The sequence below is a fragment of the Triticum aestivum genome, chromosome 7A (genome assembly GCF_018294505.1).
Source record: "Triticum aestivum cultivar Chinese Spring chromosome 7A, IWGSC CS RefSeq v2.1, whole genome shotgun sequence".
Taxonomy (NCBI): Eukaryota; Viridiplantae; Streptophyta; class Magnoliopsida; order Poales; family Poaceae; genus Triticum; species Triticum aestivum.
This window is the reverse complement of record NC_057812.1, coordinates 66494096-66633850: the sequence shown is the minus strand read 5'-3', so window position 1 is coordinate 66633850 and position 139755 is coordinate 66494096. Positions and strand designations below refer to the sequence as shown.

Sequence of the window (139755 nt, the reverse complement as noted above, 5' to 3'; positions counted from 1 at the left end):
AAAACCATGCCTCTAATGCAAGCAAAATCGTGCCTCTCACGGAAGGGAAAAAATATGTTTTTTTTTCGTTTCCGAGAGGCTCACGAAAGCAAAATCATGCCTCTTACGGAAGCAAAATTATGCCTTTCAGAAAGAAGAAAAAAGAGAAAACGTGTGCTTTTTCGTTTCCGAGAGGCACTGTCGTGCCTCTCGCGGAAGCAAAAACATACCTCTCAGTGTGGGCCTAGGACACACTTTACTCCATATTTTGATATCATCATTATAATTCAACTCAAGGAAAGGTGCGCTTGGCACACATTTGAGAGAATAGTGCGCGCAGAAGATGGACACAAACTCTCCCTCCTTAGGCCGTGTTTGGTTGCCTGCATGAGGCCCAACTAGGCCCGCACGGGAAGAAAACAACATGTGTTGGTTGACTGCATACACTGTTGGGCCTGCATGGCATGATGTTTAAAGCACTTCTGAGCCTGGCTCCCTGGGAACGCTCGAATCAGCAGTTCTCCAAAGCCAGGCCCGAGCGGTGCATGTGGACGGCGGTGGCCCAATTCACTTCTGCAAGGTCATCCTTGCACCGAAGCTTGAGTGCATCCCCATGCCCCTGGATTTCACCAAGCACTCGTCGCGGTGCCCACGGAGTTCAAGCTGATGAACAACACCGGCTGCTCCTGGACGGTGACGGTGAAGCTGATGAACGGCAGGGTGACCCTGGATCAGGGTTGGGCCACCTACGCCGGCGTTCATCAGATCACGATCGGCTACATGGTGACGTTCAAGCTCCTGACTCCCGACACCCTCAAGGTCATCATCTTCGACGGCGATGGCATTGAGATGGTCAACAAGTGTGGGAAGCACGACGAAGCCTTCGCCGCCAGGGACTAGGGCCGGGGCACCTCTTTCCCAAGTACTGTCGAGTCTGCTTTATGGTTTATGCGTTGAACTGTTTGAACTATCGTTATGATATGTGGTACTATGTTATCTGAACTATGTTGCTAAGTAGTTGATGCTCGGTTTATGCTTTGCTCTGCATATGATGTGTGCTACATGGTTGCGCCAAAGTGTGCTGGTAACCTCGCCGACTAGCCAAAGAGGTTACCACACACCAGGCGTTGCATACAACCAAACACCATGTCTTGGGTTTGTCCACTAAGATGCATGCAACCAAACACCGGGCAGTGCGGTTCGGTCCATGCAGGCAACCAAACAACTTGCAGATGGTGTATTTGAGGCTGCATTTGCATAGTCAGGCTGAGTTGAAAAGGCTATGCAATGTTGTTACTGTAGACTACTACGGCAACCAAACACGTCGATAGTAGAGCAACAAAGTACGAAGCTGGTTGAAGCTACAACGTTCACCGTAGCTCTCATGTAGGAGCAGCACAACAAGCTGTAACAGCACACTATCAGAATGTACAGTCACGGAACAGAGTCGGCACCGGAAATGTATGGTACACAGCATGCATGCACTGAAACTGCGTAATGGGTGTACTTGAAGATCCAGGCGAAAAGCAGACGAGGAATTAAACTGTTTGATGTCCCCGCGTTGCAAGTGAAGTTACTCCTGCTGCTGTCCTGCAGATGCAGCAACCGTTAGCAGTAGCGCCGTACTCTCTCTTTCTCGTGTACTACGACTGCAACCGAAAGTCGGGAGAAAAGCTTCGTCCGCTCACCTCACCTGACCGCAGTTACTGCAGCCGGCGGCATTTATCTACGCTTTCCAGCAAGGAATCCAATCCAAGCCGGATCCAGGCAAAACTTTGAGAAATGGGAGGAAACAACCACATGGATTACAGCGAATCTCAACGCAATTCAAATCTGAATCAGCCGACAGGGCATTGTTTATGGTTCGTTTTTACCTGCCCGAGACTGACACCATGTGCAGGCGCCCGATTACAGCGGCAAATTCACAGTTTCACCAACATTTTACTTGAAGAGTTCACCTTTATTATCTTTAATCCGTCTCGGTAACAACCACTATGTAACAGTGAAAAGGCAGAGAGCGAGATCAAGAACAGTTTGGCTCAATGGATGCCAAAATGTACATGCATGGAGGCAAGAATTAATGGCATACAGAGGCAACCAACGTATGTCATGTATGTCCACCGATGATCGACAAGAGGTCGGTGTCGAGCAAGAACCAGTAAGAGAATCAGCCACGGGAGCACTCGGCGGGGAACCCCTTGGGGAACCGCCAGCCGTCGTCGCAGTAGTTGTAGCGCATGTAATTCTTCTTAGCCCAAGCGAGGGTGCCCCGCTCTGCGGCGCTGGGCCGGCGCCGCATCCAGCGGCCGGTGTCGGCGGGGCAGGCGAGCGGGCGGCCGGCGCCGGCGGGCACGCAGGCGTCCGCGGAGTAGCCGCGGTAGGAGGCGACGAAGGGCGCGGCGGCCCAGTCCACCTTCACCTTGCCCCGCTGCGTCGCCCAGTAGCTGCCGTCCCAGAGCGTGGCGTGCACCGCCATGGGCTTGGCGCCCGGGTAGGGCAGGTCGGCGTGGCGGGTGAAGCAGCGGACGAAGAGGCCGTCCACCTTGAAGATGACGTTCTTGGCGTTCCAGATGATGGTGTAGGTGTGGTAGTCGGCGGCCGGGTCGAACCAGAGGTAGAACTGCTGCTCCTTCTTGCCGTCGCCGTTGGCCCACACGTTGGTGTTGAGCGCCACCGGCTGGCCCGTCGTGTTGCCCATGAACTCCATGTCGATCTCGTCGTGCCCCGGCCCCTCGCCCGACGACAGCTGCATCAATCAAGTTCAAGTAGCAACGCCGGCGTCGTCAGTCGAATGTCAATCAACTAGATATATATTCTGTGCTCGATTTGAACGGGAATGGAATACGTACGTAGAAGGAGGCGACGGTGCCGGCGGAGTTGCCGGGGACGAGCTTGATCTGGACGCTGAACTGGCCGTAGAGGTAGCGGCGCCGGGAGCGGAAGGCGCCGCCGGACTGCCGGTCGAGGACGATCGACGCCACCTGCTGCCCCCGCGCGTCGTAGCCCGCGCGCACGTTGCCCTCCGTGGTGAACTCTTCGTGCAGCCACGCGGACGCCGACGCCACCAGCAGCGCCAGGGCCGCGGACACGGCAGCCCGACTCGCCATGGTGCTGGCTGCGGGTGCTCTGCTTCTTGGAGACGAGAAGGCTAGCTGCAGTGGCCGGTGGAGTTAAATGGGCATGGTTAGTGCGGTCGGTGCGGCCAAGCATAGCATAGCACAGCACAGGAGGTGGCGCCGGTTTTATACTGCTTTGGGCAAGGTCAGCGGCGGGGCAGAGCGGACGTTCTGCTGATGCGTGGGGCACGCACGCCCCCACTAGCTTGCGGTGTCGGACGGTGACCGCGGTGACCGGCACGCGCACCGCAGTCCGAACCGAACAAGCGTCCGGGCGATGGCGACGGGATTATCCGGCCATTCATTGCGGTTCGCCACTTAAGCGCATCAATGGGGGGCCGTCGCCGTCTTATCTCAGATTTTTTGCTTATCTTCCTCTGCTTTCCTTGCTGGGCGTGGGCATGGGCAAGCGTGTACTCCCTCCTCAGGTCCTGGCCGGTCACGGGCGCTGCGGTGCCCGACAGCGACGGCTGGCGGCGGTGGTTCACGCGTCGCCTGGCCGCCGTCGCTGTCGTTTCCACGGGCCGCACAAAGGAAAGAGGTACGCGCATAAATTCTTTCTCCATTGCGGCCAAGCCCAAGCTCATTAGAGGCAGTGCTTTTTCACTGCCCACTGAAGCTCAAATCCTGCACGAGGACGAGCTTAGAATCTGCCTCAACGCGTCACTCTGGGCGGTGGACGTACGCAAGCCGTGCGTCTCGGTCTCCTTCAACCCTGACGATCTCAGCTTCACTTTCAAGCTTGAGATCAACAACAGCAGGGAGGCTATGGGTGTCATTCCTGTCCGCCTGCTCTCTTTGGATGATGGTTTTTTCCCATGCTTTGATTACACCAAGGGGAAGCTTTCGCGGGAAAGTTCTCGCTCCCTCTTCTTCAACTTCTGGCCCAAGATGCTGGATGGGGGGCTTTGCTCTTGCACCCTTCCATTGCTTCCGTCTGTGGAATGCAGGCATCCACCTAAAGCTAATGTGCCTGTTGGGCTGCTTCCTGCTGTTGGGCCCGCACTTGCTTTCGCACCCAGCGACTTGCCAATAGAGAACCAATTCCCAGCCCAGCAACACTACCGGGCCCACCAGATTCTGGTGGCACGGCCCATCTGCTCCAGGCCTTTCCACCGCATCCCTCGTCCTGAGCCAGGGATACTGTTGAGCGGTCAACCGTCCCTAGTCATCTCCACTGATCTTCTGCACGGGGCGTGCGCTGCACTTCCGCCCCAGGTGGCCACCGCCCTCTGCAGCTGCCGCTTACCACCGCGTGAGCCTCCCGCTGGTGATCTACTGCCGCGCTGCGACTCTTCCCCTCCCCCTCTATGGGTGTAGGGGTGGCGGCCCCGGCCGTCCCTGCGGCCTTCGATCTCAACAACGCGGCGGAGATCCAGGACCTGGCGCCGGCTGCTCTGGGGACCCTGGAGGCGGCCAGGGCTCCCAATCTTGTTCTTGGCCAGCCGGCGGAGGAGGAGGAAGCGCCACCGCCAGTGCTCACCGCTTCGCCGAGGCGCAGTCCACGCATCAGGCGCGCCTACGACGGGGTGCGCGTGGGATCTGTCGAGCGGGCTGCTAAGAGGAAGGCGGTGGCAACAGGATCCGACTCCAGTTTGGGATCGTCCCGCCGCTCCGGTTCTTCTTGGCGCCGCAAGAAAGTCAAGACAGTGGCCGTGTCAGAACTCCTCGAGCTACCACTTCTGAACACACCGTCACCGCTCACTCGGGGCAAGCTGAAGCAGATCGCTCAGTGTTGCGACCTCAACGCCAATGCCATCCTGGAACAAGCTAAGGACAGAGCCGTCTCCGTCTCTTCGGGCGATGCCTCCAACTCTGCCAGTGCTTCTACTGGCTCTCCTGCATGTGTCTTCAACTCTTTCAATGGTTAGAGCTGACGTCTTCCTTGTAGGCCTTCGGGCAGTGCTACTTGTAGTGGTTTGGATCAAGAGTTTACCTGTGTTAGTGTACTGCAGTTATCTGTTGTTCTGTCTAGTCTTTCGAGTTTCAGTCTGTCAGAGTTAGTGGGTGTTGGTCGTCTGTCAGTCTAGAGTCTGTATGTTGTTTTTCTAGCATCTATGTCTCAATGCTTAGCACCGCTTGCTTTACTTTCATGATCATGCTGTATTTGCTTCCTAGCCCCTCGGTCCCTGGCTATGTGTTCTTTACTGCATTATGAGGATTCTGAACTGGAATGTCCGTGGACTTGGTGAGGATGACAAGTGCTCGTTGGTCCGTGACACTATAACCTCTTGCTGTCCTAGTGTTATTTGCTTGCAGGAAACCAAGCTCTCCTCTGTCTCTCCTCTCAAGTTGCGAGCTTTCTTGCCTATGCACCTCAAAGAGCATGCTGTCACTCTCTCTGACGGCACAGCTGGCGGGATTTTGGTGGCCTGGGACCTTGCTGCGGTTCTGGGACAAGTGGTTGCGCTGCATAAGTTTCACGTTACTGTCAGAATGTCCTCCACAACAACGAACACCTCCTTCCTGCTTACAACGGTTTATGCTCCATGTCTGAACAATGAGAGGCCAAGTTTCTTTGATGCAGTCAGTTCGGTTGTTGGATCGCCTGATCTCCCTTGGGTGGTTCTGGGCGATTTCAACATGTACAGGTATGCTCATGAGAAGTCTCGTGGCCAGATAAATTGGAATTTGATGGAATGCTTCAACGCTTGGATCAGAGGGCATGGTTTGGATGATGTGTGGATTGACAACAGGCTTTTTACCTGGTCTAACAAACGAGATCTTCCTACTCTTGTTCGCTTAGACCGGGTACTTGTCAATGCAGCTTGGAATCTCAGTTTCTTATAATCAAGTGCTACTTGCATTGCCTCAACCACTTCAGACCATGCGCCTGTTCTTCTATCCTTCTCCACTGACACACCTGCCAGCAAGCTGTTCCGTATGGAAAATTACTGGCTGGACATGGAGGAGCCTAGAAACATCATCACTGAGGCTTGGGGTCGAGGCACACGAGAAATCCACTCTTCTGCATCACTGATCAGCTTCAAAATGAGGCGTGTTCAAGCAGCCCTGCGGCATTGGGGCCGTATGAAGCCTAGTCTGCGGGTTCTCTTGGACAACAACAATCATGTCGTCTCTTATCTCAATGTAGTTGAAGAGAAGAGGTCGCTATCCGATATTGAAATAGTGTTAAGAGCTTTTGCCAATGCCAAGGCCGAACAGCTGATACTCTGGCAGACTACGTTTTGGCGGCGCCGGGCCAAGGTGCGGTGGTGTGTCTCTGGAGATGAGAGCACTCAGTTCTTTCATGTTGCAGCCAACTGTCAGGCCCGGCGTAATAAGATTAAAGTGCTTGTGCACAATGGGGTGGAGCATTTCCAGAATGGTCAAAAACTCAGTTTGGCCACAGAGTACTTTAAAGCAATCTTGGGACAGCCTGCCCCCTCCTTGAACACAGTGGATGTGCACTCCCTATACACTCCGCTTGATTTATCTGCCCTGACGGCACAGTTTTCCTGGGCTGAAATCATGCAAGCCATCAGTGGCTCACCCAATAACAGAAGCCCGGGACCTGACGGTTTCACCAACGAGTTTTACAAGACTTTCAAGCTGCTGCTAAAGGATGACCTGCTCCGTTTTTTTGATGATTTCCACAAAACTGAAGTTGATATTGCTGGTATTAACTCTGCTCTCATCACCCTGCTACCCAAAAAGGATACGCCCCTGGAGATGCGGGATTTCAGACCAATTTCTCTTGTACACAGTATACCCAAGCTGGTTTCTAGGGTTCTGGCATGCAGACTGAAAACTTGGATCCATCTCTTGATTCACTCCCTCTAGTCTGGCTTCTTGCGGAGCAGATCGATCATAGAAAATTTTACCCTGGCTGCCGAAATGATCCAATATGCATACAAACGGAAATTGCCGGTCATTGCTCTGAAGTTGGACTTCCATAAAGCTTTTGACAGTGTCAGTTGGTCCTGTTTACACAAAGTACTTGAAGCCAGAGGTTTTCCTCAGTTGTGGATTAGTTGGATTCATACGCTTTTCTCAACTGGCAGCTCTAAAGTCCTTCTTAATGGCGAGATGGGTGCTCCCATCCGAGCTAAGCGAGGGTTTCGGCAAGGCGACTCCTTATCCCCGTACCTCTTCATTATTGTTGCAGACGTACTGCAGAGAATGTGCTGCCATTTGTTCCAGGATGGCTCCCTGGTTCACCCACTCGGTTCGGACAATTTCTTCCCGGTTCTGCAATACGCGGATGACACGCTGATCCTTTTTCAAGGCACTACGCAGCAGGCGGCAGTTGTTAAGTCAGCCCTCACAGCTTTCTCTGCATTTTTTGGGCTCACCATAAATTTCCACAAGAGCACTCTCGTACCTGTTGTTGTGGACTCCAGCACCGCTTCGGCCATTGCCCAGATCCTAGGCTGCCCCGTTTCATCCTTTCCATGCATCTACCTGGGTCTGCCTCTCTCTCTGCACAAAATTACGCACGGTATGTTACTGCCTATTATACACAAGGTTGACCGTCGTCTTTCAGGCTGGTTAGCTACCTTCTTATCCTTAGGGGGTAGACTGACTCTCATCAACTCAGTTCTCACTGGTATATCAAGCTACTTCATGTCATGCTTTGCTTGGCCCAAGGAGTCTCTTGGGAAATTAGAAAGTCTCTTACGTGCTTTCTTCTGGCAAGGCAAGAACAAAGTCAAGGGTGGCCAATGCCTAGTGGCTTGGGATACAGTATCGTTGCCTCGTATCAATGGAGGGTTGGGAATCCATCAGCTGCAGGCTCACAATCAAGCTATGATGTGCAAGTTTGTCTCCAACGTTCTACAAGGTTCGGACATACCGTGTTATAACTGGTTTGCCACACATTACTGTCGGGCTGTTCTTCCACAACGTGCTAGTAGCAGAGACACTACCATCTGGAAAGGGTTCAGAGATCTCGTTCCTATGGTCATCAACTCCTCTAAATGTGTTCTAGGGTCTGGGCTTTTGATTTCCTTCTGGAAGGACCAATGGCTAGAAGTGGGCCGTTTATGCCAGCTCTTCCCGACGTTGTATTCCTTCGCGGCGCAGCCAGCTTGCTCAGTACAATCACAACATTCTAATGGTTCATGGGCTATTCAGCTCCACCCTAATCTCTCACAAACGGCCTCAACTGAGCTAGCTGCCCTGCAGGGTTTGTTGATGGGCATTGCTCCAAACTTACTGCATGAGGACAAACGGTCTGCTTCTGTGAGCTCAGGACAGCTTTGCACTGGATACTTCTATAGGCTACTCACCTTCCGAGGGGTTTTGACAACTTTTCACACTTGGGTTTGGGATGTGGTGATCCCCCTCAAGCACAGAATCTTCCTATGGCTTGCTTTCCGTGGCCGCCTAAACACTAAGGATAACATGGTAAAGAAAGGCTGGTCGGAGGCTGCCCCGTTTGCACATTGTGACAGTTGCCCCGCTGTTGAGTCAATCGATCACTTACTACTACGCTGTGCAAGATGGAGCTGGACGTTCTGGCTTGCTCGGCTACTAATGTTCTTTCTTTTGTGGAGCAAGCACAACACCAGATCAGTTTCAGGCACAAACGGAATGTGGCTTTCGCGGCTTGTGCTATTGCCTTGTGGCATGCTAGGAATGACAGAGTCTTCAACTCCAAAATCTGGTATGTAACATACACATGCCTTTATGCAGCAGACATGCTCCGTCTTTGGAGTTTCAGAACTCAAAATCAGCGCACCAGGGAGGTTCTCCAGGTTTGGAGACAAAAGCTGATGCATAGTGTGTAGACGAATGATGTAATCCTTCTCCCCTCCCCTCCCTTCCTCTTCCTCTTCCTTCCTCTTTTCTTCTTTAAGCCTGCTTGTATGTTGCACCTTGGTGCACCAAACAAGCTGTACTTGTACTGATACTTGTTACTTCATCAGGCTTTGGCCTGTTTTGAAATATAAGGTCGGCAGCCTGCCACCTTCTTTGTTTCAAAAAAAATTTCTCTCGAATAGGATCAGCACAATGGGTTGTGACAACACTGGCAGAATGTGCTCTCATCACTAGCAAGTCGTCATAGTGACCTGTAAGCCACCGTTGCAAAGATGGGTAGTAAAGATGATTAGAGCATCTCCAGCCGCGCCTCCAACAGGCCTCCCCAGGCCACTTTTTCGGCGCCGGCGCCGAAAAAACGGCCCAGCCGCTCCCTCAGGACGCCGAAAATCGCCGGTTCGGCCCCTTTTCCGCCCGGCGGTCACATGCCGAACCCGGCGCACTGGGCAGCAGTTGGGGCTCCGGCGCAAGGGAAAAGCGTGGCTGGCCCACACCGTCAGGGGAAAAGTCAAGGTTTTCTTCCCCGACTCGCCTCCCACCCCTCGCGCCCTCGGCCACCAGTAGCTATATCTCGGCGCCGCCCGCCGCCCTACACCGCTAGATAGCCATTCCCCGCCGGAAAAATAGCAGCGCTTCACCGCGGCAGCCCCTCCAACAGCAGCTGGGCGTTTCCGGCCGCGGAGGCGCGGTTTAGTGGCGGGTACACGCCCACCAAGCGCAAGGTGTTCGGCAATTTGCCTGCCTCGGCGATGGACTCGGATGACGAGGAAGCGCTCGCCGCGCTGCTGGAGGAGGAAGCCGAGGCCGACGTCCAGGAAGAAGAGCATCTCATGGTGCTCGCCGCCCTCGCCCAGTTGCTGGCGAGAAATGAAAAGCCGCGGCGAGGTGGCTCGGCGCCTGGGCGGGTGAAAGCAAAGAACCGGCATCGTCTCAAAGGCTACTGCATGCTCTACTCCGACTACTTCGCTGATGCTCCACTTCACGGCGAGAAAACATTTCGGCGCCGTTATCGGATGAGCCGAAAGCTCTTCCTCAGGATTGTGAATCCCATCCGGGAGTTCGACAACTACTTCAAGTGCAAGATGGATTGCACCGACGCTCTTGGATTCACCTCCATCCAGAAGTGCACGACAGCGATGAGGATGCTTGCATATGGAGCTCTCGGTGATTCACTCGACGACTATGGGCGCATGGCCGAGTCCACCAGCATAGAGTGTTTCTACAAGTTCTGTCGGGCAGTGGTGGCAGTGTTTGGACCACAATACTTGAGAATACCCAATGTGGAAGACACTGCTCGGATCGTAGCACAGAATGTAGCAAGAGGATTTCCTGGGATGCTTGGAAGCATCGACTGCATGCATTGGAAATGGAAGAATTGCCCATTTGCTTGGCAGGGGATGTACAAAGGCGCCAAAGGCGGTTGCAGTGTGGTGCTTGAGGCGGTGGCCACACAGGACCTCTGGATTTGGCACTCCTTCTTTGGGCATTCATGGAACTCACAATGACATCAACGTGCTGCAGTGCTCTCCTGTCTTTGCCAAGCTTGTTGAAGGTCATTCTCCTCCGGTGAACTTCGAGATCAATGGGCGACACTACAACAAGGGGTACTATCTAGCTGATGGCATCTATCCGAGATGGTCAACATTTGTGAAGACGATCTCAAACCCTGTGCCAGGAGGCAAGAATGCCTGGTTTGCGAAGGTTCAGGAAGCTTGCGGGAAGGATGTCGAAAGGGCATTTGGTGTGCTCCAATCTCGATTTGCTGTTGTCCGATACCCCGCTCAGACCTGGTCGAAAGATCAAATGTGGGAGATTATGACTTGGTGTGTCATCTTGCAGAACATGATCATCGAGAGCGAGCAAGAAGACACGGTGTTTGACACTGAACCATACTACAGGCAGGGTCCTCTAACCGAAGTTGATCACTAGCTACCGGCAACCTGGACTGCCTATCTCAGTATACGTCAGGAGATCCGAGACCCACAGGTGCATCATCAACTGCAGCAAGATCTGATAGAGCATCTATGGAGGCTCAAGGGTGACGCCGGGCACGACGTGTGATGAAATATGAGTTTTTATTTGTTGAACTATATAATTTGTATTGAACTATTTGTTGTTGTACTATTTTGTTGAAGTATTTGATATTTTTGTGATGAAATGTGTGATAAAAAAAATTATGTGCATAATTGAACGCCGAACAACGGCGAACCACGTCGAATATGGGCCTATTGTCGCCCATATGGACCCTTTATTCGCCGAAATGGGACTGAAAAGTGGGCCAATTTCGGCGCCTGGGGGCGACGACTGAGCGCGAAACCGCCCCCAACGCCGACTGCATCGCCGGCTCGCCCCCAGGGGGCGCTTTTTATGCGCCCTGGAACGGCTGGAGATGCTCTTAGACCACTGTACCAGGGACCTGAACCTCATCCATGCTCTGCTACTAAAGTTATCAACAGGAAATGGTTACTGAAAACTAAAATAGATGCCTCAACTGCAAGAGAACTAGTTGTCCACCTTACACATCTCTACATATAGTGCTGTTGCACATTCGCCTGGCAATGGTTCAGCAGAGCATAGCAGAGCAGGAATCCCTTTCCTCTGCTTTCAAATAGACGGTTCAAATTTAGTTGTCGATTTTTAGCAGGTTCCAGGAGCTAGTAGCCTAAAATACCCTTCAATGCAACTATACAAAAGGAAATATGCGGAATTTAAACTTGCTGTAAACTAAAAAAGTTGACACAAAAATGAGATTTATTCCGGGGTTCAATTCCTACAGCCTCAACAATCCTCCAGATGAAAAAGAACCATGTTGCCAACAAACCGGGAAGGGAACGGATAGATGGTTTGTTTTTACTCCCTCTGTCTCAAAATATAAAACATTTTTTTATACTGTCTTTGTATCAGAAAAACGTCTTACAGTTTGAGACACTTACTTATATTTTGAGACAGAGGGGAGTTTTTATCATGTTTGTATTATCATGCATAAAAAAACATAAGCTGTACAGTAGGGTTTAATTTTCGCATATTTGAAGAGAATTCGTGTGCACTAAAAATGCCCATAAACTCTTTTCCAATGCACCATCAACAAAAAAAGTTAGTTGTTCTCATATCCGGTCTTTTTTTGGATCCTTTTAGATCTACGGGCCGGCCATTCACATGAGCATAGGGAATCTATACTCGAGCCTTCGACTTGGCCCCTGGCAGGATAGGTGAGGAATAGGATTAGCGCAAGAAACTGTAACAGCACTAGCAGAATGTGCTATCTCTCATATCAAATCTGCACAATAAGCTGTGACAGCACTAGCGGCATATGCTACCACTAACAAGTCATAGCAACCTGTAAGCCATCATTGCAAAGATGGATATGTTCAGAAAGATGATTAGACAATGCCACTATACCAGGAATCCGAATCAAACCCATGCTCTGCTAGTAAATTATGAACAGGAAATGGTTTCTGGAAACTCCCATAGATGCCTGAACTAAAAGAGAACTGATTGTCCACCTTATATCTCTATGGAACTGCTAGTGCAGAGAAGCACTTGTTGCACCGGAAGGGCCGACAAAAATGGATACAGGAAGTTCACCTTGGTGATATCAGAGGAAAGAGGCAGTGTGCTCCTGTCCGTTGCCGCATTCGCCCGGCAATAGTTTCAGTAGAGCAGAGCAGGAATCCCTTTCCTCTCCTTCTTTTCCTGCCTGGAAGATCTTCCCTTCGGGCTTCTCACAGGTAGAACATGGACACTGTCAATTGGTCTTGTAAATTGTCAATGATGAGGCCATGAGGGTGTCCTAAATTACCTGATAGAATAGCACTCTATGCGGTCGCACACTGATGGATTTTCAATTTCAGATACTGCAAAAACCATATGCCATACCACCTGAGCTTGAATTATATGTACTGCACGTGTTAAACCTGTAAGAACTAACTGCAAGAAAAAAAACAATCCCTTCATTTTGGTACCTGTAAGGATAATATTGGACCATTTACTGCACCGGTCATCAGACAAACTCAGAATATACTTTTTTGACCATTCAAAAAAATACTTCTCTATATAATACTGTACAACCAATGAGTGATGGCAAAAGGAAAATTTGTTCCTGATAATTTTTGTTCTGCTGCGTGATACTTAAAAGTTAAAAGTATAACCACATTAACTGGTCGTGCAATCTCAATCAACAGTCCCTTCCATAGAGGCAAAACACAAGTTGTAGACTTGCAGTGTAATCTGGACTCACAGCACTCAAGTCTTTGGTGTCGCTCTCATGCTACTACTTGTATGTCTCCATCACAGAGACCATTGGTGCTCACCCTGACTTCTAGTTTCACTCAGAACCATAGAATTGCTATCACATCCAAACAGAAGCAAGGGGATTTTATCATGGCGGAGCTCATCATCTCGGCGGTTGTCGGGGACATGGTCGGTAGGGTGATATCTCTTCTCGCTGGCCGGTTCAAAGGCCAAGGGTGCACCGAAGCCAAGCTACGGAGGATTTGCCATATGCTTGTCAAGGTTCACAGTGCGGTAGAGGAGGCCAAAGGGAGGCAGATCACAAACTACGGTACCCTCGAGTGGCTTTCAGAACTCAGCGACAGTGTGTACCAGGGCCGCTACTTGCTCGACACGGTCGGATGCAGAGAGGAGTTTGAAGATGAGCATGCTGACAAGGTAGTTGCACAACTTTTCTCTTTCTCCTTGCTTAATCCTGCAAAGCGTGTGCGCTTAGCGGCAGGTGCCGTGAAGAGCCTATTGTCTCGCCAAGATGTTGGTGTTCCTGAGATAGATAGAGTGGTAGAGATCTTAGAGGTCGTATCCGGTGATCTCAAGGAGTTCCTGATGCTCCTACAGAACTGTCAGCCGATCCAACGCCCTTTGGCTACTAATATCTTTGTCGAGGGGCAGATGTTCGGTCGACATGTCGAGAAAGAGAGGATCATCAACTTCCTACTGCATGATGGTGGTCCATCAACTGGGGGGAAACTGGGTGTGCTCCCGATTGTTGGCAGCATGGGAGTCGGGAAGACCACCCTTGCGCAGCATGTCTGCGATGATGAGAGGGTGCGCAACCACTTCCCAATAATTTTGTATTCCAATTTCTCATACACCAGAGCAATGGCTCGGGATGAGGCGGTGTTTGTTCTTGGATCCAAACACACAGTTGGAGATGCTCAAAAATTCATCGAGTCACTACATGTACTTAAGGAGAAATGCCTCACCAAGAGGTTCTTGATGGTATTTGAAGATGTTGACATGGGCAAAAAACAGATGCTAGAAGAGTTACTGCCAATCTTGAGACATGGCAAATTCGGGAGCAGGATCATAATCACCACAAACAACGGGGATGTCGCCAGCTTGGGAACTGTGCAGCCAATCAATCTGAAGGTTATGCCGCATCAGGAGTACTGGTTCTTCTTCAAGGCACACGCGTTTGCTGGCAGAGATGTCGAGGAGGACCCAAGGATGCTAGCAGCAGGCAAGGTGATTGCGAGGAAGCTAAATGGGTCCTTCTTCGGAGCAAAAATCATCGGTGGGGTGCTGAAAGCTCATCCGAATCCCCGGTTCTGGAGCAAGGTGCTGAGGAGCAATATAGGGGGGTTGTCTCTGCTGGGCGATGGAATTGGGTACATTGGAGATTTGGCAGAAAATTTGCTACCAATCTACGCAGACGTGTGTAAGGTGACCCTTTCTAGGAGTCCATTTATCTTTCAGACAGAACTGGCTAGGTTGGAGGATCTGTATCAGGCAAGTCCGCTTGGTGATATCCGATTTGGAAAAATTCTGTTGTGCATGTCAACGTTGCCATTCCAACTCCTGAACTACACTGCTGATTGCAATGTGCGCGGACCGGACTATGCAGCAGAGTTCATAAAAATTTAATGAAGTAGGGATGTGAAGATTAGACAGGAGCTACGCCTGTTTATACGGAATCTGATGCACCCATCCCCATGGAATTGACTGCTCCGTGCAGAGCTGGATGCTCTGTTTTGAGTTGTATTATTGTTGTTTCTCTTGTCTAGCTTCGCTGGTATATACATGAAACTAGCTCCAATAACTGTAACATCTTGATGTATACTCCCTCCGTTCCTAAATACTTGTCTTTCTAGGCATTTCAACAAGTGACTACATACGGAGCAAAATGAGTGAATCTACACTCTAAAATATGTCTACATACATCCGTATGTACTCCCTCCGGTCCTTTTTACTCTGCACATTGGATTTGCCGAAAGTCAAACTTAGCTAAGTTTGACCAAATTTATATTAGAAATTATTAGCATCTATAATATCTAATAAATATAATATGAAAATATATTCCGAGATGAATCTAATGATGTTGGTGTTGTTATGTAAATGTCAATAATTGTTTATATAAACTTGGTCAAAGTTGGATGAGATTGACTTCAGACAAACCTAATATGCAGAGTAAAAAGGACCGGAGGGAGTAGTAGTCATTTGAAATGTCTAGAAAGACAAATATTTAGAAACGGAGGAAGTAGAACGGAAAGTAGTGAGTCTCTTATGTGGTGCCTAGAGCTTTGACGGGCTTGAATATGCAGTTAGAAATTCCCATTAAGAGTATCGCTCTGTGGGAGAAAATTTGCGAGTTAACCATGAAGATCTGGTTAGAAGTTCCATTACTAACTTGATTACCGGTACTCCATAGGCGACCCCTCCCTTGGGATCATAGGGGTCCTGCAATCCACTTGCCAAATCTTCTAGGCGTATATAGGTGGGGATATGTTGACCCGGGCAGCCCTGGAGACGTGGTCGTGCTGCGGAGGTGCCGGGCATTAACTATTTTTCCATTTCAACATCAACAGAGTTGGTTGAAGCTAAATCGGTCCACCATTGCTCTCATATAGGATCAGCACGATAAGTTGTAACAGCACTAGCAGAATATGCTATCACTAGCACAATAAGTCATAGCAACCTAGTGTAGATTTAAAAAAATGCAAGCCATCATTGCAAAATATAGCGAAGGAAAGTTGGATAATATTGAGAAAAAATATTTTCAAGTTCTGTTGAGTAGATTAGCCAATACCATACCCGGTACCAAAAATACATGCACTAGAACTAGTAAAGTATGAACAGGCAATGGTTTCCGAAAATCTCATAGATGCCTGAAAATCTCTATTACTCTATAGAACTCTTGCAGACAAGAACAGCTAGTGTAAAGAAGCACTTGTTGCACAGCATACAAGACAAAGGTCATATGAATCAGAGAAGAGGCCTTCACCTTGGTGACATCTGAGGAAATACGCTCCTGTCCTGCTCGGTGACGCATTTCACCCGGCGATGGTTTCAGTGGAGTAGGAGTCCTTTTCCTCTCTTCCTCTTCCTGCCTGGAACTGGAAGCTCTCTGTTTTGGGCTTCTCAGTGTTAGAAGATGGGCTGTCAATTAGTCTTGAGAAATTTTAAGGTTCATGTGTCCTAAATTTACCTGATAGAATAGCACGCTCTGCAGCCACACACGGATGATCTTCACCGATGGATTTTCAATTTTAGATATGTCACAACACCAGATGCCACACCACCTGAGCTTGAATTGTATGTACTGCACGTGTTAATCCTGTAAGTAACTGCAAGAAAAAAAATCGGCATAAGTGGCTACGGAAGACGAGTACATGACACCGCATTATGGACATGTCAATTGTACTGCAAGCACTAGTGATTAGGCCATGGATGTGGAAGCTCCAATATACAGTAGACAGGTAGCGCCTCCTTGGCTTCTAGATGTGCATGCTCCGGAAGGACTACCTCTCAAAACAAAATCCTTCCATTTTTGGTACCTGTAAGGATAATAATCGACCATATAAAGTGTTTGGGCATTTGTCTTTAACTTTTCACACATTTGAAGAGATGTACAGACATTGCAAAATCAACAAACTAAGTTGGTTGAAGCTAAACCTGTCGACTATGCTCCCATATATGATCAGCACAATAAGCTGTAACAGCACTAGCAGAATATGCCATCACTAACAAGTCATAGCAACATGTAAGCCATCGTTGCAAAATATGGCAAGGGAAAGATGGATAATGCTAAGAGAAAAAAAAACATTTTTCAACTTTCTGTTGATTAGACTAGCGATACCTATACCCGGGACCCAAATCCATGCACTGGTAGTAAAGTTATGAATGGTAAAAGGTTTCTGCAAACTCCCATAGATGCCTGAACTGAAACAGAGCTGATTGTCCACCATATATCTCTATAATATACTCCCTCTGTTTCTAAATTTAAGTATTTTTAGAGATTTCAATATGGACTACATACGGATGTATGTAGACGCATTTTAGAGTGTAAATTCTCTCATTTTGCTCTGTATGTAGTCCATATTGGAATCTCTAAAAATACTTATATTTAGGAACGGAGGGAGTAACTGCTAGCGCATAGAAACACTTGTTGCCTTTATCGGAAAAAAGAGAAACACTCATTGCACATCAGACAAGGCAAAGCTCATATGTATCTAAGAAGAGGCATTCACCTTGGTGATATCCGAGGAAATATGCTCCTCCTCTTCTCTCATCTCCTCCTCTTCCTGCCTGGAAGCTCTTCCCGTTCTGGCTTCCCACAGGCAGAAGATGGACTGTCAATTGGTCTTGCAAATTGTCAAGGATGAGGGTGTCCTAAATTTACCTGAAATAAGAACACTTGTGCAGCAGCACACAGACGGTCTTCACTGATGGATTTTCAATTTCAGATACTTTAGAAGACAAGATGCCACACCACCTGAGCCTGAATTGTACTCTACGTGTTAAACATGTAAGAAATCACATGGAAACGCAATTCCGCAAATGTGGCTATGGAAGATGACCACACAATTGTCAGGTCAGCTGCACTGCAAGCACCAGTGATTAGGCTATGGCAACTGCACTGCAGTACCTCCTTGGCTTCTAGGGATGTTGATGGTCTAAGACAAGGGCTAGGCGTTCACAGCATTAGTCATCAGACAACCTCAGAATATATTTTTCATATTTAGTACTGTACAACCAATAAGTAATGGCCAACAGAAAATTACTCTGTTGCTTTTTGCTCTACGGAGTCAGTGTGACACTTAAAATATAACCACAATAACTTGTTGTGCAATCTAAAACGACAGTTTCTTCCATAGAAGGAAAACACGTGCTGTAGACTTGCAGTGCAATATGGAGTCAAAGCACTGAAGTCTTCCATGTCGCTCTCATGCTAATATTTATATGTCTCCACCACACAAACCATTGGTGCTCACCTTGACTTATGGTTTCATTCAGAAAGTTGGAATTGATAGAAAGGCTGGGGTACCAGATAACTTGCTGACATCACAAAGTTGCTAGAGGAATTTATCATGGCGGAGGTCATCTTCTCGGCGGTTGTCGGGGACATGGTCGGCAGGGTGATATCTCTTCTTGCCGGCCAGTTCAAGGGCCAAGGGTGCACAGACGCCAAGCTACGGAGGATTTGCCATATGCTTGTCAAGGTTCACAGTGCAGTAGAGGAGGCCAAAGGGAGGCAGATCACAAACTGCGGCACCCTCGAGTGGCTCTCGGAGCTCAACGACGGTGTGTACCAGGGCCGCTACTTGCTCAACACGGTCCGATGCAGAGAGCAGGAGCTTGACAATGAGCATGCTGACAAGGTAGTTGCACAACCTTTCTCTTTCTCCTTGTTTAATCCTGCAAAGCGTGTGCGCATAGCAGCCGGCGCCATGAAGAGCCTATTGTCTGGCCATGATGTTGGTGTTGGTGAGGACATAGATAGAGTGGTAGAGATCTTGGAAACCGTATCTACTGATCTCAAGGAGTTCATGATGCTCCTACACAACTGCCAGCCCATCCATCGTCCTTTGGCTACTAATATCTTTGTCGAGGGGCAGATGTTCGGCAGACACATCGACAAAGAGAGGATCATCAACTTCCTGCTGCACGATGGTGGTTCGTCAACTGAAGAAAAAGTGGGTGTGCTTCCCATCGTCGGCGACATAGGAGTCGGGAAGACCACCCTTGCGCAGCATGTCTGCGATGATAAGAGGGTGCGCAGCCACTTTCCAATAATCTTATATTCCAATCTCTCATACACCAGGGCAATGGCAAGGGGTGAGGCAGCGTTAGTTCTAGGATCCAGACACACAGTTAAAGATGCTAAAGAATTCATCGAGTCACTGCATGTACTCAAGCAGAAATACTTCACCAAGAGGTTCTTGATGGTATTTGAAGATGTTGACGCGGACAAGAAGCAGATGCTAGAAGAGATACTGCTGATCTTAAGACATGGAAAACATGGAAGCAGGATCATAATCACCACAAACAGCAGGGCCATCGCGGCGAGCATGGGAACGGTGCGGCCGATCAGTCTGAAGGTCATGCCGCACCAGGAGTACTGGTTCTTCTTCAAAGCGCACGCGTTTGCCGGCAGAGATGTAGAGGAGGACCCAAGGATGCTAGCAGAAGGCAAAGCGATTGCAAGGAAGTTAAACGGGTCCTTCTTCGGAGCGAAAATCATCGGCGGGGTGCTGAAGGCTCATCCGAATCCTCGGTTCTGGCGCAAGGTGCTGAGAAGCAATATAGGGGGGTTATCTCTGTTGGGTGATGGAATTGAGTACATTTCAGATTTGACAGAGAATTTGCTACCGATCGACGCAGACATGTCTAAGGTGACCATTTCTAAGGTTCCATATCCCTCTCAGACAGAACTGGCCAGGTTGGTATATCAGGCAAGTCCTAGCGCTAGTGTTGTTGCCCCGCGTGGTGATAACGGGTTTGCAAAAGTCTTGTTGTGCCGGTCAGTGCTGCCATTCCAAGTATTGTACTACACTGCTCATTGCAGTGTCCGCGGGCCGAACTATTCACCAGAGTGCATCAAACTCGAAAGAAGTAGATTTGCCCATCTTACTCCCCTCAAGAAAAGATTTCCTAATATCAGTAATATATGTGTGTGAAGATCAGACAGGAATTATGCCTATTTACATGGAATTGACAAATTGTAGAATACTCTGTTTTGAGTTGCATTGTACTAGTTCTTGTTTATTTCTGTATTCTTAGCTTGCTTGTGTTGCCTCCCCGGTATGTACATGAAGCTAGCTCGGATAACTGTAACCTGGCCCTTGATGTGTGGAATGAAAAGTAGCGAGTCTCTTATGCGGTTCCCTGAGCTGTGACAGGAGCTTGATTATCCAGACTAGTGTTCTGCGGGAGAACACCTGGGAACTAATCATGAAAATCGGGTTGGAAGTTCCATTGTGAGCTTTGCCGGCAGATTGATTAGGTTGTTTCTAGTACTTTCTAGACAACCTTCTCTCAGGATTGGCCGGGTCCTGCCATCCACTCACCGAGTATTCTAGGCGCATATGGTTTTGGGTTTAGGTACCTGATTAATCAAGAATGTTAGGTTTTTGGGTCCGGTTTTCCTTATAAACTGGACAAACTCTCTTCTTCTTAATGAAACGCAGAAACCCCCTGCCCTCACATGAGGTTTCTCAAAAAAGAGGCATTCGCCTTGGTGATATCTATGGAAATATGCTCCTGCTCGGTGCCGCATTCGCCAGGCGATGGTTTCAGCGGAGCAGGAGCCCCTCTCATCTCCTCCTCTTCCAGCCTGGAGGCTCTTCCCATCTGGCTTCCCACAGGTAGAGATGGACTGTCAATTATGCAAATTGTCAAGGATGAGGTTGTCCTAAATTTACCTGAAATAAGAGCACTTGCTGCAGCAGCACACAGACGGTCTTCACTGATGGGTTTTCACTTTCAGACACTTCACAATACCAGATGCCACACCACCTGAGCTTGAATTGTACTCTAACTGTTAAACATGTAAGAAATCATCGCAAGGAAACCCAATTCTGCAAATGTGGCTATGGAAGATGACCACACAATTGACAGGTCAAATGCACTGCAAGCGCCAATGGTTAGGCTATGGCAACAATAGACAGGTCTGCGAGCATCAGTGATTACGCTATGGTAACAATAGACAGGTAGCACATCCTTGCCTTCTAAGGATGTTGATGGTCTAAGACAAGGACTAGTCGTTCACTGCATTAGTCATCAGGCAAACTCAGAATATATTTTCGTATCTAGTACCATACAACCAATAAATAATAGCCAACAGAAAATTATCCCTGTTATTTTTTGTTCTATCATGTTGGCATGACACTTAAAATAGTATAACTGGTGGTGCAATCTAGAACGGCAGTCCCTTTCATAGAAGGAAAACACGCATTGTAGACTTGTAGTGCAATATAGAGTCAAAGCACTGAAGTCTTTCATGTCACTCTCGTGGCAATATTCATATAACTCTACCACACAAACCATTGGTGCTCACCTTGACTTCTGGTTTCATTCAGAAACTTATAGTTGTTAGAAAGGTTGGGGTACCAGGTAACTTGCGAACATCACATTCAGACAGTTGCTAGAGGAATTTATCATGGCAGAGGTCATCTTCTCGGCGGTTGTCGGAGACATGGTCGGCAGGGCGATATCTCTTATTGCTGGCCAGTTCAAAGGCCAAGGGCGCACCGAGGCCAAGCTACGAAGGATCTGCCACATGCTCGTCAAGGTCCATAGTGCAGTAGAGGAGGCCAAAGGAAGGCATATAACAAACTATGGCACCCTCGAGTGGCTTTCGGAGCTCAACAACGGCATGTACCATGGCCGCTACTTGCTCGACACAGTCGGATGCAGAGAGCAGGAGCTTGAAGATGAGCAAGCTGACAAGGTAGTTGAACAACGTTTCTCTTTCTCCTTGTTTAATCCTGCAAAGCGTGTGCGCATAGCAGCGTGTGCCATGAAGAGCCTATTGTCTCGCCATGATATTGGTGTTGGTGAGGAGATAGATAGAGTGGTAGAGATCTTGGAAACCGTATCCAGTGATCTCAAAGAGTTCATGATGCTCATACAAAATTGCCAGCCCATGCATCGTCCTTTGCCTACCAATATCTTCATCGAGGGGCAGATGTTCGGCCGATATGTTGAGAAAGAGAGGATAATCACCTTCTTGGTGCACGATGGTGGTCCGTTAACTGGGGAGAAATTGGGTGTGCTTCCCAGTGTCGGCGACATGGGAGTCGGGAAGACCACCCTTGTGCAGCATGTCTGCGATGATGAGAGGGTGCGCCAACACTTTCCAATAATTTTGTATTCCAATTTCTCATACACCAGGGCAATGGCATGGGGTGAGGCACCGTTTGTTCTAGGATCCAAACACGCAGTTAGAGATGCTAAAAAATTCATCGAGTCACTGCATGTACTCGAGGAGAAATACCTCACCAAGAGGTTTTTATTGGTATTTGAAGATGTTGACACGGGCAAACAACAGACGCTAGAAGAGTTACTGCCGATCTTAAGACATGGCAAACGTGGAAGCAGGATCATAGTCACCACAAACAGCAAGACTGTCGCGGCGAGCATGGGAACAGTGCAGCCGGTCAATTTGAAGGTTATGCCGCATCAGGAGTACTGGTTCTTCTTCAAGGCACATGCGTTTGCTGGCAGAGATGTCGAGGAGGACCCGAGGATGCCAGCAGCGGGCAAGGCAATTGCAAGGAAGTTAAATGGGTCCTTCTTCGGAGCGAAAATTGTCGGTGGGGTGCTGAAAGCTCATCCAAATCCCTGGTTCTGGAACAAGGTGTTGAGGAGCAATATTGGGGGTTGTCTCTGTTGGGCGATGGAATTGGGTATATTGCAGATTTTGCAGAGAATTTGGTACCAATCTACGTAGACGTGTGTAAGGTGACCATTTCTAGGAGTCCATTTCTCTTTCAGACAGAACTAGCTAGGTTGGAGCATTTGTATCAGGCAAGTCCTGGTGCTAGTGCTGCTTGCCCGCGTGGTGATATCCGGTTCGCAAAAGTTCTGTTCTGCAGGTCCATGTTAGCACTTAGCACTCCAGCTCTTATACTTCACTGCTGATTGGAATGTGCGCGGGCCGGACTATTCAGCAGAGTTCATCAAAATTTAAGGAAGTAGACTTGCCCATACACTCCCGTCAAGAAAAGGTTTGCCAATACATGTGTGTGAAGATCAGACAGGAATTACGCCTGTTTACATGGAATCTGATGCAATCATCCCCCATGGAATTGACCAGTACGTGCAGAGCTGAATGCTCTGTTCTGAGTTGTATTGTTGCTGTTGTTTTTTCTTGTTTTGTTTGGTATATATATACATGAAACTGGCTCCAATAACTGCAACATGGCCCTTGATGTGTAGAATGACAAGTAGTGAGTCTCTTGTACGGTGCCAAGAGCTTGATTATCCAGTTATAAATTCCATTAGAAGTATTGTTCTGCAGGAGGTGCTGGGCATCGGTCTTTAATTTTCACACATTTGAAGTGAATTAGTGTGCAAAAAAGTTGTACGTAAACTCTTCCCCATTGCAATTTTCACACATCTGAAGCTAAATCGGTTCACTATTGCCCTCGTATAGGATCAGCAAAATAAGCTGTAATAGCTCACTAACAAGTCATAGCAACCTGTAAGCCATCATTGCAAATATAGCAAAGGGAAAGATGGGTAGTACTGAGAGTAAATATTTTCAACTTCTGTTGATTACACTAACCAATACCTATACCCAGGACTGAAATCCATGCACTGTTAGTAAAGTTATGAACAGGCGGTTGTTTCTGAAAACTCTCAATAGATGACTGAACTAAAAAAGAGATGATTGTCCACAGAATCTCTAATTTTTTTTAAGGATACCATATACGTACTGCTAGCACAAAAAAGCGTTACGCACAGCAGACAGCAGAAAAGTTAAAGCTCATGTATCAGAGAAGAGGCCGTCACCTTGGTGAAATCCAAGGAAATATGCTCCTGCTCGGCGCCACAACGACGGTTTCATAACAGCAGGAATCCCTGTTCTTGGCTTCTCACGGGTAGAAGATGGACACTGTCAATTGGTCTTGCAAATTGACTAGTGAGTGCTGCTTGCAAGGTGTCCCAAATTTACCTGATAGTATAGCACCCTCTGCAGCCACACACAAATGATCTTCACCCACCTGAGCTTGAATTGTGCATGTTAGACCTGCAAGAAGTCGCCACAAGGAAACACAACTCTGTAAATGCGGCTCCGGGTTAACACAACATTTGAAGCTCATTTGTATAATATATAAGGAAAAGCTCATTTGTATCAGAGAAAAGGCCTTCACCTTGTGATATCCGAGGAGATTTGCTCCTGCTCAGTGCCGCATTTGCCTGGCAATGGTTACAGCAGAGCAGGAATCCCTTTCTTGGTGGCCGTATGCATCTTTCCGATGCAGAGGCCGGGGATGTCCCCCTTTTCTAAAAAAAAGGAATCCCTTTCTTCTCCTTCTCTTCCTGCCTGGAAGTGCTCCTTTTCTTGGCTTCTAACCAGGTAGAAGATGGACTGTTAATTAGTACTGCAAATAGTCAAGTAGTACTTCTTGCTTGCAAGGTGAGGCGAAGATGTCCTACATTTGCCTGATACAATGCCTCTGCAGCCACACACGGATGATGGTCGCTGATGGATTTTCAGTTTCAGATGCTTCACAAGACCAGGTACCATACCACCAGATTGAATTGCACTGCATCTTAATTGGCAAAGAGAACACCAGTGTTTAGAAGATAACACACTGCCTGGCATCTCAATTGCACAGCAAGCACAAGTGTTTAGACATTATAGACAGGGTGTAAGCGTACAAGCTGTTCAGCTTTCGCTCACAAATATTGAGCAAATCTGTGATGGTTATCATAAATTTGAATGAAGTGGCAATCAGGTGTACAGAGAACTAACCGCTGTCACATCTTCACGGTCAGCTTATCAACATCAACCAGCCCAAAACAAAATTCAGAATCACTTCGAGAATAGCTGGAAGCCCAATCGAAGAGTTCATCAGATCCCTGAACAAACAACAGGCAAAAACACTGAATCACATGGCCACCAATCAAAAATAACAGGACGGTGGCAAAATAATGAAACCAATTGGCATTGTTCGACCCCGTCACTGCAGCACCACGGTAGATCCGAGAAAAACACCGTAGCAAAATCACAAAGGTACTAAGCAGCAAACAGAGGACAAAATTAGCACCAGATGATAACTGAACTTCTCATTTGCATTTCATTCCAGCATCAGGCTACATAGGACAAGACGACACATCATATCAACACCACCAACACATGAACCAGATCAGAGCACATGAAAAGCTTCTACCCAGTATTGTCACCGGCGGCGACCGAAAACCTAGGCGCGCTCCCCGCGGATGCGGCGGGCGAGCTGGATGTCCTTGGGCATGATGGTGACGCGCTTGGTGATGGGGTTGTGTACCTAGGGTAGGATCATGGACCTGATCCAAGTAACTTACCCTAGGACATCCTTAGAAGAGGTCGCCTTCCAGTCGACCAACGAGGATTCACTCGACTGGCCTGAAGGACTCGACCACGAAGACTCACTCGACCACCAGGAGGTCAAGAGGCACTCTGCACTGCAACGGCCTGTAATCAAGTAGACTTTATGATAGTAAAGTCACTTTATGTGGGGCGTTACCAGTAACGCCCCAGACTTAACTCACCTTAAACCCTCTCCTGCATGGGCTGGCTAGGGTCCTGGCGCACTCTATATAAGCCACCCTCCTCCACAGGCAGAGGGGTTCGGCACCTTGTAATTCATACATTCATAAACCACTCGACCGCCTCCGGGCTCCGAGACGTAGGGCTGTTACTTCTTCCGAGAAGGGCCTGAACTCGTACATCCTTTGTGCTTACAACCTCTCCATAGCTAGGACCTTGCCTCTCCATACCTACCCCCCACTCTACTGTCAGGCTTAGAACCACGACAGTTGGCGCCCACCGTGGGGCAGGTGTTTTAGCGATTTTGTGGAGAAGTTGCGATTCTTCCGAGTACTCTCATCATGGTGTCTGCTGGAGTTTTGGTCAAGGGTCAAGAGATCCGTCTCGGCACTCTCACCTTCATTGCCGACGACTCCGCATGGCTCCAGGAGGCTCCACTCGACGTAGACGCGCTCCCCGTCCGCGGTGCGACGCATTTTCGCGCATGTGTCCGCGGCGTTCTGCTGCGGCAACCGTCGACCCAGTATCGGTCGGCTCCTCCATCGTCCACCCTCCCGGTCTCCCGCCAGCGCAAGCGCTCAGGCCGGTCGAGGCTTCAGCGATGGGTGAGTCACGCGGTGGCTCGCCAATCGGCCACTACACAAGTTGCGGCAATCGAGCCCAACGAATCTCTCTACGGCTTGTTCGATCAGTCGACTGGCTCCGGAGAGACTGCATCCGAGTGCGGAAGCAGTGATCCAGCGGCGGAAATCTTGATGGTCGACGGGCCCCACAGCCCTCCAGGCTTCGCCCGTGGTGGTGGAGCAGGTGACGGCGGCGACCCTGCACGAGACTACGAAGAGTACCAGCCCGAGCCACTCGACTCTCTGCAAAGAGAAGAGCTTCGCCGCAGGAACGAGGATCCTCTGCGTATTCCCATCGCAGGAGAAACCCCCGAGGCTCGTGCCTTGGAGGAGGCGCGTCTGGCCAATTTGGCCGAGCGCACTCGACTGGAGAACCTTCAGCGAGCACTCGACGAGCGCGCGCGGCAACGAGTTCCCGACACCAGTCGACGTCAACTCTTCCCGCCGACTCAGGTATATCGAACCCCAATTCAGAATTTAGCAGCTGCGACCCGTATAGCAGAGTCCATTCAGCCTTCGCAGTCGGAAGCTGGCAGAGGTTTGCTGCAGATCAGGGATCTGCTCCGGGCAGCAGGAGATCAGAATTCAGCCGTGTCTCAGTCGCGCAACAGAATTCACAGTCGATCTGTCACTGTGAATACGGTTCAGTCGGCTCACAGCCCCAGATCGCCTCCGCGGTGCGAAAGGCGTGAGAATCGGCGAGATCAATATGGCGACAGACTCGACCGAGATGATAGGCGTCGAGTGTCCTATTCCCCTCCGAGGGGTGGGTCTTACGCTCCTCGGCAGCCAGATGATAGGCGTCAGTACAGTACAGGGCGTAGGGTTCCAGTTGACCCCAGAGAGCCAGGCTTCGACGCGCGATCCATTATCGTGCAAGGGTTGGTCGACCGGAACAGAGCCCATCGAGGCGCACTCGACAGAGATGTACCCACGAGCAGTCGAGTACATGTTTCTGGTCCTGAATGTTTCAGCAGAGCTATCAGAGCCGCAGTTATCCCCGCCAATTTCAGGTTGGCAACAGGAGTCAGCAAGTTCACTGGTGAGTCTAAGCCTGAAACTTGGCTTGAAGACTACCGAGTGGCAGTTCAGATCGGTGGTGGGAACGACGAGGTGGCCATGAAGCATTTGCCCCTCATGTTGGAAGGTTCTGCCAGGGCATGGTTGACTCAATTACCTCCTAGCAGCATTTACACTTGGGAAGATCTGTCCCGAGTGTTCGTCAGAACGTTTGAAGGGACTTGCAAGCGACCAGCGGGATTGACAGAGTTGCAAGTCTGTGTGCAGAAAACTAATGAGACTCTCAGAGAGTATATTCAGAGGTGGATCACTTTGCACCACACTGTGGAAAATGTCTCTGATCATCAGGCAGTATGCGCCTTCAAAGACGGCGTCAAGAACAGAGAACTGAGTTTGAAATTTGGTCGAACCGGTGACATGACCTTGAGTCGGATGATGGAGATTGCTACCAAGTACGCCAACGGCGAAGAAGAAGACCGACTCCGAAGCGGCAAGCACAAGCCGAGTCAGTCGGAAAAAGGAAACACCAGTCGGAAACAGAAGCGGAAGGCTGAACCGGCAGCTCCTGGAGAGGCTCTGGCCGCGACTCAAGGAAAGTTTAAGGGGAAACCAAAAGGATCCTGGAACCATGCTTACTCCGGGTACCACCAGATCCGTCTGTACGGGCCCGATGAGGTAAAAACAGCTTTCATCACTCCATTCGGGTGCTTCTGCTATATCACCATGCCATTCGGCCTCAAGAATGCCGGAGCCACATTTATGCGAATGATTCAGAAGTGTCTACTCACCCAAATCAGTCGGAATGTGGAAGCTTATATGGATGATATTGTTGTCAAGTCACGAAAAGGTTCCGACCTGCTCGCTGACCTCGCCGAAACATTTGCCAACCTCAGAAGGTATGATATCAAGCTCAATCCATCAAAGTGCACATTTGGAGTTCCTGGTGGCAAGTTACTCGGTTTTCTCGTTTCCGAACGGGGAATCGACGCTAACCCAGAGAAGATTGGCACTATTCTCCGAATGAAACGCCCTGTGCGAGTGCACGATGTCCAGAAGCTTACTGGATGCTTGGCCGCATTAAGTCGATTCATCTCACGACTCGGTGAAAAGGCACTGCCTCTTTACCGACTGATGAAGAAGGCTGACAAGTTCGAGTGGACTCCAGAAGCTGATGCAGCGTTTGCCGAGCTAAAAGCTCTGCTCTCCACCCAGCCGGTGCTTGCTGCTCCAATCAGCAAAGAGCCTCTGTTGCTCTACATCGCAGCCACAGGACAAGTCGTCAGTACTGTGCTAACGGTCGAGCGGGAAGAAGAAGGAAAAGCTCTCAAAGTTCAGCGCCCAGTGTATTATTTGTCTGAAGTCTTGACTCCATCCAAGCAGAGATATCCTCATTATCAGAAGCTTGTTTATGGAATATACATGACCACAAAGAAGGTTGCTCATTATTTCTCTGACCATTCCATCACAGTCGTCAGCGACGCTCCACTATCAGAGATTTTGCACAACAGAGATGCAACTGGTCGAGTGGCCAAATGGGCGATTGAACTTCTTCCCCTTGATATCAAGTTTGAGGCAAAGAAAGCCATTAAGTCCCAGGCGATAGCAGATTTCCTCGCCGAGTGGATTGAACAACAGCAGCCGACTGAAGTTCACTCGGAGCATTGGACCATGTTCTTTGATGGCTCTAAGATGTTGAATGGTTCCGGTGCTGGGGTTGTCCTGGCTTCCCCCAGAGGAGATAAGCTCAGATATGTTCTCCAGATTCACTTTGATTCCTCCAACAATGAGGCAGAATATGAGGCCCTCCTATATGGGTTGCGCATGGCCATTTCACTCGGCGTCCGTCGCCTAATGGTCTATGGCGACTCTGATTTAGTGGTCAATCAGGTGATGAAAGAGTGGGACGTGAGAAGCCCAGCCATGACTGGATACTGCAGTGCAGTGAGGAAGCTGGAGAAGAAGTTCGAGGGGTTGGAGCTCCATCATATACCCCGACTGAAAAATCAAGCAGCTGATGATCTAGCAAAGATAGGTTCCAAGAGAGAAGCCATTCCGAGTGGTGTGTTCTTGGAGCATATACACACTCCGTCAGTCAAAGAAGATCCTTTCACCGAAGAAACTCCGCAGCCCAAGAGCGCCACAGATCCGACTGAAGTTGAAGTCCCAGCGGTGGTCGACTTGATCATGGAGGTTTTAGTGGTCATTCCCGACTGGACGATTCCGTATGTCGCATATATCTTGAGGAAAGAGCTTCCGGAGGATGAGGAAGAGGCTCGACAGATCGTCCGTCGATCTAAGGCCTTTACCGTAATCAAAGGACAATTATACAGAGAAAGCGCGACTGGAGTCGGTCAGAAGTGCATAACACCAGAAGAAGGTCGACTCATCCTCAATGATATTCACTCGGGGACCTGTGGTCATCATGCGTCCTCTCGGACCATCGTGGCCAAAGCATACCGAGCCGGATTTTACTGGCCCAAGGCGAATGAGATGGCAAAAGAGATAGTGGATAAGTGCGAGGGATGTCAGTTCTACTCAAATATGTCGCACAAGCCTGCGTCAGCTTTGAAGACCATCCCACTCGTCTGGCCTTTTGCAGTTTGGGGGCTGGACATGGTCGGTCCTTTGAGAACAGGACGAAGCGGTTTCACGCATGTACTGGTGGCAGTCGACAAGTTCACCAAGTGGATCGAGGCTAAACCAATCAAGAGCCTTGACACCGGTACTGCTGTTAGCTTCATCAGGGAACTAATATTCAGATATGGAGTCCCGCACAGCATCATTACGGATAATGGGTCGAACTTTGACTCAGAGGAATTCAGAGCTTTCTGCGACTCCCAGGGCACACGGGTCGACTACGCATCAGTCGCCCATCCGCAGTCGAATGGACAAGCAGAGCGAGCTAATGGACTGATTCTCAAGGGACTGAAGCCTCGACTGATGCGTGATCTCAAACACGCGGCTGGAGCTTGGGTCGACGAACTTCCATCTGTACTCTGGGGACTGCGGACCACGCCTAATCGGTCGACCGGAAGAACTCCATTCTTCTTGGTCTATGGAGCCGAAGCAGTCTTGCCGAGTGATCTTCTGCACAATGCTCCTCGAGTTGAAATCTACAACGAAGCAGAAGCTGAACAAGCGCGGCAGGACGCAGTCGACCTTTTAGAGGAAGAAAGGGAGATGGCTCTGGTCCGGTCGACCATCTACCAACAAGATCTGCGCCGTTTCCATGCCCGAAATGTGAGAGGTCGAGCCTTCCAGGAAGGGGATTTGGTTCTCCGAGTGGATCAGCACAAACCACACAAGCTTGCTCCTTCTTGGGAAGGCCCCTTCATCGTCACCAAGGTTCTCCACAACGGGGCGTACCATCTTTACAACGTCGAGCATAATATCGACGAGCCCCGAGCTTGGAACGCGGAGCTACTCCGCCCATTTTACACTTAAGTTTTATCACTCGGATGAGTTGCAATAAAGTACTTCTGTAGTTCATGGACCTCAAAATAATAGTGTCATAGTTCCTCCATAATTTCTGTCACTTTTTATTTTTGTCCACATAAAAACTCCCCTCAGTGGGTGACTTAGCCGCGAATCCGTTTCGCCTAAGTTTGTAAAAATCCTACCGAGTGGTGAGCCAGACTCTCACTCGGAGGCTTAGCTGCGAATCCGTTTCGCCTAAGTTATCAAAATCCTACCGAGTGGTAAGCCAGACTTTCACTCGGGGGCTTAGCTGCAGTCCAAGGACTCGCCTAAGTTATCAAAAATCCTACCGAGTGGTAAGCCAGCCTTCCACTCGGAGGCTTAGCTGCAGTCCAAGGGCTCGCCTAAGTTTATCAAAATCCTACCGAGTGGTAAGCCAGCCTTCCACTCGGAGGCTTAGCTGCAGTGCAAGCACTCGCCTAAGTTTATCAAAATCCTACCGAGTGAAGAGCAACCCTCTCACTCGGGGGCTTAGCTGCAGCCATGTGCTCGCCTAAGTTATAAAAATCCTACCGAGTGGTAAGCCAGCCTTTCACTCGGAGGCTTAGCTGCAGTCCAAGGACTCGCCTAAGTTTATCAAAATCCTACCGAGTGGTAAGCCAGCCTTCCACTCGGAGGCTTAGCTGCAGTCCAAGGGCTCGCCTAAGTTGTGAAAATCCTACCGAGTGGTAAGCCAGCCTTCCACTCGGAGGCTTAGCTGCAGCCTCGTGCTCGCCTAAGTTATCAAAATCCTACCGAGTGGTAAGCCAGCCTTCCACTCGGAGGCTTAGCTGCAGCCTCGTGCTCGCCTAAGTTATAAAAATCCTACCGAGTGAAGAGCAACCCTCCCACTCGGGGGCTTAGCTGCAGTCCAAGCACTCGCCTAAGTTGTGAAAATCCTACCGAGTGAAGAGCAACCCTCTCACTCGGGGGCTTAGCTGCAGCCCTGTGCTCACCTAAGTTATCAAAATCCTACCGAGTGGTAAGCTAGCCTTCCACTCGGAGGCTTAGCTGCAGCCTCGTGCTCGCCTAAGTTATCAAAATCCTACCGAGTGGTAAGCCAGCCTTCCACTCGGAGGCTTAGCTGCAGCCTCGTGCTCGCCTAAGTTATAAAAATCCTACCGAGTGAAGAGCAACCCTCCCACTCGGGGGCTTAGCTGCAGTCCAAGCACTCGCCTAAGTTGTGAAAATCCTACCGAGTGAAGAGCAACCCTCTCACTCGGGGGCTTAGCTGCAGCCCTGTGCTCGCCTAAGTTATAAAAATCCTACCGAGTGAAGAGCAACCCTCTCACTCGGAGGCTTAGCTGCAGCCCTGTGCTCGCCTAAGGTATACAAATCCTGCCGAGTGGAGAGCAACCCTCTCACTCGGGGGGCTTAGCTGCAGCCCAGTGCTCGTCTAAGTGGACTAAAGATCAAATCGATTGCAGCACAGGCACCTTGCTTTGAACCTGCAAAAGACATTCCGAGCCGAAGGCAATCGTATTCAAGCACCAAATCCAAGTTTGAATCGACATCTAAAGGAACCGAAAGTGCTCAGGCGTCAAGCCTGTTAAGGTTTGTCGGTTACATTTTCACTCGGCATACCGAGGCAAATTTAAAGCGTCGAGCCAGAAGAAGTTTTTTACCCCTCCTGTGGAGGGCTGGAAGGTGCAACAAATTCATCAAGGTCAATCCCGTCGGCGATCCGAGTGGCAGCTGCAAGGAAAGTTTCCATAAAGGATCTGAAGTCGTGCTTCTTGGTATTGGCCACCCGAAGGGCCGCCAGCTTCTCTTCTCGCGCATCTTTGCAGTGGACTCGGGCCAGACACAGAGCGACATCTGCACCACACCGAGCCGAGGACTTCTTCCACTCCTGCACTCGACCAGGGATCGTGTTCAAGCGGGCCATCAGCGACTCAAGGTCATTCTGAAGTGTCTCCTCAGGCCAGAGCGTCGAGTCGATGCGAGATGTGGCGGCCTTCAGCCTTGCGAGATAGTCCACGACAGCTGCAACACGAGACTCCAGTCGGAAAACATCCATGGCAACTTCGTCGTTCACCGGAGAATTGACGGGGTCAAGGTTTGGCTCCAGTCGGCTGGTTTCTTCTTCAAAGTTTTGACAAAATTCTGCAAGGGTGATCACTAAGTCAAGGAGATAGTCGAATGGAAAAAGCCACAATTGGAAATAGTTGCCAAACATGGAGGTCTACCTTCAAGCATAAGGAACAACTTCTTGGCAAGGCCACTCAGGAAGGCCTCCAGTTCAGTTTTCTTCTCAGTCAATTTGCTGACTTGGTCGGTCAGGGCAGCTTTATCAGTTTTCAGTCGACTGACCTCCTTGTTGGCAATCCCAAGAGCAGCTTTCAGATTGGTATTGTCTTGTTCGAGCTTGGTGACTGAAGCTAACTTCTCGTCGGCAAGCTTGATCTTCTCAGCTAGCTCAAGGTCTTTCTTCTGCTGGGCCTCCCTTACCTTATCTACAAGTTACAGCAAGATCAGATTTTGAAACAAGCAAGGGGAAAAGCAGTCGTCAGGGTCTCACCAAACATACCTTCGGTCTCCTCCTTTGCCTTTGTCAGCTTCTCCTGAACTAGCTTCAAGCTCAGCTCGACTTGAGTATGCTTGTGTTCCAGCTCTGAGTAGCGAGCCACAAGATCACAAGAGTTCTGCGAAGAACCAATCGACTAAATGTTAAATATAATTCACTTCCGAGTGAAAAAGGGAAAAACTCACGTTTCTAAGACTACAGCCGAATACAAGCATTCGACCGTAGTCTCGGGGACTACACCCAGTGGGTGCACTCAGCGTGCCCCCACTAATCCTGTTGAAGACAAAGTCGACCAGTCGACCTCAAAAAAAAAATTGACGTCATAAAGCCTAAAGCCGACTGCCAGCAGTCGACCTTAGCCTTGGGGACTACACCCAGTGGGTGCACTCAGCGTGCCCCCACCGGTTTGTGAAGTCCAGTCGACCAGTCGACTGGCAGAAAGATTGACATCATAAAGCCTAAGGCCGACTGCCAGCAGTCGACCTTAGCCTTGGGGACTACACCCAGATGGTGCACTCAGCGTGCCCCCACCGGTTTGTGAAGTCCAGTCGACCAGTCGACTGACAGAAAGATTGACATCATAAAGCCTAAGGCCGACTGCCAGCAGTCGACCTTAGCCTTGGGGACTACACCCAGCGGGTGCACTCAGCGTGCCCCCGCTAACACGGAGTTTATTCGACACACCCAGTGGGTGACTAATATAAATTCCGGAAAAGAAAAGTTTTTGGTAGCATATCCAACAGAACAAACAGCGGTCGACTGACCTGGACATTGCTTTGGAGGGCAGAACTGGCGTCATAAGCTGCCTGGCTCGCGTCCCGGATGGTCTTCAGCTGCTCCATCATGAGTCCCGCCTGGCGTATCGCCTCCTTCGCTGCGCCAGCTTGGTCCTCTGGGACGTGGTGCGTCGTGAAGAGGGAGGGCTGCTGAGCACTCGTCAGTGGATTTGCGAAGGACACCGTGTGTCGAGTGGTGTTCTCTTCCTCCACAGTCAGAATCTCAGGCGCCGTCACGTCCTGAGGCACCTTACTGGCGGACGCTTTCCGACTCCTCCTGTGCTTCAGCGGTTCTTCATCCTCGTCATCATCAGGAAGATTGATAACAGTATTGGGCGGAGCTGCGAGAAGAATCAGGATCAGAGGTCGCGAGTCAGTCGACTAAAAACGGTGTTAAGAATACAGTACCTGGGTTCGAAGTTGCCGCATCCTCCATCTCGTGGTCATCGGCCCGGGCCGAGGTCTCAGAAGTAGCAGCACTGCAACTCCAAAGGATCAGTCGACTAACTTCAGCGTCGACCAGAAATAAAGTTCACACAGAATAAGAAAATATGAGCAGCACGGTTACCCTGATATGGTAGGGATGGACACCTTCATCTTCGGCAAGAGTTTGATCGGCTTCGACGAGGCCGCCCTGGGCTGCTTCGGCGCCTTTTCAGTCGGCGCTGGAGAGGTGGTCCTAGGGCGCTTGGTCGACTGCGTCGCAACCCCCTTGACACGTTCAGTCGAAGGGTCGTGGACGAGCTTCGACCGCCTTTCCGAGCGCGGTGGCACGACCTCCTCCTCCTCCTCCTCTTCCTCGTCCTCGACGTCGTCTTCATCACCGACATCATCATCATCGTCGTCATCGTCCTCTGCGACATCCGAGTCCCATTCCTCCTCTTCCTGGCTCTCACCTCCGCTCGCCTCGCCCTCCTCAGTCGAAGCTTGTGCCCCATTGGGCATCGAGTACAGCTCGGTGAGGGCCTAACAAATGCCCAAACAAGAATCAGTCGACCAGTCGGCAGGATTAACAGAAATGAATACGACGAGGGCGCAGTGGAGAGCAGAGCAAGTGTACCTTGTTTGAGTCGCTGTTGTGGTCGAGTGGAGGAACCCTTCTGGCTCCGCGCGGGTTGTCCTTGTTTCCGGTGACGGCTGCCATCCATCTTTCCAGAGTGACATCGTCGACTGCTTCTGGATGGACTCTGGTCTCGTCTTCGGTCCCACAGTACAACCACATGCAGTGGCTCTGGAACTGGAGAGGCTGGATGCGACGCCTGAGGAAAACCTCCAAGAGGTCCATGCCTGTCACTCCCTCCCGAACCAACTGCACCACGCGCTCCATCAACATCTTCACGTCGGCTCTCTCCTCCGGAATCAGCTTCAGAGGGGAAGGCTTGCTCACTCGGTCCATGGTGAACGGAGGGAGTCCACTCGACTGCCCTGGCGTCGACTGGACCTGGCAGTAGAACCAAGTCGACTGCCAGCCTCTAACGGACTCGGGAAAGGTCATGGGCGGGAAGGTGCTCTTATTCCTCACCTGGATCCCCAGGCCCCCACACATTTGGATGACTCGGGTTCTCTCATCACCTGGGCTCGCCTTCTTCACGGTCTGAGAGCGACACGTGAATATATGTTTGAACAAACCCCAGTGCGGTCGACAGCCCAAGAAACCCTTACACATAGACACGAATGCAGCAAGATAGGCAATGGAGTTTGGGGTAAAGTGGTGAAGCTGCGCTCCAAAGAAATTCAAGAAGCCACGGAAGAAAATACTCGGCGGCAAGGAAAACCCACGATCAACATGAGTGGCCAAAAGCACACACTCACCCTCTTCTGGCTGTGGCTGCCACTCCTTCCCCGGCAGCCTCGCAGCTCCGTGAGGGATCAAGCCCTCGTTGGCCATGTCGAGGAGGTCCTTCTCTATGATGGTCGACTGGATCCAGTCTTCTTGGACCCAGCCCTTCGGCAGGCGGGATCTGGACGAGGACCCTCCGCGGCTGGTGGATCTCCCCTTCGCCTTCTCCGACGCCGACGCCTTCTTTGCGCGCTCCAGCGCCGCCGTCTTCTCCTTGGCCATGGTCGCCGGCGAGATGCGCAAAGGGAAGTGGTGCGGGGGCGAGAGCGAGCACGCTGGGCGGAGAAGAAGTAAGCAGAGAGAAGGAGAGAATGCTGAGACGCAGCACAGAAATCCTCGCCGGGCACATTTATAAGGTCCCTTCCGAGTGGATGACAGGTGGGCCCGGGCTATCTAATCATATCAGGAACAGTTATGCAGGCGGGATACGTGGCGAAAAAGGCGGCGCGGAGATCGAGGCGTCCATGCCCCGTCCCATCCGAACGCCGCGGTCCGCCCCGCTTCGCGCACGCCCCAAAATTTCGCATCCCGCGGAATCCGCGAGCAACAAATCAGTCTGTCAGGCGCGGTGTTTCTGGCGATCCGTCGCTCGGAGATCGTCGAAGCCTGAAAGATCACTCGACGCAAAAACAGAATGGATCAAGTCGACTGAAGGCAATTTGTTTCCTGTCGACAAAGGGATTCTTTGGTCCGGAACAGCGCACAACCGGAGCGCAAAGGTTAATCGGAAACGACATCAACTCCTTCTTCACTCGAAGCCTCGATCCATTCGGGGGCTAATGATGGGGTTGTGTACCTAGGGTAGGATCATGGACCTGATCCAAGTAACTTACCCTAGGACATCCTTAGAAGAGGTCGCCTTCCAGTCGACCAACGAGGATTCACTCGACTGGCCTGAAGGACTCGACCACGAAGACTCACTCGACCACCAGGAGGTCAAGAGGCACTCTGCACTGCAACGGCCTGTAATCAAGTAGACTTTATGATAGTAAAGTCACTTTATGTGGGGCGTTACCAGTAACGCCCCAGACTTAACTCACCTTAAACCCTCTCCTACGTGGGCTGGCTAGGGTCCTGGCGCACTCTATATAAGCCACCCTCCTCCACAGGCAGAGGGTTCGGCACCTTGTAATTCATACATCATAATCCACTCGACCGCCTCCGGGCTCCGAGACGTAGGGCTGTTACTTCTTCCGAGAAGGGCCTGAACTCGTACATCCTTTGTGCTTACAACCTCTCCATAGCTAGGACCTTGCCTCTCCATACCTACCCCCCACTCTACTGTCAGGCTTAGAACCACGACACTTGGCGTGGATGGCGCACAGGTTGGTGTCCTCGAACAGCCCCACCAAATACGCCTCGGCGGCCTCCTGCAGCGCGGAGACGGCGGAGCTCTGGAACCTGAGGTCGGTCTTGAAGTCCTGCGCGATCTCCCTCACCAGGCGCTGGAAGGGGAGCTTGCGGATGAGCAGCTCCGTGCTCTTCTGGTACTTGCGGATCTCACGGAGCGCCACGGTGCCAGGGCGGAAGCGGTGGGGCTTCTTCACGCCGCCGGTGGCCAGGGCCGACTTGCGCGCCGCCTTGGTCGCCAGCTGCTTGCGGGGCGCCTTGCCGCCGGTGGACTTGCGCGCCGTCTGCTTCGTGCGGGCCATCGGAGCCGGAGGCTAGGGTTTAGGTGTGGATGCTTCGCCGGTGAGGGATTTGAGTTTGGGTGGAATGGGACGGAGGAGGCGGCGGGGGTTAAGTAGGGGAGCGGGGCGTGGGCGGGGGATCGGGAATTTTTGGGGCGAGAAGCCGCGCGGCGTCGGGGTGGGGGCTGGAGGAGGGAGATGAGGTTTGGAGCGTTGGACTGGTAGAGAATGGACGGATGGGATTGGTTTTCTGGGTGAGCACGCGGATCGTGGGGAACCGATCCGTGTGATGGAAGTTCGTTGATTTGATTGGCTAGATGAGGTTTTTTTCTCTTTCGAGAATCATTGGCTGGAATCTTGATTATTTTTTTTAGTCAACCTCGCAAAGCTTTATTACGTCACAATGTTTACAGGGACGAAAGGAATACCCTCGCGTTGGCCTAACCAAACATGGCGGCCAACACTCAAAGTTAAAGCATGCTTTGCTAAGTTGTGAGCATCAAAGTTTGAGCTCCTAGACTGATAAACTATGTTACACGAAATAAAAGAAGAAACTTGCATCTCTATTTCCCTAACCACTGCGCCAAATGTCGCACTGCTCCTCCTGCCGATCTCACTTGCCACACCCTTGCAATCTGTAGCTGCATGTACCCTTGATATATGTAAGTCTGTTGCAAGATCAAGGCTCTCTCGCAACGCCAAAGCTTCTAAAGTAGCTGGATCTTTAACATGCTTGAAAAATAAAAGCCGATGCACCTAGAAAAACTCCTTTCTGGTCCCGACATATTGCTGCCACAGCTCCGAACCGGCTCCTGCTACCCACCACAGCGTCAACATCCAGCTTTGCGTAGCCTCCAGGGGGAGCAATCCAGATCGGGTGTTGCACAATCCCACTCCGAGTTGCATGTACACTTGGTACTATAATCTGAATATCATTTATGTAAGAGTTTATGAACCCATGTGTTGCTTGTGGTGATTTGAAAATGCCCTCATACAAAGCTTTCCTCCTTGCACCCCATATAGCCCACAGTGTAACTGAGAACCTAATGAAATCACCGGGTTTGGGGGCTCTCATCAAAGCAAATAACCATATTTTTGGGCACTCTTGCTGCTGGGAGCTCAGTTGGTCCAGTATATCCTCCGATGGTAGCGCCCAGGTACATCTCGCCATGGGACAATTGAGCAGCGCATGTCTCCAAGAGTCTGTCATACCACACAAGCCACATGCCCTCGTCGTTGACATATTCCTCCTATGTAAAACGTCTCCTGACGGTATCGAGTTTCGAGCGAGGCGCCATAGAAAGACCCTTACTTTTCTTGGTACTGCGACCTTCCAGATTGCCTTCCATTCTTTGCTTTGTCCCTCACTAGAAGATGTTGTTTCTGCCTCATCCAACCATCCCACTCTATCATATTTTGTTCGAACTAACATGCGGTACGCAAACCCGACCGAAAAATTGCCCCGTGGTTCTTCCCCCCAGGACCAGAAATCATCAACACGTCGTGTGCACAAAGGTATCTGCATTATTGCTTCGGCATCAAACTCAGTAAACACCGCCCGGATCAACTCATCCTTCCAGGAAGCCGTAGATGGCTCAATTAGTTCGGAAACCAAGCGTGGCGGGGCTGCCACCCGAGATGTGATCGGTCTCTTGTAACTTGCTCGAGGGATCCAGTTATGATCCCAGATTCCGGTTGAAACACCATCACCAATTCTTCTGACCACTCCTTGCGCCATCACATCCCTTCCATCTAAGATTGCTCTCCAAATTTGGGACGGGTGTGACCCCAACTCAGCTTGAAAAAGTGATACCTCCGGGAAATAAACGGCCTTCAGAAGCCTTGCACTCAGAGAGTTAGTATCATTCAGAAGCCTCCACGCCTGTCGAGCAAGCAAAGCTAGGTTAAAAAGCTCCATGTCCCTAAACCCCATACCTCCCATGTGTTTTGGCTTGGTCATGACATCCCACGATACCCAGGCTGGCTTGCGTTTCCCCCTTCTGCTTCCCCACCAAAATTGGCGAATGATGGATGTAATGTTGTCACAAAGCCCCCCGGGTAGCCTGAAACAAGCCATGGAGAATACCGGAATAGCTTGTGCCACATATTTTATAAGGATTTCCTTCCCTGTCGCCGATAACAGCTTCTGCATACAGCCTTTCACCTTCGCCCAAACTCTGTCGCGCAAATATTTGAATGTGCCATTCTTCGACTGGCCCACATCTGTTGGCATACCAAGATAGTGTTCGTTAAGCGATTCATTGTGGACATTCAAACGATTCTTCACTTCATCTCTAAGATTCTGTGGGCACCCTTTACTGAAAAAGATTGATGATTTCTCAGTATTAATTCTCTGACCCGAAGCATTGCAGTAAATGGTCAGTAGGTTTGACACTCTTTCTGCAACCTCAGCGCTAGATTTGAAAAGCAACAGGCTGTCATCTGCAAAAAGAAGGTGGTTAACGGCAGGAGCCGTTGGCGCCACTCTAATACCTGCGAGTGTAGATGACTGTGAACTGGATTTCAGGAGGCACGAAAGGCCCTCTGCTGCAATCAAAAATAGGTAAGGTGAGATAGGATCTCCCTGCCGAATTCCTCGTGATGGGTAAAAACGCTCGAGTCTTTCTCCATTAAACAAAACTGAGAAGGAGACTGAAGAAACCATAGCCATGATTTTGTCAATCCAAACTGATGCAAAACCCAACTTCTCCATCATGGCCCTCAAATAGGTCCACTCCAGCCTATCACAGGCTTTCATCATATCTAACTTCAGAGCACAAAAACTATTGTTTCTTGACCTGCTTCTCTTCATAAAGTGTAGGCATTCATAGGCACAAATTATGTTGTCCGTGATCAGTCTGCCTGGCACAAACGCAGATTACTCCTCAGAGATGATGTCTGGTAGAACAAGTTTCAACCTGTTTGCGATAACCTTGGAAGCAATCTTATACATCACATTGCATAAACTGATCGGCCTGAACTGCGAGAGAAGATTGGGATTAGTTACCTTAGGGATCAGTACCAATACTGTGTCATTGATAGACTCCAGGCTTTCCTCTCCTTTCACAATTCTGAGTACTATTCTCGTTACATCCTCGCCGCAAACATCCTAGTGCTTCTGATAGAACAAGGCTGAGAAGCCATCTGGGCCAGGTGTCTTAGTGGGAAACATTTGAAAGAGAGTTGTTTTCACCTCATCATTAGTGTAAGGGGCACACAAATCTGCATTCATAGCATCGTCACCTTTCTTGGTACTTGATCAATAACTTGCTGTATCCCTTGCACCCCTTCCGAGGTATAAAGAGTCTAGTAAAACTCATTCGCCATTGCCCTTAATTCATTTGGATCGTCCACCAAAACCCCCATAGAATTTTCCAAAGCTTTTATCATATTTTTCTTCCTTATGAGGCTCGCACGCATGTGGAAAAACTTAGTATTTTTGTCACCGGAGGCCAGCCAGTCAATACGTGCTCTCTGTCTCCACATTATCTCCTCCCGGTGGTACAACTCAATTAGTAGTTTTAAGCTCAACATGCGTGGGTGCCATTCTGAGTGGGTCACCTTGCAGCTCATCCAACCTCCTTTTCAGGTACTTAATCTCCTTTCTCACACTCCCGAACGACTGTCGGCTCCAATTTGTGAGACCAACGGAAACACGCTGCAACTTCTCCTGTAATTCCCAGACGTTATTGCATGTGCCGTGCGCTGCTCACTCTGTCTGAACAAACCCCTTCAGCCCTTCGTGCTTCTCCCACATCGCTTCATAGTGGAAAGTGCGCCTTTGTGGTTCTCTCTGGCCCCACCCTAGGTCAAGTAGAAGAGGGCTATGATCTGATGTCGCCGCCGTAAGATGTTCAAGAGAAGCCGCAGCGAAATGGGCCATCCAGGGTGCGTTTGCTAGCGCCCGATCCAGTCTGCATCTGGTATAAGTCCCTCCAACTACTCTCTTTTCAAAAGTCATCTGTCTTCCCTTGTAGCCAATATCAAGTAACATGCACACATCCACTGTGTCTCTGAAGGCTCGTATTTGAGTATTACTTCTCATCCCAATTCCATCGTGTTCGTTCGAATGTAAAACCTCGTTCAAATCCCCTATGCACATTCATGGAAGGGAGCTAGATGTGCTAATATTTTTCAGAACGTCCCACGTCCGGTATCTCAGGTGAGTTTGAGCCTCGCCATAGACACACGTCAGTCTCCATGCATCATGATTTTCTTCCTGTACAGAAACATCCAGGTGGTAACGAGAGTAACCCAAAATGTCAATCTTTATTTCATTGTTCCAAAATAGTCCAATTCCACCGCTCCTACCCTCACTATCAACCGCATATGCATTATCATATCCCAATGTAGCAGCTAAGCTTTCTACCCTAGATCCTTCTATCTGAGTTTCAACGATACATAACAGGGTAGGGGCAAACTTCCTCACGAAGTCGCGAAGTTCTTGGACTGTCGCGGCGTTGCCCACACCGCGGCAGTTCCAGCAGAAAGTACTCATTGGGCCTGGCGGCGCTCCTCGAAGGAGCCCGTCAAATTCTTCACCGGGATGCTTGAACTTTCTCTTTCTTCTCCTTCTGTCTTTGAGCGCTTCGGGTCTCTGGTCGGGAGCGGGCTGACAACATCACCCACCGGGACAATGGCTAGATCTGTGGCACTTGGATCCCCTTTGTTGCTTCCCTGGCACCATAGCATTCTTCCCTGAAACCTCCCTATCCATCCGCTTTCTGCTAGGATCATCAACAGCCATATCCTCCATGCTTGGTTGCAAACCTCGCTCGTGATCATCATTCCTCCCAAAATCTGCACTATCGCTTCTTGGTGTCCCTCTGTTTCCCCTACCTCGGCCTCCACGCCGTCCACCACGGCGACCCCGTTCTCCTCCAGGGCCTGCAGCTTGCCTCATGATCCACGAGGCACAAAGATCCCTAAAGACCAGTGCTTGAGGGGGATAGATTCCGTTGCCGTGTTCCTTGAACGTATGGCCTAGATGACCACAAACTGCACACCAATCCGGCAGGCGCTCGTACTTGACCCTGTATGTCTGCCTCTTTGACTCCCTCACAAGCGACACAACATTCTTCAGGGGCCTGTGCACATTGATCTTCACCCAAACACGATAAAAATTGCCAGTAAAGTCATGCAACGACGTTTCTGCGAAAAGTACCTCTCCTACCTTGGCCGCCAGTGTCGGCACCAGGTGTGCATACAAACTAGGGACATCATGTATTTGGATCCAGATATCCAGGGTATCAAGCTTTACTTGAGATGGTTGGGTCACACCATCGTACGGCGTGATGATCACAGCATGTCCGCGAAAATTCCATGGACCCTCTTCCATGACTCTTTCCCAATCGCCGAGGCAATGGAATTGCAGCGTATAGATATTATCCTCCAACGGCTTGAAGTTCACCACCTGAGCCAGATCCCAGGCTGCTCGCATGTTTGTGAAGAACCAACTTTGGCTGTAGGGTTTATCGATATGAACCCTAGCTACCGCCATCCATCTAACTGCATCTTGGGGAATAGCACCCTCATCTACCTCCACATCATCCATGTCATCTTCACAGAGGCCCAGCTCCGCCATCATCCTTTCTACCTCCGACGCAGATGAAGAGGCATTAACTGCCGCCGATCCCGAACCCATCTTCGTCGCCATAAGCCAAACCCTAGCCCGATCGCTGTAGAACGCCGGACTATTGAAACTGTGGTGCTGCCCTACTCCGAGTCTCCGTACCAAGAGAGGGCAAGGATCAGAAGACCCCGCATCGTCTCGGTGTTCGATCGACGGGAGGGAACAAGGTAGATCTCAACGATGGCGATAGAGTCGCCGCCGAGAGCAAAAAAAACCCTAACTAGAGGGAACCCTTGGCTGGAATCTTGATGAGGTGAGGATAGTGTATCCGGGCCAGCTCGTACCTCTTGCCAGTCATGGCACGGCCCGTGGAGGCCCGATTAATAAACAGATCGTGCCGCGTCTTCAGGCCCAGACACGGCTCCTTTGCTAATCGGGTTGGCCCGCTGGCACGTTAAGCATGGTTTGTCCAATTATTTTAAAAATAAAAAATAAAAAATAGGAAATGCTATAGTGAAACAAAAAAGGGCAAAGCGTCATGTGGGATAAATCTTGAGCTTTATTAATGTCTGCCTTGTTAAAACATCCCGTTGTTGAGAAGGAAAAGGGGTGCAAAGCCACGCTCTAAAATTACAAAAGAAAATGAAAGGTCGCCTCATATTGAGTCATTTTTATAAGGGAAGTTCAACCACCTCATATGTTTTGAGCAAAAGAGAGGTCGCCCTCTCCTATTTCATTTAAGGAAACCAATGTCTGTTTACAGCAAACTGACATACCATCCTACTCTCTTTTTTGCGAGAACATACCATCCTACTCCCTCCTTTCATCTATACTAGAACATAAAAGCGCGCGTTGCTCCGCCCGCTCATCCTGAGATAAGAATGATAGAACTCATTGAACGATTATTACTATATACAAGTTTATAAATAAATAATATATACACTTCTAGCACTGGGAAATTACCTTCTCCACCATGTCGGATAAAAGACCTAGATAACCCAATCCAGGGGGGGGGGGAGCAAAAAACTGTTGTTGGACAATGGATCAATTTCTTTCTACTTCTGTAGTTCCATGCTGAAGTACAATGGCATTGCAGCATGGACACAATGTGAGATGAATTGACAATATGTAGCACCCTGAAAAAGGGTGAAACCACAAGATGTTCTCTTTCCATCAGCCAACAATCTAGTATATAAGCAACAATTTATGACTAAATTTAGTAAGTAACAAAATCAATTAGTGGCATATACGATGACCGCCGGATGCAATAATGTATCACCTTCTCTTCTGGATGCATCAACTTCAAATACTCTTATAAGGGTTGCTCCATCCATTATGATTGTAACATCAAGAATATCATCCAGCAGCATCTGTAAGTCACATATGACAAGTTAGTTCATTCCAACAACAAAAAATAAAATAAAAATGGCGTTCCAGAATCTGTCAGTAACCCTGATTAGACCACAAAAAAGACAGTACGCAGTTGCAGAATACACTTGCTTTCACAATTTTCTTAATATGAAACAACTATTAGTCTAATATTATGATTGTTGTGTACTACCTAGTGGATCTCTTGCATGACATGTGAGGAGGGTCTGACTGCTTGCGTCAGGTGATCTGTAGTAAAAAAAACAAATTTATCATCAGTATGGTACGTAGAAAACTAAGCAGCTGAGGTGAGATTATGAGAGAAGAGCAGAAGGCTAATCTCTTTTAGGTCTCCTTCTGCTCCTCCCCTGAGGAATTTCGTTTCTTTTGTAAAAGGATCTCGTGCGTGGAGGCGCATCCCCTGGTGTTGTAGTTTTTTTTTTTTGAGTGAGCAACGCCTGGTATTGTAGTAGGCGGGCAAGAAAAGTATGGGCCGCGCAGGCATCTCGGCCCGATTCATAACAAGGCGTCCAGGTAGCTTCCTGGAGCAGCAGCCCATCAACGTAGCCAGCTGGGCCGCTGGGGTGGCAAGATGGAAAAGGCTGACGGCGTGGAGTGGAACGACCGAGGTCATGAGCCATCCACAACGTTCAATGTATCTATCGAACAGTTTTGTCTCAAAAAAAAAATCTATCGAACAGTTGATAACGTTGAATCGCTGTGGAAGGGTGTAGCTCGCTGCGTTATACTGTTTCTCAATAGGGCCTAATGCGTTTTTCGAGGTTAACTTTGATCAAATGTTAGAGCAATAATATATGACATGCAACTTACACAAAGCATATCGTCAAATTCATATGTGAAAGAAGCTTTCAATGATATAATTTTCACGGTATGCATGTCATGTACTATTAATCTTGTCAATAGTCAAAGACGTTCTTGAAAATTGCATTAGGTTCTATATAGATGGAAGGAGGGAGTACTCAAAAGACCAAAATACACCATGAGGCCAGTCCAACAACCTCATACGGAGAGATGATAACCGATTGAACATGCAACAAACAATCAACCAAACTAATCTACTACCTTTACATCTATATTTATCTCTCACCCTAGTTGACTCCTTCTCATGCTTTGTTGTTCTTCATCTTCAACGACATTGAACCGCGAAGCTCTTGGGGCTTTTGTGCGTACAAGATTGAGTTGTCGAAGTCCTACGACCGTCTAGATTGGGACTTCTTGGAGAATATGATGAAAGGTTTAGGTTTCTCTCACCAATGGATCGAATAGATTATATCAATCCGTATCCTCGATGAGTTACTCCATCAAATTTAATGGAACCCTCGTTCAACCCCACATGTGGCCTCCGACAAGGGGACCATCTATCGCCATTCCGTTTTCTGTTTGTAGCAAATGGGCTCTCGGTGTTGTTGCAGAAGGAAATTATTGATGGTAATATCACTTCTTTAAAAGATTTATCATGGTGCTCTAGGTATATCTTACATGTTGTTTACCAACGAAATGTTACTTTTCCGCAACACGCATGATCTGCAACTGTTTTGATCCCTAGAGGTCGAGATAGCAGCCATGGATCAAGGGCTAATTAGATTTGTCATTGATTATGGAATCAGACTACGTCAAGCTGCTACAAATGGTGCAATCCAAGGAGGTGAGTCGGCTGAGGATGTTTATCGTGTCAGTGAGATCAAACGGTTTCTAGCTCACAAAAGGAATGTTTAGTCTAGCTAAGGTTAGTAGGCACACGAATTGGCGAGCCATAGTCGGAGGAGAACTTTTGGTCTACGCTCTATATGAAAAATAATTTAGTAATTAAATAAAAATTCAACCAATCTGAAAGTTTTTTGAAATAATCTTGACCTTCCATTGTACTGGTAAAAATAATTCCACAAAAAGAAAAAATCTTGTTATTTTTTTTCCAAAAAAGACAAAAAATGGTCAAAATAGTGTGAATAGTGACCTACAATAACAAAAAAAAAATTTGCCCTGAAGTCAACACTACTTTTCTATTCGTGAAAAGTTATATACTCCCTCATGTCCTTTTTACTCCGCGTATTAGATTTATGTCAAGTCAAACTTTGCAAAGTTTGACCAAAATTATATTAAAAAATATCAACATCTACAGTACCAAATATATATATATATATACTATGAAACTACATTTCGTAATGAATCTAACAGTATCGATTTAGCATTGTGAATGTTAATACTTTTTTATAAGTTTGATTAAAGTAGAGATACTTTGACTTTGGACCAAACTTATATGCACACTAAAAAAGACCGGAGGAAGTACTAGTGTAAAAGAAAGTCAAGTTTATCGTAAAGAAAATCTAAACTTTTTTGACTCTCTTTTTATTATCAACTTTTTCCTCGTATGAGGTGTATATACATGGAGGAACCAAAGGGGATTTCCCGCCCATAGTCTTGCCAAGAGTAATGCTAGACACACGGGCTATTTAAAGGGGGTTTACGGGGTGGTTAAGATTGATTGCAGGCCACCAATTAGTGAAGAGCATGCAGCGTGGTACATGAAAGTCCGTGGTTTTTTCGTGTGTGTAGTATTATCGTAGTCTTGCCTGCTCACTATGGGGCATAGTTGACTCTGATTGTTAATTGTAATCACCGTGCTTGATCAATGAAAGTTCCTTTCTTTCAAAAAAATTAAAATTGCGGAAGACTCGTTTTTATTCACGGGGTTTATTCTGCATGCGTGCGCGCGTGCATGCATCGATCATCATCGTATGAGTGCATCTGCGTACGTGCTCCGATGTATCATGTATGTACGGTACGGTTGCATATCAGCAATGCTACATTGAATACATTCACGGGCTCAATACGGGGCTTTTACTGATTGAGTCTGAGTTGCCAAGGCATGATTGGATTAAGGGAAGAGATTGGACCCCACCGACCAGAAAATCGGGAAGAGCGGGGGCAGGTTTAGTCAGACGGAAGCAACCCGTGAAAGCCAGTAAACAGCCCATGCGTTTAGCATTTTTGCTACATCAACGGGCTATTACGGGGTTTTACAGGGCTTGTCGCCCACCCCCACCAGTTAAAATCGAGGGATGGACGATTAATTAGAAGAAGGAGGTTAGTTAGCCCAATTAAAGAACGACAAGTCAGCTGGTCTGTAAAAAGCTGTCGATATAGTCCGTGTATCTAGGAGTCAGCACGTCCTGCACACGGGTACATATGAACCCGCTTTTCAAAAATGTACTTTTAACGCATTTTGTAATGTCAAAAATTCTAAACAAAATTTTATGCATACATGTTTGCAAAAGTATGTTCGCGGCACAAAGTTTTGTGAAAAAAGGTATTTTTATTTTGTCACTGTAAAAAAGACAAATTTTAGTGCTTCTAAATAGCGTTCCGCGGCACAATATTTTGTCTTTTTTGCACAGGCTACAAAAAAAGTTGTTTTTCCCGTGAAACTTTCTGCACACACATAGAATATGGAGATGTTCGCGCTCCCCTTTTTTAAGAATTTTTTGGCATTTCAAAATATGTTTTTCAAAATGGGTTCATATGTACCCGGGTTCATCCATGCACTTCCCATGTATCTAGCATTTTTGATATACCACCACTATATACCGAGGGCGGCCAACTCCCGAACGAAGGCAACGGCGTGCTCCGGCTTGACGCACTGGGACACAACATTGACGCCGTCCTTCCCCTTGCATGGCGGGCACAAAATGCAGACGTTCATCGCTGTCTGCTCCGGCGGCTTGCACAACGGTGGCATCACCCGTACCGGACTCCCACGCCCGAAGTCCACCACGTCGAACCCAATGTTCATCCAGCTCATCACAGCCAGCGTCTTGTACTTGGAGTAGCTCGGCCGGGGCGTCAGCTGCTGCCGCCGATGAACCCCACCGTCGTCGGCGCCGCCCCCGTTCATGAGTATCTTCTCCTTCGCAAGCCTGATGAGCTTCACCAGGTCCTTGACGTCGCCGCCCGCCACTGCGCCGCTCTTCGCTTGGACCGTCTACCCCATCAGGCAGTTGCCGTAGTAGCAGCGCTTGCCCCCCACGAGCCCTCGAATGTTGCTCGTGAAGCGAGGAGCGCGGGCGCGTCAGGGTCGGAGGTGTGAGCATGATGTTATCGAAAGCATGATTTACAAGTTTGTCTCTGAGACATACGAAAGGTGCTTTTCATAGAAGACAGGATAAGTAAAACTATTCATGTTTGCCAACCCAGGCTCTAAACGAGACTCTAACCAACACCATCCAGAAGTGACCCGAAGAGCGACCCAATATAGTGATTGCTACAGTTCATATTTTGATAGTAAAACTGATGTGTAATCATATACTCCCTCCGTCCCATAATATAAGAGCGTTTTTGACACTATTGTAGTGTAAAAAACGTTTTTATATTATGGGACAGAGGGAGTAGATAATAAAATACATGGCACAATATCAGTACATCTCCAAACAGCCAATAAATCTCATAGTACCACAAGGACATGCACCTGCAGTACATCCTGCATTGCAGGTTCACATCAACAGCTCATAGCAAGGCTATCAGTTCAACAACACTAATACCACCTCAAGCATCAACAATTTAAAAAGAATGGGCACCAAAACAAAAGGGCAATAGACACCTCTTCAGACGTTATTTTTTCAAAAATCAACTCATCCTCTTGACCGCTCCAGATATCGTCCCTGTGCATTGCTCAGGAAATTATAAATTCTGGTATAGCACACAAGAAAATATCAGAGTAGAAAAGTGGCACATAAACTACCAAAAAATTCTCATGCTTATTGTTATTGCAAGAAGGCATCGATCATATTTTGAAGCTAATAATAATTAACATGCACTTATCACTTGTTGGAGTTGGTTCTCTTGAATTAATCAATAGCAGCATGAGCATAAGCATTAAATCAGCAGCACAAGTGCACACTTATTCAAGCTAGTAGCAGCCCAGCAGGCTAGCAGCAAAAGCATTCAAACAACTAAAGAAGCACAGTATAACAACACAAGCATTCAAAGAGCAGCAAGCCAGCAAGCACCATCCATCAGACCGGTAGCTTAATGGAAGAAAAATCTGAAGAATAAAAGATGTATAGGTTGAGGAAAGATGAGAGGATGCTGGGTTGCTTGCGAAGCTACGTCTGTGAGGCTAGCAGGCTTGGACTGTCACATGTCATATCTTATAAACTTAGGCAAGTGTTCTCTGGTTATCCTTAACATCATGCACTAACTTGGGTAATTAGCATCAAACAATACATATCAGTACAAGGCTAGGCAAGATAATAAAGACTTGGGAAAAGATAGCAGAGTTAAAAAAATGATACATGCCCACACCTCATTCTAATAATGTTGGTGCAAGCATAGGCTTGTTTTCCTTTCAGCCGACTACAAGAAATATGTCAACTAGTGACCTTCTGTCAGTGACCCTGAAAGAATTGGTCATAGACGTATGACCATTTGAGATCAATTGGTCAAAAGTTGTTCGGGGGGCTCCAAACCCTCAACTATATCGACCATTTTGGTTAGAAAGGTCGATCGTAATTCCTTACACGAAATGGTCATAAAGCAGACAACACTGGTCTGCTGCCTTATTTCTAGTTGATCACGACCAATATTGATGGTCATAACCTTGTAAATTGTGGTGGGTTTCTATGACTAGGCACCACCTCATCAGTTTTGCCTATGTGTCATGTTCATGTGTCAATTTTTTCCCTAGGTTGTGAAGCAACCTATATTTATGTCATTCTCAAAATTCCCCCAAAAATCTCATAAATTCTTTGGGTCATATCTTGGTCAAATATGTAAAAATCCTTCCTTGCCTAGTTCAAACATAATTCAACAATATTCATTTTCCTATTTTGTTCACAATAATACTTTGTGAAGAAAGTGCTATTTATATATTCTTGATTGCCCTTAAAATTTTTGGGCACTCTTTCCTATCCAAATCATTGCCTCATGACAAAATTCAGCTCCATTTGCCCAGTAAATTTTCCTCGGCAAATTTCCAAAGTTTTTTTCTACCTAGAAGCATTGTGAAGAAAGTATCATTTTTATATATCCAAATGACATGAAATTTATACAGTTCCTTCATATGCCCAAATTATCACCCTCCTCCAAATTGCAGCTCATTCAAATCATCTATATGAGCCCAGGTTCAATTTATATTTTATGGCCAGATTGGAACATTGCAAAGCAAGTATTATCCAGATCCCTCCTATTACCCTCAAACTTTTTGGGCACTCTTCCATACCCAAATCATTGCCACATGATAATATTCAGCTCTATTTTCCTGGTAAATCTTTCTCAGGAAATTTCCAAAGTTTCTACCTCGAGAGAAGCTTTGTGAAGTAAGTACTAGCTAGGCTTACCCAAATGATCTGAAAATTTACCAGGACATGACCATACCTATGTAACTTACCTACACCTAATTTGAGTTCATTTCATTTATCCAATTTCACTCGCTAATTTTCCCAAGTTTCTGTCCAGGGAATAGCATTGTGAAGGAAGTACCACTTTGGTATGTCCAAATGGTATCAATTTTCTATAGTGCTTTCCTATGCCCAAATAACCATCCCCAACCAAATTTCAGCTCAATCTATTCATTATTTTGAGCACAGCTTCAACATTCATATTTCTGTCCAGTGTGGTACTTTGCAAAGCAAGTACCACCTAGGCTCCTCCTTTTGATAAAAAATTGTGAAGACAGTCTTCTTAGTAGATGATCATCTTCAGCCAAAACTCACGCCCATTGGCCACATGCATTTCCCGTATCGCTAATCAAACACTTGGCTGTTAATTCATGTTTGAGCATAGTTCGGTCTCCTCGTGAGAATCTTATGTTGTAATTTTCTTCCTAGCACCTGCCTGGGGAGTACCCAACCCCCTAGACATGCCTAGGCCTCCCAGAACACATGGCAACTCTATGGTCATGCGGTAACCACGCGGCGGGCATGCGAGTTTACGCGCTCTGGAGTTGGGGCCCTCGTTCACCATCCAAACCTCGATGTATCGCCATCAAACCATGTATTTCTGATTAAATAGATACTTATATACCTAGAATGATTTTTGTAAAAAAATAAAGAGCAAATTATAAGGTAGATGCAGTTCAAAATTGACCCGCTTCCTACTGAATCGGCATAAATTTGTCTTTTTCACAAGTAGAGTATCAAAACTTTTGACACCCAACCATTTTGTCAATTATGCATTAAATATGGCCTAATATTTAAAAAAATGATTTGGTCCAATTTTGCAACAAATATATGGTAGCTCCTTCACACAAAAAACTCATTTTGGGCATTAAAAAATGGAAAATGAATTTTCCGTGCAAAGAAAATGAAAACAAAGTATGCCATTGTTTGGAATTTTAGGCAACATTGTTTGGAATTCCAAGATGCACCCTTGTGCACAATATGAGATCATTTGAACAAACTATGCCATGAATGTGGCCATAAGATTGATCATTTGGCTTGAAAACCCTGAATCTTCACGCATGATAGCTCATTTCTGATAACACTTTTTAAAAATAATTGCCGTATTACAAGTTTATTATTTTTCCTGGAAACTTGGTCACATATAATGACACAATGCGAAGGTTTTCCAATTTTTTGATTTTTTTGAATTTTTTATAATCATTTCGAAATGCGATCAAAACGGCGGGGTTTGACCGTTCCTAGCTAGTGGTTGAATGTTAGAAAACTTTTGATGTTTCTCTGATTAAATAAATACTTATGTACCTAGAAATGATTTTTTGAAAAAAAGAGCAAACTATGATGCAGCTGCAGTTCAAATTTGACCCGCTTCCTACTGAATCGGCGAGAATTTGTCTTTTTCATCGGAGGTGGATCAAGGCTTTTGACACCCAACCATTTGGTCAATTGTGAATCAAACATGGCCTAGTATTTTAGAAAAATAATTTGGTCCAATTTTGCAACAAATATATGGTAGTTCCTTCACAAAAAGAACTCAATTTGAGTACTTGGAAAATGGGAAATGAATTTTCCGTGCAAAGAAAATGAAAACTCCCTTAGGAAATATTGTTTGGAATTCCAAGATGCACCCTTGTGCACAATATGAGATCATTTGAACAAACTATGCCATGAATGTGGCCATAAGATTGATCATTTGGCTTGAAAACCCTGAATCTTCACGCATGATAGCTCATTTCTGAGAACACTTTTTTAAAATAATTGCCGTATTGCAAGTTTATTATTTTTCCTGGAAACTTGGTCACATACAATGACACAATGTGAATGTTTTCCATTTTTTTGTTTTTTTGGAATTTTGTATGCCCATTTCGAAATGCGATCAAAACGGCGGGTTTAACCGTTCCTAGCTACTGGTTGAATCTTGGAATTTTTTTGATGTTTCTCTGATTAAATAGATACTTATCTACCTAGAAATGATTTTTTGAAAAAAATAAAGAGCAAACTATGAGGCAGCTGCAGTTCAAATTTGACCTGCTTCCTACTGAATCGACGGGAATTTGTCTTTTTCACCACAGGTGGATGAAGGCTTTTGACGCCCAACCATTTGGTCAATTGTGAATAAGATATGGCCTAATATTTTAGAAAAATGATTCGGTCCAATTTTGCAACAAATATATGGTAGCTCCTTCACAAAAAGAACTCAATTCGGGCACTCAGAAAATGGAAAATGAATTTTCCGTGCAAAGAAAATGAAAACTCCCTTAGGCAACATTGTTTGGAATTTCAAGATGCATCCTTGTGCACAATATGAGATCATTTGAACAAACTATGCCATGAATGTGGCCATAAGATTGATCATTTGGCTTGAAACCCAGAATCTTCACACATGATAGCTAATTTCTGAGAATACTTTTTAAAAATAATTGCCATATTACAAGTTTATTATTTTTCCTGGAAACCTAGTCACATATAATGACACAATGCGAATGTTTTCCAATTTTTTGATTTTTTGAATTTTTTATGCCCGTTTCGAAATGCGATCAAAACGGCGGGTTTGACCGTTCCTAGCTAGTGGTTGAATCTCAGAAAAAGTTGATGTTTCTCTGATTAAATAGATATTTATGTACCTAGAAATGTTTTTTGGAAAAAATAAAGAGCAAACTATGAGGCAGCTGCAGTTCAAATTTGACCCGCTTCGTGTTGAATCGGCGAAATTTTGTCTTTTTCACCAGAGGTGGATCAAAGATTTTGACACCCAACCATTTGGTCAATTGTACATTAAATATGGCCTAGTATTTTAGAAAATTGATTTGGTCCAATTTTGAAACAATTATTTGATAGGTTCTTCACAAAAAAACTCATTTTGGGCACTCGAGAAATGAAAAATGATTTTTTCGTGCAAAGAAAATGAAAGCTTCCTTAGGCAACATTGTTTTCCATTCCATGTTTGTTGTTTTCCTGAAAGCTAGTTCACAATTGGTGATACAATGAGAAGGTTTATTTTTTATTTTTTTTGAATTTATGTGATCACAAAATAGCTTACATGATTTTAACATCTTATTTTTAAATCTATCACGACCAATTTAGTTGGTCATAATGTTGTATTGCGTTCTGATTGGTCCGTGGACCAAACACGCGGATCATGCATGAAACACCGCAGCCCTCACCCCTCGCCTCCCCCACCAACCTCACGTGAGGCGAAACCCTAGCTCTGTTCTCCCCCATTTTCCATCCACCCCTCGCTTCCTTCCTTTCTTTCTTTCTTTCTCTCCCTCCCCCCTTTCCCCCGATGCAGACCCCCTCGTCCCCCTTGTCGCCGCCACCCACCCCTCAGAACCTCCCCGCTACCCACCTCCGCCGCCTCCCTCACTCTCCCCTCGTCTCCCTCGTCCTCGACCAACCTCATGGCCCGCGGGGCTCTCGCATCGCCGCCACTCCACGCCCGCGCACGATAGAAGAGAAGCCCGAGGTCGTCCTCCGATGCTCCTCTGCCTCCCTCGCCCGCGGGGCTCTCTGCTCCACCTCGACTGGCCGGCGCAGACATAAGAGGAGCCCTCGTCGGTCGCAGGTCCTCGACTCCGCCGTGGCAGCGTGGAACCCTCATCGTCTGGATCTAGCCGACATTGCAGCCATGTCGTTCACCCCGCGACCCTACTCCGGCAAGAGCACCCTCGCCCTCATAAGTGACCCACGCACCCCTCTCCTTCGATTCATGATTCGTCCATCGCTTCTCGCGCGGGGAGAGAGACACGGACGGAGCGGAGATCGATCGGGCGAACGCTGCCGCCGCATCGGAGCACGCGTGCGCGCGACGCCGTCCCCACCTCGCTCGGTCCATTGCGCCGTTCGCCTCGCCTCCTGTTCACCGCGTTGATCTGATTTTAATTTCGCCGCAGTTTTTTTGACAGGCCCGAGAGTTAGGGCGCGATGGCGGCGCCGCCGGCCAGGGCTCGGGCCGACTACGGCTACCTCATCAAGCTCCTCCTAATCGGCGACAATGGTGAGCCCGCCTGTTCCTCATCAAGCTCCCGTCTCTCAATCCGCGCGGGATCTGGCGGCTTATTCCTTAGGCGGTTTGATTTCCATGCGCCAGTTGAGATCTGGCGCCCTAGATCATTTTTTGTGGAGGCTGCTGTGTGCCCATGTGAAATCTGGAAGGGCGGTAGAATCTAGCCTCTTGTGTTTATTGGATGGATGGTGTGTGCTCTGCGAGAGGAGTACCTTTTTCCTGCATGCAAATTATACAAGCAATGGTAGCTGCGTAGTCATAGAACTGATGCAAGTGAGGATGTAGTTAGTGTTGGGGAACGTAGTAATTTCAAAAAAATTCCTACGCACACGTAAGATCATGGTGATGCATAACAACGAGAGGGGAGAGTGTTGTCTACATACCCTCGTAGACCGTTCGCGGAAGTGTTATATCAACGCGGTTGATGTAGTCGTACGTCTTCACGTCCGACCGATCCAAGTACCGAAAGCACGACACCTCCGAGTTCTGCACACGTTCGGCTCGGTGACGTCCTCGCCTTCTCGATCCAGCAAGAGGGGCGAAGTAGTAGATGAGCTTCGGCAGCACGACGGCGTGGTGATGGTGTTGATGAAGAACAATCTCCGCAGGGCTTCGCCTAAGCACTACGAAAACTATGACGGAGGATAAACTAGAGGGGACGGGGTTGCCGGCACACGGCTTGGTGTTTCTTGATGTGTCTTTAGTGCTAGACCTACCCCTCTATTTATATGTTGAGCCCTGGGGTTGAAACTTGGAGTAAAAGCCTCCTCAAAGTCAATTTTACCCGAAAGGCAAGAGTCCTTCTCGGACTCCAGGGCTAGACGCCAGGGTTCCCGGCGTCTACCCCCTAGACGCCAGGGTTCCTGGCGTCTAGCCTCTTGTCTCCGCAAAACTTCCTTTTGCACTTTCCAAAAGCCTCGTGAGCTTTCCCCTTTGGCCCAGATAAAGTGTTCTCGTGCCCAAACATTTCGGGAAACATCCGGAACCCCTTCCGGTGAATTTCGGAACCCTTCTGGAGATCAAACACTACTATCCCATATATCAAACTTTATCTCCGGACCATTCCGGAGTTCCTCCTCATGTCCGTGATCTTATCTCGGACTCCGAACAACATTCGGTCATCAACATACATAACTCATATAGTACTATATCGTCAACGAACGTTAAGCATGCGGACCCTATGGGTTCGAGAACTATGTAGACATGACCGAGACACCTCTCTGGTCAATAACCAATAACGGGACCTGGATGCCCATATTGGCTCCTACATATTCTACGAAGATCTTTATCGGTCAGACCGCATAACAACATACGTTGTTCCCTTTGTCATCTGTATGTTACTTGACCGAGGTTCGATCGTCGGTATCTCAATACCTAGTTCAATCTCATTACCGGCAAGTCTCTTTACTCGTTCCGTAATACATCATCCCGCAACTAACTTATTAGTTGGAATGCTTGCAAGGCTTGAGTGATGTGTATTACCGAGAGGGCCCGGAGATACCTCTCTGACAATTGGAGTGACAAATCCTAATCTCGAAATACGCCAACCCAACAAGTACCTTCGGAGACACCTGTAGAGCACCTTTATAATCACCCAGTTACGTTGTGACGTTTGGTGGCACACAAAGTGTTCCTCCGGTAAACGGGAGTTGCATAATCTCATAGTCATAGGAACATGTATAAGTCATGAAGAAAGCAATAGCAACAAACTAAACGATCAAGTGCTAGGCTAACAGAATGGGTCAAGTCAATCGCATCATTCTCCTAATGATGTGATCCCGTTAATCAAATGAAAACTCATGTCTATGGTTAGGAAACATAACCATCTTTGACCAATGAGCTAGTCAAGTAGAGGCATACTAGTGACACTTTGTTTGTCTATGTATTCACATATGTATTATGTTTCTGGTTAATACAATTCTAGCATGAATAATAAACATTTATCATGATATAAGGAAATAAATAATAACTTTATTATTGCCTCTAGGGCATATTTCCTTCAGTTAGTTAGATTGATCGTCACATGCAGTCAGGAGCAAGCTCTTGTTCCTGTAACTGTCTGTCCTGGTGTTAAGGAAATCGCATGGTTGGTATGAATTGTACAAGTAGGATAACAAATTTCATTTTCTCTTTCCCCTTAACTGTGTAAGTAAGCAAACCACTAGCTTTGCCCCTGTTTCTGTGACCTTACCATACCTGTATGTTTTGGTTATGTATCCTCTCCTTGTTTTCATACAATGTGGAATTTGTAACTGATGCATAGCCTTACACAGCATTTCTCCATTTTCATGTCTAAAGAAGCATTTATGGTTTACTGTCAGTGTTGTTGTCCTGAGCTGTGTTGTGTGCTTGTGGAATTCTGTTCCGGGTTGATCTTCTTGCTCTGATCCGCTTGCTCGTGGTTATTTTGGGAGGGGAAAGGGGATTTATGCTGGCATGTTCCTGTAGCCAGGTGTACTTTGAATTATGGATAGTGCAGGACGCATCTCATGGGGTTTCAGGGGTTCAAAAGGGTTTGGCGGCTTGTCTATTGCGTTAATTCTTGTCTTGGCTTATTGATTAGCAGCAGGCGTTTCAGATGTAGTGGGGTTGTGTCGTGGGTACCTGGGTAATTAAAATTGCTTCTGTTTTGTAACTGTATGCTTCTAGGAATGTCACATTGCAACATGCAGACTATGGGTCTAGATCTGGCAGTTGAAAGTGCTTAATCTTTCTATAAGTTTCAACTGAAGCTATGTGTATACAATAATTTACCGAATAAGCAAACTTATGTGAATATACTATGCTTGATGTTGATCATCTGGTGCATTAGTATGCAGTTCTCATTGTCAGTTCTTGTTTTCTTGATTCATTTATACTATATGCCCGCTTGCTTCTGGTTTGAATATTGTGGTCTGCATGCTTTAGTCACTGTGCCCTTAGTTCTTTTTTTTGTAGGGAGCTATGCTTATCATTAGAAACTCTTGGTGATGATGTTATTCCTCTTTTGGTTCATGTGTTGCAATTATATACCACATAATTCTACACCACGTGGCGGACTTAACTATCTTAGTGACTTCATTTGATGTGTGTATTTCTGTTAATTTTAAGCTTCTGTTGCTGTGAAAATGTACCTCACTGACCGTCTGTCTATTTATTGTGTATTTCTTGCATGAGGAGGTGACTAGTGATGGGGCGCGCCAAGCAGCAGTAGGGGAAGGGGGTCTCCTGATCAAGGAGGCGGAGGAGTATGGGCGTGCCCAGCCGGCAGCCCTGTCCTGCTTGTGGGGGAGGGGCGGGAGGGGTCTGCTCCTCTGCTTCCATTGCAACCGTGGCAGGTAGCTCCTCCATCTCCCTCCCCCTCTTCCCGTACTCACTACTTCTGCTGCTAAGTTGACGAATATGTGATGCACTTGTCCCAAGGAATTTTAGAGGGATCTGTATGAACAAGTCATGTTTTTATTTTATTTTATTTAGGTTGTTAGTTACCAAACAGAGAGGGAAGATGAGCTCCTGCTTGGATTTTTTTCTGCCAGCACATGATTTGTATGTATGCAATCATCATCTGATTTGATGCTACCTTGTCGTTCATGTTGTGTGCATTGATTCCCACAAACTATAACCTAATTTGATGCTACCTTGTACTTTTTTTTCAATTGATATTTGTCTCATCCAGCACTCTGACTATAAATATGTTATTTTAATCCTGATGATGATGTTGTAGTATAAGGTGGACACCATAATGAATAATTTTGTTTCATCATGCCTTGGTTTACCCAAATCCGATTGTTTTTGGTTTGTACTTTGGACCCTGTGTGTTTCTCAGGGCATCTCCAGCCGCGCCCCCAATAGGGCCTCCCCAGGCGATTTTGCCGCGCCGGCGCCAAAAAAAGGCCCCAGTCGCGCCCCCAGAAGGCCGTTTTTCGCCGGCTCGGGCCAAAACTGGTGCCGGCGGACCCAGGCCGAACCCGCCGCCCTGGGGGGTGTTTGGGGAGCCGGCGCAAGCGAAAAAGGTGCGTGGGCCCGCCCTGGAGGCGACCCGAGGGCCTTTTCCCGCCGTTTGTTGATGCTTTTCCCTCGCATCTCTCCCGCTCGCTCGCCTTCCTCCCGCCATTCTCCCCCTTTCTCCCGCCAAACCCCCTCCCGCTCGCCTTCCAGTCGCCGCCATGCCGCCGAAGAAGTACACCATGCCGCGCGCGGCGGCAAACGCGACTGGCGCCGTGGTCCAGCCGAAGCAGAGGAAGCCGAGGGCGCCGCCATCAAAGCCGCCGAGCCTGTCGAACGCCGAGTGGAGGGTGGAAGTTCAGCGGCGCGAAGCAGTCACCGCCAATAGGCGGAACAGGGCCATCGCCAAGAAGGCCCGCGACAATGCGGCGCGCTTGGCGGCGTCTTCCTCATCGGTCGACCAGGCAGGGATGAATCCACCGGTCGTCAGCCACGCCCAGTATGCGCCCTGGGGACAGCAAGGCGCCGGATCTCCATGGGGTTCATCGTCGCCCGGCTAAGCCAACGGCGACGCGCACGGTGGGTTCAACCCGAACGTGACCTTCCCTCATGGTCACCCCGCTAGGCGCACGCCCTCGCCCGCCTTCGTCGGCGTGCAGTACCCTCCATACAACTACTCGCCGCCCGCCTCCTACGCGTCCACGCCGACGCCCCATCTCTACAGTGGACCTCTGCCCTTCTCGCACCTCGGCGACGCCGACGACACGGGAGCCGACATGGACAACATCATCGCAACAGGATCGACCGCGGCCGCCGCCTCTCCCGGGTTCGCCACCCAGGACGATGTAGTGGATCTCAGCGGCGACATGGAGGCCGAGCTCGGCTACGTCTATGGCGAGGACGCATAGGAACCCGAGGAGGAGGAGGAGGAGGATGAGCCGGCTCCTGTTTCGATGAAGGGGCGCCAGAAGAAGAAGAAGCGGGCGGCCAGGTCAGGCGAACCGCGCATCAAGTGGACGTCCAAGGAGGAGGAATGCCTCGCCGAAGCATGGAAAGTCGTCTGCCTCGACCCGACCACCGGCGCGAACCAGAGCTTGGAGACGTACTGGGACCGCATCAAGGCCGAGTTCGACGAACGGAAGCTCGTCGATCCCTACTTCAAAGGCGTCTACATGCAGCGCGGCTCCAAGGCGATGGCGAACCATTGGGTCCGTGTCCAGTTGGCGTGCAACAAATGGCATGGGATCGTCGAGGAGGTCGCGGCTCGCCCGAAGAGCGGCGCCAGCATTGAGGATTAGCTGCTGCGTATGTTCGCCATGTATCGGGGCGACAACCAAGACGCCGACTTAAAGCACCTCCACGTCTACAAGCGCATTGACAAGTGCGAGAAGTGGGCGGAAGTCCGGCGTGCCCTCGACAAGGCCAAGGAGACGTACAAGCCGGACGCGCCGACTCCGAGCGCGTCAGAGGGGCGGCCGGACGGCCACAAGTTGGCGAAGAAGGCGAAAAACGCCGATGCGGCAACCGCGCGAGTGCAGGAGTCCATCGAGCATTGCCTCGCCGACGCGCAGGCCCGGGCCGTCCTGCGCGAAGAGAAGGCCGAGGCGCGGTGGTCGTCGCTGATGAAGAACAACGCCATCAAACTCGACCTGCTCCGGACGAACGTCGCCGCGAAGAAGAGGAACACCGACATGGCTTTTCTGATGGGCGGGGCGGACATGCTCCAAAGCAACGACGAGAAGCTCAAGGCGTGGTACCTGGTGCAGCGCGGCCTCATCCTGAACGAGCTGCCGACGGCAACGCCGACGACGCCCACGACGCCCACGACCACCCGGACGCCAATCCCAAACGACACCTCTACGTCGCCGCCCAGCAGTGCCGAAGCCGCGCCGACACAACCCAGCACCGAAGCAGCTCCGACACCGCCGAGCCCGCGCACGCCGACTCCGCCAACGCCTGGAGCCGACCCCGCCGAGTGAATCATTGCGCACGCGAACTCTGTTTTTTGTAACGCCAGACTACGTCCGATCGCCGGATTTGCGGCATCTTTTGTGAGCGGGAATGACCAAGTTTAAATTTCCTGCATCCTGGGGCCGGCGCGTGGGGGCGTGACTGGGCGCTAGGTCGCCCCCAGGGGCCGAACTAGCGCCGGCACGCCCCCAGGCCGCTCTATTTAGGCGTCCTGGGGGGCGGAACGGCTGGAGATGCACTCACATGAACTAGTGTTGTTGTAACATGAACTGGAGTAGGTCGCTGCTATCTAAATGTGATCATTGCAAGGAAGAACCACTGTTTGGCTTCATCTCTTCCTCATTTGATCATTTTTATGGCCCATATGCATGCTACGTGTTGGCTGACTTGGCATGACGTGCACGAAAACTGTTTGGGCATCCATACTAAACAACACTTCTTAATTTTCATGTAGACTTGCTCTAGCTCTTCTTAATTTTCATGCATGTTTCTTTTCAGAGTCGATCTTACTACTAAATAGCACCCCATCACCTATTGTTGTTGTTGTTGTTGTTGTTGTTGTTCACCTTATCCTTGCTGTTCTGTTTTCTTATTGACAAATATTTTGAGTAAATTCAATACGAAAGATGTTTAAAGAAGCTCCAAGACATTCTTATATACCAAGTTATGTAATAATAGCTGGATTATCTGGGAATTTAATGTATCTTCTCTCTGTTTGTGAATGAAATAGTAATTATGTATGTGATTTAATGTATCTTCTCTATGTGAATTTCATGTATGTTTCAAAACTACAATTTCTGTTTCATATGAAATAGTAATTATGTATGTGATTTGAAAATGTGTGCAATGGAAACATGACTCATGCGACCCACTTATCAAAATAATTTGAGCACATTTAAAATTTCTGACGTGTGGGACCGGTGTATGATATTATGATATATGGGACAAATGTAAAACAGTGGAAAATAAAATGGCAAAAAATAAAAGATCATACGCCTTAAAAGGCCGCATCTAGAAATAAAAAGGCCGAATTGCTGGGCCAGGCCCATGTAGCTAGCAAAAATTAATAGAAAAAATAAATATTAAAAAGGCCGAATTGTTGGGCTAGGCCCATGTAGAAAACCGAATTGGACTGGGCTGATTCTTGTGCCACATCAGCTTGCCACATTGAATGCCTACGTGGCCCGGGGGGGTTGCTAGTGACCAAAATTTTGGTCGTGAAACCAACGACCTTTTACATATCACAAAGAAGGTCACTAATTTCAGTTTACGACCGCCAGCTTTTGACCATCTGTTTTTGGTCGCAAAAAGGTCGCAAATGAAAAACAATGACCTTTCAGTGACCAATAGTGATGGTCGCAAGTTGCCATATTTCTTGTAGTGAGGTGACCGTGCGGGTGCAGCACTGCCAGATAAACGCGACAACAGTGTCGAACACCATGCAGTCGCCGCCGCACTCTGCTTTGATGCGGCCGATCAAGCTCCATGGGATGGTGATGTCGAGGCTCGCCATTTCCTCCATTCCAACGCGCATCCCGGACCGCACTGCGGCGGCCATCAGTGGCGGGAGGTGCGGGAGGGAGCCGTCCACTTCGGATCTGATTGGGGCGACGGATGGCACTGGCATCCCACGGGCGAGCTCGCCGGTGGCCTGCAGGAACTGCGCCATCCGAGCGCCATCGGCCGCAACGTGGTTCCACGTCGCCCCGGCGATGAACCCGCCGCAGGCGAACTCGGTCACCTGCACCAACAGCAAGGCGTCGCAGCTTCTTCGCAGAAGTAAATAACATGTCCATCTACATTTTCCTCCAAGAGATCCTTAACCATAACAATACTAGGTTGTACTTTAATTTGTTCATCAGGTTTAGGTGTTCTAATATAGGTTTTGTTGACCACAGTTGAAACTTTATCATGTTCCTTTATCCTAACAGGGAAAAATGGTTTCTCAATATCAGCAGCAGGAACAATTGGATCAACATTATAAATTATAGTTTTTTCTTTAAATGGTATTGGTTCTTTAATTTTTCTTTAATAGGTGGGTGATATTTAAACAACTTCTATTTAGGGACTATCAACATGAGTAGCAAATGATTCATAAAAGGAGGCTACTATCTCAAAGTCAAGTCCATGTTTAGTGCTAAATTATTGAAAAGCACCGGTATTTATAAAAGATTTAACACAATCATACTTAAGTTTAATACCTGACTCTTTACCTTCGCCGAGTTCTCAATCTTCAGAGTTGCGTTTAATTCTTTCCAAAAGATCCCACCGGTATTCAATAGTCTTCTTCATAAAAGAATCATCACAAGAAGTATCAAGCATGGTTTGATCATTACGAGAAAGCCGAGTATAATTTTTTTGGATAATAATTTCTCTTGAGAGCTCATGATTGTGGCATGAATATAACATTGACTTAAGCCTCCCCCAAGCTAGAGTGATATCTTCTTCTTCACGAGGCCAAAAACTATATATATAATTTCGATCACGATGAACTATATGCATGGATATTTTTTTGATGGAACTCCATTTTCAGTCAAATCCAATTCTAGGATAAAATATTATCGCATAGGCTATATCATGTCAATACTTTTTCCTTCAAAGATAAAGGAAAAACCTTCTTCATAACTTCATCTCCGGGTAAACCTGTAAGCCTGAACAATCCACAAATTTGTTCTACATATATCAAGTTCATATCAGGATGTTAGGTTCCGTCTCCTGCATAAGGATTATTAGCAGTTGTTCTACCATACTCGAAGGAATTTTATATTAAATATTTTCAGTAGGTGTAGTAGGTTGAGGGGTAGCTAATCGTGGTTCCGGTCGAGGTGAAGATACCCCGAAGAAACCCCTCAAATAATTGTTTTTTTCATAGTAACAAGTAACAATAAATTTCAGCACACTAGATAAATGTTTCCTTACCAAATTCCACTTACCAAAGGCGCTCCACTCCCCGGCAACGGCGCCAGAAAATAGCCTTGATGACCCATAAGTATAGGGGATCAATTGTAGCTCTTTTCAATAAGTAAGAGTGTCAAACCCAATGAGGAGCAGAAGGAAATGACAAGTGGTTTTCAGCAATATAATGTCTGCAAGTGCTGAAATTATAAGTAATAGAGTAGTTTGATAGTAGATAATCTGTAACGAGTAAGTAACGATAATAGTAGCAAAAATGCAGCAAGGTAGCCCAATCCTTTTAAGGCAAATGACAGGCCAAAATGGTCTCTTATGATAAGCAAAACGTTCTTGAGGGTACACGGGATTTTCATCTAGTCACTTTCACCATGTTGGTTTGATTTGTGTTCGATACTTTGATAATTTAATATGTGGGTGGACCGGTGCTTAGGTGTTGTTCTTACTTGACCAAACCTCCTACTTATGATTAACCCTCCTGCACAGAGGCGGAGCCAGGATCTCTCAAAGCCCAGGGCTGAAACTAAGCGGCTATACAAAAACACCTAAGATTATTATACCACACGTACCAATGCACGTCATAAGTACACTTGATATTAACAATTCAAAGGAAATATAAACTTCATTATTAACACGAGAGAAAAATTGACAAAAAAATATAAACAGTCTAACAAAGTGCATTGTTGTAAAAGCTAATATCAAATTATTGATGACTTGCTTCATATGAGATCACCATTTCTTCATTGGCAGTAGTTGAGGTACCTAGAGTTGTAAAGATAAAATTTAGGGCATGTTCGGCAGCTTCCCAACTCCTGAAATTCCTGAAATCCAGCTTCCCGTTTCGTATGCCAGCTTCCGAAATGAAAGCTAATGATCAGAAAACCGTTCGGTGTGCCAGCTCCAGTTTTCTCTCGCAGCGTATGGGCTGGCAGCCTTTTTCAGTTGATTCTGGCCTATTGGGAGTTGAGGACAGGCCAAACTTGGCCCAAGTTGGAGCTGGCTGGCCCATTAATCTCGTTTCTGGCCTAGTAGGGAGGGAAGGGAGTCGCTCCGGTCTTTTCTTCGCTTGACGAAACGTTTTCTTCCACTTCGCGGTGGCAGCTCGCCGTAAATAGCTGGAACTCCAACTCTTGCGATTTCTGGGATCGACGAAACACAAGCTCCCAGTTTTTGTACGTGGATGCTGGTTCGATCCAGGAAGCCAGCTTCCTGGCGCCGGGCCGTTCGGGCCAGCTCCGCTCGCGGATACGCGGAAGCTGGGAGCTGGCGAGCTACCGAACATGCCCTTAGTGTCCAAAATCAAGAGACTAGACATGGGCCAAATCAATTGTTCAGTTTTTTTAGAACACAATATATCATTATCATGAAATGCACGAGGTAGCTAGTAGGCCCTTTTGTTTCCTCATTGTGTGATTTCGTCTAATAATTGATTTCGGTTTATCAGATAAAATAAAATTGATTGAAATTATACAATTGAAAATCACCAAATAATTGATTTCTGCTGATTAAGAGGAATTAGGGGAAATGACAGTTGATATAGGTAGAAATTACCTATCATACATCCACATTAGTAGTGGGAGGCCGGGAGCAGATAAGAGCCGGCCAAGTAGATTGTTTAGGCGCAGTAGGGGCTGCTCTGTGATAAGATGATCCGAGCGCCAAGCACCCTGGGCACAGCCGTGCAGGTCAGTTCCGCCCCTTGAAATCCCCTTGTTAGAGTCTGAAGAAAAATGAAGCAATCTCAGGCCATGTGCCCTCTCAGCCGTCGGATCGTTTTTCCGAGCGCGTTTTGGCCGTCGGATCTTCGGGTGGACCGATCCGGGCCGTCCAATCGAGCCCGCAGCGACCCTGGCCGTCCGCGTCGCCATGCCACCGCCTGGCCGTGCCACCGCGTGTAAAATCGGTGCCCCCCAAGGGCGTTTTAGTCCTTTCACTTTTGGGTATAAACTTTTATCAGCTCCCGTAGAACCCTAGCCGCCTCCTCTCCTCTCCCCTTCCCAGCCGCTCGCCCGCCCGGCCGTCTCGCTCGCCGCCGCCTCCTCTCCTCCCCCGCGCCCCGCTCCTCCCACCTCGACGCCGCCTCCTCTCCCCTCCCGCGCCCCCTCGCCCTGCCCATCCAAGCTCAGGGTCGAGGGGCGGGCCGGGTCCAGGCGCGGCGGCTCGATGGTGAGCGCGATGGATCTCGAGCTAGCTCGGGCGCGTGGACACGTTGGTGAGCGCGCCAGCGGCCGTGGCGAGCTCGAGCCCGGGATAAACCTAGCATCATGGTCGCCATGGACGCCGGCGCTGCACCTGCGCCGCTGGTTGGTCCTCTCCGACACCGTCCGGGCCCTCCTGCACTGCATCACCCTCCTACCGCGCCTACTAGACCTACAGGCCCCTCTCCCCCCTTCTCCTCCTAAAGCTAGAGATTTCAGGTCGCTTGGGCGTGGAATAGAAAACCAGATGGATTTCTTTTGGTGTTCATGGAGAGGCAGATCTGGCTTTACTTTTGTCTTCTCATGTGTGTTGTTCTTCAATTTTGCAGGAAGTGCTCATGTATCAAATTCCAGTTGTTACTCAACCTGTAGTGGATTCCATTTGCTGAAGATATCTTCCATTGTCACCAGTGCATCCTTCTATCTGGCCTTCACGGATCAGTGGTTCAACCCTTCTCCTCCTCCTTATTTTCACTATTCTTCTATTCTAGGTTGGATGTATACATGTATGGCCATGTGTTTTTTGTACTCTTTTCTTTTTTGTCTTGATTCTGGTAAGGGACAAAAGAATTTGTGCTTGTTTTTAGTGGGGTGTGGACATATGCCTTTTATTCTTGGCTGGACATTGGTAGGAACCCTGGTGGGTTTGTTCCTTTTTGCATGCAGGAAGGCTATGTTTTTGTACAGGAGTTGTTGATTCTTATTTCTTTACTGCTCTAGCTAGGTTCCAAGGAAGGGGCTCTTTGGAGCTATCTTATTTTGTTAGTTTGCTGTCCAGGGGAGCTTTAGATCTAGAAGCATTTTTTCTGAAGTATGCATTTGTTGTCAAGGAGAGGTATAGTCTTGAGGTCATACGATAATTAGGAGTAACTCTAGAGATGCTTTGGTGTGCCCCTTTTGATTGATGTTGTTGGATGAGTAGTCATATGATAGTTAGGAGTACCGCTGAAGATGCTTTGGTGCTTTGGTGTGCCCCTTTAGACTGGTGTTGTTGGATAAGTAGGTGGATCTGGTGAGAGATAAAGGTGATATTTTGGATCTGATGCCTGGATGCGGTCATGTGCAGGTGCTGCTGTGTGAATTTGTGCCGCTGTGTCGAATTGGGCGGAGGCTTCCCTGTCAAGAAGAAGGTATCCTACAAACTCCACCCAATTCGACGAGCATTGAGCTGCAGCACCATCTGGTACTTGTACGGTCTGAAAAGCTTGTGCTATGTCACTGATTTCTTGGTGCGATCCATGGTGGTGCTGGTGCAGAGAAGCGTTGGGCACTTCAGTGCAGGCAAGGTGGTTGCCCATGTCCTGGAGGCTAAGATGTTGGCTTTTGTAGCAGCAGATTCCCTATGTAATACTCTATATGCTCCTAAACTATGCCAAATTGCTGATATATTGTCTTCAATCTTGGTAGAAATCTCCAGAGTCCAGAGCACCGCTACATAACCGTGTCTTTTTTGGGATAATCGGTGCAACCTACCATGGTTATTGTATGAAGTTGAGCAAAGTGTAACTAAATAAGTAAAAAGAAACTGACAAAAAAATCAGTTATAAAGGGTGATCAACATGTTTTATAACTGTTGAAAGACGTGTCAGTTGATATATGAAATTCAGGACATGGTTTCAGCTTGTAGCAGCAGTGTTATTGTTGGCCTCACCAGTCGCCACACTGAACTAGCGGGGTTGTAAATGGATGCAGTGCATTACAATATGATATCCCTGTCTCGTACATAACAAGTCGGAACTCTTCTATTGCAGGTATCTATCAAGATGGGATATTCAGGTCGCTCTGCGTAGTGGGTGCCTCATCATTTACAGGAAAGTTATTAATTCTAGGAAGCGATTGCGTGCTGATGTAGGACTTGATGAAGGAGAGGTGAGTACATGAAAATATGTCCAGAGAAATTTCTCTTTATTACCTTCCTTTTCTATTTTGAGATATATTCTTCAGTTTCTTTTTAACATATATTCTTCAGTTTATTTGTACATTGATGCCCCAGATCTGGTGAGCTTGTTTCTTTTTGAGATATATTTTTCAGTTTACTTGTACTATTTATATACCTAGATTCACTGGATTATCATGTGAAACTGATGTTTCAGTAATTTGAGATTTGTTATTTATATTTGACTGCTTCATTGTTCTCTGAAACTGCAGGTATGTCCCAAGTGAACTGGATTATTATGATGATTTCGTCGATTCATACTCCTTTTTATCCTGAAATAAATGGCTTTCACCTTTGGGCAGTTCAAGTGATGGAAGATATTGTTTCAATGATATTGAAGCTATTTTTAGATACTATGGCAGTTAAGGTTCATTTGAAGTCGCGGATGGATGCATGATTTATGCAGAAATGTATAAGTGCCATGTAGTGGTTAATTAGAGGTATACATTAGTGCATACAATTCTTTTATTCTCTGCTTCATGATCTGGTCAAACAGATACATTATTAGCTTAATTGGAGTATTGTTGGTTAGTGCAGTATCTATAGACTGTTAATATTGTTATTTTTGTTATTCTATGCATGTGAACACTGCCGAAAAGGGTGTCTTTGGAGATTTTCTTTCTTTCAATATTTCCAATTAAAAGGCTAAAATTAACAATTCATTTGTAATTTCAATATTCTGTGAGCCCTGCTGTATATACTGTCAGGCTACACATGTATCTCTTACTATGTCAAGCATTATCAGTTTATGCACAGATTTATCTAGCTTTGTTGTCATTTTTGTAGTGGATGTGTAGGTTTATCACAGTACCCATTTTACCATTTATGGTGTTTGACTGTATCCCGTTCGCCACTGGGCTTATCTAGATGCGTACACTTGCTAGCTCCCCACTTGACAGCCCAAACTCCCCACAGTAGTCCTGCTGCTTGCATTGTGCTTGGGTTCAAAATTTGCTCCTGGAAGTTTTCGTGCAGCTATAGAATTATTTAGAGTATAGTTCCCGGACCTTATTCATGTGTTCTTTTTGTAGGTGTATGGAAGTACAAGTACGCTGTGGCTAATTTGTTCCCTCTTTTATTGTTGTTACCGTGTCCTATCTCAGGTGTTCTTCGACTAAAATCAGGCTGCTCCTGCCATGTCTACCAGTGAAATGCCTCCTTCCATGATAAAGCAGCCTACTCTTAGGTACTTGCACATGGTTGAACCATCGGTTATTCAGGATTTTTTAGTAGTGATTTGGTGCACCAATAAATAGATGTTCCTACTATCTTAGAAAGTTTTAGCACGTGACAGGGGATCAAAACTTGATTTATTGTTTGTGTGCTGCCTAATTTGTTTTGCAGGTACAGATCTTGGTGTTGATTCTGCCTCACCTTTCCAGCCGGCAGTGGTTCGGTTTGCTGTAGGTTTCCTCGGTGTTCAGGTAGCACCCCTCCCCCATTTATTGTACTTAGGTTTGATGCATTTTAGGTATTGTTTGTTGTCGAATGGATTCAGAACCGTTGTACTGGCATAACAAAAATAGATGGTGATGTATCGACACATTCCAAGTTTAGAATTACTTTATTATGTAAAACAAAGATAATCCTTGGTAGAAATATATTGTCAAATGTGTGCTGCAATTGTAATTAGAGATCGAGGTCGGATCAGTATTTTGGTTTTTGTATTAGCAATTTCTTAGTGCCTTTCTTAGTGTGTGTACAGTCCTTCATAGATGTTTACTTTGGTGCCTGCTATTGGTTATAGTCATAGGGATGATATTTACCTTACTAAAAGGGCAATGGCTCATTACATTGTTAATTCCAGTTGTTTGGTTCAGTGCCGTACAATATGATGCAGAAAACACAATAGTGGTTTTTATTCAGAGAAAGCACTTGATAGGTAACTCTCCTACTCCTTCGTTGCCCTCCCCTCCATCCAGTCCTGCCGGAGCCCCAACGGCGGCGGCTCCCTCCATCTTCCCTTGCTCATCTTCCGTCACGTAGGCGACCTGCGCCCTCCGCTCAGGCTGCTCTCTCTCTCTCTCTCTGCATACCGGAGACAGCACGACTTGAGTTTCTTCTAATCCCTCCCCCTCTTTCTTTGGGTAACATGAGAACAGTACAGAAATCATACGAGTAGATTGCAGCCGAACCAAATACTGCTTGTGCATTAAACATGATTTATTTCACTGGGTTGTTAGCACTGTGTCCTAGATGCAATGCTCCTCTGCTTTCTTCCTATCTCACCAATGGATTCATTTGGACTAAGAAAATGTGCTCTTTTTTGAATCCGTGATGCCACTACTTTCTGCTGTGAAGTACTCTGTAGTGATTCTTACATGATTTCCATACATCAGACTGTGTCATATGTGACCTTTTGCTTTACTATGATGTTTAATTAATGTAAGATGCAATTTTTTTTGAAATATCAACGATTAGGTTATGCTTATTTAGGCCTGAAACCTTTAACTTGCCAAATTTTTATACATAGGTGACCTCTCCGACCTTTTCTACTTCTAGGGATGATGATGGTTTTGAAATTACGATCAGATACTTATCAAGTTCTATTTTTTCTTGTGCTCATGTTTCTATCCTAATCCAAGGAACTGGTTCTTTTTATTTTGTCGATCAGGTACTTCATGGCAGCGCTGTGGACATCCATCACCATAACCACATTGATGGTCCAAGCCCCAACTCACGACATCATTTTTAGTTGGGTTGTGAGCACCTCGACAACTCAACAACAAATATACTTGATGTGTAGCCGCATATACTACATCATCACCGACATCATTTCTATGACATGCTCAAAGTGATGTAATTAACCAAACCATTACTGTTATTAGTGCTTAGTTCCTCCTATATCTTTGAGAAATTCTAATGATGGAATGAATGGACTATATTTCCTTCAATCAGTGGAATATATATTGTGTAACCAGTAGTGGACTGGGTGGTGCTACCATCATGCTTTGCTATTCATGTAACAACCTGAATCGAATATGAATCGCGTTCTACCAAGTTGGATACAATGTCACTGCATTGTAAATTAGTTATTATGTGCTGCAATTCTTCATTGCTTTTGGTATGATGTCAATCTATCAGATTTGAAGCGTAACCTACTGTGTTGGATGGTTGCTGGGTTGGATATGACCGCACCCGACAGGGGTGCGGGGTGTGGCAAGCCGCACTTTCCATCTAGTTGATGAGGGTTGAAAGTAAGTGGCGTCTACGCTTTGAGCTACGGTTTTCTGTGCGGACGAGATCCAGCGATTCTACAAAATCGTTTTTTAGCATGTGTACGTTTTTTTAGGCATGTAGCCTATGTACGTGAGCTGGAGAGCTCGTTGGGCTGCACACATGGGGCTGGGCCTGTACGGCATGCTTGGGGCTGGGCTTCCTATATGTCTAAAATTCAAAAAACAATTACTCTGGTTATAGGTGTTAGTTGGGCCACGCCTGGGACTGTAGCCCCAACTGCCCTAGGCCCAGTTCCGCCTTGCTCCCGCAAGCATCCGCAACTACGAGAAAAGTATTAAGAATAAATTTTAGTCATAGTATTAAACTTTCGGATCCAATTGGTCCCTTGCAGAATAGCGCATAAACCGGAGTTTAAGCTTCTGTCACTCTCGCAACCCATCATCTAATTGCTACTCCACAATGCATTCATTTATGCCCAAATATGGTGAAGTGTCATGCAGTCGACGTTCACGTGACACCACTAAGGGAATCACAACATACATACTATCAAAATATTGAGCACATATCAAGTTCACATGATTACTTGCAACATGGTTTCTCTCGTGACCTCAAGAACAAAAGTAACTACTCACAAATGATGCTCAAGATTAGAGGGGTATTAAATAGCATAATGGATCTGAACATATAATCTTTCACCAAATAAACCATATAGTAATCAACTACAAGATGTAATCAACACTACTAGTCACCCAGAAGCATCAATCTATAGTTCCGTAACAAGATTGAACACAAGAAATGAACTAGGGTTTGAGATGAGATGGTGCTGTTGAAGATGTTGATGGAGATTGCCCTCCCCAAGATGGGAGAGTTGTTGGTGATGATGAGGACGATGATTTCCCCCTCCGAGAGGGAAGTTCCCGGCGGAATCGCTCCGCCGGAGGGCAAAACTGCTCCTGCCCAAGTTCCGCCTTGAGACGGCGGCGCTTCGTCCCAAAAGTCATCTCCTTATTTTTTCTACTTCAAAATGACTTATATACCAGAAGATGAGCACCGGAGGTGGGCCTGGGTGAGCACAACCCACCAGGGCGTGCCCGGGCTCCCTGGCGCGCCCACGTGGGTTGTGCCCACCTGGTGGCCCCCCTCTGGTACTTATTTGCTTCAACATTCTTCATATATTCCATAAAAATTCTTCATGAAGTTTCAGCTTGTTTTGAGTTGTGCAGTGTACGTAGCTTAAGTAGCTTTTCCAGGTCCAGATTTCCAGCTGCCGGAATTTTCTCTCTTTGTGTGTACCTTGCAAATTATGAGAAAAAAGACATTAAAATTCCTCCAAAAATCATTATTATGCATAAAAACATCATAAATAACAGTAGAAAAACATGATGTAAAATGGATGTATCAGTCTACAGGTTAGATCTTTTCGATCTATGTTCCTCTTCATCGATGGCGGTTGTTGTTCTGGTGCACCGGTCTTATGGGGTCTTAGCACGACGACTTTCCGACTGTCTAGTACAATAAGATTTGCCCGGCTCCAATGAGGTAGGGGCGATGACAGTGGCGCACCTTCGACTTGCTTCAGCGATTGTAGTTGTCGCTAGATAGTCTACGAATTTAGATGTAATTTTTATTATTTGTGGTGTTTTTGTAATGCCATGATGTTTGATGAATAGATCGGAATTTTTTTTGAAAAAAAAGTTTAGTAGGCACGTGAATTGGCGAGACATACTCTCGCCTCTATGGGTCGCTCGCTATGGAGATAGGCAGCATAGTTGAGTAATCACTGTGCTTCGCCAATGAAAGTTCTGTTCTTGCAAAAAGGAAGTGGAAGAATCGTTTTTATTCACGAGATTTATTGTGCGTGCCTGCGTGCCTGCGTGCATCGATCATCATTGTATGCATGGGTGCATCTGCATACGTGCTCCGATGTACGTACGGTACGGTTGCATGTATACCACCACTATATACCCGGGGCGGCCAACTCCTGAACGAAGACATCGGCGTGCTCCGGCTTGACGCACTGGGACACGACTTTGACACCGTCCTTCCCCTTGCACGGCGGACACAAAATGCAGAGGTTCACCGCCGTCTGCTCCGGCTTGCACATCGGTGGCATCACCCGCGCTGGACTCTCACGCCCGAAGTCCACCGCGTCGAACCCAATGTTCCTCCAGCTCGTCACAGCCAGCGTGTTGTACTTGGAGTAGCTCGGCGGGGGCGTCTGCTGCTGCCGCCGATGATCCCCACCACCATCGGCGCCCCCACCGCCGTTCATGAGTATGTCCTCCTTGGCAAACCTGATGAGCTTTACCAGGTCCTTGACGTCGCCGCTCGCCACCGCGCCGCTCCTCGCTTGGACCGTCTGCCCCATCAGGCAGTTGCCGTAGTAGCCGCGCTTGGCGCCCACGAGCCCTCGAATGTTGCTCGTGAAGACGAGGGGCGCGGGCGCGTAGGGGTCGGAGATGACCGCGCGGGTGCGGCACTGCCAGATAAGCGCGACAATGGCGTCGAACACCGTGCAGTCGCTGCCGCACTCTGCTTTGATGCGGTTGATCAAGCTCCATGGGACGTTGACGTCGAGGCTCGCCATTTCCTCCATTCTGATGCGCATCCCGGACCGCACTGCGGCGACCATCGGCGGCGGGAGGCGCGGGAGGGAGCTGTCCGCTTCGGATCTGGCCGGGACGACGGACGGCGCTGGCATCCCACGGGCGAGCTCGCCGACGGCCTGCGGGAACTGCGCCATCCCGGTGTCGTCGGCCGCGACGTGGTTCCACGTCACCCCGACGACGAACCCACCGCAGGCGAACTCGGTCACCTGCACCAGCAGCAAGGCGTCGCTGGGGCGGCAGTACGCGGCAGGGTAGCGGACGGCGAGGTCCCCGAAGAGCAGCGGCCACGTCGCGACTTGGTCCAGGGCACAGCTAGCACACGCTCCCACGAACGGCACGCCCTCGCCCGTGCACGAGATGTGGATCGGCTCCCCGTCGGCTCCGGCGACGAGGCGGCCGGCCATTGGGTGATAGTGCACCAGTGCCTGCGAGAGGGCCTTCCTGATGGTCTCCACGGGTCGTCGATTGGCTGGTCGAAGACGAGGAGCAGCTGGACCGGAATGGGGGCGAAGCACTTGTCGAAGGAGGAGAGGTTGATCACGCCGCCGGTCGCCGTCCTCAGCTCCGACGGGGCCACGACCACCACCGGCGATGAGTTGGTCACTGCGATGCTCATTATGCTGTGATTGTTCACACTTATAATTCGAAAGATGTTGTCCTGTGTGCCTTTAAAGTTACCTAGCACAGTGACATCTGGTCAATGTATTTAGCACCAAGTTAGTGCTAGATACATCCATTTAAGATACTCTCTCCTTCCATCTATATAGGGTCTAATACGTTTTTCGAGGCTAACTTTGATCAAATACTAGGGCAATAATATATGACATGCAACTTACATAAAGCACATCGTTAAATTCGTGTGTGAAAGGAGCTTTCAATGATATAATTTTCACATTGTGCATGTCATATACTATTAATCTTGTCAATAGTCAAAGGCGGTCTTAAAAAATGCATTACGCCCTATATAGATGAAAGGAGGGAGTACAAACTTGGGACAAGCTTTTCCGGACGGAGGGAGTAATTATAACGTAACTTTTCATTGAAATGGGCGAGATCATTTGAAATAAGAAAAAAAATGGGTTTTTCATGAGTGAAATATTGTTTTCCCAATGACTGAAAGTATTTTCTTAAATGAGTAAATTCAGTTTTTTAGAATGCGTGAGATATGTTTTTTTCAAATGAGTGAAATCTGTTTTTAAAAATGAGTGAAATTATGTTTTTTATGAAACATATTTCAATGTATTTTTCAAGTTTGTTTATTCTGGTGTGTGAAAAGATGCAAAACTTGTTATCTACAAAATGTGAAACTCATATTTGTCAACATGTTAACCTTATTTCACTCAACTTATTGAAATTTCAAGGAAATCGGTTTTTGGAACTGAGTCAAATTGGATTTTGAATATAATTGAAACACAACTTTTCATTGAAATGAGTGAAAATTATTTTCTGAAATGAGTGATATCCGTTTTATAAAATAATGAAATACATTTTCTAAAATGAGTGAAACTATGTTTTTGAGTAAAGTGAAATCAGTTAATTGAAATGAGTGAACTTGGTTTTTGGAAATCACTTCTTAAAAATGAGTGAAATATGTTTTTCTAAATCCCTAAAATCTGTTACTTGAATTACATGATTTTTTTTGAAAGGAGTGAACTATTATTTTTTAAATATGTGAAATCATTTTTTGATATGAGTGAAATCTATGTTTTGAATTGAGTCAAATTTGTTTTTTGAAATCAGTAAAATTAAAACTAGTTCAAATGTATCCATAACTGATCATATTCTAAAGATATTCTTGCTATGATTTAAAATATTTTTTTTTCCAAAAACGGGTTCTCATTCCAAAGATATACATTGTTGAAAAATTCTCAATGAAATTAAATGGAAGTATTTTGATGGGGGGAGATAGAATATTTTAACATGCATGCAATGATGCAATGTTGTGCTTCTCTCCACACATTCTCTCTCTCTCCTGACAAAAGTTGAAAAGACATGCAGAGGCCCCACATGTATTATCTTTGTATTCCATTCACATGTTCTATACCAGAAATAGTTGCACGAATCCCTAGAGTTGCGTGGACGGTTGATTCTTCACCGCTACATACTGGAACTGGTAAATTTACTTATTCGGCTACCCATGGTGGTGGTAGGTAGGAGGTGTACTATGGTAAGTTTAGGCCCACGAAGACTAATCAAAGGTGAGTGCGTCGATAGTCCACGGTGCATTGCTTCCGTTCATCCATGCGTTAATGGGTCTTTGGCGAGTTGGGCCCCATTTAGACTTTAGTTTCTTTTGCTTCTTGCCTTGATTGTTGACTAGCCCTTTATTTTGTATTCTCCTTTGACTTATTGACAATGGAATAATTGCTTAAAGTTTTGTTGACCATATTGGACCTTGTGGACTGATGACCCACAAGTATAGGGGTTCTATCGTAGTCCTTTCGATAAGTAAGAGTGTCAAACCCAATGAGGAGCAGAAAGAAATGATAAGCGGTTTTCAGTAAGGTATTCTCTGCAAGCACTGAAATTATAGGTAACAGATAGTTTTGTGATAAGATAATTGGTAACGAGCAACAAGTAACAAAAGTAAATAAAGTGCAGCAAGGTGGCCCAATCCTTTTTGTAGCAAAGGACAAGTCTGGACAAACTCTTATATGATGTAAAGCGCTCCCGAGGACACACGAGAATATAGTCAAACTAGTTTTCATCACGTTCATATGGTTCGCGTTCGGTACTTTGATAATTTGGTATGTGGGTGGACCGGTGCTTGCGTACTGCCCTTACTTGGACAAGCATCCCACTTATGATTAACCTTTATTGCAAGCATCCGCAACTACAACAAAAGTATTAAGGTAAACCTAACCATAGCATGAAACATATGGATCCAAATCAGCCCCTTAGGAAGCAACACATAAACTAGGGTTTAAGCTTCTGTCACTCTAGCAACAAATCATCTACTTATTACTTTCCAATGCCTTCCTCTAGGCCCAAATAATGGTGAAGTGTCATGTAGTCGACGTTCACATAACACCACTAGAGGAGAGACAACATACATCTCATCAAAATATCGAACGAATACCAAATTCATATGACTACTAATAGCAAGACTTCTCCCATGTCCTCAGGAACAAACGTAACTACTCACAAAGCATATTCATGTTCATAATCAGAGGGGTATTAATATGCATATAGGATCCGAACATATGATCTTCCACCAAGTAAACCAACTAGCATCAACTACAAGGAGTAATTAACACTACTAGCAACCCACAGGTACCAATCCCGGACTTGGAGACAAGAATTGGATACAAGAGATGAACTAGGGTTTGAGAGGAGTTGGTCTGGTGAAGATGTTGATGGAGATTGACCCCCTCCCGGTGAGAGGATTGTTGGTGATGACGATGGCGATGATTTCCCCCTCCCAGAGGGTAGTTTGCCCGGCAGAACAGCTCCGCCGGAGCCCTAGATTGGTTCCGCCAAGGTTCCGCCTCGTGGCGGCGGAGTCTCGTCCGGAAAGGTGAATTATGATTTTTTCCTCATCGAAAGACTCCATATAGCAGAAGATGGGCATCGGAGGGCCACCAGGGGGCCACGAGGTAGGGGCGCGCCCCCCACCCTCGTGGGCAGGGTGTGGCCCCCTGGTGAACTTCTTGCGCTCAGTATTTTTTATATATTCTGAAAATGAATTCCGTGAAGTTTCAGGACTTTTGGAGCTGTGCAGAATAGGTCTCTAATATTTGCTCCTTTTCCAGCCCAGAATCCCAGCTGCCGGCATTCTCCCTCTTTATGTAGACCTTGTAAAATAAGAGAGAATAGGCATACGTATTGTGACATAATGTGTAATAACAACCCATAATGCAATAAATATCGATATAAAATCATGATGCAGAATGGATGTATCAACTCCCCCAAGCTTAGACCTCGCTTGTCCTCAAGCGAAAGCCGAAATCGAAAAATATGTCCACATGTTTAGAGATAGAGGTGTCGATAAAAATAAAATACGGACATGAGGACATCATGATCATTCTTAGAACAGAAACTTTTATAATTCTCATTATATGATCTCTTATGCTAGAGTAATAATTCAATCACAATTTCAAGTATGAATCATAAACTTCATTGAAAACTAACAAACTATGATCTCAGTCATTGGAGCAATTGCAATTTATCATAACATAGGAAAGAGTCAATATAAGAGCTTTTCAGCAAGTCCATGATACTTCTCCAACGTATCTATAATTTTTGATTGCTCCATGCTATATTATCTACTGTTTTGGACATTATTGGGCTTTATTATCCACTTTTATATTATTTTTGGGACTAACCTATTAACTGGAGGCCCAACCCAGAATTGTTATTTTTTTGCTTGTTTTAGGGTTTCGAAGAAAAGGAATATCAAACGGAGTCCAAACGGAATGAAACCTTCGGGGACGTGATTTTCTCATCGAATACAACTCAGGAGACTTGGACCCTACGCCAAGACACGTAACAGGAGGCCACGAGGTAGGGGGGGCGCGCCTACCCCCCAGGCGCGCCCTCCACCCTTGTGGGCCCCCTGTTGCTCCACCGACGTACTTCTTCCTCCTATATATACCCACGTACCCCGAAACGATCAGATACAGAGCCAAAACCCTAATTCCACCGCTGTAACTTTCTGTATCCACGAGATCCCATCTTGGGGTCTGTTTCAGAGCTCCGCCGGAGGGGGCATCGATCACGGAGGGCTTCTACATCAACACCATAGCCTCTCCGATGAAGTGTGAGTAGTTTACTTCAGACCTACGGGTCCATAGTTAGTAGCTAGATGGCTTCTTCTCTCTTTTTGGATCTCAATACAATGTTCCCCCCCTCTCTTGTGGATCTCTATTCGATGTAATCTTCTTTTTGTGGTGTGTTTGTTGAGATCGATGAATTGTGGGTTTATGATCAAGTCTATCTATGAATAATATTTGAATCTTCTCTGAATTCTTTTATGTATGATTGATTATCTTTGCAAGTCTCTTCGAATTATCAGTTTGGTTTGGCCTACTAGATTGATCTTTCTTGCAATGGGAGAAGTGCTTAGCTTTGGGTTCAATCTTGCGGTGTCCTTTCCCGGTGACAGTAAGGGCAGCAAGGCACATATTGTATTGTTGCCATCGAGGATAACAAGAAGGGGTTTTCTTCATATTGCATGAGTCTATCCCTCTACATCATGTCATCTTGCTTAAGGCGTTACTCTGTTTTTAACTTAATACTCTAGATGCATGCTGGATAGCGGTCGATGAGTGGAGTAATAGTAGTAGATGCAGGCAGGAGTCGGTCTACTTGTCTCGGACGTGATGCCTATATACATGATCATACCTAGATATTCTCATAACTATGCTCAATTCTGTCAATTGCTCAACAGTAATTTGTTCACCCACCGTAGAATACTTATGCTCTCGAGAGAATCCACTAGTGAAACCTATGGCCCCCGGGTCAATCTTTATCATATCAATCTCCTACTACTTAGTTATTTACTTTGCCTTTATTTTATTTTGCATGTTTATCATAAAAATACCAAAAATATTATCTTATCATATCTATCAGATCTCACTCTCGTAAGTGGCCCTATAGGGATTGGCAACCCCTATTTGCGTTGGTTGCGAGGATTTATTTGTTTTGTGCAGGTGCGAGGGACTCGCGCGTAGCCTCCTACTGGATTGATACCTTGGTTCTCAAAAACTGAAGGAAATACTTACGCTACTTTGCTGCATCATCCCTTCCTCTTCGGGGAAAATCAACGCAGTGCTAAAAGAGGTAGCAAGAAGGATTTCTGGCGCCGTTGCCGGGGAGGTCTACGCAAAAGTCAACATACCAAGTACCCATCACATACCCTTATCTCCCGCATTACATTATTTGCCATTTGCCTCTCGTTTTCCCCACTTCACCATTGCCATTTTATTCGCCCTATCTCTCTATCCTTCCTCTATTTGCCTCTTTTTGTCCGCTTGCTTTTTGCTTGCTTGTGTGTTAGTTTGCTTGCTTGTCGTTACGGCTAGTTTCTTTACCTTCTGCCTCTATGTCTGAAATTGGGGATACTATTGTCGATAATAATTTTGATGCTCCTACTAAAGAACTCACTATCTCACATATAAAAAGATTCCGTGTTGGTAGTGGTAATATTATTGGAAAAGGAGTTATTCAAGATTTCTTTACTTGTGCCGGTGCTTTACCCTCTATGGGTAGTTCTATCCTTCATAGAACTAGTAGTCTTGCGGACGCTATTGCCATGCTTATAGTTGAACTTGAACGGCAATTCATGCACATGCATCCTTCCATACAAAGGATTTTCCTAGAATTTTCTAATATTGAGCATTCTTCTGTTAAGCGTGCCGTTACTATCTTTTTGGCTCATGAGTTTCGATTCATAATAAAAGAGGCCAAAGAAATCTTTGCGCATTATAGGGTGGACGCTTGCCGTCCTCCCATAGAGGCCATCCTCTTTGATCAAGAAGAAATAATGCGTTTTCAATCTCTAGACTATGTTGCTTTTAATGAAAATCTTAGAAAAAGGGTGCCTACCAATGTTTTAGTTGATAGAATTTTCTGAACTTAATGATGATTTGGCTATTCGAAATAATGAATTGGGATATTCTCTTGAATATAGGCTCACAAAGTTCTGTCAAAAGAATGCTTATAATGATGAATTGGTTGTGCAATATGAAGGACCGAAGGAGGAACCTATACCTCCCAAGGTTGATCTTGGAGACTTTTGTCCCAATAAATTTAGCCCTTTTGATTACTTTTGCTTGCCTCAAAGAAAACTTGCCGCTGAACATAGAGAATATGAAATGAGTTTTAATAATCTATCTTACTATTATGGCAATACCTAGATCTATTCTTGCTTGTTATGCCTAGCTAGGGGCGTTAAACGATAGCGCTTGTTGGGAGGCAACCCAATTTTATTTTTATTCCTTGCTTTTTGCTCCTGTTTAGTAATAAATAAATTATCTAGCCTCTGTTTTGGTTGTGTTTTTTGTGTTTAATTAGTGATTGTGCCAAGTAGAACCGTTGGGAAGACTTGGGGAAAGTCTTGTTGAACTTGCTGTAAAAAACAGAAACTTTAGCGCTCACGAGAACTGCTGTCATTTTTATTTGGAGAGTGCTATTTAGTTAATTATTTTTGAAGATGATTAATAGATAAATTACTCACGTCCAGCAATTTATTTTAGAATTTTTGGGGTTCCAGATCTTCCGCTAGCTACAGATTACTACAGACTGTTCTGTTTTTGACAGATTCTGTTTTTCGTGTGTTGTTTGCTTATTTTGATGAATCTATGGCTAGTAAAATAGTTTATAAACCATAGATAAGTTGGAATACAGTAGGTATAACACCCATATAAATAAATAATGAGTTCATTACAGTACCTTGAAGTGGTCTTTTGTTTTCTTTCGCTAACGGAGCTCACGAGATTTTTTACTTTAAGTTTTGTGTTGTGAAGTTTTCAAGTTTTGGGTAAAGATTTGATGGATTATGGAACAAGGAGTGGCAAGAGCCTAAGCTTGGGGATGCCCATGGCACCCCCAAGATAATCTAAGGACACCTAAAAGCCAAAGCTTGGGGATGCCCCGGAAGGCATCCCCTCTTTCGTCTACTTCTATCGGTAACTTTACTTGGAGCTATATTTTTATTCGCCACATGATATGTGTTTTGCTTGGAGCGTCTTGTATTATTTGAGTCTTTGCTTGTTAGTTTACCACAATCATCCTTGCTGTACACACCTTTTGAGAGAGCCATACATGATTTGGAATTTGTTAGAATACTCTATGTGCTTCGCTTATATCTTTTGAGTTATATAATTTTGCTCTAGTACTTCACTTATATCTTTTAGAGCACGGTGGTGGATTTGTTTTATAGAAACTATTGATCTCTCATGCTTCACTTAGATTATTTTGAGAGTCTTAATAGCATGGTAATTTGCTTAAAATCCTAATATGCTTGGTATGCAAGATTAATAATAAAACTTTCTTATGAGTGTGTTGAATACTATGATAAGTTTGATACTTGATAATTGTTTTGAGATATGGAGATGGTGATATTAAAGTCATGCTAGTTGAGTAGTTGTGAATTTGAGAAATACTTGTGTTGAAGCTTGTGATTCCCGTAGCATGCACGTATGGTGAACCATTATGTGATGAAGTCGGAGCATGATTTATTTATTGATTGTCTTCCTTATGAGTGGCGGTCGGGGACGAGCGATGGTCTTTTCCTACCAATCTATCCCCCTAGGAGCATGCACGTAATACTTTGCTTTGATAACTTGTAGATTTTTGCAATAAGTATATGAGTTCTTTATGACTAATGTTGAGTCCATGGATTATACGCACTCTCACCCTTCCACCTTTGCTAGCCTCTCTAATACCGCGCACCTTTCGCCGGTATCATACACCCACCATATACCTTCCTCAAAACAGCCACCATACCTACCTATTATGGCATTTCCATAGCCATTCCGAGATATATTGCCATGCAACTTTCCACCGTTCCGTTTATGACACACTCCATCATTGTCATATTGCTTAGCATGATCATGTAGTTGACATAGTATTTGTGGCAAAGCCACCATTCATAATTCTTTCATACATGTCACTCATGCATCATTGCATATCCCGGTACATCGCCGGAGGCATTCATATAGAGTCATATTTTGTTCTAAGTATCGAGTTGTAATTTGAGTTGTAAGAAAAATAAAAGTGTGATGATCATCATTATTAGAGCATTGTCCCAGTGAGGAAAGGATGATGGAGACTATGATTCCCCACAAGTCGGGATGAGACTCCGGACGAAAAATAAATAAAAGAGGCCAAAGAAGCCCAAATAAAAAAAGAGAAAGAAAAGAGGCCATAAAAAAGAGAAAAGGCCCAAATAAAAAAAAAAATGAGAGAAAAAGAGAGAAGGGACAATGTTACTATCCTTTTACCACACTTGTGCTTCAAAGTAGCACCATGATCTTCATAGTAGAGAGTCTCTCATGTTATCACTTTCATATACTAGTGGGAATTTTCATTATAGAACTTGGCTTGTATATTCCAATGATGGGCTTCCTCAAATTGCCCTAGGTCTTCATGAGCAAGCAAGTTGGATGCACACCCACTTAGTTTCTTTTTGAGCTTTCATATACTTATAGCTCTAGTGCATCCGTTGCATGGCAATCCCTACTCACTCACATTGATATCTATTGATGGGCATCTCCATAGCCCGTTGATACGCCTAGTTGATGTGAGACTATCTTCTCCTTTTTGTCTTCTCCACAACCACCACTCTATTCCACCTATAGTGCTATATCCATGGCTCACGCTCATGTATTGCGTGAAGATTGAAAAAGTTTTGAGAATGTCAAAAGTATGAAACAATTGATTGGCTTCTCATCGGGGTTGTGCATGATTTAAATATTTTGTGTGGTGAAGATAGAGCATAGCCAGACTATATGATTTTGTAGGGATAACTTTCTTTAGCCATGTTATTTTGAGAAGACATAATTGCTTTGTTAGTATGCTTGAAGTATTATTATTTTCTATGTCAATATGAACTTTTGTCTTGAATCTTTTGGATCTGAATATTCATACCACAATTAAGAAGGATTACATTAAAATTATGCCAAGTAGCACTCCGCATCAAAAATTCTGTTTTTATCATTTACCTACTCGAGGACGAGCATGAATTAAGCTTGGGGATGCTTGATATGTCTCCAACGTATCTATAATTTTTGATTGCTCCATGCTATATTATCTACTATTTTGGACATTATTGGGCTTTATTATCCACTTTTATATTATTTTTGGGACTAACCTATTAACTGGAGGCCCAGCCCACAATTGCTGTTTTTTGCCTGTTTAGGGTTTCGAAGAAAAGGAATATCAAACGGAGTCCAAACAGAATGAAACCTTCGGGAACATGATTTTCTCATCGAATACAACTCATGAGACTTGGACCCTACATCAAGACACATAACAGGAGGCCATGAGGTAGGGGGGCGCGCCTACCTCCCCAGGCGCGCCCTCCACCCTCGTGGGCCCCCTGTTGCTCCACCGGCGTACTTCTTCCTCCTATATATACCCACGTACCCCCAAACGATCAGATGCGGAGCCAAAACCCTAATTCCACCACCGTAGCTTTCTTTATCCACGAGATCCCATCTTGGGGCCTGTTCCGGAGCTCCGCCGGAGGGGGCATCGAGCACGGAGGGCTTCTACATCAACACCATAGCCTCTCCATGAAGTGTGAGTAGTTTACTTCAGACCTACGGGTCCATAGTTAGTAGCTAGATGGCTTCTTCTCTCTTTTTGGATCTCAATACAATGTTCTCCCCCTCTCTTGTGGAGATCTATTCGATGTAATCTTTTTTTGCGGTGTGTTTGTTGAGACCGATGAATTGTGGGTTTATGATCAAGTCTATCTATGAATAATATTTGAATCTTCTCAGAATTCTTTTATGTATGATTGGTTATCTTTGCAAGTCTCTTCGAATTATCAGTTTGGTTTGGCCTACTAGATTGATCTTTCTTGCAATGGGAGAAGTGCTTAGCTTTGGGTTCAATCTTGCGGTGTCCTTTCCCGGTGACAGTAAGGGCAGCAAGGCACGTATTGTATTGTTGCCATCGAGGATAACAAGATGGGGTTTTCTTCATATTGCATGAGTCCATCCCTCTATATCATGTCATCTTGCTTAAGGCGTTACTTTGTTTTTAACTTAATACTCTAGATGCATGCTGGATAGCGGTCGATGAGTGGAGTAATAGTAGTAGATGCAGGCAGGAGTCGGTCTACTTGTCTCGGACGTGATTCCTATATACATGATCATACCTAGATATTCTCATAACTATGCTCAATTCTGTCAATTGCTCAACAGTAATTTGTTCACCCACCGTAGAATACTTATGCTCTCGAGAGAAGTCACTAGTGAAACCTATGGCCCTCGGGTCAATCTTTATCATATCAATCTCCTACTACTTAGTTATTTACTTTGCTATTTACTTTGCCTTTATTTTACTTTGCATCTTTATCATAAAAAATACCAAAAATATTATCTTATCATATCTATCAGATCTCACTCTCGTAAGTGGCCCTATAGGGATTGACAACCCCTATTTACGTTGGTTGTGAGGATTTATTTGTTTTGTGCAGGTGCGAGGGACTCGCGTGTAGCCTCCTACTGGATTGATACCTTGGTTCTCAAAAACTAAGGGAAATACTTATGCTACTTTGCTGCATCATCCCTTCCTCTTCGGGGAAAACCAACGCAGTGCTAAAAGAGGTAGCAGTCCACATACTCAACTATCATATAGTCTTTCACAATTGCTAACTCTCACGTGGTACTTATGGGTATGGAGTTTTAATCGGACACAGAGAAAGATAAGGGCTTATAGTTTTGCCTCCCAACGTTTTATCTCCAGGGTAATGTCAACAATAATAGTTCATGAAAACTCACATCCAATTAGCCATATATACCAGGATCTTTCCAACATATTGTGCTTGCCAAAGGATAAAATGCAAAAAGGAAAGGTGAAGATCACCATGACTCTTATGTAAGGTAGGAGATAAAAGTAAAAGATAGGCCCTTCGCAGAGGGAAGCGGAGGTTGTCATGCGCTTTTATGGTTGGATGCACAAAATCTTAATGCGAAAGAACGTCACTTTATATTGCCACTTGTGATATGGACCTTTATTATGTAGTCCGTCGCTTTTATTTCTTCCATATCACACGATCATATAAAGCTTATTTTCTCCCACACTAATAAGTCATACATAGTTATGACAACTTACTTGGAGGATCTTACTCAATCCATAGGTAGGTATGGTGGACTCTCATGGCAAAACTGGGTTTAGGGATATTTGGAAGCACAAGTAGTATCTCTACTTAGTGCAAAGAATTTGGCTAGCACGAGGGGGAAAGGCAAGCTCAACATGTTGGAGGATCCATGACAATATAATTTATCTCAGATGTAAGAAAACATAACCCATTACGTTGTCTTCCTTGTCCAACGTCAACCCTTTAGCATGTCATATTTTAATCAGTGCTCACAATCATAAAAGATGTCCAAGATAGTATATTTATATGTGAAGACCTCTCTTTCTTTATTACTTCCTATTAATTTCAACGATGACCAAAACTATGTTTGTCAACTCTCAACAACTTTTATTCATCATACTTTTTATATGTGAGCTCATCACTCTCCATAAGATCCATATGATCTCTTTGTTTCTTTTTATTCTTTTTCTCTTTTCTTTTATTCACTCAAGATCATGGCAAAATAATCAAGCCCTTGACTCAACACTAATCTTTATTATATATAGCTCACGGACTCGATTACATAGAAGGATCATAAAGCAAAACTCAAAGCTAGATCATGCTAAGAACTTTTATTCTACTAGATCAAAATATTACCAAAAGAATCGAACTAAGAAAAACAGTAAAGGTAAAAGTGATGGTGATACGATACCGGGGCACTCCCCCAAGCTTGGCAGTTGCCAAGGGGAGTTCCCATACCCATGTGATTATATCCCTTTTGCCGTTGAAGAAGTTGTTGGTGATGATGGATAGTCGCACATCGAGCGTAGAAGATCTTCCAACTTGCGGATAATGCCCTTGAGTGCAATGATATGCTCCTTCAACAAAACATTTTCACGTGTGAGATACTTATTTTGTATATGAGCTAACTCAATCATCTTGAAAGCTTCGATCTCAGTTGGGGTAAGATTGTGATCAAGTTGAAGGATGTCTTCTGTTGCCGGCACTTGGTCCTCCGTGGCCTTCTTGATCCCTTCATCCTTGTTGATCTCCATGGGTTCTTCTCTCTTCAGCTCTATCTTCATTAGCCAAGCATCGTTGCCCTCATGGTTGGAGGAGGAGGGAGACAACATAATGCCTGGCCTTGACAACCCTGACAGAAAGCAACTCGAAACAAAGACAAGAGATATTTGCGTGATACAGGAGTCAAAACGGAGTCCGGAGAGCACACGAGGTGCCCACGAGGCATGGGGGTGCACCCAGGGGGTAGGGCGCGCCCTCCACCCTCGTGGGGCCCTCGTGTCCTTCCCAGACTGCTTCTTATTTTCCTATTTTTCTAAATATTCCAAAATGGAAGAAAATTGCCATTAGAACGGTTTTGGAGTCTGTTTACTTACCGTACCACATACCTATTTCTTTTCGGAGTCTGAAACGTTCTGGAAAGTGTCCCTTATATATTCCTCCGGGGTTACAGTTTTAATAACATTGGTTTCAACATTTATAGGATTACCTGAGATATAATGTTTAATTCTTTGACCGTTCACCACCTTCGGATTTGTGCCTTCGAAGTTGTTGATTTTTATGGCACCGGAACGATAGACCTCCTCGATAACGTAAGGACCTTCCCATTTAGAGAGAAGTTTCCCTACAAAAAATCTTAAACGAGAGTTGTATAATAATACATAATCACCTACATTAAACTCACGCTTTTGTATTCTTTTGTCATGCCATCTTTTAACTTTTTATTTAAATAATTTGGCATTCTCATAGGCTTGGGTTCTCCATTCATCAAGTGAGCTAATGTAAAATAACCTCTTCTCACCGGCAAGTTTGAAATCATAGTTAAGCTCTTTAATAGCCCAATAAGCCTTATGTTCTAGTTCGAGAGGTAAGTGACATGCTTTTCCATAGACCATTTTATATGGAGACATACCCATAGGATTTTTATATGCAGTTCTATAAGCCCATAATGCATCATCAAGTTTCTTGGACCAATTCTTTCTAGATCTATTAACAGTCTTTTGCAAAATTAATTTGAGTTCTCTATTGCTCAATTCTACTTGACCACTAGACTTTGGGTGATAAGGAGATGCAATTCTATGATTAACATCATATTTAGCCAGCATTTTACAGAAAGCACCATGAATAAAGTGTGAACCACCATCAGTCATTAAATATCTAGGGACTCCAAACCTCGGAAAAATAACTTCTTTAAGCATCTTAATAGAGGTGTTGTGATCAGCACTACTAGTTGGAATAGCTTCTACCCACTTAGTAATGTAATCAACAGAAACTAAAATATGTGTATATCCATTAGAGGAAGGAAACCACCCCATATAATCAAAGCCCCAAACATCAAATGGTTCAGTAACAAGTGAATAATTCATAGGCATTTCTTGACGTCTACTAATATTACCAATTCTTTGACATTCATCACAAGATACAACAAACTTACGGGCATCCTTGAAGAGAGTAGGCCAATAAAAAACCAGATTGCAATACCTTATGTGCAGTTCTGTCTCCAGCGTGGTGTCCTCCATAAGCTTCAGAGTGACACTTGCGTAGGATCTGTTCCTGTTCATGCTCAGGTACACAACGTCTAATAACACCATCTACTCCTTCTTTATAAAGATGTGGGTCATCCCAGAAGTAATGTCATAAATCATAGAAAACCTTTTTCTTTTGCTGGTATGTGAAACTAGGTGGTATAAATTTAGCAACAATGTAATTAGTGTAATCAGCATACCATGGAGCAGTATGAGAAGCATTTATAAAATTTAATTGTTCATCAGGAAAGCTATCATCAATAGGTAGTGGGTCATCAAGAACATTCTCTAACCTAGACAGGTTATCTGCAACGGGGTTCTCAGCTCCCTTTCTATCAATAATATGCAAATCAAATTCTTGCCGCAAGAGAACCCATCTAATAAGTCTAGGTTTAGCATCTTTCTTTTCCATAAGATATTTAATAGCATCATGATCAGTGTGAATAGTTACTTTATAATCAACAATATAAGGTCTGAACTTATCACAAGCAAATACAACTGCTAAGAATTCTTTTTCAGTAGTAGCATAATTTCTCTGGGCATTGTCTAGAGTTTTACTAGCATATTGAATAACATTTAATTTCTTATCAACTCTTTGCCCTAGAACAACACCTACAACATAATCACTAGCATCACACATAATTTCAAAAGGTAAATTCCAATCAGGTGGTTGAACAATAGGTGTAGAGATCAATGCTTTCTTAAGTATTTCAAATGCTTCTATGCATTCATCATAAAAAACAAATGGTATATCTTTTTGTAATAAATTAGTCAAAGGCCGAGTAATTTTGGAGAAGTCCTTAATGAACCTTCTATAAAAACTGGCATGACCAAGGAAACTTCTTATACCTTTGATGTCCTTGGGACATGGCATCTTTTCAATAGCATCAACCTTGGCTTTATCAACTTCAGTACCTCTTTCAGAAACTTTATGCCCCAAGACAATACCTTCATTAACCATATAGTGGCACTTTTCCCAATTCAAGACAAGATTAGTTTCTTCACATCTCTGCAAAACTCGATCAAGGTTGCTTAGGCAATCATCAAAAGAGGATCCATAGACGGAGAAATCGTCCACGAAAACCTCATAAATCTTTTCACAAAAGTCAGAGAATATAGCCATCATGCATCTTTGAAAGGTAGCAGGTGCATTACATAAACCAAAAGGCATACGCCTATAAGCAAAAGTACCGAACGAGCAAGTAAAAGTGGTCTTAGATTGATCATCAGCTGACACAGGTATTTGAGAGAAACCAGAATAACCATCTAGAAAGCAAAAATGTGTATGTTTGGATAATCTTTCTAGCATTTAATCAATAAAAGGTAAGGGGTAATGATCCTTTTTAATAGCCTTATTTACTTTGCGGAAATCAATTACCATCCTATAACTTCTAATAATTCTTTGCGGAATCAATTCATCTTTATCATTAGGAACGACACTAATACCTCCCCCTTTAGGGACACAATGGAAAGGACTTACCCACTGACTATCAGCAACGGGATAAATTATACCTGCCTCAAGGATCTTTAGTATTTCCTTTCTTACCACTTCTTTCATCTTAGGATTCAGCCATCGTTGGTGATCACGAACTGGTTTGGCATCTTTCTCCAAATTTATTTTGTGTTGACATAGTGTGGGACTAATGCCCTTAAGATCATCGAGAGTATATCCAATAGCAGCACGGTGCTTCTTCAGAGTTTTTAATAATCTTTCTTCTTCATGCTCTGAAAGGTTAGCACTAATAATAACATGATATATCTTTTTCTCATCAAGATAAGCATATTTAAGAGTATCAGGTAACGGTTTGAGCTCAAACACGGGATCACCCTTGGGTGGAGGAGGATCCCCTAGGATTTCAACAGGTAAATTGTGTTTCAGGATGGGTTCCTGTTTAAAGAATACTTCATCTATTTCCCTTCTTTCATTCATAAACACATCATTTTCATGGTCTAGCAAATATTGTTCTAAAGGATCACTAGGAGGCACGACAATAGAAGCAAGACCAATAATTTCATCTTTACTAGGAAATTCCTCTTCATGGTGTTGTCTACGAAATTTAGAGAAATTAAATTCATGAGACATATCACCTAAACCAATAGTAACAACATCCTTTTCGCAATCTATCTTAGCATTAACTGTGTTCAAAAAGGGCCTACCAAATATAATGGGACAAAAGCTATCTTGTGGGGAACCAAGAACAAGAAAATCAGCAGGATATTTAGTTTTCCCACACAAGACTTCAACATCTCTAACAATCCCAATTGGTGAAATAGTATCTCTATTGGCAAGTTTAATTGTGACATCAATATCTTCTTTCTCAGCAGGTGCAATATCATGCATAATTTCTTTGTATAAGTCATGAGGTATAGCACTAGCACTGGCACCCATATCACATAAGCCATGATAACAATGATCTCCTATTTTAACAAAAATAACAGGCATGCCTACCACGGGTCTATGTTTATCTTTAGCACAAGGTTTGACAATTCTAGCGGTTTCATTACAGAAATGAATAACATGCCCATCAATATTATCAGCCAAGAGATCTTTAACAATAGCAATGTTAGGTTCAACTTTAATTTGCTCAGGAGGTGTATAAGTTCTAATATTGCTTTTACGAACCACAGTTGAAGCTTTAGCATGATCCTTTATCCTAACAGGGAAAGGTGGTTTCTCAACATAAGAAGTCGGAACAATAGGATAATTATAAGTGATAGTATTTTCTTCAACTTTAATAGGTGCATCTACTTTTACTTCTATGGGAGGATGATATTTAAACCACTTCTCCTTAGGGAGATCGATATGAGCAGCAAAAGATTCACAGAAAGAGGCTACTATCTCAGAGTCAAGTCCATATTTAGTGCTAAATTTACGGAAAACATCGGTATCCATAAAAGATTTAACACAATCATACTTAGGTGTCATACCTGACTCCTTACCTTCATCGAGGTCCCAATCTTCAGAGTTGCGTTTAATTCTTTCCACTAAATCCCATTTGAATTCAATAATCTTCATCATAAAAGAGCCAACACAAGAAGTATCGAGCATGGTGCGATTGTTATCAGAAAGCCGAGCATAAATTTTTTGAATAATCATTTCTCTTGAGAGCTCATGATTGGGGTATGAATATAACATTGATTTAAGACTCCCCCAAGCTTGAGCGATGCTTTATCCTTCGCGAGGCCAAAAATTATATATATAATTGCGATCACGATGAACAAGATGCATAGGATAAAACTTCTGATGAAATTCCAATTTCAATCGTTTGTAGTTCCATGATCCCATATCATCACATAGCCTATACCATGTCAATGCGTCTCCCTTCAAAGATAAAGGGAAGACCTTCTTCTTAATAACATCTCCGGGCACACCTGCAAGCTTAAATATTCCACAAACTTCATCCACATATATTAGGTGCTCATCAGGATGCTTTGTTCCATCTTCTGCAAAAGGATTAGCTAGCAGTTTTTCTAACATACCCGAATGAATTTCAAAGCAGGCATTTTCATTTTTAGTAGGTTCAGTTGGTTGAGGAGCAACTCTTTGCTCAACTGGTCGGGGTTAAGATACCCCGAACAAGCCCCTCAGAGGATTACTTTCCATAGTAACAAGTGACAGTAAATTTCAGCACACTATATAAATTTTTTCTTACCAAATTCCACCTACCAAAGGTGCTTCACTCCTCGGCAACGGCGCTAGAAAAGAGTATTGATGACCGACAAGTATAGGGGATCTATCGTAGTCCTTTCGATAAGTAAGAGTGTCGAACCCAATGAGGAGCAGAAGGAAATGATAAGCGGTTTTCAGCAAGGTATTCTCTGCAAGCACTGAAATTATAGGTAACAGATAGTTTTGTGATAAGATAATTGGTAACGAGCAACAAGTAAGAAAAGTAAATAAAGTGCAGCAAGGTGGCCCAAACCTTTTTGTAGCAAAGGACAAGCCTGGACAAACTCTTGTATGATGTAAAGCGCTCCCGAGGACACATGGGAATATCGTCAAGCTAGTTTTCATCACATTCATATGATTCGCGTTTGGTACTTTGATAATTTGGTATGTGGGTGGACCGGTGCTTGGGTACTGCCCTTACTTGGACAAGCATCCCACTTATGATTAACCTCTATTGCAAGCATCCGCAACTACAACAAAAGTATTAAGGTAAACGTAACCATAGCATGAAACATATGGATCCAAATCAGCCCCTTGCGAAGCAACACATAAACTAGGGTTTAAGCTTCTGTCACTCTAGCAACCCATCATCTACTTATTACTTTCCAATGCCTTCCTCTAGGCCCAAATAATGGTGAAGTGTCATGTAGTCGACGTTCACATAACACCACTAGAGGAGAGACAACATACATCTCATCAAAATATTGAACGAATACCAAATTCACATGACTACTAATAGCAAGACTTCTCCCATGTCCTCAGGAACAAAAGTAACTACTCACAAAGCATATTCATGTTCATAATCAGAGGGGTATTAATATGCATATAGGATCTAAACATATGATCTTCCACCAAGTAAACCAACTAGCATCAACTACAAGGAATAATTAACACTACTAGCAACCCACAGGTACCAATCCCAGACTTGGAGACAAGAATTGGATACAAGAGATGAACTAGGGTTTGAGAGGAGCTGGTGCTGGTGAAGATGTTGATGGAGATTAACCCCCTCCTGATGAGAGGATCGTTGGTGATGAAGATGGCGATGATTTCCCCCTCTCGGAGGGAAGTTTCCCCGGCAGAACAGCTCCGTCGGAGCCCTAGATTGGTCCCGCCAAGGTTCCGCCTCGTGGCGGCGGAGTCTCGTCCGGAAAGGTGAATTATGATTTTTTTCCTCATTGAAAGACTCCATATAGCAGAAGATGGGCATCGGAGGGCCACCAGGGGGACCACGAGGTAGGAGGGCGCGCCCAGGGGGTAGGGCGCGCCCCCCAACCTCGTGGGCAGGGCGTGGCCCCCCTGGTGAACTTCTTGCACACAGTATTTTTTATATATTCTGAAAATGACTTCCGTGAAGTTTCAGGACTTTTGGAGCTGTGCAGAATAGGTCTCTAATATTTGCTCATTTTCCAGCCCAAAATCCCAGCTGTCGGCATTCTCCGTCTTTATGTAGACCTTGTAAAATAAGAGAGAATAGGCATACATATTGTGACATAATGTGTAATAACATCCCATAATGCAATAAATATCGATATAAAAGCATGATGCAAAATGGACGTATCATGGACTGGCTTGGGTTTTTGTAGACTAGACATGTAGGATTAATGGACCTCCTATGTAATTATTTATTTTCCCTCAAGAGGAGACCCCTTGAGCCACAGTCACAAAGGTCATCACTTGTGAATGTTGGTCAACTATTGTTGTTGACGAGAGGATTAGTCGCCATTGAGGAAGGAACTCGGCTATGGACCATTGTCGAAACACATTATGTTGCCATCAAGAAAGTACCGCGTGCCCTCTTCCTCCAAACATGCTACCACATTGGCCACTAGAACCATATCTCCCACCTGCCATGCTAACATAGTTAGGGTGACGAGCGAGCCATGGTCCTCCTTCTGACAAGTCTCTAATCATCAAGGCACTTTGCGGTGAGCAGAAACAGATTCACGTCAAGACCTTGGAAGGTGACACTTTATGCAATACTCCATGGGATGAGCATAAATTCATAGAACGAACTCGAACGGTTTTGGGGTGTGCATCGGGAAATTCCTTGTCAAAATTTACAACACCCTCCTCATCTTCCTACAGCTCAAGGTGTTGCATAATCTTCGAGATCAGTTATCTCGATCGCTTACTTGTTCCGCCATAGCCTATATGTGATTTGGCGTCTGCCATGGTGAGTTCGAACCAATGGGCATAATTAGGTTTCCCTACAAAACTAGGGTTCTCATCATTGGCGTCGAGAGGGTCTGATTCTTATTCGAAGAAGCGAGGGTGATGTAGGGGAGGACATAGGGGAATAATGGAGCGACTCTTGACGGAGCCACCAAAGGATTTGTTGGGACTCGCGTCTAAGACAAGCACTAGAGGAATATGTTGGGTCAATTCATTCAGCTTTGACAAACTTAGTGGTTTCACAAAAGTCCAACACACGTGAGTCATTGGTCTTCATTGTATCCAACGGTTGAGAGTGTTTCCTGTTGAAGGGAGAGAAAGAAAACCCTAGCCACTCAACCCATGTACGGTGGTGGTTTCCACTATGAGAATGGGAGAGAGCACTCGACAAAGAACACACAACCCATGAGATAGAGGAGGAAGGAGAAAGGTTTTGTCCAAATTTGTTGCACCTCACTAGACAATGTTCAATTTGGTGACTGAAGGCTCGTTCTTGGATTGGCAACAAACTTGGTGATCTCATTTCTTACTTTAAGTACTTCGATATGGTTAGCTGGTTTGAGGATTGGATCAGTGGAACATCTGATTTGAGAGTGGTTTCATAGTTCAGACTGCTGCAGTTTCAACGCAAGTCAGTTTTGAAAGACGAACATATTGAGTAGTCAAATAGTGTTGGATTATGCTAAAATTTTAAGAGGATCTCAGGAACTCGTGTCTCTATTTGTCTTCCTAATTTGGTGTTGTTTAGTTTAGCGGTTTAAAACCAGTTTGCAAAAACAGAAAGAGACAAGAGTTGTGTTAACTCTACTTTGTTGAAATATTGCCTCTTTGTGGTTGTTGTTGTTGCCGACTCACAACAAGGAGAGTGTATTATAAATCACTTTACATGTTCTAGAGAAGACTTTGTATTCACCATTCTCAAGTGAAGTTGTGTGGACCATTCGATTCATAGCCATGGTTTTTTACTCCTCAAGTTGAGAAGTTTTTTCCATGTTAAATCTCGTGTCATATGTGCATGTCATTCGAGTCCATCGCCGAACACCTGGCGGGTGTGGTAGGCACGCAGCCACCGGTATTCCAGCCCTACACGGCCCGAGCACTGGAAAATCTCGCCCAGGAATGGGGTGAGGATGCCGCGGCGGAACCCTCTCTCTTTTCCGGCGGGGGAATGGCCCATCTAGCGGCGTTGGGTGGGTGGGTGGCGTGGGTGATCGGCAAGGCGGGGTGGGAGGGCATGCGCGCGGGGGGGGGGGGGGATTTGGACGTGTAAGATGCGTTTTCGCCTGACAGTGGTGGCCCAAACACGGTTTTCCCTTCCGCCGGAGCCCCCAGTGTGCTGGGTTCGGCCTGGGATCGCTGGGCCAAAATATGGGCCGAGCCGGCGGATTTCGGCGTTCTGGGGGCGCGACTGGGGTTTTTCTCGGTGCCGACGCGAAAAAGTCGTCCTGGGGAGCCTGTTGGGCGTGCGAGTGGAGATGCTCTTAGGATATGTTTTTATTGAAAAGAGAACAACTATACTCAATGTGCACAAAGAGATTAACCCATTGATTTTAAGTTTTTTTTTGGCTTTTGTCCTTGCAAGAACAATATAATGAGTCTTGTTGTTGTGGAACAATGGTCGACTAAGAGTATCCTTAGTAGCATGATCCTAACACGATGATATTTTTGGAATAGTTTGTGTCACCTCAACAGGACATGACCTATTCCCATGTTAGGAGGGCCTCAAGTGGGTTGGACGCTCGCAGGATCCGAGTTGTGCGAGAATCCTCAAAACCCTCTCTCGAGCTCCTAGCTGAGGTTGGTCCAAGTAATACGCAATTCCTTGGACTTGGCTCTGGTTTGAATTGAGGCTATTGCCAGGCCCAAGAGATGGGTTTATTCAAGTGAGAATTAATTAATAAATTCCCATGGGGGATTATATAGGAAAGGGTGCCTACCCATGGTGGTGGTAGGTAGGAGGGGCAGTATGGTAAGTTTAGGCCCATGAAGACTAGTCAAAGGTGAGCGTGTCGATAGTCCATGGTGCATTGCTTCCGTTCATCCATGCGTTAATGGGTCTTTGGTGAGTTGGGTCTTATTTAAACTTGAGTTTCTTTTGCTTCTTGCCTTGATTGTTGACTTGCCCTTTATTTTATTTTATTTCCTTTGACTTGTTGACAATCCAATTGTTTGAAGTTTTGTTGACCATATTGGACCTTGTTGACTGACTTGGGTTTTTGTAGATTGGACAAGTAGGATTAATGGGACCCTCCCATGTAATTATTTATTTTCCCTCAAGAGGGGTCCCCTTGAGACACAGTCACAAAAGCTCATCACTAGTGAATTCTGGTCAACTATTGTTGGTAATGAGAGGATTCTAGGATGTTTTGTTGCCATTCAAGAAGGAACTCGGCAATGGATCATCGGCAAAAACATGTTATGTTGCCATCAAAGAAAGTATTGTGTCCCATCTTCCTCCAAGCATGCTACCACATTGGCCACTAGAACCAAATCTCGCACCTGCCATGTTAACATAGTTAGGACGACGAGCGAGCCATGGTCCTCCTTCTGACGAGTTTCCAATCATTGAGGCACTTTGCGGTGAGCAAAAACAGATTCATGGCAAGACCTTCGAAGGTGACACCTTATGCGATACTCCATGCGATGAGCATAGATTCATAGAACGAACTTCCATCGAATGATTTTGTGGTGTGCACCTAGAAATTCCTTATCAAAATTCACAACATCCTCCTCATCTTCCTGTAGATAAAGGTGTTGCATAATCTTCGAGATCAGTTATATCGATCGCTTACTCGTTCTGCCATAGCTTATCTGTGATTTAGCGTCTGCCATGGCGAGTTAGAAACAAGGGGCATAATTAGGTTTTCCTTCAAAAACTGGGGTTTTCATCACTCGCGGTGAGAACGTATGATTCTTATTCGAAGAAGCGAGGGTGATGTAGGGAATGGCATAGGGGAATAATAGGGCGACTCTAGACCGGAGCCAGCGAAGGAATTGTTTGGATTCACGTCTGAGATAAGCTCTGATACGTCTCCAATGTATCTATTTTTTTATTGTTCCACGCTGTTATATTATCATTCTTGGATGTTTTATATTCATTTTATAGCAACTTTGTATCATTTTTGGGACTAACCTATTGACATAGTGCCCAGTGTCAATTGCTGTTTTTGCCTGTTTTTTACTTCGCACAATATCCATATCAGGCGGAGTCCAAACTCAGCGAAACTTTTTGGAGATTTTTTTCTGCCCATAAGACAATTTGGGAGCCAAGGAAGATCAGGAGGGGTGGCCTGTGGGGCCCACAATGCACCAGGGCGCGCCAGAGGCCCCTGGCGCGCCCTGGTGGGTAGTGGGGCCCACGGGTATCCTCTCCATCGCCCCTCAGCTCTATAATTACCCAGAAATTCAGAAAACCCCAGGGGAGTCGACGAAACACAATTCCAGCCGCCGCAAGTTCCAGAACCATGAGATCCAATCTAGAGTCCTTTTCCGGCACCTTGCCGGAGGGGGAAAACGATCATGGAGGGGTTCATCATCCTCACTGGTGCTCCTTGATGACCCACAAGTATAGGGGATCTATCGTAGCCTTTTCAATAAGTAAGAGTGTCGAACCCAACGAGGAGCAGAAGGAAATGATAAGCAGTTTTCAGTAAGGTATTCTCTACAAGCACTGAAATTATCGGCAACAGATAGTTTTGTGATAAGGTAATTTGTAGCGAGTAACAAGTAATAAAAGTAAATAAGGTGCAGCAAGATGGCCCAATCCTTTTTGTAGCAAAGGACAAGCCTGGACAAACTCTTATATGAAGGAAAGCGCTCCCGAGGACACATGGGAATTATTGTCAAGCTAGTTTTCATCACGATCATATGATTCGCGTTCGGTACTTTGATAATTTGATATGTGGGTGGATTGGTGCTTGGGTGCTGTCCTTACTTGGACAAGCATCCACTTATGATTATCCCCTATTGCAAGCATCTGCAACTACAACAGAAGTATTAAGGTAAACCTAACCATAGCATGAAACATATGGATCCAAATCAGCCCCTTATGAAGCAACGCATAAACTAGGGTTTAAGCTTCTGTCACTCTAGCAACCCATCATCTACTTATTACTTCCCAATGCCCTCCTCTAGGCCCAAACAATGGTGAAGTGTCATGTAGTCGATGTTCACATGACACCACTAGAGGAAAGACAACATATATCTCATCAAAATATTAAACGAATACCAAATTAACATGACTACTTATAGCAAGACTTCTCCCATGTCCTCAAGAACAAACATAACTACTCACAAAGCATATTCATGTTCATAATAAGAGGGGTATTAATATCCATAATGGATCTGAACATATGATCTTCCACCAAATAAGCCAACTAGCATCAACAACAAGGAGTAATCAACACTACTAGCAACCCACAGGTACCAATCTGAGGTTTGGATACAAAGACTGGATACAAGAGATGAACTAGGGTTTGAGATGAGATGGTGCTGGTGAAGATGTTGATGGAGATTGACCCCCTCCCAATGAGAGGATCATTGGTGATGACGATGGTGATGATTTCCCCCTTCCGGAGGGAAGTTTCCCTGGCAGAACAGCTCCGCCAGAGCCCTAGATTGGTTCCGCCAAGGTTCTGCCTCGTGGCAGCGGAGTTTCGTCCCATGAGCTTGCTTATGATTTTTTCTCGGACGAAAGATCTCATATAGCAGAAGATGGGCATCAGGGGGCCACCAGGGGCCTACGAGGCAGGGGGCGCGCCCAGGGGGTAGGGCGTGCCCCCCACCCTCGTGGCCAGGGTGTGGGCCCCCTCTGGTATTTTCTTCGTTCAGTATTTTTTATATATTCTAAAAATAACTCCTGTGGAGTTTCAGCACTTTTGGAGATGTGCAGAATAGATCTCTAATATTTTGTCCTTTTCCAGCCCAGGATTCTAGCTGCCAGCATTCCCCCTCTTCATGTAAACCTTGTAAAATAAGAGAGAATAGGCATAAGTATTGTGACATAATGTGTAATAATAGCCCATAATGCAATAAATATCGATATAAAAGCATGATGCAAAATGGACGTATCAACTCCCCCAAGCTTAGAACTCGCTTGTCCTCAAGCGGAAGCCGATAACGATAAATATGTCCACATGTTTAGAGATAGAGGTGTCGATAAAATAAAATACAGACATGAGGGCATCATGATCATTCTTATAACAACAACATATATATATATTGTCATATGTTCTCTTATGCTAAAGTAACAATTCAATCACAATTTCAAGTATGAATCATAAACTTCATTGAAAACTAACAAACTACAATCTCAGTCATTGAAGCAATTGCAATTTATCATAACATCGGAAAGAGTCAATAAGAACTTTTCAGCAAGTCCACATACTCAACTATCATTTAGTCTTCCACAATTGCTAATACTCACGTGATATTTATGGTTATGAAGTTTTAGCGGGACACAGAGAAAGATTGGGGCTTATAGTTTTGCCTCCCAACTTTTTACCTCAAGGGTAATGTCAACAATAATAGTTCATGAAAACTCACATCCAATTAGCTATATATATATATCTGGATCTTTCCAACACATTGTGCTTGCCAAAGGATAAAATGTAAAAAGGAAAGGTGATGATCACCTTGACTCTTATATAGGGTAGAAGATAAAAGTAAAAGATAGGACCTTCGCAGAGGGAAGCAGAGGTTGTCATGCGCTTTTATGGTTGGATGCACAAAATCTTAATGCAAAAGAACATCACTTTATATTGCCACTGGTGATATGGACCTTTATTATGCAGTCCATTGCTTTTATTTCTTCCACATCACAAGATCATATAAAGCTTATTTTCTCCACATTAATAAATCATACATATTCAGAAGGCAATTTTTATTGCATGCACCGATGACAACTTACTTGAAGGATCTTACTCAATCCATAGGTAGGTATGGTGGACTCTCATGGCAAAACTGGGTTTAAGGATATTTGGAAGCACAAGTAGTATTTCTACTTGGTGCAAAGAACTTGGCTAGCATGAGAGGGAAAGGCAAGCTCAACATGTTGGATGATCCATGACAATATAATTTATCTTAGATGTAAGAAAACATAACCCATTACGTTGTCTTCCTTGTCCAACGTCAACTCTTTAGCATGTCATATTTTAATGAGTGCTCACAATCATAGAAGATGTCCACGATAGTATATTTATACGTGAAAACCTCTCTTTCTTTGTTACTTCCTATTAATTGCAACGATGACCAAAACTATGTTTGTCAACTTTCAACAACTTTTATTCATCATACTCTTTATATGTGAAGCCATTACTCTCCATAAGATCCATATGATCTCTTTATTTCTTTTTATTCTTTCTCTTTTATTTTATTCCCTTAAGATCATAGCAAGATAATCAAGCCCCTGACTCAACACTAATCTTTATTATATAGCTCACAGACTCGATTACATAGAAGGATCATAAAGCAAAACTCAAAACTAGATCATATTGAAACTTTATTCTAATAGATCAAGATATTACCAAAAGGATCGAACTAAGAAAAACGGTAAAGATAAAAGGTGTGATGGTGATACGATACCGGGGCACTCCCCCAAGCTTGGCAGTTGCCAAGGGGAGTGCCCATACCCATGTGATTATGTCTCCTTCCTTGGAGGTGGTGATGATGGAGTTGTTGATGATGTAGGCTTGTCGTCCATCTTCCAATGCATAGGCTCACCATCATAGAAGGATGATCGAGTCTCTGGGATCCGCAAATCTGCAGCCAAACTCATCCTCTTGAATCTATATTCATACTCATAGTTTTGGTTTTGCAGGTCATAGATCTGGGCTTGGAGGCGCTCGATTTTCTCGTGAAGCTTGAAGATGGCCTCCCCAATGTTCTTGGTTTCTAGCTTGGTGGTTGAGGGAGTCCTGGATTAGGGGGTCTCCGGACAGCCGGACTATATCCTTTGGCCGGACTATTGGACTATGAAGATACAAGATTGAAGACTTCGTCTCGTGTCCGGATGGGACTCTACTTGGCGTGGAAGGCAAGCTAGGAAATACGGATATGGATATCTCCTCCTTTGTAACCGACCTTGTGTAACCCTAACCCTCTTCGGTGTCTATATAAACCGAAAGGTTTTAGTCCGTAGGACAACAATCACAACATACAATCATACCATAGGCTAGCTTCTAGGGTTTAGCCTCTCTAATCTCGTGGTAGATCTACTCTTGTACTACCCATATCATCAATATCAATCAAGCAGGACGTAGGGTTTTACCTCCATCAAGAGGGCCCGAACCTGGGTAAAACATTGTGTCCCCCGCCTCCTGTTACCATCTGGCCTAGACGCATAGTTCGGGACCCCCTACCCGAGATCCGCCGGTTTTGACACCGACATTGGTGCTTTCATTGAGAGTTCCTCTGTGTCGTCGCCGTTAGGCTTGATGGCTCCTACTATCATGGATAGCGATGCGGTCCAGGGTGAGACTTTTCTCCCCGGATAGATCTTCGTATTCGGCGGCTTTGCACTGTGGGCTAATTCGCTTGGCCATCCGGAGCAGATTGAAAGCTACGCCCCTGGCCATCAGGTCAGATTTGGAAGTTTGAACTACACGGCCGACATCCGCGGAGACTTGATCTTCGACGGATTCAAGCCACAACCGGGCGCGCCGCACTGTCACGATGGGTATGACCTAGCTCTGCCGCCGAGCAGTACCCCAGAGGCCGCACCCTCATCAGCTCAGACCCTTAGCTCGAAGCCAACTGCGCCAATCGAGGACGGGTGGTTAGACACCGCCTCAGGGGCTGCAGTCTCAATGGCAATCGAGCCGAACACCAGCCTAACCCTCTACGCAGCCCATGACTCCAAGGTGCCGGACTCTTTTCCGGACTCCGAACCATCCGCGCCCCTGCCAATCGAATCCGATTGGGCGCCGATCATGGAATTCACCACCGCGGATATCTTTCAGCACTCGCCCTTCGGCGACATTCTGAATTCACTAAGGTCTCTCTCTTTGTCAGGAGAGCCCTAGCTGGACTATGGCCAACAGGATTGGGATGCGGACGACGAAGAAATTGGACGCCCACCCACCACCCACTTCGTAGCCACTATCGATGATTTAACCGACATGCTCGACTTCGACTCCGAAGACATCGACGATATGGACGACGATGTAGGAGACGAACATGAACCAGCGCCTATAGGGAACTGGAAAGCCACCTCGTCATATGACATATACATGGTGGATACACCCAACGAAGGCAATGGCGATGAGATAGCGGAGGATGACCCCTCCAAGAAGCAACCCAAGCGCCAACGTCAGTGGCGCTGCTCTAAGTACCGCCAAAGCAAAAGTGGTGATACCGACACAGGAGATAATAACACTCCGGATAGTGCCGAATACAACAACAATCCCCTCCAGCAAGATTTGGATCAGGAGGATGAAGGAGCCAGCTCTCCTGAGAGAGCGGCAGACGGAGAGGAGGAGGATGACAATTACATGCCCCCCTCCGAAGACGAGGCAAGCCTCGGTGACGGTGAATTCGCCGTACCAGAGGATCCCGTCGAACAAGAGCGCTTCAAGCGCCGGCTTATGGCCACGGCAAATAGCCTGAAGAAAAAGCAGCAACAGCTTCAAGCTGATCAAGATCTGCTAGCTGACAAATGGACTGAAGTCCTCGTGGCCAAGGAATATAAACTCGAGCGCCCCTCCAAGAATTACCCAAAGTGCAGGTTACTACCCCGACTGGAGGAAGAAGAGTATGATACGACTGATCGGCCACCTCGTGGCCGCGATAGAGAGGCACCCCAGCCAAAAGCTCAGCCTCCACGCCGACACCATTCAAATAAAAAGGCATGGGGAGATACGCCAGACCTGCGAGACATATTGGAGGACAAAGCAAAGCATGCAAGATCGATCTATGGATCACGACGACGCACCACTCTGCGAGACGATAAACGTCACGCCGGATACAGTAAAAGCAAATCCGGCCGGGCCGAACACAGCGGGCAAGACCCATTCGAGCTGCGTCATGATATAGCCCAATACAGAGGCGCCGCACACCACTTATGCTTTATAGACGAAGTAATGGAACATCAATTCCTAGAAGGTTTCAAACCTGTAAATATTGAATCATACGACGGCACAACAGATCCCGCAGTATGGATTGAGGATTTCCTCCTCCACATCCACATGGCCCGCGGTGACGACTTACACTCCATCAAATACCTCCCACTAAAGCTTAAAGGACCAGCGCGGCATTGGCTTAACAGCTTGCCAGCGGACTGCATTAGCTGTTGGGAAGATCTGGAAGCCGCATTCCTCGACAACTTTCAGGGCACTTACGTGCGACCACCAGACGCCGATGACTTGAGCCACATAATTCAGCAGCCAGAAGAGTCCGCCAGGCAATTCTGGACTCGGTTCCTTACAAAGAAAAATCAAATCGTTGACTGTCCTGATGCGGAGGCCTTAGCGGCTTTCAAACACAACATCCGAGACGAGTGGCTAGCCCGGCGCCTTGGTCAGGAAAAGCCGAAATCTATGGCAGCTCTCACGACGCTCATGACCCGCTTTTGTGCGGGAGAAGACAGCTGGCTGGCTCATAGTAATAACATATCAAAGAACCATGGTACCTCAGATACCAAGGACGGCAGTAGCAGGTCACGTCGCAACAAACATAAGCGCCACATTAACAGCGAAAATACTGAGGATACGGCAGTCAATGCAGGATTCAAAGGATCTAAACCCGGTCAGCAGAAAAAGCCATTCAAACAAAGTACGCTGGGCCCGTCCAGCTTGGACTGTATACTCGATCGCTCGTGTCAAATACACGGCACCCCAGACAAGCCAGCCAATCACACCAACAGGGATTGTTGGGTGTTCAAGCAGGCCGGCAAGTTAATTGCCGAAAACAAGGACAAGGGCCGCATAGCAATGACGAGGAGGAGCCCCGGCAGCCGCACACCGGAGGGCAGAAGAGGTTTCCCCCGCAAGTGCGGACGGTGAACATGATATACGCGACCCACATCCCCAAGTGGGAGCGGAAGCGTGCGCTCAGGGACGTATATGCATTGGAGCCAGTCGCCCCAAAATTCAACCCTTGGTCCTCCTGTCCGATCACCTTCGATCGCAGGGACCATCCCACTAGTATCTGTCATGGCGGATTTGCCGCACTGGTCCTAGACCCAATCATTGACGGATTCCATCTCACTCGAGTCCTTATGGATGGCGGCAGCAGCCTGAACCTGCTTTATCAGGACACAATGCGCAAAATGGGTACATACCCCTCAAGGATCAAACCCACAAAAACAACTTTTAAAGGCGCCATTCCAGGTGTGGAGGCCCATTGCACAGGCTCAGTTACACTGGAAGTGGTCTTCAGATCCCCGGATAATTTCTGAAGCGAAGAGTTAATCTTCGATATAGTCCCGTTCTGCAGTGGTTATCACGCACTGCTCGGGCGAACCACATTCGCTAGATTCAATGCGGTACCGCATTATGCATACCTCAAGCTCAAGATGCCAGGACCTCGCGGAGTTATTACAGTCAATGGAAACACAGAGTGCTATCTCCGAACAGAGGAGCACACTGCAGCCCTCGCAGCAGAAGCGCAAAGCAGCCTCTCAAGGCAATCAACCAGTTCGGCGCTTCAAAGCCCGGACACCTTCAAGCGCGCTCGGGGAAATCGGCAAATAGACCGCCTGGCGCGATCTGAGCCCGCGTAGCAATACGGCGGCCACCCCAATCCCAGCCCAACGGCGAAACTTGTGGTGCGCGTACATAATTACGCATTTAAAATACCATGGGCATAGGTGGGGAGGGGGGCACAACTGCGGCACGCCCCAAGACGCGGCTTAAACCGCACTAGGGGCTTTCCGTTTGGTTATTTTTCTTTTTTTTCAGGACCTTAATCTCTGGAAACATTGTCCGGCAACACTATTGCCGAACACATGATGCAACAACCAAGGAGGCAGACAGCTACGTCATACCACGGAATTCCCAGGTTGATTACAGTAACGAGTGAAATATTCGATTTAATATCATTCCTTAGCTCTCCCTTGGAAGGGACATAGTCCTACTCTTTGCTTATCGCACTATCTGTATCACTCTGCTTTAACACAATTTTTTAATAAACAATGCATGACATTACGACTATTATTGCATTCTTGTTATATATATATCCATGTGTTCATTAATGACGCCTTGCAACCGTACACCTTGGTACGGCTAATTCACCAGGGGCTTACATACCTCACAATATGGTGTGAAAAGTCCGAACACTTTCACAAGTGCGGCACCCCGAACTTATAGCATTATATGCATTAGCTCCGAATCATGTCTTTGGTCAAATGTTGGGTTTGCCCGGCTCCTATGTTTTGGTACCTTACGTTCCGCTCTATCGGCTAAGGTAGCGCTAGGAGAACTACTGCGATTGTGCCCCGGTTCTGCTAGGTTCAGCACCTTAGTAGAGAAAGCTAAAACTGACTGTCATGATAAGTCGAGAGGCTGGTCGCTATTCGGCGAGGTTTTCGAGTCCCTAAAGACTTATGCCGCTTAGAGCGAGGGGCCGGCCCTGTCCGGCTTAAAGGCGTGTATCGCGCCCCAAATTCGGCCTTCCGAATACCAGGGGCTTCGCCAAAATTTAAAATTATAGAATTCTTTGGCTAAGTGAGAGTGATAAAGCATTATTAGTCCGGTTGCCTTGTTTGCTGTGCTGAGCACCTCCCTTGAAGGACCCAAACATGAGAACAAGAGTGCTCAGGTTTATCCCGAACACCCCAGCACTCGTGGCATGGGGGCAGAAGCCGAGGACTAGCCATCTCTCAGATTGGATAAACAGCCAAATAGAAGGTAATATTTTAAATTCAAACAAGTGTTGCATAGCGCATATGAAACAAGTTTTCATAAATACAGGATAAAACGAGCAAGTCTCATTCAAATATTACATCTTTTGAACACTCATCCGTGATGAGACGGGCACCCGGCAGAACACCCTCGTAGTACATCTTGGGGTGGCGGTGCTCCTTGCCCTCCGGCGGCCCCTCCTTGATCAGCTTCACGGCGTCTAGCTTGACCCACTGCAATTTCACGCGGGCGAAAGCCTGGCGTGCACCTTCAATGCAGACAGATCACTTGACAACCTCCAGCCGCGGGCAGGCATCCACAAGCCGCCTCACTAGGCCGAAGAAGCTGTTCGGAAGGGCGTCGCCAGGCCACAGTTAGACTATAAAGCTCTTCATGGCCTGATCGGCCGCCTTATGTAGCTCGACCATCTGCTTCAGCTGGTCGCTCATTGGCACCGGGTGTTCGGCCTCAGCATACTGAGACCAGAACAGCTTCTCCGTTGAGCTTCCATCGTCGGCCTGGTAAAATTGTGCAGCATCGGACACACCGCGGGGCAAATCTGCGAATGCTCCTGGAGAGCTCCGGATTCAGGTAAGTAATCGGTAATTTACTTTTACATGCTTGCTTTGCATATAGAAAGCCTTAACCGCCACTATCTTCTTCATTGCGTCGATCTCCTGGAGGTCCTTTTGGGCTTCGGGCTTGGCACTTCTTGCGCTCTCGAGGGCCGCGGCAAGCTCAGACTCCCGTGTCTTTGAGTCAAGCTCCAACGCCTCGTGCTTCGCCACAAGAGCCTGGAGCTCTTCCTGCACCTCGCCCACCTGAGCCTCGAGCTTCTCTCGCTCGGTTCGCTCCTTGGCCGCTATATCCTCGGCCTTGGTTAGCGCTTGCTTCAGGGTCGCCACCTCGGTCGTGGCCCCTGGCAAATATACGTTGATCCTGTCATTTTGCAATCGCGTCTTCTTTTATATATACATATCTATAGACAGGGTATTACTTACCCTTGTTCTCCTCGAGCTGCCTCTTGGCAAGGCCGAGCTCTTTCCTGGACGCCTCGAGGTCCTGCTTCAATACGGCGACCTCCGCAGTCAGTGCGGCGGACGCCAGCAGCAAAGCCTGCATATGCATATTGACATACTTATATTAGACTCCTGCGATATTATTTGATCCTCTGCTCGACTTTTCTTTGTGAACACCGAACAAAGCATCAGGGGCTACTGTCTATGCGGTAATATTTCTACTACATTTTAAAACACTTACCTCAAAGCCTGTTAGAAGGCTGGTGTCGGTGTCAAAACCGGCGGATCTCGGGTAGGGGGCCCGAACTATGCGTCTAGGCCGGATGGTAACATGAGGCAAGGGACACGAAGTTTTACCCAGGTTCGGGCCCTCTCGATGGAGGTAAAACCCTACGTCCTGCTTGATTAATATTGATGATATGGGTAGTACAAGAGTAGATCTACCACGAGATCAGAGAGGCTAAACCCTAGAAGCTAGCCTATGGTATGATTGTTGTTATGTATGTTGTCCTACGGACTAAAAACCCTCTGGAGAAGGTTAGGGTTACACAAAGTCGGTTACAATGGTAGGAGATCTACATATCCGTATCGCCAAGCTTGCCTTCCACACCAAGGAAAGTCCCTTCCGGACACGGGACGAAGTCTTCAATCTTGTATCTTCATAGTCCAGGAGTCCGGCTGAAGGTATAGTCCGGCCATCCGAACACCCCCTAATCCAGGACTCCTCAGTAGCCCCCGAACCAGGCTTCAATGACGATGAGTCCGGCGCGCAGATTGTCTTCGGCATTGCAAGGCGGGTTCTCCTCCAAATTCCGTGTACCTGTTGAATAAAGTCCGATTTCTTGTAAATGTTGCGCTCCTTGGCTTCTACGCCCAATAATGGCCGTCTCCCACGTGGCAACGAATATGAAAAGTCTGAGTGTTTTTTCATTCACACCCCTAGCCGCGTAAATGAGCTGCCCATTTAAGGGGACGAGGATTTAGATCCAAACCACATCTTCCCCCCTTCGCGAGTGTTCATCAGAGCGCATCCAACAAAGGTCCATTCCACCATGGCCAGCCATTGCAACTCCTCCTTTCGCCCTTCCAGCCCTCAGCCTGGATACTGGGAGAGATGCTCCGTCCCGCATAGTGAGCTAATGATGCTCCAGACCAAGGGATTTCTCTCCCCGGCCTATATGATCCCGGTTCGAGCCGGTCTTGCCATCTATAACGGCGGAAAGCAAGCGGAGAGTGCCCCTAATCCTCCAAAGGAGAGCTCCAAAGGAGAGCGGGTATGCCTTGTCCCTTATTTAATAAGAGGGCTCGGATTTCCAATCCATCCACTTCTCCGGGGGCTACTGGAGTTCTATGGCCTCCAGCTACACAATCTCACGCCCGCCTCCGTATTGCATATCGCGGGCTTCGTAGCCCTCTGCGAGCTGTATTTGGGTGTTGAGGCTCATTTGGGGCTATGGAAAAGGTTATTCTGCCTCGTGCCCCGCTTTAAGGAGGGGTCAATGTATCAAGTGGGCGGAGCCGAAGTGTGGCGCATTGCCGGGATCGGATATCTATCCGGAACCCCAAAGAAGGCGTCCGAAGACTGGCCTTCGGAATGGTTTTATATAGAGGACGTCCCGCTGCCGGATCCTGTTCGGATCGGCCTCCCTGAGTTCGACAATGCTCCCTTAAAGAAGCGCCTAAGCTGGCGTCCACGGAGCCATCAGAGGGAAAGTGACAGGGACATCATTTACCTGATGGGCCGAATAAGATTGTTAGCCCATTCCGGACTGACCATGATCGGGGTTATGGCCGAATGCATCATGCGGGGGGTGCAGCCGCTTCAGTATAGAAGCCACCCCATGTGGGACTTCAACAGGGAGGACGACGCCACCCGCTACGGCCGTAAGGGGCCGGATTCCGCTGCCGCTCTACTAAAGATCTTGTCCACTTTGTACAAGGGAGAAGAGGAGGAATTTCTCCGCGTCAACCCACAAGGTGGATTCTCTATGCACAATCCCCCAAGCTGGGTAAGCGGCCGCATTTACTTGCCCATCCGTTTTGTATTCCCATTGTTAAATATCCAGTCTAACAACTTCAACGCAGGAACTGTGCCGGGCTGTTAAGGAAATAAATAGCCCTCCTCCACAACCCGAGGACCCAGGAAGGTCCCTCGATCCGGCCTCTCAAGAGGATCCGGACATATCTGTGGAGCTAATTGATGGAGTGTTCCATCAATTGAGCAAGGACAACGCCTTGGTGGCCATTACGGCCGATTACCCAGGGCTAATCCCGGCCTCCCAGGTAACTTAGATCAAAGTCCCAGTACCCCGAATAGGTGTCCGCCCTCTTGCGTTTTCAGTTTCTTGATTACAACCGAGCTTTGCAGGGGAGGTTTTTGAGACAGGAGGCCGAACCTGCGGCGTCAAGCCAACGAGGGGCCGCAGGGCCCCGTGGGCAGAAAAGAAGTGCAGTCCGGACCGAGGCGTCAGTGCAAAGGTATGGCGCGCCCCCTAATCCCAGGTGTTACACCTGCGAGGCATATTAATACTCGTGCTCTCTTCAGGGCAAAGAGACCTCGCCAGACTATACCCGGAGAGGCTGCCAATCACGCCTCCACCAGCCAGGCTCCAAAGCCTGGTCCGGAGGCGGAGGCGAGCACAAGGCGCGCACCGGATGCTCCTACGATGGAGGATGTGGACAGGTTGTCTGCCACCAACTCTGAGGTGGAGAGTGCCATGAACCACAGGCGTCGCCAGACGATTCTTAGCGACGTTTGTTTCTCCCAAGAGGCATTAGATGCCTTTAATTCGGGACATGCGTACCTCCGTGCCGCTCAAAGTGGTCTAGCCAGAGCCACGGAGCAATATGTAAAAGACATGCGGGTAAGAAAATTTTGGTAATTATATATATATATATATATATATATATATATATATATATATATACCAGTAGCCCCCGAGACTTGAAACAGTTAGAATAACTGATTTAAGGATCGTTTGTTATGCAGGTTCTTACAGAAAAGAATTCCCTACTGTCCAAGGAGCTGGAAGAGTGCAAAGCCCAACTTGAGGCCGCACTAGCCGCGGCAGGGGAGCCCAAGGAGACCCCCTCTGGTAATATACACTTCAAAAGTATTTTGTGAAGCACGACATGGGTGCGAATCTAACAAATGAAATTGCAGATGGCGCCGGATTGAATCCGGAAAGGCAACACCTCCTGCGCCAACTAAAGGCTGGTGAGAAGGTGCTGACAAAGGTGAGGCGGGAGAAGAACGATCTCCAAGATGCCAACACCAAGCTGGGCGTCAAGCTGAAAGATGTTCGTGCCCAACTGTCAGACTCCGTTAAGGATAATCAGCGGCTTCAGCACGGCATATTTAGTAAGTGCTTGAACGAACTTTTGAAAGAAAGTTCGGCGGGGAAGTCGACTAACAGAGCAATGTCTGTAGGTGTGCTAACAGGTCGTCCTGCAGAGGAGATGCCCGGTTCTACGGGTGACCTTCTTCTCGAGCTCTCGCAACTGCTCGATCGAGTTTGGTAGGCGATGCAAGGCGTCGCCCAGGCCCTGTGGCCATCCGTCTCCATGCCCGAAGGTCTTGGAGAGCTTGCGGAGAAGCTAAGGGGAGCATGACAACGCTTCCGATTGTGGAAGATATCGGCATTCCGTCAAGGCGCTAGGGAGGCCTGGGCCATGGTGAAGACGCGGTACACAAAGGCTGACCCCAATCACATGGCCGAGGTTGGTCCTATGGGGCCCGATGGGAAGGAGATCCCTGTAAGCTTAGTGTATGGCCAAGTAGAATTGGCCACAAAGTATTCCCAGCAGGACTGTAAATTAGACAGCCTGTTAGATGGTATTGAAGAGGAATACAATCAGTCAAAATGACTATGTAATGTAATTGACATTTATAATGCCTTCTAGCCGGATTGTAGATCGTTTGTCATGGCCGACCTTTTTGCTTCAACCTCGGGACCTGACGGTCCGGAGTGTGTCCGAATTCCCATGCGGTTATATAAGAACCGGGGAATGCATGGAGACCAGGCGTAGGGGTCATTAGTGCGTGAACAGACAAGTGCCCGACTAGTTATGTTATATTACATGGTTAGTAAGAAACATCTTCCAGGGAGAATAGTTCCGTTAGCGGTTCCTTTCCCTGGGAGGCATGCCCTAAAGTGCATGCCTATTCTGTGAAAAAGACGCGGAAGAAAAAAAAGCATCTGGGGGCGCATAAATAAATAGATAAATGAAAAGATCATCTTTTAGGTCGCCGACCGAATATTCCCTTAAGAACGCTAGCTTTCGGCTTCACCCAGTTTGAGGTACACATCCGGCTGATCCGGCAGTAACAATCGCAGAGGTGCTCCCTTTACCGCCTAGCCGAACAATCGAGAACGTAGGGGTAAGCATAGGAGCCAGGCAATCCAGCTTGGCCAAAATTTAAGTCATATCGATGCATATAATGGTGAAGTAAAAGGTACATGCGAAAGTGTAACACATGTGTTGGGCATGAAGCCCGTATAAATAAGCTTCTGTTAAAAGAAGCCCCCAGGTTTAGTGAGTGCGAATAGCCCGTCATTTGATGAGCCTTTAAAGGCTATAAGAGAAAGGAAAGGGAGAAGGAGAGAAATGTAAGACATACAATATATAAAAAATGGAGAGAGGAAGGAGACGAACACAGAGTCCAGTACTAGGCATAGAATCTTCGGAGACGGGCTGCGTTCCATGGGTTCGGCTCGAGTCAGTTATCCGATGCATCCCGTAGGCGATACGCTCCACCGGTCAGGACTTGGTCGATTATGAAGGGACCTTCCCACTTGGGCTTGAGTTTGTCCTTTTTACTGTCCGGCAGGCGTAGAACTAGTTCGCCAATGTTGTAATTTTTGGCCCGTACTTCTCTGCTTTGGTATCTTCGAGCCTGCTGTTGATAGAATGCGGAACGGGTTTTTGCCACATCACGCTCCTCCTCCAATGCGTCCAAACTGTCATGCCGATCGAGCTCGGCTTCTCTTTCTTCGTACATGTGCACTCGAGGTGAGTCATGAATTATGTCGCAAGGCAAAATTGCCTCTGCGCCGTACACCATAAAGAATGGTGTGTATCCGGTGGTGCGATTTGGCGTGGTCCGCAGCCCCCAGAGTACGGAGTCGAGCTCCTCTACCCAGTGCGTGTTAGATTCCTTGAGGGACTGCACTAATCTGGGTTTTATGCCGCTCATGATAAGACCATTTGCACGTTCGACCTGGCCGTTAGTTTGTGGGTGATAGACGGAAGCATAATCGAGCTTGATCCCCATGTTTTTGCACCAGAGTTTTACCTCGTCGGTAGTAAAGTTCGTGTCGTTATCAGTGATGATGCTGTGGGGGACGCCGTAATGGTGTACAACCCCGGATATAAAGTCTATCACCGCTCCGAATTCAGCCGTCTTAACAGGCTTGGCTTCTATCCATTTGGTGAACTTATCCACCATGACCAGTAAGTATTTTTGCTTGTGGGTTCTGCCTTTAAGGGGTCCAACCATGTCAAGCCCCCATACCGCGAAGGGCCAAGTGATGGGGATAGTTTGGAGGGCGGTGGGTGGCATATGGCTTTGGTTTGCAAAGAGCTGGCAACCGGTGCATCGTTGGACTAAGTCCTGGGCGTGTGCCCAGGCCGTCGGCCAATAAAAGCCTGTACGGAAGGTGTCGTGGTATTTCTCATGGGGGGCTTGTGAGTCGACAGATGCCATAAGGGCTTAGTGTGTGGGTAAGACTGCTGCTGATAGGACCGGGAGCGGGTATGCGAGTAGCACGCGCTAGTTTACCCAGGTTCGGGCTCTCCGAAGAGATAACACCCCTACTCCTGCATGTCTGAGTATATCTGGTATATCTGGTACAATGTGCTCCTGGAGCTGTATCTGAAAGCAGTGCCATAGGCATCTGGCTTTCTATATGCCTATATGAGGCATGTTAGTGGCTGGCCATGCTCATGGCTGTGAGCATGTGTGCTCATGTGGATGGATGGATGGATAGCTAGCTAGCTTGCTAGCTAGTGCTTGTGTGTGCGCGTGAGAGTCCATCCCTTGGATGGATGGATGGATGCCCCTTTATATAGGAGAGGGTAGCTTAGGATGTAAGCTTGGTAGTGGGCATGGGTAAGGCATGGTGCATGTCATCCTTGTCCCCTGGGTCACTTCATAAATAGTGCCAGGGGACAAGTGACACTATACATGATGGCTGAGATGACACGTGAATAGTGCTCGGGTACGATTGTCTCGTCGGTGTCTTGTCGATGTCGCTTCGGGCTGCAGTCGGCAGCCGGCTGGTTGGCGTAGTCGGCAGCCGGCAGTCGGCAGCCGGCCGGGCAGAGCAGTCGGACGGGGAGCCGGCAGGAGCGGCCGGACAGTCGGACTAAGGGGCTTTGCTAGCCCCAATGTCTTGAAATATCGTCTTGCCGTCCTCGGGGTACCCGTGGTCGGTTACTCCGACAGTAGCCCCAAAGCCTCCGGGCAACTTGGCAAAGTTGGGCGGAGGTTTTTTGGCGAGTGTTCATGGAAATTGTCAAGAAAAAAGACAAAGTTGGTCCATGCAGATATATCGAATGTTTTCTTTTAGCATTGCAAGTTTTATGCGGAGGGTGCCGACTCGGTTTCGTCCGAGCCGCCTTAATCTTTTTCGTGTTCCCTCTGCTTTTTGACTTGTGCTCTTGCTTGCCGGACAGCCGCTCTGCTGTCTGTGGCTAAGAGTGGGCCGCGAAGTGGAGTGTACAGTACTCAGAGTCTAGGAGCAGATTCAACCGAGTAGATACTTGTAAAGGAAATGGCCGGATCGCCTGATCCGTTTTTCTTCCCGGACGTTTTTCACGTGGGTGGCCTCCAGCGTTCACTCTTGCTAGTCGGACAGCCGCTCTGCGGTCTGTGACTAAGAGTGGGCCTTTGGTACTGCGCACGCTACTAAGCCGTCTGCGGGAACTAACGTCTCAGGCCAAGCGGCCAGCCCCCGGGCCAACTCTGGCTGGCGCCGGGGCGAACAGTGATGCAACTGTGATAAAATGTGGAGATAACCCCCGAGCATCGCTCGGGTTTATCCGTGCTCTCGCGGTGCAAAAATATGCGGGTGAGGAGCTCACATTGATTTTTGTGTAGTCGCGGTCGTCGAAGACAGCCGGCGCGACTCGGCACTCGCGGAGCGCGTCGGCGCGCCCGCTGGGTGCAGCCCCCGGGTGCTCGAAGGGGGGGGGGTCCCGGCCGGTCAGGTTCGACCGGCCAGGCGGCGAGGCGTCTTGCAACGCCCTTTATTCTTCTCTTCTACCGGCTACTGGGAGCTGGACAAAACTCTTCTCTTGTCTGCAATCTTTCGTGGGGGTGCGCCAGCGCACCCACTGGGTGTAGCCCCCGAGATCCGGGCCGACTGCCGAGAAGTCGGGCCGGATCTTCCGGCAGCTACTTTGTCTTCATCTTCGCGGGGGCGCGTCAGCGCACCCGGTGGGTGTAGCCCCCGAGATTCGGGCTGACTGCTGAGCAGTTGGGCCGGATCTTCCGGCAGCTACTTTGTCTTCTTCTCTTTTGCCGGCTGTTGAGAGCCGGACGCTTCTTATGCACGAGCAGTCAGGTGGGCACCCGGCCTGACTTTTCTCCACCTGGCAACAATATTTTTCCTTCTCTTTTCTCTTCGTCCGCCGACTGCTGGTAGCCGGACGGGCACGTTTCTTCTTCCTCAGCACCTGGCCACTTTCTTAGCCGGACGTAATGCTCTTTCTCTTTCTCTTTCTTTTTTACTGTCAGCCGACTGGGCACCCGACCACTTCTTTTCTCTTTGCATCAGCCGGCGCATTGTGCGGAACCAGCTGGCCTCTCTCTTTTTTTTTGCACTCGGCCCTGACTTTTTTCTCTTTTATCAGTCGGCAGGGGCTGAGCAGCCGGGCTCTTCTAGCCGGCCCCTTCTCTGCCTTCTGGACAGCCGGCCAGCGAAAGCCATGGCCGACGCAGGCGTGAGCCGGCGTGGGGCGCAGCCGGCCACGGGGCGCGCAGGCGGAGGAGACCGCGAGGCGGGGCAGGCGCCGAGGCGCGGACAGAACCGACCCGGAGGCGGGGGCGCTCGGGCCGGAGGTCGGCGGGGCGGAGGCCGGCACGAGGCGGCATGAGGGAGCAGAGGCCAGCACGGGGATGGCCGGCCCTGAGGCCGGATGCAGGTGCGCGCAGGGACTGGAGCCGGCCTTGGCCAGCCGGCACGCGGGCAGAAGTCGGTGTAGAGCCAGTAGGCGGCCGGGCGACACGGCCAGCAGGCGGCGCGGGAGGGAGCCCGACATGGGCGCAGTCGGCTGGGCCGTGCTGGGGCTGTAGCCGGCGCAGATGTGCGCGCGCGAGGCACAGTCGGAGGCGAGGCAAGGCGGAGGCCGGGGTGCCGGCAGTCGGCTTGGTGTAGCTGGAGGCCGGCGAGCTGGATGCGCGGGTGCCGGAGCAGGAGGATGGGGCGGCACACGCGGAGGCCCGGACAGCACGAAGCCGGCAGCAAGGACACGGCCGGGGCCGGCTGCAGCGGCGAGCAGGTGGCCATGGGCGGAGTCAACCCGACACGTCCGGGTGGTCGCAGACGCGAGCGACGGGCTGCGGGAGCGGAGCACCCAGCGACGACCCGAGGCAGAGAGGAGCGGAGGCCGTCCCGGGGCAGCGGCAGTCGGCGCAGCCGGATCCAGAGTCGGCGGCGGCGCGGGTCAAGCAGCGCGGGCGCGCGGCCGGAGGGGAGCTCGAGTGCGCGGGACTCCGGGCGGTGAGTGCGCGTAGACGGGGAGGAGCTCGAGCTCCTGGGCACCGCGGGAGGCGCGGACGGGCGGTGCAGCTCCACGGGCGCAGAGGAGGAGAGCCCGGGGTTGCAGCAGCGTGCGGCTACGGCTGGAAACAGCGGAGCAGCCGCGGGAGGCTTGGGGCGGAGCAGGGCGTGGCCCGGTGGGCAGGTGCGGCGACTGGCGCGGGAGCCGCGCGTGGGACGCGGTGACGACCAGTCTCACTGGGCGTCGGGGACAGGCGCGCGAGGAGCGACGACGTGCAGCCATTGTCGCAGAGGCCTTCAAACAGCAGTGGACTGTGGAGTCCACTGTTGTGGTAAGATGTGGAAACAGTGGCAGCACTTGGGCACGACGCGCAGCATCTCCCGCCGTGGTACTCATGGGGACAGCTCGAGCATGTGAACTCGGGTCGGAGCCGGCGAGGCGACGGGGCGCTGCGGCCGTAGATCATCAGGCGAGGCGGCGGGGTGCTGCGGCGGAGGCGAAGCAGGAGCTCCTTAGTAGGAGGAGCAGAGGGAGGCACTTTGCTGAGCAGCAGAGCTCCGGCAGCTGTAGAACTGCAGCCGGCGCAGTGGACGCGCAAGAGGCGAGATGTGCACTGCCAGTATCCGGCTAGCGCACGGGCTGTGTACAAGTAATCTGACTAATGCATACCCAGTGTACGGCCATAGTCCGGGGACTGTCTGGCATGCGTCCTTAAGATTTTTGGGTAGCAAATGGCAAGTGTATGGGCTATGTCTGACCATGGTTTGACTTGCAGCTAGCTAGTTTGCATAGATGGCATGTGGAGAAGCTAATGCGCGTTCCGACCAGAGCAAGGCGTAGCACAGAGAGGAGCAAACGCGAGCGGCGCGTGGGTGGCCACGGCCGACCGAAACGAGGCTCCGCGCGCGGCACGCGCGCGGACGGACTGTCGGCGTTGCGGTGATGGTGAAGAAAGCAAGGCCGATGGCGAGGTCACGCCGCCCCTCACGGCCATTCCGGGGGCATGTCAACGTCAGGCCCCCGAGCGCTACCGGAGAGACGACGGCGATGCCGCGGTGATGACGAAAGTGGTCCCGCCCGGACTGCGAAACTAGCAGCAGCGTGGTAGCATAGTAGTAGTACCGTCCCACGGTGGGCGCCAACTGTCGTGGTATTTCTCACGGGGGGCTTGCGAGTCGACAAATGCCACAAGGGCTTAGTGTGTGGGTAAGACTGCTGCTGATAGGACCGGGAGCAGGTATGCGAGTAGCATGCGCTAGTTTACCCAGGTTCGGGCTCTCCGGAGAGATAACACCCCTACTCCTGCATTTCTGAGTATATCTGGTATATCTGGTATAGTGTGCTCCTGGAGCTGTATCTGAAAGCAGTGCAATAGGCATCTGGCTTTGTATATGCCTATATGAGGCATGTTAGTGGCCGGCCATGCTCATGGCTGTGAGCATGTGTGCTCATGTGGATGGATGGATGGATAGCTAGCTAGCTTGCTAGCTAGTGCTTGTGTGTGTGCGTGAGAGTCCATCCCCTGGATGGATGGATGGATGCCCCTTTATATAGGAGAGGGTAGCTTATGATGTAAGCTTGGTAGTGGGCATGGGTAAGGCATGGTGCATGTCATCCTTGTCCCCTGGGTCACTTCATAAATAGTGCCAGGGGACAAGTGACACTATACATGATGGCTGAGATGACACGTGAATAGTGCTCGGGTACGATTGTCTCGTCGGTGTCTTGTCGATGTCGCTTCGGGCTGCAGTTGGCAGCCGGCTGGTTGGCGTAGTCGGCAGCCGGCAGTCGGCAGCCGGCCGGGCAGAGCAGTCGGATGGGGAGCTGGCAGGAGCGGCCGGACAGTCGGACTGAGGGGCTTTGCTAGCCCCGATGTCTTGAAATATCGTCTTGCCGTCCTCGGGGTACCCATGGTCGGTTACTCCGACAGAAGGCCTTGCTTACAAGGGACCGAGCTGCTGCGTGATGACCGCTGTGTCCGGCATGAATTTCAGCCAGGAGGTTCCGCCCTTCCTCTTCGGAGATGCACCTTTGAAGGACTCCGGTAGTGCTTTTCTTATAAAGCTCTCCCTCGTGGACTTTGTAGGCTTTGGATCGCCGCACTATGCAGCGTGCCTCATTTTGGTCCTCGGGGAGTTCCTGCCTAGTAAGGTAGGCGAGGAATGGTTCCATCCACGAGGCGATAACGGCCATTATTACATGGGCTGAAGGGGTTATTTCATTGGCAGAGCCTCCGATTGTGTCAGAATGTTCGGTGTCGGGCAGTGCGGTTGGGTCCGGGCTGTTATTGTTCGGCTCCCCTTCCCATACTACGGATGGCTTGAACAACCTTTCCAAGAAGATGTTGGGGGGACTACATCGCGTTTTGCGCCGATGCGTGCCAGGACATCTGCCGCCTGATTATTTTCCTGGGCTACATGGTGGAATTCAAGCCCTTCGAACCGAGCTGGCATTTTTAGGACGACGTTGCGGTAGGCTGCCATTTTTGGATCCTTGGCATCGAAGTCTCCATTTATTTGGGATATTGCAAGGTTTGAGTCCCCGCGCACCTCTAGGCGTTGAATGCCCATGGATACTGCCATCCGGAGACCATGTAAAAGGGCCTCGTATTCGGCTGCATTGTTGGAGTCTGTGTACATAATCTGGAGTACGTATTGAACTGTGTCTCCTGTGGGGGACGTCAAAACGACGCTAGCCCCCAGTCCGGCCAACATCTTGTAGCCGTCGAAATGCATGATCCAATTTGAATATGTGTCGTACTCTTTAGGGAGTTCGGCCTCTGTCCATTCTGCGATGAAGTCGGCCAAGACTTGCGACTTGATGGCTCGCCGTGGCTTATAAGTTATGTCGAACGGGAGGAGCTCAATGGCCCATTTTGCAATCCGGCCCGTTGTGTCACGGTTGTTTATAATATCGTTAAGTGGTACTTCCGAGGCTACTGTTATTGAACACTCTTGAAAGTAGTGTCGTAGCTTCCGAGATGCCATGAATACCGTGTACGCAATCTTTTGATAATGCGGGTACCGTGATTTGCAGGGAGTGAGGACAGTGGACACATAATAGACCGGCTTTTGAAGGGGGAATTTGTGTTCGTCCGTTTCTCGTTCGACAACGAGCACTGCGCTTACAACCTGATGTGTTGCTGCAATGTATAATAGCATTGGTTCGCCAATGTTTGGCGCAGCCAAGACTGGGTTTGTTGCCAATATGGCTTTTATTTCGTCGAGTCCGGCCGTGGCTGCATCCGTCCATTCGAAGTGTTCGGTGCGCCGAAGGAGGCGGTAAAGGGGTAGGGCTTTTTCTCCCAAGTGGGAGATAAAGCGGCTTAGGGCCGCCACACATCCGGTTAACTTTTGTATTTGTTTGAGGTCCTTTAGGATATCCATTTGCGACAAAGCTTAGATCTTCGCTGGATTTGCTTCAATTCCTCTACCGGATACAATGAAGCCCAAGAGCTTTCCGGCTGGAACGTCGAAAACACATTTTTCCGGGTTGAGCTTGATGTCGTATATTAGGAGGTTATCAAATGTGAGCCTCAAGTCGTCTACCAGAGATTTGACATGTCTTGTTTTGATGACCACATCATCTACATATGCCTCCACTGTTTTGCCGAACTGGGTTACCAGACATGTTTGAATCATGCGCTGATATGTTGCGTCGGCGTTTTTCAGCCCGAAGGGCATTGTGTTGAAGCAGAATGGGCTGTATGGTGTGATAAATGCCGTTGCGGCTTGGTCTGATTCTGCCATCTTGATTTGATGGTAGCCGGAATATGCGTCGAGGAATTACAACGAATCGTGTCCTGCGGTGGCATCGATAATTTGATCGATGCAGGGGAGGGGAAAGGGATCCTTTGGGCAAGCCTTGTTAAGGTCTTTAAAATCAACGCACAGGCGCCAGGATTTGTCCTTCTTTGGTACCATCACCAGGTTTGCTGCCAGTCTAGATGTTTTATATCTCTGATGAATCCGGCCTCTAATAGCTTTGCTAGCTCCTCTCCCATGGCCTGTCTCTTATGTTCGGAAAAACGCCGAAGAGCCTGTTTGATAGCTTTGAATCCTGTTTGGATATTTAAGCTGTGCTCGGCCAGCCTGCGCGGGATTCCTGGCATGTCTGACGGGTGCCAGGCGAAAATGTCCCATTTCTCATGTAGGAACTCTTGCAGTGCGGCGTCTACATCAGGGTTTAACTGTGCCCCGATGGAAGTTGTTTTATTGGGGTCCGTTGGATGGACTTGCAATTTGACTATTTCGTCCGCCGGTTTAAATGAGGTGGACTTGGATCTTTTGTCGAGTACCACATCGTCCCTATTCACCATAGAGCGCAGCGCAGTCAGTTCCTCAGCTGCTAGGGCTTCGGATAGTGCCTCGAGGGCCAGTGCGGCTGTCTTGTTTTTGGCGCGGAGTGCTATGTCCGGATCACTAGCGAGAGTGATGATCCCGTTAGGCCCGGGCATCTTGAGCTTCATGTATCCGTAATGGGGTATTGCTTGGAAGATTGTAAACGCTTCCCGCCCTAGCAGAGCGTGATAACCGCTGCTGAACGGAGCCACATGGAACGTGACCCCTTCGGACCCGTAATTATCCGGCGTGCCAAACACCACATCTAGTGTGATTTTTCCTATACAGCGCGCTTCCCGACTGGGGATTATTCCTCTAAAGGTTGTGCTGCTTCGCTCAATGCGGTTCTAGTCTATTTCCATTTTTTGAAGGGTTTCCTCATAGATGAGGTTCAATCCACTGCCGCCGTCCATGAGTACCTTGGTAAGACGAAAGCCGTCCACTATTGGACCGAGGACCAATGCGGCTGGTGCTCGGGCTGTTCAGAATTTAGGTTCATCACTGGCATTAAAGGTAATAGCCGTGTCACTCCATGGGTTTATTGTTGCTACTTGATAGACTTCGGCAAGACTGCGGAGTGTTCTTTTTCGCATATTATTTGATGCGAAAGTCTCGAAGACTGTTAATACCGTATTGGTGTCTTTGGGGTGGCTTTCTGTGGCCTTCGGAATTAGGAGATCTTCGCCAATTTTGGCCACCTGTCGGAGTATCCAACATGCTCTAAGGCTGTGAGTTGGTGTGGCGTCCTTTGTACTGTGAATTTTACAGGGTCCATTAAGCCATCCTTCCAGTACGGTTCCATGCCCTATAGAGGGTTTTTGCTTTTTGGTGCTTGACCCGGGTGTCTGGCGATGATGCACCCTTTTATTTCGGACTGGGTTTGTATTCAGGGCCGGATCGTCCCAAAATTTTATTTCGGTTTTCCAGACGCTTTCCATTGCACAGTACTTTTGCATGATGGACGCCAAGTCAGCGAAGCATGCAATATCACGGCGACTTATGGCGTTGAGGATTCCCTTGTCTGTGCAATTATTGCAAAAGATTGAGATTGCGTCTTCCTCGCGGCAGTCCTTTACCCTGTTCTTAACCAGGAGGAATCTGGCCTAGTAATGATGTACTGTTTCATCGGGCTCTTGCCTGATTTGGGATAGATCGCTTATGTTCGGGTGGGTGGGCGGAATTAAATCCGAAGCCTCACCCCATCTGAGGCTCAGAGGCCGAGGAATTTCCGAACTTGAAAATTTGGATTCCTGGATGTTGTCCAATGAATCCAGCCCGTCGCCTGACTCTAAGTTTAGGTCTTGAGTGATATCCTCCCCTCCGCGGGTATCCGTCTTGGAGGGATCGGGAATCCGGATGTAGCTAGTCCTTAAGATAGATGAAGGGTCACCGCACTGTCCCTCTACCACGGCAACGTGATGGGTGACTTGGGGAGAGTTAATCTCTCTCAGATCGGGTTTAGGCCCAATCTGGTCGTAATCCATAGCGACTCCCAGGGCGGCGATGCAATCCAAGAGCTCGTTTATGGAGGAGAGCTCCATTGGATCTAACTGCTCGGCGAGTTCCGAGCTGACATGAAGATTGTTTTCGATGGCTCGAGAGGTCATCGTCGGCGCAGAAGCCGAACAGGCGGTCATATGAAAACCACCTAGCCGGAGGGTTTGGCCGACAGCCAAAGCTCCCTTAGCAACGGTGCCATCTTTAATGACGGGGCGAGACATCCTTCCTGATGGCGACGACACAGAGGAACTCTCAATGAAAGCACCAATGTCGGTGTCAAAACCGGCGGATCTCGGGTAGGGGGTCCCGAACTGTGCGTCTAGGCCGGATAGTAACAGGAGGCAAGGGACACGAAGTTTTACCCAGGTTCGGGCCCTCTCGATGGAGGTAAAACCCTACGTCCTGCTTGATTAATATTGATGATATGGGCAGTACAAGAGTAGATCTACCATGAGATCAGAGAGGCTAAACCCTAGAAGCTAGCCTATGGTATGATTGTAGTTGTGTATGTTGTCCTACGGACTAAAAACCCTCCGGTTTATATAGACACCGGAGAAGGTTAGGGTTACACAAAGTCGGTTACAATGGTAGGAGATCTACATATCCGTATCGCCAAGCTTGCCTTCCACACCAAGGAAAGTCCCTTCCGGACACGGGACGAAGTCTTCAATCTTGTATCTTCATAGTCCAGGAGTCCGGCTGAAGGTATAGTCCGGCCATCCGGACACCCCCTAATCCAGGACTCCCTCAGCTGGTACAGGCTTCAGTCAATCCGCTCTTGGCGGACTGAACCCTTTGGATCACCGCACTCATGATAGTGCGGTGCTCCTCGTCAATGGAAGCACTGCGAAGCGCTTCCAGCAGATTGTCCGGTGCCTCTGGATGGACAGAGGTCACCAGCACAGGCGTCTTGCCCCTCTTAGAAGGAGGCCGCCTGCCCGAGCCCGGAACCGCTGGAGGGTCTGGCGCGGTGTTCGGCTGAGGGCCGAACTCGGAGCTCTCAGGGGCCCCGTCCCCTCGGCTCCCGGAGTCCAGAAGGTCGCCTTGGGGCGCCTCCAGAACTGTCTCCCCTCGACCCAGTGCCTCTTGAGACAGGCATCTCCAACAGGATGAGGGGAGGTGGCGGTCGGGACTGGATCGCTATCCATGTCCGACGAGCCCAGGGAGCCGTCCGACGATACCTCGATATTGGCTCGTGGCGGCCTGCATAATTATATTCGGCGTTAGGGAAAACAGTGCGACAAAGGAATTCTATGAGTTACTCTGGTATCCGAATACTTACGATCTCCCTGGGGGCTTGGCCCTGGGTAACCACTCGTCTTCGCCTTCGTCGGTGGCGGTGGAACTGTCCGGAAGGATAGTCCTTCCCCTCTTGGACCCTTCGGCCTCCCAGTTGGGGCGGCCTTCCTTTTCTTCTCTCCCCCGCCTGGAGGAGGAGCATCTTCTTCTTACTCCTCGTCTTCGGGGAAGAGTGTGCCGCAGAGTTATCGGACGATGAGTCTGATAACACCTGGCGTCGGGAACTCTTTCGGGTTCCCTTGGCCTTCTTGGTCTTCTCCGGCACCTTGTAAGGAGCCGGAGCCAGCATCTCCATCAGGAGAGCGCCCGCAGTGTCTTCAGGCAAAGGGGCCGGACAGTTAATCTGCCCCGACATCTCCACCCAGTCCTATCAAAGGCATGGAGATTAGACCCTGCGCATAATTAAGCTAGGGAAAATAAATGTCCTACGGGACGTATTGAACTCACCGAACGCGCTAGATGCTTTGCGCTTAGTCCGCGGTCCTCGGCGAGAGAAGGGGGACCTCGGCACCCTTGAACAACACCTTCCAGACGTCCTTGTGCGTCGCATCGAAGAGCTCGCTCAGAGTCTGGCGCTGGGCCAGGTCGAACTCCCACAAGGTAAAATCCCGTTGTTGACACGGGAGGATCCGGCGGATGAGCATAACTTGGACTATGTTGACAAGCTTGAGCTTCTTGCTCGCCATTCTCCGGATACATTTCTGGAGTCCATCCAGCTCCACCGATGAACCCCACGACAAGCCCTTCTCTTTCCTGGAAGTGAGCCGTGTTGGGAATCCGGATCGAAACTCAGGGGCTGCCGCCCATTTGGGGTCGCGCGGCTCGGTGATGTAGAACCACACCGATTGCCATCCCTTTATTGTCTCCACGAAGGAGCCTTCGAGCCATATGACATTGGGCATCTTGCCCACCATGGCTCCGCCGCATTCTGCTTGTTGGCCTCATACTACCTTCGGCTTGATATTGAAGGTCTTTAACCACAGGCCAAAGTGGGGCCGGATGCGGAGGAAAGCCTCACACACGATGATGAACGCCGAAATGTTGAGGATGAAGTTCGGGGCCAGATCATGAAAGTCCAGCCCATAGTAGAACATGAGACCACGGACAAATGGATGGAGGGGAAACCCTAGTCCGTGGAGGAAGTGGTGAAGGAAAACTGCCCCGCAGCGGGCAGCCGATGCGCGATGTTCGCGGCTAAGTATCCGGCTCCACGCAGCTTCTTGATGTCTCCCTCCATGACAGAGGAGACCATCCACCTGCCTCCCGCTCCGGACATGGTTGGAGAAGGTCGAGGTGGGAAGAGAGGACTTGTGCGCTAGAGTTCGAGTATGCGAAAACGGATGAGCAAAGGAGGAAGAAGGCGTGGATAGGAAGGTGAATCCTTATCCCTTTATATGGGCGGACGAAAATGAGCATTTCCACTTGCCTGGTTAAACTCGCTTATCCCCCAAGCACCATAATTGGTGGCGCGGTTGGGTTACCCACGCCCGTATTGATGAGAATCCCATAATAAGGGGACACGATCTCTGCTTTGACAAGACGTGTCGAAAAACTGCCCCGCGTTATGTGCGGGGCTGGTTAAAGGGAACGGTTCGAATAATGACCGGGCCATGACATAACGTCATGCTGCCAAAACAAGCCAACAAATTAGATCTGCGAAAATATTATTCTCTCTACGGTGGAATGTGGAACTTATTTTGTAGGGTCGGACACTATCCTCGTATTCAAATTCTTCTGTGATGTATTCGGAGAAGGAACCCGCCTTGCAATGCCGAAGACAATACTGCGTGCCGGACTCATCGTCATTGAAGCCTGGTTCAGGGGCTACTGAGGGAGTCCTGGATTAGGGGGTCTTCGGACAGCCGGACTATATCCTTTGACCGGACTGTTGGACTATGAAGATACAAGATTGAAGACTTCGTCTCGTGTCCGGATGAGACTCTACTTGGCGTGGAAGGCAAGCTAGGCAATACGGATATGGATATCTCCTCCTTTGTAACCGACCTTGTGTAACCCTAACCCTCTTCGGTGTCTATATAAACCGAAGGGTTTTAGTCCGTAGGACAACAATCACAACATACAATCATACCATAGGCTAGCTTCTAGGGTTTAGCCTCTCTGATCTCGTGGTAGATCTACTCTTGTACTACCCATATCATCAATATCAATCAAGCAGGACGTAGGGTTTTAGCTCCATCAAGAGGGCCCGAACCTGGGTAAAACATTGTGTCCCCCGCCTCCTGTTACCATCCGGCCTAGACGCACAGTTCGGGACCCCTTACCCGAGATCCGCCGGTTTTGACACCTACAGTGGTGTTGGTGTACTCTGTGATCATTAGGTGGTTGGTGTCGAGTCCACGTTCCACCATCTCCTAGCACATGAAAACTTGTTGCTCCATTGCTTCGAGTCTTGCCTCCACGCTTTCGGTCTTCCTTGGTCCCTCAACATCACAAATGTGCAACAATCCCTCACGCATCTCAATGGTTTGAAGGTGTTGCAGCACCTCCGCGAGGTAAGGGTTGATGAACTTCTCGAAGAACTTGTCCTTGGGAGCGCTTGAAGATGTCATGGTGATCTGGATCTGTTAGAAAAATAGCCTGAAACAAAAACAGGAGATATTTGCGTGATACGGTGGTCAAAACCTTCGGGAGATTATATAATGAAATTTTACCGATCAAAAGAAGTATCATGCAAGAAAACGGAGTCCGGAGGGCACACGAGGTGCCCACGAGGCAGGGGCGCGCCTAGGGGGGTAGGGCGCGCCCTCCACCCTCGTTTAAGCCTCGTGTCCTTTCCGGACTGCTTCTTATTTTCCTAATTTTTTTATATATTCCAAAACGGAGAAAAATTGCCATTAGAACTGTTTTGGAGTCGGTTTACTTACCGTACCACGTACCTATTTCTTTTTGGAGTCTGAAACATTCCAGAAAGTGTCCCTTTTGTATTCCTCTGGGGTTACGGTTTCAATAATATTAGTTTCAACATTTATGGCATTACATGAGATATAATGTTTCATTCTTTGACCGTTCACCACCTTCGGATTTGTGCCTTCGAAGTTGTTGATTTTTATGGCACCGTAACGATAGACCTCCTTGATGACGTAAGGAACTTCCCATTTAGAGAGGAGTTTGCCTGCAAAGAATCTTAAACGAGAGTTGTATAGCAATACATAATCACCTACGTTAAACTCATGCTTTTGTATCCTTTTGTCATGCCATCTTTTAACTTTTTCTTTAAACAGCTTGGCATTCTCGTAGGCCTGGGTTCTCCATTCATCAAGTGAGCTAATGTCAAATAACCTCTTCTCACTGGCAAGTTTGAAATCATAATTGAGCTCTTTAATAGCCCCATATGCCTTATGTTCTAGTTCAAGAGGTAAGTGACATGCTTTACCATAAACTATTTTATACGGAGACAAACCCATAGGATTTTTATATGCAGTTCTATAGGCCCATAATGCATCATCAAGTTTCTTGGACCAATTATTTCTAGATCTGTTAACAATCTTTTGCAAAATTAATTTGAGCTCTCTATTACTTAATTCTACTTGGCCACTAGACTATGGGTGATAAGGATATGCAATTCTATGATTAACATCATACTTAGCAAGCATTTTACGAAAGGCACCATGAATAAAATGTGAACCACCATCAATCATTAAATATCTAGGGACTCCAAAGCTCAGAAAATTAACTTCTTTAAGCATCTTAATAGAGGTGTTATGATCAGCACTACTAGTTGGAATAGCTTCTACCCACTTAGTAACGTAATCAATAACAACTAAAATATGTGTATACCCATTAGAGGAAGGAAACGGTCCCATATAATCAAAGCCCCATACATCAAATGGTTCAATAACAAGTGAATAATTCATAGGCATTTCTTCGCATCTACTAATATTACCAATTCTCTGACATTCATCACAAGATACAACAAACTTACGGGCATCCTTGAAGACTGTAGGCCAATAAAAACTGGATTGCAATACCTTGCGTGCAGTTCTATCTCCAGCGTGGTGCCCTCCATAAGCCTCGGAGTGACACTTGCGTAGGATCTATTCCTGTTCATGCTCAGGTACACAACGTCTAATAACACCATCTACGCCTTCTTTATAAAGGTGTGGGTAATCCCAGAAGTAATGCCTTAAATCATAGAAGAACTTTTTTCTTTTGCTGGTATGTGAAACTAGGTGGTATAAATTTAGCAACAATGTAATTAGCATAATTAGCATAGTGCTACCTCTTGAGCACTGCGTTGGATTTCCTTGAAGAGGAAAGGATGATGCAGCAGAGTAGCGTAAGTATTTCCCTCGGTTTTTGAGAACCAAGGTATCAATCCAGTAGGATGCTACGTGCGATTCCCTCGTACCTGCACAAAACAAATAACTCATCGCAACCAACGTGATAAGGGGTTGTCAATCCCTTCACGATCACTTACGAGAGTGAGATATGATAGATATGATAGAATAATATTTTTGGTATTTTTGTGATAAAGATGCAAAGTAAAATAAAAGCAAAGTAAAAAGCAAAGGAAATAACTAAGTATTGGAAGATTTAATATGATGAAGATAGACCCGGGGGCCATAGGTTTCATTAGTGGCTTCTCTCAAGAGCATAAGTATTTTACGGTGGGTGAACGAATTACTGTTGAGCAATTGACAGAATTGAGCATAGTTATGAGAATATCTAGGTATGATCATGTGTATAGACATCACGTCCAAGACAAGTAGACCGACTCCTGCCTGCATCTACTACTATTACTCCCACTCATCGACCGCTATCCAGCATGCATCTAGAGTATTAAGTTCATGAAAACAGAGTAACGCCTTAAGCAAGATGACATGATGTAGAGGGATAAATTCATGCAATATGATAAAAACCCCATCTAGTTATCCTCGATGGCAGCAATACAATACGTGCCTTGCTGCCCCTACTGTTACTGGGAAAGGACACCGCAAGATTGAACCCAAAGCTAAGCACTTCTCCGATTGCAAGAAAGATCAATCTAGAAGGCCAAACCAAACTAATAATTCAAAGAGACTTGCAAAGATAACCAATCATACATAAAAGAATTCAGAGAAGATTCAAATATTGTTCATAGATAATCTTGATCATAAACCCACAATTCATCGGTCTCAACAAACACACCGCAAAAAGAAGATTACATCGAATAGATCTCCACAAGAGAGGGGGAGAACATTGTATTGAGATCCAAAAAGAGAGAAGAAGCCATCTAGCTAGTAACTATGGACCCGAAGGTCTGAAGTAAACTACTCACACTTCATCAGAGAGGCTATGGTGATGATGTAGAAGCCCTCCGTGATGGATGCCCCCTCTGGCGGAGCTCCGGAACAGGCCCCAAGATGGGATCTTGTGGATACAGAAGGTTGCGGCGGTGGAATTAGGTTTTTGGCTCCGTATCAGATCGTTTGGGGGTACGTAGGTATATATAGGAAGGAGTACATTGGTGGAGCAATAGGGGGGCCCACAAGGGTGGAGGGCGCGCCGGGGGGGGGGGGGGGGGGGTGGGGTAGGCACGCCCCCTACCTCGTGGCTTCCCTGTTGGTTGCTTGACGTAGGGTCCAAGTCTCCTGGATCTTGTTTGTTCCAAAAATCACGTTCCCGAAGGTTTCATTCCGTTTGGACTCCGTTTTATATTCCTTTTCTTCTAAACCCTAAAATAGGCAAAAACAACAATTCTGGGCTGGGCCTCCTATTAATAGGTTAGTCCCAAAAATAATATAGAAGTGGATAATAAAGCCCAATAATGTCCAAAAACAGTAGATAATATAGCATGGAGCAATCAAAAATTATAGATACCGTTGGAGACGTATCACATACCATGGAGTAGTACGAGAAGCATTTATAACATTTAGTTGCTCATCAGGAAAGCTATCATCAATAGGTAGTGGGTCATCAAGAACATTCTCTAACCTAGATAAGTTGTCTGTAATGGGGTTCTCAGCTCCCTTTCTATCAATAATATGTAAATCAAATTCTTGTAGCAAGAGAACCCATCGAATAAGTCTAGGTTTAGCATCTTTCTTTTCCATAAGGTATTTAATAGCATCATGATCAATGTGAATAGTTACTTTAGAGTCAACAATATAAGGTCTGAACTTATCACAAGCAAAAACAACTGCTAAAAAATCTTTTTCGGTAGTAGTATAATTTCTCTGGGCACTGTCTAGAGTTTTACTAGCATATTGAATAACATTTAATTTCTTATCAACTCTTTGCCCTAGAACAACACCTACATCATAATCACTAGCATCACACATAATTTCAAAAGGTAAAGTCCAATCTTGTGGCTGAACAATAGGTGCAAAAATCAAAGCTTTCTTAAGTACTTCAAATGCTTCTACACAATCATCATCAAAGACAAAAGGAATATCTTTTTGTAATAGATTAGTCAGAGGCCAAGAATTTTTTGAGAAGTCCTTAATGAACCTCCTATAAAAACCGGCATGACCAAGGAAACTTCTTATACCTTTGATGTCCTTGGGACACGACATCTTTTCAATAGCATCAACTTTAGCTTTATCCACTTCAATACCTCTTTCAGAAATTTTATGCCCCAAGACAATACCTTCATTAACCATAAAGTGGCATTTCTAGCAATTCAAGACAAGATTAGTTTCTTCACATCTCTGCAAAAATCGATCAAGGTTGCTTAAACAATCCTCAAAAGAGGATCCATAAACTGAGAAATCATCCATGAAAACATCACAAATCTTTTCACAAAAGTCAGAGAATATAGCCATCATGCATCTTTGAAAGGTAGCAGGTACATTACATAAACCAAAAGGCTTACGTCTATAAGCAAAAGTACCGAAAGGGCAAGTAAAAGTGGTCTTTTCTTGATCCTCAGCTGACACAGGTATTTGAGAGAAACCAGAGTAACCATCTAGAAAGCAAAAATGTGTATATTTGGATAATCTTTCTAGCATTTGATCAATAATAGGCAAAGGGTAATGATCCTTTTAGTAGCTTTATTTAATTTGCGGGAATCAATTACCATCCTATAACCTGTAATAATTCTTTGCGGAATTAGTTCATCTTTATCATTAGGTACGACAGTAATACCTCCCTTATTAGGGACAATGGACAGGACTTACCCACTGACTATCAGCCACGTGATAAATTATACCTGCCTCAAGGAGCTTTAATATTTCCTTTCTTACCACTTCTTTCATCTCAGGATTTAGCCGTCGTTGTTGATCAATAACTGGTTTGGCATCTTTCTCCAAATTTATTTTGTGTTGACATAGAGTGGGACTAATGCCCTTAAGATCATCAAGAGTATATCCAATAGCAGCACGGTGCTTCTTCAGAGTTTTCAATAATTTCTCTTCCTCCTTCTCTGAAAGGTTAGCACTAATAATAACAAGATATATCTTCTTTTCATCAAGATAAGCATATTTAAGAGTATCAGGTGTTGGGGATATTACTACTGAAGGTAAACCGGCCTTATGTAGCCGGGTTGACTCCTTGAAGATTAGAAGCCCATAAAGATGCAAGGATGATGGCACTTCATGGAGGCCCAAGGCCCAAAGGCGGGTTAAAGCCTGTAAATGTAAACCGGCTTAGTCATGTAACTTGTATTATAAGATAAGAAGGATAGAGACCGAACTGGATACATTTATGATCCGCCTCCGGGACTCTGTAAACCGGCGGGCGTCAACCTATGTATATAAAGGGACGACCCGGCAGCGGTTTAGGGACATACAACAACTAGAGAGCCAGACAAAGCGGGTTCGCTCCCTGGCCTTCGAAACCCTAGCAATACCAATCACAACTAGACGTAGGCTTTTACCTTCCTCGAAGGGGCCGAACTAGTATAAAATTCCCCGTGTCCCCTTGTCCGGTTTAACCCCTTAAAGCTAACCCGTAGCGATGGCTCCACGACTAAGTCCTTTCACAAGGACATCTACCGTGACAAACCCACGACAGTTGGCACCCACCGTGGGGCTATCGCACGATGGTTTTGAGTTCTTGAAGGGCAGCTTCGATGGACTTAAGGGATACGCTGTGGGCCGGATGACGAAGAGTCGTCGCGGCAAGCTCTACATCGACAACGCAGGATGGGGTCCCGAGGCCGATTCAATCGAATACGGGTACCGGGCCCCCTTTGGTGGGATTCACGTCTTCATCGGCAAGATCGGCGAACTGGCCCCTGAGCCAGACATCTACACCGACATCATCAAAATGGCTCGGCGTGCAAGTCCTTCGCCGGTTCAGCCCGAGGCAAGGCATGTTTTCGTGGGTGTCATCCATGGGTCGAGGTACGAGGATGGACCGGTGTCCGATGGAGAGACCGTGGTCTTTTCTGACGACGAGTCTTCTGGAGAGACCGAATCACTTTACCAGTTGCAGGATGACCGGATTGATGGAGGATCCGAGGGCAACAGTATTCCGGATTCCCCCGATCTACCAAACCGGGCCGCCATCTTCATGGCCGGCACACAATCGGCGCCTCATTCATCTACCGCCGCAGCGATGCTCTCCAGTTCAACAACGGCCACACCAGCAGGGGCAGGAAGCTTGGCGCCGCCTCTGGCCCAAGTCCTGTCTGATTTGTTCGATGCTTTGGCAACGTTGATGGCCGCGGAGGTGGATGCGGCAGCCAGGGATCAGCACAATGCGGAGATTGCAAAGGTAAAAGATCAGATAGCCCAGGCTAAAGTGGACCTGGCAACAGAGAATACTAGGATGGCTATAGAGCGGGCTGAATTGGAAGCACAGGCCTACCGGATTAGACTGGATCAGAATGCTTCAGAGGAAGTCATGAGAAGATGGTATCGATCACGTCTCCCGTCGGTTTATGAGCCGCAGAATCTCTTCAACACACCAGGGGCAGGAGCTAGTAGCCAACCCACACTAAACCGGGCGGGGACGCCGGGAAAAGGAGCGTCGGTTCAACCGCGCGCGACGGACCCGCCTCGCCAGAACAACGTTGTACCACAGTATGTACCAACACCGCCCGGGCATTATTCCAACCCGTTGGACAACATTGTGGCCGCCGCTTCACGCCTGGCGGCCCTCCCAACCGACGGCGAGTCACCAGTGGCAGTGGAAGCACGTCGGGCCAGGGATCTCCTTCAAACAGCACTAAATCAACAGCAGACGTATTCACACAGTCGTGAGAGGATTCATTCCACTCCCCGTCCAAGCCGGAGCTATAGCAGACACGTGGAGGACGAACCGGCCGTGTCCAGTAGTGCATGTCGCCGAAATTCACCACAAGGGAACAACCCGGCCGGGGGAGGCGCTAATGCGCAAGATGTTGTGGACCATGGCCGCGCATGTCGGGAGGCTGAGTTGGCGGCTCGACACGGAGCGTGACAACATACTCCGGTTCACCCCACGGCCTCCATGGAGCCAGGAGTGATGTTCAGTTCCTTAGGGGTGCCGTGTCTAACCCCCGCTTTGCGCAATGTGAGACTGCCCAAGGATTTCAAGGGACCTCGTAAGGTACCAAATTACACCGCTGATTTGCAACCAGAGGCATGGGTGGAGAGCTATGAGATGGCAATGGAGATGTTAGATGTGGATGAGGTAGTGTGTGCTAAATATTTCACCATGATGTTGGAAGGAACAGCTCGCACTTTGTTGAAGAGCTTGCCGACCAACTCTGTTGGATCATGGGCCAACTTGAAGCACCAGTTTATCCAGAACTTCAAGGATACGTGTAAGCAGCCGATGTCAATCGTGGATCTGGCCGCTTGTGTCCAAGAGGAAGGGGAGTCCACGACCCATTGGGTTAAACGGGTCTCAGCAATTTTGCATTCATCAGATCGTATCAATGCAGACACTGCAGTGTTAACATTAGAGGGCAATTGTCATTTCAAACCGTTAAAACAGAAGTTGGGAAGGCTCAAACGTCACTGCAATGATATGTCAACACTCATGGCCGCTTTGGTTAAATACGCCAATTCAGATAATACCAAGGATCCGGATTCAGAGGAGGACAGACTGGAGAAAGGTAAGAAGAACGACAATGCCAAGGGTCAACAGCATAATCCGACAGGCCATGGAAACGGTGGTAAGCGTAAGGCCGACGGTAGCTTGGACTTTGTTGCAAATACCAATGCGTAGGAGAATGGCCAGCACCGTAAGGGCAAGTAGCCCCAGAGGGGTGAAGGTTCAGGCCCCAATTTGGAGCGCTTGTTAAATTAGACCTGTCCAAAGCATGGATCGAAGAAGAAGCCGGCATCACATCTTTGGAAGGACTGTTATATCATGCGGGATTTCAAGAATTCCAATATGTTCCAATATGACAACGGCCCGCCCGGCGGTTCAGGAGGAGGTTTCCACGGGCCGGGTTATGGAGGTGGTGGTTCCGGTTTAGGGTTTCAAGGCAACCAAATCGGACACGTCAATCAAGGGCACCAAGGCAACCAGGGAGGTTACAACCATCAGGGGAATCAGCAGCAGCAATAGCAGCAGCAGTCGGGTTATCAGAGCAATCCCAAATAGCTGAACAGCGGGCAATATCATGTCTTCACTACTAGTTTGTGCAAACGTGATCAGAAGCTTCACAAAAGGGCAGTAAACTCTGTTGAGCCGGCAGTACCTCAGTATTTACGCTGGTTCGCGCAACCTATTTTGTGGAGTAGAGATGATCACCCACTCCGGGTTGATAATCCAGGTCACTTGGCCCTGGTGGTAGCCCCTCAAGTTGGGGGATACAAGTTTACTAAAGTACTCATGGATGGGGGAAGTAGTATCAATATTTTGTATTATGATACATTCCGCCGTATGGGGTTGACAGATAAGGATCTTAAACCGTCAAATACGGTCTTTCATGGTGTGGTGCCTGGTAAGTCTGCATATCCTGTTGGCAAGATAGCTTTGGAGGTAGCTTTTGGAGATGACTATGATTCAAGGTCAGAAACATTGACATTTGAGGTGGTAAAGATCAAAAGTCCGTACCACGCCTTGTTTGGGCGGCCGGCTTATGCTAAGTTTATGGCAAGGCCATGTTATGTTTATCTACAGCTTAAAATGCCAGGTCATAAAGGGACTATCACAGTACATGGAAGTAGAAAGATTGCTTTGGAGTGTGAAGAAGGTGATGCGGCTTATGCTGAGTCGGTTTGTGCCACGGAGGAGCTGAAATTCTATAAGGAGCAAGTTGATCCGGCAGACATGACCTCTTTGAAAAAGCCAACTACAGAACATGATCCAGCGTTGAAGTTCAAATCGGCTACAGACACTAAGATGGTTGACTTTGTTCCTGGCGATTCATCCAAACAGTTCAGCATCAGCGCTAACCTGGATCCCAAATAGGAAAGCGCGCTCATCGAGTTCATCCGTGAGAATCGGGACATCTTTGCATGGAAACCTTCTGACATGCCAGGTGTACCGAGGGAACTCGCTGAGCACACACTCAACATTGATCCTAAGTTTAAACCGGTCCGGCAGTTCCTCCGCCGTTTCAATGAAGAGAGACGTAAGGCTATAGGTGAAGAGGTAGCCCGTCTGTTGGCCGCAGGGTTTATTGTCGAAGTTTTTCATCCAGAGTGGTTAGCTAATCCGGTGCTGGTTCTTAAGAAAAACGGCACTTGGCGCATGTGTGTGGACTACACAGATTTAAACAAGGCTTGCCCTGCAGACCCCTTTGCTCTCCCTCGCATTGATCAGATAATTGATGCTACGGCGGGTTGTGACCGTTTGTGTTTTCTGGATGCATACTCTGGTTATCATCAGATCAAAATGGCGGTTAAGGACCAGGAGAAAACAGCTTTCATAACTCCCTTTGGAGCCTTCTGCTATGTTTCCATGCCTTTTGGACTCAAGAGTGCCCAGGCAACTTACCAGCGATGTGTTCAGAATTTCCTTCATAAACAAATTGGGCGCAATGTTCATGCATATGTGGATGATATTGTGGTCAAGTCCAGAAAGGAGGAGACATTGATAGATGATTCTACGAGAAACCTTTGACAATCTTTGGGTTTACAAGATGATGCTCAATCCGAAGAAGTGTGTCTTCGGTGTCCTGGCAGGCAAGCTCTTAGGCTTTCTGGTATCAAACAGAGGCATTGAGGCTAATCCGGAAAAGATTGCAGCAATTACATCCTTGGCTAAACCGGCGTGTATTAATGATGTTCAACGTATGGCCGGCCGGATTACAGCTTTGAGCCGGTTTATCAGTCGCCTTGGAGAGAAGGCCGTCCCTTTATATCAGATGCTCAAGAAAACAGATAACTTTGTCTGGAGCGAGACAGCTGATAAGGCGTTCGAGGATCTGAAGAGGCAGCTAGCTGAACCGCCCTGCTTGCAGCGCCGATCGATAAAGAGCCATTATTATTATATGTGGCTGCTAATGCCCGGGCTGTTAGCGTAGCCATTGTGGTAGAGCGCAAGGAGCTTGGCAAGGAATATCCGGTTCAATGGTCGGTTTATTATATCAACGAGGTGCTCATTAAGTCAAAGCAGAGGTATCCGCATTGGCAGAAGCTGGTGTATGGGGTGTTTATGGCAAGCCGGAAGCTTAAACATTATTTTCAGGGCCATCCTATCACAGTGGTCAGTTCAGCTCCTCTGGGCGACATCATTCAAAACAGAGAAGCAACTGGCCGGATTGCCAAGTGGGCTATTGAGCTTGGACCTCATGGGCTCAAATATATACCCCGCACAGCGATCAAATCCCAGGCACTCGTGGACTTCATCAATGATTGGACGGAGTTACAGGCACCTGAAGAGAAACCAGATAATACATATTGGACTATTCATTTTGATGGATCCAGACAGTTGGAGGGCTCGGGGGCTGGAGTCATACTAACTTCCCCACGAGGTGACAAGTTTTGTTATGTCCTCCGTTTAATGTTCCCTTGTACTAACAATGCAGCTGAATATGAGGCTTTGCTCCACGGTCTTCGATGGCTAAGGAGATGAATTTGAGCCGGGTTAAGTGCTTCGGCGATTCAGATCTAGTGGCTCAGCAGGTGTCTGGCACTTGGGATTCTAAGGACCCACTCATGGCTGCATATCGGCGAGAGGTGGACGCAGTGGCTGGTCACTTTAAAGGTTATCAGGTGGACCATATAGACCGGCGGAAGAATGAAGCGGCGGACGCTTTAAGTCGTCTTGGTTCCCAGCGTAAACCGGTCCCGCCCAATGTCTTTCTTGATGTGTTGCATAATCCGTCAGTCAAAGTGCCAACCGAAGAAGATTTGGCTATTCCTGATCCGGAGGCTCAGTTGGTGGCAGCTCTGCATGCCATACCGGATTGGACGATCCCATATCTGGCTTACATGAACCGGGGCGAGTTACCAGACGATGAAACGTTGGCTCGACAGATAATCCGGCGTTCCAAGTCCATGACCATACTCAACGGGGAGTTACATCGTTACAGTGTTTCAGGAGCAATTCAGCGTTGTGTTTCTCCTCAAGAAGGTTGTGAGATTTTGCGAGAAATCCATGAAGGGGATTGCGGTCACCACGCCGGTTCAAAGTCGTTGGTTGCCAAAGCTTTTCGCCACGGTTTTTACTGGTTGACGGCGCATGCTGATGCGGAGGATTTAGTCAAGAGATGTGATGGATGTCAAAAATTTGCCCGCCGTGCGCATGTTCCGGCTCAAGAGTTGCGGATGATTCCAATTACGTGGCCGTTTGCAACTTGGGGGCTTGATATGGTTGGACCCTTCAAGCGTTCTAAGGACAAAAAGACCCACCTGTTAGTAGCAGTTGATAAATTCACTAAATGGGTGGAGGCAGAGCCTATCAGCAAGTGTGATGCAGCCACGGCGGTTCAATTCATCAAGAAGGTGATATTCTGGTTTGGCTTTCCACACAGCATTATAATAGATAATGGTACTAATCTGTCAAAAGGGGAGATGGAAGAATTATGTCAACGTGAGCACATCCGGCTTGATCTAGCGTTGGTGGCTCACCCCCAATCTAATGGTCAAGCAGAGAGGGCAAATCAAGAAATTCTACGGGGTATCAAACCAAGGCTTATGGTTCCCTTAAAGCGGACGCCGGGTTGTTGGGTTGAGGAGCTACCTTCTGTGTTATGGAGCATCAACACCACACCCAATAGGTCTACGGGTTACACACCTTTCTTCATGGTCTATGGAGCGGAGGCGGTTCTTCCTAGTGACATCCGTCACGATTCGCCCCGTGTGGCAGCTTATGTTGAAGCTGATAATGAGAAGGCACGTCAGGATTCTCTGGACCTGTTGGATGAAGAGCGTGATCTTGCAGCAGCACGATCGGCGATTTATCAACAAGATCTCCGACGTTATCACAGCCGCCGGGTTAAAACCAGAACCTTTCAAGAAGGTGATTTGGTGCTCCGGCTCATCCAGGATCAGACTGATATGCACAAGTTATCCCCACCTTGGGAAGGACCCTTTGTGGTCAGCAAAAATCTGCACAACGGATCTTACTACCTCATTGATGTTCGAGAGCATGAAGACTCACGTCAATCGGAGGAGGAGACCAAGCGGCCATGGAACATAGCTCTCCTTCGGCCTTACTATACTTGAAGCCATAGGCTCTTCATCTGTACATATTTATGACAGTGTATATATCATATAATAAACCGGAGCCTCCGTTATAAGCGGGGTATCTGTTCTTTTTATATCCTGTGTGTGCTTTTACAAGTTAACTGACAAAGCGGAGTTTTTGTTAATCCGGCTTTAGCAGCTGCATAGATATAAAGAAAATCACTAGGGGGCTTGGTCATATTTGAACTACAGCTACACCTCTTGATCGGTTTTTAAACCACGAAGGGATATCACTAGGGGGCTTGGTTGTCCTCACACCATAGCTACACCTCTTGATAGGCATTTAAGCCACAAAGGGAAAATTTTGTGGAGCCAAAGAGAGTGTTGTACACAGTACAGACTCAAACATGGGCACACACTGAGCATCGCTCACAAAGTTACTTGGGGGCTCTTTTTGCAAAGCAACAAAGAGTTTGAAAGGACCCTTGTAATTGGCTATCAAGCCACGGCTTGGAAGCCTGGTGTATTCGCCTAAAAACCCGGGTTAACCTGCCTTCATCAAGTAAGCCACTCATGTCCAGGTAATCCTGGTATGACCCATCGAACGTTTGACAAGTCAATCTTTTACAGACCCTGAACTTGTCACAGTTAAAATGATGATTGGTTAATTGGAGGCCCATCTTAAAAGGCTTTGTTAAATGGTTTAACTCAGAGGCCTGGCAGCCCATGAAAAGCCTCGATTTGGAGCCTGGCAGCTCGTAAAAAGCCTTGCCTATTTTCCTGTTTGAATTTTGTTTGTTGAAAATCATAAGTATTTTTTGATAAACCGGCGTCCTTGACCCGGCTTGCTTCTCAACTACAAGTTGTTGGCACATGATCAATTATAAACCGGTGTTCATTGACCCGGTCTGGTTTGACTAAATCGCCAGTGTTATAAAGAAAATCCGGTGGTTATCCCGGTCCGGTTTAATATATAGACCGGCATTATGAAGATGGAGTTATCAACGTTCCGGATTGGTATTAACACCTTTGCCGTATACACGTTTGGTCAACCAATGAGGTATGTTCTGTACATTACTTTTTGTACAAACACTTGATTATTCATCTAGGTACTATATACTTCTTGGACATCATGACACGTCTAGCGGTAAACCGCTAGATACTTTTAAGTTGTTGTACCCAGGAACGCAATTCATCATGGGTTATGCATAAATATATCCCAAAGGGCGGCACAGATTGTCACAAAGTATTACGAAACATGCTCGATGGCATGGCAGATAACGGAGTTTCAGCTATCCTATTACATGAAGCTTCAAAGCGGCTCAAATAGTATCATTGTTTTTCACAGTAGCCATATAAACCGGCGACCGGATCAGGACTCTTCATCGCGACGGTTTGACGGTTGAGGGTCAGTTGGTGTAGGCACTTCTTCATCCCTCCCCAGACGCTGGAAATCAGCCGTTGACCAATCGATTCCAGTTAACGCTTGGAACACTGCTTCCTCATGGATAAGATTGGAAGGGTTAATATCAGGGGCGTAAGTGTGCTTACAAATCAGAGGCACAAGTTCTTCGACTTCATGGATGTCAGCCGACTGTCTTTTCCCTTTTGCATTATAAAACGGTTGAAAATGGGACAGATCGGTATCATCAGCCAACTTGCTAGCTGCTGGCCGCATCTGTTTGGTCAGCCGTCAAACATCATCATTATTGAAGTTTGAACCGTCTTCTTTAACGCCTGGGTATCCTTTAATGATATCCTCCGCTTCAAGGTCTAGAATCCAGGCTTTGGCTCGAATAAGGGCGGTTAAAGCTCCTGCTCTGGCAGCTGCTCTCTTCAACTTGGCAATACGGGCTGGTAACATGCCCAGCTTTTCAAGGGTCTCCTTAATCAAAGTTGGAGCCGGTTTGTTATAAGCTGCCGTGCTAATAACCCGCTGAGACCCAGAGTATAGTTGTTCAACCAATGTATATGCCGCTTTGAGCTTCATCCGCATATCTGTACCAAGATGAGCGATCCGAGTGCCTGCCAAAGATTTTATCAACATTTTGGTCAGTTATAAGATTCATCGACTGGCGCAACACACATAAGCAGACACTTACCAAAGATAGCAGAGGTCATAGCATTGATTTGGTGTTTCAAACCGGCTAGTTCTTCAACCACTGGCTTCAGGGCTGCCTCGGCGTCTATAGCTCTTTTGGTTAAACCGGATTTCTCGGTTTCTCATTCAGCATGCTCTTGGTTGAAGGATTCTTTCAGCTTTTCCATTACGGCCAGGACCTGGGTCAGCTCCTCTTTGGCTTTTGCAGCCTCGGCTTGTTGTGACTTCACATTTTCTTGCAAGTCAGAATTTCGGGCATCTTTGCTTCTCAGTTCAGCCTGCAACATTGAAGGTATATTCAACAAACAACATATATATGTGCTAAGTATAAAGCATATAACAAGTTATACACTTCATACTTGGGGGCTAATGCCTATTTGCTCTAAAGTGCTACATTTTATACAAGTCTCCAGAAGAATGCAAGCATTATCCTTGACACTTGGGGGCTAATGTGCGTCGATTCTAAAGCGGATGTGCAGATTAAAACCCGGATTAACCTTCTAAGTTAAACCGGCCTTTGGGGGCTATGCTGCAGAACGTTATCTAATTATTTCAAGATGAGTTTATCTCTTATTAGAGACCTTACCATTGCAAGGATCAATGATGAGAAGTGTAAAGTGTCACAAAGACCCGGTTTATGATTAATAATCATATAAACGGCCCTTGGGGGCTACTTGGGATAGTAATTCAGTTGTAAATCAATCAACAAAGGGAGAGGAATTTACCTCATATCGTTCTTTCATCAAGTTCACCAAGCCGGCTTCATAATTCCGGTTTGAGTGTAAATGGTTCAAGAATCCAGAATGAAGCTCATCAGCGTTAAGATGAGCATAGCTTGATAAGTCGCTGCTCCATTTACCTTTATCCCGGGCAGCTTGCTCTTCTTTGGCACTGTGCTGAGCCAAAATGACGGGATGGCCAGGAGAGCTGTGGCCCATTCCAGTAATAATAACATCATCACCTTGGCCTTCAGGATTTTTGGTTGATGATACTGGAATTTCAATGTCTTTCACCGGACTAGCCCGG

General features: G+C 47.1%; 3 protein-coding genes, 1 long non-coding RNA gene and 3 pseudogenes across 8 annotated transcripts; 3 read left to right on the top strand and 4 right to left on the bottom strand.

Annotated features, from left to right (window-relative positions):
- Nucleotides 1-1918: 1918 nt before the first annotated feature.
- Nucleotides 1919-3202, bottom strand: LOC123147783 (xyloglucan endotransglycosylase/hydrolase protein 8). The gene is made up of 2 exons (XM_044567093.1): nucleotides 2829-3202; nucleotides 1919-2725 (listed from the first exon to the last, which is right to left on the bottom strand). Exons 1-2 carry the CDS (start codon nucleotides 3084-3086, stop codon nucleotides 2147-2149), a joined length of 837 nt encoding a protein of 278 aa, XP_044423028.1. The 5' UTR covers nucleotides 3087-3202; the 3' UTR covers nucleotides 1919-2146.
- A 9969-nt stretch (nucleotides 3203-13171) lies between these two features.
- Nucleotides 13172-15019, top strand: LOC123147781 (disease resistance protein RGA2). Its single transcript, XM_044567091.1, has one exon. The coding sequence runs from the start codon at nucleotides 13239-13241 to the stop codon at nucleotides 14733-14735; it is 1497 nt and encodes a 498-aa protein (XP_044423026.1). The 5' UTR covers nucleotides 13172-13238; the 3' UTR covers nucleotides 14736-15019.
- A 3095-nt stretch (nucleotides 15020-18114) lies between these two features.
- LOC123147782 (uncharacterized) lies at nucleotides 18115-23329 on the top strand (annotated as a pseudogene).
- A 1654-nt stretch (nucleotides 23330-24983) lies between these two features.
- Nucleotides 24984-37357, bottom strand: LOC123151078 (histone H3.2-like). The gene is made up of 2 exons (XM_044570862.1): nucleotides 36895-37357; nucleotides 24984-25085 (listed from the first exon to the last, which is right to left on the bottom strand). The coding sequence occupies exons 1-2, from the start codon at nucleotides 37239-37241 to the stop codon at nucleotides 25022-25024; spliced, it is 411 nt and encodes a 136-aa protein (XP_044426797.1). The 5' UTR covers nucleotides 37242-37357; the 3' UTR covers nucleotides 24984-25021.
- A 10401-nt stretch (nucleotides 37358-47758) lies between these two features.
- On the bottom strand, nucleotides 47759-64946 carry LOC123153026 (acyl transferase 15-like; annotated as a pseudogene).
- A 405-nt stretch (nucleotides 64947-65351) lies between these two features.
- Nucleotides 65352-70573, top strand: LOC123154764 (uncharacterized). Of its 5 annotated transcripts, XR_006477048.1 has the most exons (9): nucleotides 65353-65801; nucleotides 65912-66026; nucleotides 66649-66712; nucleotides 66839-66926; nucleotides 67334-67451; nucleotides 67821-67958; nucleotides 68622-68704; nucleotides 68863-68942; nucleotides 70133-70573. It is a non-coding gene; the product is annotated as an uncharacterized lncRNA (long non-coding RNA). The 5 variants fall into 5 exon arrangements; XR_006477049.1 differs by having other exon boundaries at nucleotides 65352-66026; nucleotides 68550-68704; XR_006477047.1 differs by having other exon boundaries at nucleotides 65352-66026; nucleotides 67731-67958.
- A 2082-nt stretch (nucleotides 70574-72655) lies between these two features.
- LOC123153025 (acyl transferase 15-like) lies at nucleotides 72656-73929 on the bottom strand (annotated as a pseudogene).
- Between the last annotated feature and the right edge of the window lie 65826 nt (nucleotides 73930-139755).

Bases quoted from the DNA above. Each gene is read 5' to 3' on its own strand.
- LOC123147783 (XM_044567093.1), bottom strand. From the start codon at position 3,086: ATGGCGAGTCGGGCTGCCGTGTCCGCGGCCCTGGCGCTGCTGGTGGCG. The intron at 2,726-2,828 runs GTACGTATTCCA...TGATTGATGCAG, and splicing joins GCACCGTCGCCTCCTTCTAC to CTGTCGTCGGGCGAGGGGCC.
- LOC123147781 (XM_044567091.1), top strand. From the start codon at position 13,239: ATGGCGGAGCTCATCATCTCGGCGGTTGTCGGGGACATGGTCGGTAGG.
- LOC123151078 (XM_044570862.1), bottom strand. From the start codon at position 37,241: ATGGCCCGCACGAAGCAGACGGCGCGCAAGTCCACCGGCGGCAAGGCG. The intron at 25,086-36,894 runs GTGTCGTGGTTC...CCCCATCACCAA, and splicing joins CTGTGCGCCATCCACGCCAA to GCGCGTCACCATCATGCCCA.